This window comes from Arvicola amphibius, chromosome 5 (assembly GCF_903992535.2).
Source record: "Arvicola amphibius chromosome 5, mArvAmp1.2, whole genome shotgun sequence".
NCBI lineage: Eukaryota > Metazoa > Chordata > Mammalia > Rodentia > Cricetidae > Arvicola > Arvicola amphibius.
Window position 1 is genome coordinate 152,742,893 of NC_052051.1, and position 142,786 is coordinate 152,885,678.

General features: G+C 48.6%; 4 protein-coding genes across 8 annotated transcripts in view; 2 read left to right on the top strand and 2 right to left on the bottom strand.

Moving 5' to 3' along the window:
* The window catches only part of Txnl4a (thioredoxin like 4A), a 16,673-nt gene extending 16,019 nt beyond the window's left edge, over window positions 1-654 (top strand). For both annotated transcript variants that reach the window (XM_038331158.1, XM_038331159.1), the window contains exon 4: window positions 302-654. In XM_038331158.1, the coding sequence (XP_038187086.1) occupies window positions 302-473 (172 nt within the window). In that variant the 3' untranslated portion in view covers window positions 474-654. The remainder of the gene's footprint in view (window positions 1-301) is intronic.
* Window positions 655-7,480: 6,826 nt separating this feature from the next.
* Window positions 7,481-12,584, bottom strand: Hsbp1l1 (heat shock factor binding protein 1 like 1). Its single transcript, XM_038332230.1, has 4 exons — window positions 12,470-12,584; window positions 11,222-11,288; window positions 9,548-9,642; window positions 7,481-7,609 (listed from the first exon to the last, which is right to left on the bottom strand). The coding sequence occupies exons 1-4, from the start codon at window positions 12,518-12,520 to the stop codon at window positions 7,604-7,606; spliced, it is 219 nt and encodes a 72-aa protein (XP_038188158.1). The 5' UTR covers window positions 12,521-12,584; the 3' UTR covers window positions 7,481-7,603.
* An 11,054-nt stretch (window positions 12,585-23,638) lies between these two features.
* Window positions 23,639-61,489, top strand: Slc66a2 (solute carrier family 66 member 2). Of its 4 annotated transcripts, none has more exons than XM_038330944.2 (6): window positions 23,640-23,744; window positions 24,179-24,515; window positions 30,932-31,065; window positions 40,770-40,823; window positions 52,906-53,122; window positions 60,379-61,489. In XM_038330944.2, exons 2-6 carry the CDS (start codon window positions 24,313-24,315, stop codon window positions 60,584-60,586), a joined length of 816 nt encoding a protein of 271 aa, XP_038186872.1. In that variant the 5' UTR covers window positions 23,640-23,744; window positions 24,179-24,312; the 3' UTR covers window positions 60,587-61,489. The 4 variants fall into 4 exon arrangements, with proteins under 4 accessions (XP_038186875.1, XP_038186872.1, XP_038186874.1 ...); XM_038330945.2 differs by having other exon boundaries at window positions 23,738-23,829; XM_038330946.2 differs by lacking the exon at window positions 40,770-40,823.
* Window positions 61,490-64,537: 3,048 nt separating this feature from the next.
* On the bottom strand, window positions 64,538-88,490 carry Kcng2 (potassium voltage-gated channel modifier subfamily G member 2). The gene is made up of 2 exons (XM_038330799.1): window positions 87,828-88,490; window positions 64,538-65,317 (listed from the first exon to the last, which is right to left on the bottom strand). The coding sequence occupies exons 1-2, from the start codon at window positions 88,488-88,490 to the stop codon at window positions 64,538-64,540; spliced, it is 1,443 nt and encodes a 480-aa protein (XP_038186727.1).
* Between the last annotated feature and the right edge of the window lie 54,296 nt (window positions 88,491-142,786).

Genomic DNA, 142,786 nt, shown 5'->3' on the forward strand with positions numbered 1-142,786 from the left:
AGCTAGTTCCAGGACAGGCTCCAAAGCTACAGAGAAACCCTGTCTCGAAAAAAAATCTAAATTTTATATAATATATATGAATGCATAGGAAATACAGCAGAGTGCGGGAGGAGTGTGTGACTGCTGCATTGCATTTCTAGGGAATAATTTCTAGTGTTTGTTTTTATTTTATTTGGCTTTTTACTGTGGTCTCTTTGATGGTTTGTGCCTTTAAATGATATTGTAGGAGCTTCAAACAGCAGGGAGAATGGGCTTGTTTGTGGAAGTCTCTTGTGAGCATTGCTGCTCTTTTCTCTTTCAGAAACAAACATATCATGATTGATCTGGGCACTGGCAACAACAACAAGATCAATTGGGCCATGGAAGACAAGCAAGAAATGGTTGACATCATAGAGACTGTGTACCGTGGCGCCCGCAAAGGTCGGGGTCTGGTGGTGTCCCCCAAGGACTACTCTACAAAGTACAGATACTGAGCACTGCCCTCACAGGCTGTGCAGAGGACACTGGGGATCCCTCCATGTAGAAATACTCAGCTCTTCACAGCCTTTGGGAAGGGCCTGCAGCAGAACACGGCTGGAGGCTGGAGGATCCTTGAGATGAGGGTTGCGGGGCTTTAACCAGCTGAAGCAAATAAACGTGCAGTGGGGAACAGTCGGTCGCTGCTGTGTGATTTACTGACTTAAATGTCTTTACTCTTGAAGTGGAACCCAGGGTCGAGTGGTTGTTAGGGCTGTTGGAACAAACTGCCACGGACTGGGTAGTTCAACAAAGACACTCCCGCTTCGAGGGTGAACCTGAGGTCAAGGTGTTCTGGGGTCCATTTGAGGCTGTGGACCGCTGTCCTCCCTTGGCTCTGGAGGTTTCTGGAAGTCTCTGCTAGTCCTTAGATTGAGGATACTTTGTCCCAGTCTTTGCATTTTCTTGACAAGCTTTCTTGTGTATGTATATCTCAAATACCCCTGGTTATAAGAACACCAGTCACATTGTCTGAGTCACACCCCCCTTCTGTACAACCTTATCTTGACTGATTACATATGATAACCACTCCAAATAAAGTCAGGGTCTGAGATTCTGGGTTTAGACATCAGTGTATGAATTTCGAGGTGACAAACCCACAGCAGGATCCAGTCTTAATCTTACTCCTCATATAAAATCGCGCAGTGAGCCAGGTGTGATGTGACACACTCCTGCACTCCAGCTGGGACAGGAAGACGGCAAGTCAGGCCAGCCTGCGGAGCTCGTCTCAAAACATACACACACAGTGACCATTGGTGGAAGCCTTCCCCTGTGAGTAGCGTTCCACTCCTCAGACCGTGTCCATATATATCATGCTTCTATGGGGGTAGGATCCTCATTCCACCCCGGGGAAGGCCCCTCGTCTACTTCAGTTTCCTCTTGTTTCTTCTCTTCCCTGGCGATGTCCTGGGTTTTCCCTGTCACCTCTCTGAACACATCCTCAAAGAGAAAGGAGCTGACCTCACTGACAAGCTCCTCCCTGACTCAGGCAGTCCCTCTGTATGGCTGTGTCACCTGTCTCTGTGGCCGGTAGTGGTGGCCACGCACTGGGCACCTGGCAGATCGGCAGTGCCTACTGTTGTTTGCTGTTAAAAGTCAGGAGTGAACCAAATTTCTTACCTACATTTACAAATAAATTCGCTTGTCAAATGGACTGAAATAGGGAAGCTGCTCAGTGTTAGAGGCAGCACTCCCAATTCCTAGCATTGCAGAAAGTGAAATTCATAAGGAGATCTGCAGTTTCATCTCTAGCACTAATTTGCCCACTTAAATAGTCTAGCCGAGCATGATGGGGCACGCTTGGGAGGCAGAAGCAGAAGAGCTCATCTGGTTTATATAGTGAGACCCTGACAGGAAAAGAAAAGTTTAGCTTTCTTCACTACCCAGGGACAGGTCCATATGGAGGTGTTTTTGATTCCTGACGTAGACGGAAAGTCAGCGTCTGGAGCCCTTGATTTCCTGTGGCTGGAGGAGAATGTCCTCAGTTCTTTGCGGCAGGAAAACACTTAGGTAGTACAGCTTTGCTCTCTACACAGAACAGCTCGTCTACGGAAGGAAAAGCGATGGTATGCACGTCATAAACGTGAGAGCCTGGGGAAAGCTGCCTCTTGAGAATCAGAGCCCACGGTGCTTACAAACTGGGGCAGTTACAGTCCGGTGGGGGCCCAGAAGGAGGGTGAAGAGTTCCTTCTTTAGCCCACAGCCGACCACTGGGATTAGGGATTAGAGCAGTGCTTCTCAATCTTCCTAACACTGTGACCCTTTAATATACAGTTCCTCATGTGCTGACCCCAACCATGAAATATTTTGTTACTTCATAACTATAATGTTGCTACTGTTATGAATCATAAATATCTGTGTTTTCTGTTTGTCTTAGGTGACCTCTGTAAAAGGGTTGTTTGATCTCCAAAGGGGTCAAAACCCACAGACTGGGAGTCACTGGGTTAGAGCACTGTTAAAAATAGCAGGGGATCAGCAAACATCTTTCCTAGGGTCCCTGGGGCAGGGCAGTCAAGAACATAGAGAAGCAAGATAGTTTACTTTTAGAAACTAAATCACCACAGTTAGCCATAGCTGTTCTTCTCCAGGCACATAAGCAAAGTGGAAAGTAGATGGAAAATTTTTTCCAACTAAAAACAAATTATAAAGAAATGAATGATATAAAATTGGGCACGGTAACGCATGTGTGTGATCATAACGCTCGAGATGGAGGTAGAAAGAACTGGAGTTCAAGGCTAGTCTGAGCTAAAATACCATATCTCAAAAAGTCAAAAGTAAGGGCTGGAGAGATGACTTGGTGGTTAAGAGCCCCGGCTGAGGACCTGGGTTCAAACCCAGCACCCACATGGCAGCTCACAACTGTCTGTAACTCCAAGATCTGGCATCCTTACACAGACAAATGTGCACATAAAATAAAAATAAATAAAAATTTTTAAAGTCAAAAATAAGTCAAACTACATCTCAGTGTTATAAGTAGCAAGTTTTTAAAATATGTGACCTTGAGCACCTCGCGTGTAACAGGCACTGAGTATATTCCTGGCGTTCTTTTAAAGAAGGGGAAACGACCAGAAAACAAATAAAAACAGTATCACTGTTCGGGAAGGAGATGAAATCAACCATAGTTTGATTTCATTTCTTCTCCACTGGGACTCTGTATTCACAAGAACAGACAGTAACAAGTGTTGGTGAATATGGGGAGAAGCTGTAGTCTTCATAAACTGCTGGTGGGATTATAATGCGATGATGTTGTCACCCTGGGGAACGAGATAGGCATGTCCTCAGAAAGCTCAATATGATATATTCTAGCTAGGTATAGCCCTACCCCAACCCTCAAAAGAAGAACAAATGTCCACACAGAAATATGTATTCACAGCTGCCCAAATGTGGAGCCCGGGTGTCCACCCCCTGCATGAACAGACACAATGTACAGACAGGCAAGTCCGTGCAGACAGGAAGTGGATGAGTGGTTGTGCAGGACTTGATGTGGTAAGAGGTGGGTGTGTAACAATTGCCTGTGCGTTTTCTTTGAGATTATGAACAAGTTCTCGAATTACTTACATTGTTTGCACAATGAACATAAGGTCAAATAGTTGTTTACTGAATCGGGGTGAATTGTATGAAGTTAGATTACACTTTATTGATAATAGTTTTTCAGATGTTATGAGAAAAAAGTGAGCAAACATTTTCCTTTCCACATTCCTCGTTCATTGTATACCTCTTGTTATCATATGCTTGAACTGTCCTGGTGTGGGAGGTCCTTCTGTCCACGTGTTGCTTTTATTGGTTAATGAATAAAGGAACTGCTTTGGGGCTATAGCAGAGCTATAGGGGAACAGAGCTAGGTGGGGAAAACTAAGCTGAATGCTGGGAGAGAGAAGGGTGGAGTCAGAGAGAAGCCATGGAGCCCTGCCAGACACAGACGTCGGAACTTTACCCAGTAAGCCACAACCACATGGTGATACACAGATTACTAGAAGTGGGTTAGATTAAGATATAAGTGTTAGCCAATAAGGAGCTACAGCTAATGGGCCAGTTTCTGTGTGGTTATTTTGGTTCTGGGCAGCCAGGATGAACAAGCGGCCCCCTCCCTACTACACTGTCCTAACAGAACGAACAGACTGGCCTAAACAAGGGAAGTGGATTTTCTCAGTTCTGGAAGTACAAGGCCAAGGTTTGGAGACAGTTCGGCATCAGGACACTGGCTTGCAGAGGACAGCTTTTTCACTGTGTCCCCATGGTCTGTCCTTAGTATGCACACAGAGAAGGAGCTGTCTCTTACGAGGACACCAGACCTGCTGGATCAGGGTGCTGCTCCGGTGACCTCATTTCTCTTGTGACCTCATTTATCCCTAATAACTTCCTTAGAGGCCTTCTCTCCACATACAGCTGTCATGGGGCCAGCGTCCCAACATACCAGTTGAAGGTATGTAAACATTCAGACCATCCCAGATGCAGAAGTTTTGTTCAGTTGGCTCTCGCTCTGTGACCATCTTCACTGGTGCCCTCAGACTGCAGAATAGTTGACTCGATCTCATCACATTCCTGCTTGGATCCAGCTGAAACCAGCTGGTGTCTCTCTCAGCACCTGGAGATTCCTCTCCAAACATTCCAGGATGCCCTTTAGGCAATGCTCAGGAATTACTCAAGGTAGAGAAGAGTAAGCTTGGATCTACGGCCATACCACCCTGAATGTGCCTGATCTTGTCTGATCCCAGAAGCTAAGCAGGGTCGGGCCTGGTTAGTACTTGGATGGGAGAAGAGTAGGCTTGGAAGTAAACCCAGGGGACACAATTGCCAGCGCACACAAGGAAAACGGCAACCTCGCTGCAGTGCTATTCGGAGATGCCCCAGGCACAAAGAGAAACTAAACGGCTCAGTGACTGTTGCCTGGCACTGAGTTGTTGGTCCAGAATCCCAGGTACCAACTGGTGAGTCCAGGACAGCAAATAGCAAAGTGCCAAAGGCTGCAGTCTGCCTGTGCAGTCTCAGGGCATGCAAGACAAAGACCTGGCCCATGAACACAGTGTTCACACTGGGCCATTTAGGAGCCCTGAGGGTGGGCAGCCCCTGACGGCTCTGGAGCCACAGAGAAGCGTGACAGATGCACAGCGCAGCATACAGAGCACGGCCGAAAAGTAAAGTATGGGGAGTAGCCCCACCCATAAATCCAGATTTCAACCGACTGAAAACATAAAAGTTGTACTTTGTTTTTGAGACAGGGCTGTCCTAGAAATCACTAAATAGACCCAGCAGCTCGGACTCAGAGATCTACCTGCCTCTGTTGCCGGGGGTTGGGATTAAAGGCAAAGCCCTGCAAGCCATCAGTTTCAAATTAAAACCAAAGGTGGGGTAAGGAAAATGAGATGGATGAACATGCAGAGGCTCGCAGAAGGCCAGTGAGAGCTCATTTCGGGAATATTGGGTGTTTAATCTCAATCTACGGGGGTTTTGTTTGTTCATTCTGACAGGTATCTGCTATGGAGCCAGCCCAAGGGTCGCCTCAAACTCACGGTCTTCCTGCCTCGGTTTCCCTATTACAGGGATTTCAGGCTTGGGCGATAGCTTTCATGACTCTGATGATGAGGCCTCAGGTCTGACTTTCTTCAAATATCCACTGAGACTGCTAGAATTACAGCGATGGCTAAGATGCTCTGAAATTTACCACGTGGTCAAATGGCACCACCATGACTTCAAAAGGCACACCCGTTAGGATCAAAAGATGGCTACTGTCATTGGGAACATTGCATGGTCCTTCCTTCCTTTCTTCCTTCCTTCCTTCCTTCCTTCCTTCCTTCCTTCCTTCCTTCCTTCCTTCCTTCCTTCCTTTCTTTCTTTTACTTATTTATTACGTATACAACATTCTGCTTCCATGTATGCCCACACACCAGAAGAGGGCGCCAGTTCTCATTACAGATGCCTGTGAGCCATCATGTGGTTGCTGGGAATGAACTCATGACCTCTGGAAGAGCAGCCAGTGCTCTTAACCACTGAGGCATCTCTCCAGCCCTGGTCCTTCCTTTCTTAGCTGTGCTTGGCTGAATGTTGTGGATTTAGTCACATTTCTGACTTGCTGAAATGTGCAAGGGTAATTTCTCATAATGGCATTATTAATATCACAAAAAGGAGTAATTATCTCAATGTCCAAGAACTAGTAAACCTTTAGTTGCCTAGATGACTATTGCCATATATTGGAATATTAGGCAGCCACTGGGGAAAACAGTGAAATGTTCACATGGACAGTGTTACGACAGCTAAAGAGAATAGGCTACTAGATTAGAGGTGACATGACTGAACATATTAAACTCCATAGGACAAGTGTCATCAGTGACCAATTGGTGGTGGAACCAGAGTGATTTTAAGTTTATATTATGTAGAAGTATCTTGCTATGAATGGGACCCTTTAGAGGACAATAGCTATTTTACATTGGTTTGAGTAACTATCCGAAAGGCTGAATAGCCCATGAAATTATCTTGACCTTGTTCTGTTCTTCAGGGATTCCTTGGTGGGGTGAGGACCACCTCAAGACACAGGAGTGCTCTCTCTGGGAGAAAAGCATCTGCCCCTGAGGAAGAGACAAAGGACAGTATGGTTGCTGTGGAACAGGGTTCTGAGGCCCAGAAGCTTGCTTTTCTGGTTCCTATGTGTTGATTTGACTGAGCTCCAGGGTCTTCATTTTGCAGAACAGTTGCTGCTGAGTTTCCTTAGCCTGGTTAGGTTTAATCGAGTCTTGAAGGCACGAGTGACAAGCAGGAGGGAGCTAGAATAGGTGTCTAAAAGCAGATACATATGGGGCTAGAGAGATGACTCAGTGCCTTAAAAGCACTAACTTCCTGAGGACCTGGATGAGACTCCCAGCGTGCACATGGCAGCTAGCAACCGTGTTTAACTGGAGCCCCATGGGCTCCAACGCCCTCTACCAGACACTGCAGACACGCAAGGAAAATATCCATACACTTAAGATAAAAAAATAAATCTCAAGAAAGTTTAAAAACATGTTACCAGGTTCATTTGCTTAGAAGAGAATCATATTGATTAAAAAGAAAATAAAAATAATAAAAGCAGCTACAGGAACAAACAGGAAGTTGGGGGAGAGGGAAGGGAGGAAGTGCAAGGAGTAAGGGGAAGAATATGATAAAATATATTGTAAGAAAAAATTAATAAAAATTAAGACAGCTGAAAGCAGTTACATCAGACAACTGATTTTTTAAAATCAATGTAGAATTTTAATTTGGAAAATATATTAACTAATACAGTGTATGCTTTACTTCTATGATTTACAAATACACATTGAAAAACATTTTGTCCTTATTTACAAGTCTCATCTTTGGTATATAGTCACTTTCTGAAGTATGTTATTATTTTATTGCTGTTGTTTTTGTTTTTTATCTGTTAAAATGGATTTTATTTTTTAATGGGTTAGCATATAGCCTGGTGGTAGCCACTTGTCTACTACATTTTAGGTCCTGGGTTTGATTTCAAGTCTCCAAAAAACAAAATTAAAAACCGAACATCAAAATTCATACTGCACAGATTACTCAAACAGTATAGATTCCATTTTCGCAATTTCACATGGCTCATTTAACATCTTCAGGTCTGAAAGAGAATTTGAAAGAGATAAGTTTATTTACATGGTTTATATACAGATTAATTAATGTTCAGTTAAATAAGTTCTAGAGTAGTTTTCAATAAAATTCCATAACTACTAGTAATCATTAAACATTTGTATATAGGCAAAATTCAGTATAGAGAAAGACTTCAATGATAGAAATTCCTTTTCTTCAGATAAGTGCACTCTGTAGGCATTGGAGCAGCAGCGTGGAGTCCGTCACTGTGACTAACCACCCCCTCACTGTCCTCTGGTGTGTAGGGGACAGGAACTTTCTAGACAAATTCTGCATTTACTGCATGCCAGGAAAGATTATACAACTTAGAAGCACAGATAAAAAGCCTACGTCATCAAATGTAAGGGTCTTTAGTATGGGTATGGAACTGTCTCCACAATGGGAGAGTCATGTAGGGTTTGCAGGGTTTCTGAAGCCCAGTGTGAAACCCCCAGCTGAGAGCCAGCACAAGTTGGTGCAAGTCTTCTAATTACTTAGGCCTTTGTTCTGAAAGGCTTGAACGGCTTTTAAAGAGCTGGCCTCAGCCATGTTGCCTTTGGTGACTGTGTGCATTAAGGAAGCGAAATTTTGACAATTACTTAAACACTCAATTTGACATCTAAACCGTTGGATTCAGAGCCAGAGTTTGAGAAGCTCACCCTGCAGGTAAAGGCCAGAGCAGCATTCAAGCCAGTATACCAGATGAGGCCTGTCTGTTCCGGCCATCACTCTACTACCCTTGTTTCAAAAGATGGGAATTTGCCGGAGGGAGGGTGGAGGATTCAGAGTCCACAGTCCCCGGAGGCACCTGGGTGAATGGGGCATGTCTGAATGGGCTTTCATAGTAAAGCTGCATATTTTGCCTCCGGTCAGAAATTTTACTTTTATTCTGCCCTGTTGAGTTTGGGGGTGGGATCTCCCCATGCTCATTCCTCCAGTGTTTTGAAACCACTGATTGGGAGAGCCATGCATCACTGATAGGTGACCTAGCTCTGGTTTAGCTGGGTAAGCAGGGGTGATTTACCATAAACTGACTGTGAGACAGAAGTAAACAAGGGTATCTAAATTGTTCGGTGACCATGTGGTGGGGTGGTGGCAGCAGCTGAAGAGGAGGGGTGGGGAGGGGTAAGTGAAAAGAAAGTAGAATGTCACATGTGTCAACAGTGCCATCATGTCACATGTGTCAACAGTGCCATCATGGGTTGTATTTCCAGAAGTCCTGTGTTCAATTGCCAGCAGCCAGCCCTCATCTCTCCAGCCTGCATCTTTCTTCTTTTACTGATTAAACAAATGTATTATCTCAGACAGGAACCGACTATAATCCCAGCCTTTCATCATTATAATTGTGTTGTGGCTAAAAACTGACTTGAGGAATAAGGTTGAAAAATACTCTTATCTAATTTTTTTTGTTTTTTTTTTTCGAGACAGGGTTTCCCTGTAGTTTCTAGAGCCTGTCCTGGAACTAGCTCTTGTAGACCAGACTGGCCTCGAACTCAGAGATCTGCCTGCCTCTGCCTCCTGAGTGCTGGGATTAAAGGCATGCGCCACCACTGCCTGGCTAAAATCTAATTTTTTTTTTTTTTTGGTTTTTCGAGACAGGGTTTCTCTGCAGCTTTAGAGCCTGTCCTGGAACTAGCTCTTGTAGACCAGGCTGGTCTCGAACTCACAGAGATCCGCCTGCCTCTGCCTCCCGAGTGCTGGGATTAAAGGCGCGCGCCACCATCGCCCGGCTTTAAAATCTAATTTTTAAATGAGAATTTTCACTTGAAATATGTACCTTTTAAGGAATGACGAGCACAGTTTAGCGGTAAAAGAGCACATGGTGCTCCTCTCCTTAGTACTGAAGACTTTTCATGTAACCCAGGGACAGTTCACATAGCGGTGAAAGAACTTATGATACACACAGGCTGTGTCTTAACCATGGCCTTACCATCTGTTCTTTGACTGAATTCTCGATTCCAGCTTGAGACATTAGGTCATCAACATTTTTCTGTAGGTCCTCGATGCGATTTCCCATTTCTTCCAGTACAATGTCAAGGAGAATGGCACATGTGGGTCCCATTAGCCTGACTCACGGAAAGCTCCTGCTTCAACCTGCACCTGCTCGGCACATGACCCTGGACGTATGGCAGAGCAGCTTGCCCAGTGAGGAAGTCAGGCTGTCCAAAGTCCATGTAATTACCCCTCCCTCGGCTTTTCTTAGCACGCTGTCTTTAACTGTGGACTAAATTTTGTGTCTTCAGCTGTGGACTAAGTTTTGAAAACAGTGCCCCCGGCTTGGACATAGGCTTGAAGACTTGAGTTTGGCGAGCTCTGAGTCACTGAGTGTAATTATGATAGACATTAGCTCATTTTTAAACCAACTTCTTGGTAGCTTATTTTTTAAAAACTAGGGGGGAGGGGAGAAGCAGGGAGGGGAGCAGAGAAAAATGTAGAGCTCAATAAAAATTAATCAAAAAAAGTATTTAGTGCGTGAACGCGAGTTGGGTGTGTGTGTGTGCGTGTGCGTGTGTGTGTGCGTGTGTGCATGTGTACAAATGACACAGGTTTGAAGGTCAGGGGACAACTCTCTGGAGCAGTTCTCTCTTTTCAGGAGGGAGCCTGTGGATGGAACCAAGACGTGGTAGCATGCACTCCTGCAGACTGACTCATTTCAATGGCCCATTCACTTGATTTGTTATTTCAGATTTACTTATTTTATGTGTGTAAGTGTTTTGCCTGAATGTATATATGTTCATCACAGACTGGCCTAGTGCTTGAGGAGATCAGAAATGGGTGTGGGATCCTCTGAAACTGGAGTTACAGATGGTTGTGAGCCACTCTGTGGGTGCTGGGAACCAAACCTGGGCCCTCTGTGAGAGCTGCATATGGCCTAACAGCTGAGCTGTCTGTCTCTCCAGCCCCTTAATAGGATTTTTAAAGTGAATTTAATCATGTAAAAAAATCATGTTTAAAAACACCTTCGATTAGGCAAGTCTTAGGGCAAATGCTAACCTAGATTTATACACACTATATTTTATTTTTAAATTTTATAAAATAACTATATCCTAGTGAACTCACAAGTAAAGCCATCACAGAACCAGTTTAAGCAAGTCACCCAAACGCTTGCCCGGTTCCAGCTTGCCATTCTAAACATGAAGAGGCTCACTGACACGTAGGGCTGGGACTGAGCACCCACTTCTTCTGAGACAAACACCGACTTGCTTGTTCTAGTCAAATTGAAGGTAGGCCCTAGGAACGTCCTTCCATGCCTGGGACCATCAACACTGTTCTCTCAGGTTCCTGATTGCTGTGGTATCTGTACTGCAAGCCAGACAGGCTCAGTTAGGCCTGCAGGGCAGCCCCTCAGCCAGAGCTGAGGTCTGCTCTCTCAGCTTTCTCTACTAGCCGTTCAAATGCCTTGCATTGCCAGTCAGTTGGAAGCCAAGCCCGTGACAAGCAAATGATGTTTAATACACCCAGCTGCCACATAGAAGCACAAACACAAACGATAGGAAATCACATGTAAGCAGTCACACGCTGCTATCAGAGAACAAGACACTACTCCGCTGCAATCTACCAACCCGATGGCTTGATAGTGTTTGGTAAGACCAGGAAAGGATATTTCTGAGGTTTAATGTTGTTGTCAGAGCTCGGAAGTGTTCTTCAAGCTCCTGAAGTAGATTTTCTGCCTGAAAATGAACCTTAGGTAACTGAATGAGGTATTTATTATTAGTGTAGGACATCACAAATATCATGGAGTACCTAAACATACATGCCCATTGATTTTGTTTTTTGTTTTTTTGTTTTTTTGGTTTGTTTTTTTTTTCTTTTGTTTCTTGAGACAAAATTAATCCCTATTAATCCTAGCTGTGCTGGAACTCATTGTATGGACCCATGTCAATAAACATGGCCTCCAATGTTTATTGATCTCCTTCTGCCTCGCAGTCTTGGGGAAAATAAGTCATTCCCCGTGATGTTTTTTGTTGTTTTTGTTTTTGTTTTGAGGCAGGTCTGCTTTTGTATCCTCTGCCTCGGCTCTCCAACATGGGGATTACAGGCCTGTGCCAGCATGAGCACTATGATACAAGACAGAGGGGTTGTAAGTCATCTCCCTGGAGATGTGAGCACAGGAAACAGTTCAGGGTGAATCAAAGGCCAGTGGGCCCTTTGTTCGAGCTTTGGCTGTTTAATAGTGTACGGCACAACGCCTACAGAAATGCCACTGTGGTTACTGCCAGGCTTTCGGGTTGTTTGAAGCTTTATAGTCCACACATCCTGTATGTGTCTACCTTGTGTGATCCTGTCCCAACACCTTTGGTGCCCGTCCTGGAATCTGGACCCTGCGCTCTTCTGTGTAGGTTCCCTGTGGCAGGTAGCCTTCCGAAAGAATGTAAATTTTAAGTGGGCTCTAGTGGACTCTTTTAAATGGGACAAACACAAGGACCTGCCATGGTCCTCATGGTTATGCTGGCAGGGGTTATCAGAAACACCACTGTAGGAACTGCTTTGGCCGGGGCCAGAAGGAATGGGGCGGGGCTTCGTCTTGAGGCGGAGCCTTTAGGAGGGAAAGGAGGGGTGGGCGGGATCTGGGACTAGGGAGTGGGACCTGGAGAAAGGGGAAAGCTCTCTCAGATGTCTAGGGACTAGGACAGAATTGAAGTGGGGGAGGGGAGAGGCTGAGCAAGGTATGGGACAAGGATCCGGGCTCTGTAGGAACAAGTTTCATCCCCAGCAGCTCAGCGTCCGCCATCTACCTCTTTGGCTCACGACTTCGGTTCCCCAACACTCCTATGGCTGTGACCTCGATCCCTTCCAGTACCCTAAAGCCGGTGACCTCGGTCCACGGAGCTCTAGGGCACGCGTCACTCACCGCGTTCTGCAGCACGTCCCCGCAAGGAACTTCCGGCGCCCGGGCGTCCATCTGCACTGGCGTAGCAGTCTGGGGTCCTGGGTTTTGGGTGAACCCAGCAGGTGTCGAGCTTTGGGTTGAGCACTGGCAACCCTGGAGAGAGCGCAGGGGCAGGTGCGGACCGGACCAGCAGCCGGCCAATCCGGCTTTGCTGCGTGTTTTCATCCTTCAGAGTAGGTGACCTGGGAGGAACTCTGTTGGTACTTACTTATTTTTGTTACTGTGATACAGTAAACACGGCAAGATAGTGAGCCCCCTAGCCACTTCTGAATGCACAGTGCAATGCAGTAAGCACACCACCCTGCCTCTCCATCTCCAGAGCTTCTGGTCTCCCACTGATACTCAGTGCCTATCAAACAGCAAGGGACCCTCCCCTCTTGATCCCACACCTTGCTAGCTTTTGTCTAGGCACACACTTTCATACGAAGCGCCGGCTCTTACTGGGGAAGATGGCACACCACACTGAACAACTGAATCTGTTACTGCAAATCTGTTGTTTCTGAAGGTCTAAAGATGTAAGCTTCAGAGCTGAGTATCTTCACGGGTGCTCAAGTCTGATTTCACTGTGTGTCTGGAAACATGATCTCAGAACTCTTTCTTTTCTTTTTCTTTCTTTTTTTAAATTTTATTTATTTTGGTTTTTCCAGACAGGGTTTCTCTGTGGCTTCGGCACCTGTCCTGGAACTAACTCTGTAGACCAGAACTCACAGAGATCTGCTTGCCTCTGCCTCCCGAGTGCTGGGATTAAAGGTGTGCACCACTGCCCGGCTTTCCTTTTCTTCTTAAGTTTGAGTTGTGGTCACTTTGTGGGTGATTCCCAGGGCCACCCTTTTATCTGTTACCTGTTTTGTTTATATGCTATCACTCCTTGGGCTGAAGGTTGGAAGGATGAGCAGACTGTGTCTATTTAGGCCACCTCAGTACCTCTAGAGCCTAGTGCAGAGACAACACATGGATGCCAGTGTGCTGCGAATGTTTAAATAGATGGGGTGGCAGTGCAGTGTGGCTGCAGAGATGGCTCGTTGGTTAAGGGCACCTGCTGCTTTTGCACAGGACTGGGATTTGGTTCCCAGAACACCATGTGACTGCTCAACTGTCTGCAATTCCAGTTCCAGATCTAATGTCCTCTCCTGGCCTCCACAGGCATGGCACACACATGGTGTGCTTACAAACATGAAGAGAAAACATTTCTATACCTAAAATAATTTTAAAAACTTAAACAGAACATGGCCTTACAGGCAGAGGCACCCAAACGCCATTAATCAGCAGCAGCCGCAATGAGCCCCTGCTTCACACCCACAGGGATGGCAGGAGGAAAGCAGAATCGTGCAGCCCCTTTGGAAAGTATAGGTAAACAGGGTTCGCCACATAACCACATTCCACTCCTAGGTGTGTACAGAAAACAGCCACGTACACCCACACAGAAACACACACACCTTTTATAGCAGCACCTATTCATCACAAGGGTCAAGGAGGAGACAGCCTGACGGGCAAACAGATGAGGTATGTGTGCCTATGAATCCACTCAACAACAGGCGTGTAGGACGGTACCTATGACACGAACAAACTTCACACACAGCAAAGGAAGAGAGGCCGTCTGTAGCATGAATAATAAAAACCCAGAGACAGAAATTGGGGTTCAACCCGAAAACCAGAAAAGCAAAGTAGTTAAGCCACTAGAGAAGTCTTACCTCTACCAAGGCTGGGTGACCATAAACTAAGTGAACTGCCTCTCTCTCCTCTCATCTTATATTCCCTCTAGTTCTGGGATTAAGGGAGTATTGGGATTAAAGGCGGAGGCCACCACCACTTGGATTTGTTTCTGCATTGATTTTGTGTAGCCCAGGGTGGTCTTGAACTCAGAGATCCATCTGATTCTGTCTCCCAAATACTGGGAATAAAGGTGTGTGTCACCATTGCCTGACCTCTAGTGGCTTTAGCTTTGCCTCTGGTCTTCAGGCAAGATTTATTTATCAAAATACAAATAATATACAACTACAGTCACCTATTAAATGACCCTTTTATAAAAAACATCAGCAACTGAGAATGTCACAGGGACAGTGCCTTAGTGGTTGCTATAGTATGAGGAGGGAGGGGGGAAGAGGGGAAAGAGGAAGCTGCTTCATAGCAAAGGGTTCCTTCTTGAGGAACCAATTTCCTGATATTGGACTGCAGTAATGGCTGCACAATTTGTGTATATACTAAAAGCCATTGGATTACTTATTTGAGTGAATTTCACAGTTTGTGAATTATATACCAATGGATGAGTTCAAATAATAATTTTTAAAAGTATAGATGGTCTGCCTTTTGGGTCTGTGGTGGTTTGAATAAAAATGGCCCCCATAGGCTCATGTATTTGAATGCTTACTCCACCAAAGAGTGGAACTTTTTAAAAGGATTAGGAGATATGACCTTGTTGGAGGAAGTGTGTCACTGGAAGGTGGAATTTGAGGTTTCAACAACCTATGTCAGGCCCAGTCTCCCCACCCCTAATCTCCCTTTGGGGACTCATATACGTTCAAGTCATGTCCACTGAGACAGACCATTTTCTGTTGCCTTGGGGTCAAGATGTAGAACTCTCAGCTCCTTCTCCAGCACCGCGTCTGCCTGCACGCTGCCTGGCTTCCTGCCCTGATGATAATGGAGTAAATCTCTGCACTGTAAGTCAGCCACCTCAATTAAGTTTTTCCTTTATAAGAGAGGCCACAGTTATGGTGTCTCTTCACAGCAATAGAAACCTTAACTAAGACAAGTAGGGAGGGGTTTGAGAGCTGGCCCTGCATGGCCCCCAGTCAGCCTATGCAGCCTGCGTTAGCCTGTGCAGCAGCAGCAGCAGCAGCAGCAGCAACTGACGTCTCTTTGCAGACAGCTGTAAGGAAAGCTGGGAACCTAGAGTCTAATTCAGGGTATTCTATCGGAAGTACACTATAGATTCAAAGCCCGGGACTCACTAGGGCCTTTTTTTTTTTTTTTTTTTTTTTTTTTGGTTTTTCGAGACAGGGTTTTCCTGTAGTTTCTAGAGCCTGTCCTGGAACTAGCTCTTGTAGACCAGTCACTAGAGCCATTTTAAGGAGCAAAAGGAAATCTTTCTGGAGAGACAAGACCAAGGCTTTGGCAAGGGTGGCTTCACCTGGCCCAGCTCAGTGGGTCTTCCAGTTACCTTAAGGACATGGGACTGTTTCTCAATGGTGTCCTCACTCCCTTGGGCCTTTTCAGTCTATAGAATCACGGGGTTTCTGACATCCCTTGCCAGCATAGCCAGCATCAGGCAGGGCATTGGAGAACTGGTAGACACATGGAGCCAGATTCAGTTCAATCTAAGCGATAAGAGACTCGGTGTGGCTCTGTCTAATGGATGCACACATCCTCCACACATTTTGCTTTTCACATTGCAGACAGTGTAAGCATAAAAAGCGGCAAGCAGAGCCTGGACCACAGAAGCTAGGACCAGATAGGCAGACTAGCAGAGGCTATCCTCACAAGCGAGGACTCTCAGGAGGCTCCCATGTTTGGCCAACCCTTGCTGGATATTTCAGCTGTGTCCAGAGTAGCCAGAGCAGAGCCAAGTGGCTTCTAGATAAAGCATGGTCCTGTAGGCTATTAAGGCAAAGATCTCCCCGGCAACCCAGACCCTACCAGAGACTCAGGAGGTCAGGTAGACAACAAAACTTGTGTGTGTAGGGGGAACAGGGGCGTCCCTGATCCCTCTCTCATCTGAAAGTGGTACACACAGTAGCCACAAGCAGACAGAACCAACTCTGGGACCATGAAATATTTCAGAGGAACATTCCGGAAGTGGAACCATTTCAGATAGTCCTTGATGTGTTTGGGATGGGATGGAGACAGTGGGGTGGGGGGTCAAGATCAAGATGCGGGGTTGAAGCAATGCATCTCGGGCAGCCCTCAACCTCCTTTTCCCCATCACTGTGGAGCCACATGCAGAACCACGCAGAGAGCCGCAGGCAGAGCCCCACACAGCGCTCTGCTTATGAAGACTCCTTGTACTGGGCCTGATCAGAAGCTGGAACAACATGGCGGGGCTTACAGGCGGGATAGGAGACTTTACTAGCCTGTTCCTCACCTTTGCGTCTCCGGTTCTGCCTCTCTCCACAGCGCCGTCTGCTTCTCCGTCTCTCCCACGTCTCCACCTCAAGCTTGATCATTACAGTGGCAACCACCTGGCATGGCTCTGGGCTAGGGTTCTGGCCATTCTTCCACCCAGTCCCACCTGTCATTCCTCAAACATTTTTTTCTTGTACTTGGTTCAGGACAAATGCTGCACCAGTGGACAAGGGAGAACTCGCAATGGCAAACAGGAGGCAACCAGGACTTCCCAGCTCTGTGAGACAGAGCTGAGGACACTCCGTAAGCCAGCACATCTAGAGGGTCTCACATTCTACTTCTGGACAGTCACCCACCCAGTAACAACAAAAAGAAGCTTCTGTCTCTAGCCCAGCAACACTGGGCCCTCACCGAGACTCCCCTCTGCTACCCTGTTTTTGACCCAAGCCAGGGAAATCCTGCGGTTCTTAAGAAAATAGCCCAAGACTGGAGTTCCTATTCATGCTAACAAAGATGCAGACCACTGAGCAGAAGAATAATGTGGATCTAATTCTAAATTAGAAAACACATTTCATCTGGGTAGGTGAGTGCTTCACAGTACAGCCAAGGCCGGGAGGAAGCTGGGGAAGGGGCGGCTGCTGGCCAGCGCAGCTGCTGTCCTGCCCTCTGGACCTCAGCAATGAAAGACTCTGGTCCTAGGGCCTCGTGGTAAGCTAGCAGCTGCCTATGGGCGGTTAGAAGTTCATTCGGGCCCATGCATAGTATCCCTGTTGCTGGCATGTTCAAGGGACTCTCATGCAACCTCAAAATGTTTTTTGTTAACTCTTTAAGAATTTTATTCTATATAATCTGACCACTTCGTTTTCCTCCCTAACTCCTACCAGATCCTCTCCCACCTCCCCACTGACCCAATTTCTGGTTCTCTCTCTCTCTTCTCTCAAATGAAAAGAAAAAAGGGAGGGAGAGAGGAAAGGAGGGAGGAAAAAAGAAGACTTGTGGAGTCCAGTTCACAGGAATGTGGTCAGTATACCAGTGGCACTCCTCCGACAGAAACTGATTTTTCTTCACCCAGCTTCTGCAAATGGCAAGAACTCCTTGGCAAGGGGAGGGACATTGTGTCCACTTCCCCTTTCTGTTCTGGGGTTTGTCTGGCTTGGGTTCATGAAGGTCTTATGTGTGCTGTCACGGTTATCTGGGCTTATATGTGCGTCTAACCTCCAGGATCTGGAAAATATGGTTTCCTTGAAGTCATTCACCATATCTAGTTCTTACTATCTTTCCAGCCCCTCTTCCAAATACATCCCCGAGCCTGGAGAAGGGGTGTGATGTAGACAGCACATTTGGGGCCGAACATTCCAGGTTCCCTTATTCTCTGCATGTTGACTAGTTGTCAAGGTTCTGTGTTAATTGGCATCTACTGCGAGAAGTTTCTCTAATAAGTATTGAGGAGTGTGTTGATTTGTGGTTATAGCAATACGTCATTAGGAATCATTTTATACTGCGTTCTCTTAGCAGAATGTTCTGTGCTGAAAGTGCTCAACATTTCTAACGCTGTGACCCTTTAATACAGCTCCTCATGTTGGGGTGACCACCAACCGTAAAATTTTCATTGCTACTTCATAACTGTAATCTTGCTACTGTTAGGAATTGTAATGAACATATCTGTGTTTTCTAATGCTTTTAGGTGACCCTTGTGAAAGGGTCATTTGGCCTCTAAAGGGGCTGTGACCACAGGTTGAGAGCCACTGTAAATTTAGCAGAATATTAAGAGTAGGTTTTCCCCTAGGGCTCATGACCTATCTAGTCTCAGACTCTTGGCCTCATCAATAGTGTTGGGTATGGGTTCCATCTCATGGAGTGGGCCTTAAATCAGATCAAAAAGCGGTTGGTACTGCGTCAACACATTATTATGAAAATATCGCTGGGCTGTGGTGGCGCACACCTTTAATCCCAGCACTCGGGAAGGAGGCAGATGCAGGCGGATCTCTGTTAGTTCAAGGCCAGCCTGGTCTACAGAGCTAGTTCTAGGACAGCTAGGGCTGTTATACAGAGAAACCCTGTCTTTAAAACCAAGAAAACCAAAAAAGGAAAAAAAATTACATTCTTAAAGATTGGAACTTTTGCAGGACCTCACAGACAAGTTAATGATATACCCTAAGGTCTCTTAAAGATTTAAGACTGATAGTCTGTTTAGTACTCAGTTTAATCTGCTATCTTTTGTTTGTTTGTTTTCAGACAGGGTTTTGCTCTAGCTTTGGAGCCTGTCCTGGAACTTGCTCTTGTAGACCAGGTTGGCCTAGAACTCAGAGATCCACCTGCCTCTGCCTCCTGAATGCTGGGATTAAAGGCATGCACCACCACCTCCTGGCTAATCTGCTGTTTTAATTTGGGTTTCTCTTTTTTTTTTAAAGATTTATATATTTATTATGTATACAGCATTCTGCCTGCATGTCTTCATACCAGAAGAGGGCACCAGATTTTATCATTAATGGGTTGTGAGCCACCATGTGGTTGCTGGGAATTGAACTCAGGACCTCTGGAAGAGCAGCCAGTGCTCTTAACCTCTGAGCCATCTCTCCAGCCCTTAATTTGGGTTTCTATGACTGTGAAGAGACACCATGACCACAGCAACTCTTATAAAGGAAAACATCTAATATGAGCTGTCTTACAGTTCATAGATTTAGTCCATTATTATCATCATGGCAGGAAGTAAGTTGGCATTCAGCAGACGTGGTGCTAGAGAGAGTGGTGAGAGTTTCACATCTGGATCTGCAGCTGGAAGGGACTGTGGTACACTGGCCAGGTTTGAGTTTCAGAGATCTCAGAGCCCACCCTGTGGTGACACATCCCCCCCCCCCCCCAACAAGGCCACACCTATTCCAGCAAAGTCTTATTTCTTAATAGTGCCACTCCCTATGAGCCTGGGGGGAGCATTGTATTCAAACTACCACACCAGCCTTTAAGTGAACAACCAAGCTCACTTCCTTGGATTTCTCATCTAATTATGTGATCCTTTGTTTTCAAGACAGGGTCTCATTGTGTAGCTCAGGTGTCCTGGACCTCACTCTCTAGACCAGGAGGGCTTCGAAGATACAGAGATCCATGTGCCTTTGCCTCCTAAATGCTAGGATTAAAGATATGTGCCACCACACCCAGCTTTAACCTTAAATTACGTCCTTCATGTCCGTCCTTCACCCACCATGTCCTTCACTCAGAATAATGCATGCGTGTATATATGTATGTGTGTTGCAGTAATAAATGCTGAAAACAGCAATACATTGAAAGCTAATATGATAAATATCCATAAATGTTGGAAACAGCATACAGATAGTTTGTTACCTGGGTCAGCTGGAGTCAGTAAACCCTTGTTAAAGATTTCTGCTAACTGGGCTAGGGAGCTGGCTCACTGGTTAAGAGCACTGATTGCCCTTCCAGAGGACTCAGGTTAAATTCCCAGTGCCTACATGGTGGCTCACAGCTGCCTGTAACTCCAGGTGATGTACATACATGTACATTCATAGACATACACACAGGCAATTTTTTAAAATTTTATGCACCCACACCCATAAAAATAGCAAAACTAAAAAATATTTCTGTGAACTATCTCTCATTCTTTTCCCATGTAATTCTTTCTATGCATTAAATACAGAGCCAAAGCCCTTTGTTACAGAGACATAGAGAGATTCACAAGTCAGCATTCCTTCCAGCCCAGATTCGGATCCATGTAACTGCAGACAGGACAGGGATGGAAGACATGGGGAGAGAAGGAGAGAACTCAGATCTGGGCTTGTTCAAACTCCTCCCGAGGGAAGTGCCCTAGTGCAGCACTGGAGGGGCTCTCATAGGCAAACATTTCAGACAGGTTTTGCAGCTTTACAACCCTTTCCTCTCCCTTGCTAAAAACTGTTACTTGCCTAAAGCTAGTCCCTGGGGTCTATTGCCTTATTTGGCCACTGACTTATTCCTGAGACTGAACACCAAGGTCCAATAATCAAAATCCACTATTTGGCTAATATGTCCAATCAGGATTTACCAACTCACCCGAGCACAGACTCCCCTTTTCCATTAAGAATCCACTTCTGAAGAAACACCCTCTTTTGCTTCTCTTGCTCTCTCCTTTCACTTCTCTTGCTCTCTTGATTTCTGTTCTTTATTATTTATTTATCTATTTTGGTTTTTTCAAAACAAGGTTTCTCTGTAGTTTTAGTGCCTGTCCTGGAACTAGCTCTTGTAGATCAGGCTGGCTTCGAACTCAGAGATCCGCCTGCCTCTGCCTCCCGAGTGCTGGGATTAAAGGCGTGTGCCACCCGGCTTGTTTTTTTTTTTTTCTGCTTGTGCTTGCTGCTGCTGCTTCTTTTTCAGCTCTACCCCCGCCCCCACACCCCACCTTGTCCTCCTTTGAGAACTTGGTGTCTGGATATGTCCTGTACTGATTCCGAGGGACCAACCTCCCTTTCAAACCCTGGTGAATTTTGAGTACCCTAATGTTCTTGTCACTGCTGCACCAGCGTGCATGTCTGGCTTTGCAGGTTCTTGTTGTAGTTTTGGGGTTCATAGCGCTATGAATACTAACTAGCCAGTGGGGATGAAGCTTCCACCAGCTAGATTTCTTCAGGTTCTATGACATAGGTATGTGGTAGCTTACTATCAAGTTCTGGGGAGTAATCAATAGTATGGGCAATAGCCTGCAATGTTCAGGGGCTGTCTATAGGACCACATTGGCCAACAACTCAAAAAGGTAAATTCCTGACTTAAGAGTTTTATTTGGCAGTGTATAATGTCTAGCTGGGATATTGAACCCCCATTATAGGTTTTTGAGATAGGGTTTTTCAGTAGCTCTGGAACTTGCTCTGTAGACCAGACTGGCCTTGCCTCTGCCTACCGAGTGCTGGGATTAAAGGCATGCACCGCCACTGCCCGGTTTCCATATGGCTTTTAGAAAGGCTTTTTGTGTTAGTCATCTCTCCTCATGTCTCCTTCACTACCCTACCTCCCATCCTGTTCTATCTTTTGGGGGGGATGGGTGGGAGTTCAAGACAGTGTTTCTCTGTCTAGTTTTAAAGCTTGTCCTGTAACTCACTCTATAGATCAGGCTGGCCTTGAACTCACAGAGATCTGCCTGCCTCTGCTTCCTGAGTACTGGGATTAAAGGTGTGTGCCACCACTGCCTGGCCTCTTTTTTTATTTTTATTATTGAAAAGTATTACTAAAGAATTTGTAAAAGAATTCTTTTGGGATAAATTTGAGTGTGCAGATTTAAGTATATTTTTGTTTCATTTCATTTATTCTAAAATGGTTGAAATGTCTTCATAATGTATACTTTTTAAAATGCAGTAGCCTCCCAAATCCTGGGGTCATAGACTAGCTTTGGCTCAGTTCAGCTTTCAAGGCTGAGTTTCGAGCTCTCTCTGCTCCATCTTCTTTGGCCTTCTCGTCCTGTGAAGACTCATGTGATTACACTTAATTGGTCCCTGGATAGTTCCCATTCTGAGTGGGCCCGGTTCAAAATGCTTAACACAATGGCACCTGCAAAAAAAAGATTCCCCACTCCCCACATATGATAGCTTGCTCAACTGTCAGAAATCAGGGCGAACTATGTCTGGAGGTCATTCTTCAGCCTTGCACAGCTCTGTTGGCTTCTTTCCTTGGGATCGCGGGGACTCAGGTGCTAGTGGAGCCCCTGGGAAGAAGGGAATGTCCTTGCACTGATATTCTACACCAAGGGCTCCACATCCAATTATGTTAAAAAGCATCTACACCTCTCCAGATGGTAGCTTGCCTTACCAGAGACCACCATGGTGTGCAGTACTGGACCAGAATGCAAGATTGTGTCAACTTATTTGTGCTCCTGGTGGTGCCTCTGGCATATGCTGAGCAGTAAAGCCCCCATTTGTGTGCCCACAGCCCCTGGAATATTCAGGACAAGCAAGGTGACCATACGTGACCCCTTAAAGCACCAACACCGTTGTGAGAGTCAGAAGAGGCAAGGGAGTCCCTGAGAATTTGGAGCCTGGGGGTGGGGTGTGGGCAGGTCCTAAATGGGAACACCTGCTTCCTCTTCACCCAGTCCTGCCAGGGCTTCCTTCTGTGTATCCATCTCCCTCCTGTTCCTTCCTGGTGTTGAGCATTAAGTGTGTTGATTCAGGAAGTGGTTTGGGGTGGAGGCTGTGGGCTCCTCCGGAGGGAAAGCACTTCCTGTGTTTTCTCGGCCCCTGGACAATCAGGCTTCTTTGGAATTGATCTTAGGGGAGTCTTATGATTTCCCACAAAATGAAACAGTCTTATGATTTCCCTGGGAAACAGGGCCAACTCTGGTGAAAAGAAGGGTAATACCTGGTGAGATGGGTGGGGGTCAGTTGTGTTCTGGCGGTGGGGCGGGGTGGGGCGGGGCAGGGGCTGCCCTGCTCATGTTGTCCCTCCCATGCAGAAGGACGCCAGGCAGATTTTGATATGTTTCCTATTGTTTCCTGTCACCTTCTCATATGCCACCTCATCACATTGATCCCTACTGACAGGCAGAGCAACGGGTTCTTCTGGTTCAACTTGCCCAGCCTACCAGGGTCCGGCTGATGTCAGAGGCGTATTTGGAAATTCTGATGCTCTTTTCCTATAAGTGAGGACCTGCAGCAGGACTGACCTCACACATGGAGGAGGCTCAGCTATCGTAGCGTGCTGACGCCAGCCCTGTAGTCACCTGGGGTAGTCAGTGAGTAGCTCCAAGCTCCGATCTTGGGTAAGGGTTGCCATCCTCCATAGGCTTGTTCAGAGGCTTTCAAAGACCCCTGGAATCCAGGGGAGGATGGCGTCCTAGTCCTAAACTGGCCACTGTGACAGCTCTTTTTCAACACCCAGTATCTTTTTCAGCTGCTAGTGGCTCAGGATTACATCTACACTGTAATGAAGCCCAGCGCGCGGCGTTAGCTGGAAACGGGTTCACGTGGTCACTTGGCCTGAAAGCGCCTCCCAGTAGATTTTTCCTAATCTGGGACACACAGCAGAACTGAGCTGTGTGCCCGCAGCCACTAGGGTCTCACCTCCGCAGGGCGCGCTTTAGGACCCAGTGGGGTAGCCGCGGGATCCTGGAGTGGGCGTGACCTCCATTGTGACGTCACGGGGCGGGGTTTCCTCTGGCTGGGACTGAGGGACAGAAGGACCGTCTGGCGCGGCGTGGCTGGTAAGGGTCGTGGATTTGCTTCACTTTGGTTGTTCTTCGCAGTCTGGCGGATCCTCCCTGGGGAACCTGAGAACTCGGGGTCCAGGTCGCTAAGCTTCCCTCTGGGCCACGCGTCCACCCCTCCCCCCACTAGCTGAACCCGTTTTGGGGCGGTGTCACCCCCACGGCTAATCGCTCTGGGACGGTGTACCCCTTCCTTCCCCCTAACCCGGCGGCGTGCACTCCTAGTGTCCGGGAGGCCGGCAGAGGGCCAAGCGCGCATCTCCATCTCCCCAGCTTTCCTGGGCGCAGGACGGGTCCTGGCTGTGCTGGGAACCCCCGCGGCGCGCCCCTGGGAGCCTGGGCTTCCGAGGTTGTGGGACTCCAGGTCCCGCACAGGTGCGTCTTGGTTGGTCCAGCTCCTGTCAGTGCTTTACCCTTGTTCCCCCTTCCAGGTCGGGATGGTGGCTGACTGCGCAGGATAGTGGCGGCCATGTGGAGGTGACAGTCAGCCTGTGGACTCAGGGAGCGCAAAGGAGCTTGGACCAGGTGGACGTCGCTGGCTGACAGCGCGGTCTCGGTGCTGGCGATGGAAGCGGAAGGCTTGGGTTGGCTTCTGGTCCCGTTGCACCAGCTGGTTTCCTGGGTGGCCGCTGGGGCCATGGTCTTCGGAGGGGTGGTGCCATACATTCCCCAGTACAGGGACATCCGGAGGACTCAGAACGCCGACGGTTTCTCCACTCACGTATGCCTGGTGTTATTGGTGGCCAATATTTTACGGATACTCTTCTGGTAAGTTCAGGACTTTCCTACCTGGGAGCGCTGCTGGAAAGATGGCTTTGTTCTTGGGGTTTCAACTGGTAGCGAGTGGAGCTGTCTTCTTTCCGAAAGACCTCTGGAAGAACAGGCGCTTATTCTTCGATGGTGGTTGAGTAGCTTGAGCGTCATTTCCAGGAAGACTGGCAGGGCTGGAGCAGAGAGTCAAATACAATCTCCAAGTGTGCCCTTTCATTTAATTCGTGCTTTACCTTTGTCTGATACACCCTGGGACCTTTCTCTGCCTGGATCCCAGCCTTTCCTTTCCTGAGTGTAGAGTGGGGTGTCAGGTTGAGAAAATAATAAAGAAATGTAAAGTGAGTTAGTAACAGGACTCTTTTCCGGGCTTGCCTTCTGCTGTCCTTTCTCCCTAACCTGTTTTTTTTTTCTTTTTTCTTTTTTCTTTTTTCTCTTTCTTTCTTCTTTCTCTCTCTCTCTCTCTCTCTCTCTCTCTCTCTCTTACTTTCTTTCTTTTTCTTTCTTTTTTCTTTTGGCTTTTCGAGACAGGGTTTCTCTGCAGCTCTGGAGCCTGTCCTGGAACTAGCTCTTGTAGACCAGGCTGGCCTTGAACTCACAAAGATCCGCCTGCCTCTGCCTCTCCCAAGTGCTGGGATTAAAGGAGTGCACCACCACCTCCCGGCTCTTTTTTCGTTTTTCAAGACAGGGTTTCTTTGTAGCTTTGGAGCCTGTCTGGAACTAGCCTCCAGCTCACAGAGATAGATCTTCCAGCCTCTGCCTCTCAAGTGCTGGGATTAGAGACCTGTGTGGCTGCTATGGGGCTCCTGGCTTGTGTTTTTATTGCTGTTTGTTTATTTTTTAGAGACAGGGTTTCCTGGCTGTCCTGGAACTTGCTCTGTAGTCCAGGCTGGCCTTGAACTCACAGAGATCCACCTGCTTTTGCCTCCTGAGTGCTGGCCTCAAAAGCATGTGCCACCACCACCCAGCTTCTCCTTGTCTTATGTGCTCAAGTCTTCTCACGTAGGAAGTCAGTCTTTCCCCATAATACTAAGGTGGAGTCTGTTTCTTTAGCCTTCTTGGGCCACCTTCCTCTCATTTTCATTTTCATTCTGCTGAGGAAGTTGAGATTAATTTTAACAATTGTTGAAACCTTACATATTTGAGGTTTTTGTTGTTGTTTTAAGACAGGGTTTCACTATGTAGCTCTTGCTGTCCTGGAGTTCACTTTGTAGACTAAGTTGGCTTCAAACTCAGATCCTCCAGCCTCTGCCTCCTGAGCTCTGGAATGAAAGGCATAGCCCACCACACCTATACCATACATACTTGAGAAGATGAATTTTCAGAGGAAATTAAAAAAAAGGTTCTCACTACATGCTAAATATCTGTAGTTTTCCTTCTGGTCTATTCCAAGTCCTCTGTAGACATATGAAGGCTTTGCAGTTCTCATGAAGGCAGAAGCCAGAGAGAAGAGATAGGGGAGAAGGGAGCTAGGGAGAGGGGATCGAGGGAGAAGGGGAACAGAGAGAAGGGATCCAGAGAGTTAGTGACAAAGTTCTTTGCATTTGACCTTTCTGTGCACTGTTGGAAATGGCCTGAGTTTTTACTAACTAGTATCAAAATCAGTTAAAACCAATCACACTAGGTCAGGAAGATGCCTCCGAGTGAAGGAACTTGCTGCCAGTCCTGAGTTCAGTCTCCTCCACACGGTGGAAGGAGAGAATCATCTCCTGCTAGTTGTCCTCTGACCTCCACACACGCAAGAATAAATGTAATAACTCTACATTAAATAAAAACACGCCCACTTTGTACAGTTTAGTGAGCTTTGTCAAAGGTGTCCACCCTGGATTTTATGAGTAGAGAGTTCGCTCTGCACTTCTGCATTCTGTCCCAGCGCAGGGCCCCCTGTGTCCCAAGAGTGGGCTCTTGGCCTGGGTCTGTGAGTCATAGTGCGCTAGTGAGCTGACAGAAGTGCAGTGAGTTGGTCACTGGGGTCACCTTGCTGTTTGTTTTTTTGGGCCAGGTGACTTCCAAGGAAAGGGTCATTGAGTTCTCGCTTTTGTTTTTTAAAAAGCTGGGCAATTGCATTTCAGAGATTTCCTCTTGCTTTCCCCTGAGAGGAGGGTAGAGGTCCCCAGCTTGGCTGCCTCCGTGACTGCCTGCAGTGAAGGAAGTAGCCCTAATTAAATCTAAGGTTGACCGGAAGCAGATCCTTTGGTGTAACCATACGCATACTCTTCTTGGTGGTTGTGTGCGCAGGGTGGAGCCTTGCTTTCAGGCAGGCTGCCCAGTGTAGTCTAGCCTCACCGTTGAGCTTACGTAGGGACAGGACATTCACTTTTTGACTTGAGGAACAAATTTTCTCCAAGTACTGCCTGAGGTTTGACTACTGACCTGGTTTGGAGCCTTCAGAAGTGAGGCCATTTTCCTTGTGTGCCATAGTGGAGAGGGACACTGGGACTAGTCCCCTGCCTTTGTGCTGGGGTCTCTGGGAAGACCTCAAATACTTTTTATCATAGGGGTTCAGTTGCCTTCTGTGGGGGCCAAGCCTTTTCCACACATGACCTCTTTAGTAGAATCCGTATCCCAGGATGTCCTGGGCCATGCAGGGCTCCTGTGGGCCCTGTGCACATGGCCTCAGTTTCCCGGAACATTCTAGAGGACTGTGAGGAAGGGAGGTGCTGAGGGTCCTGGCCCTCCTGACTGTTTCCACCTGGGAAGTATCTTTCCAGGCCCTCACAGGATGAAAGCCAGAAGTCTGGTCAGTGTCTGGGACACTGCTACCCATCTGTAGCTACAATGGTGCTTTGAGGTGATGTGGGGGCTCTCCTGTGCTTCTCCATAGAGCTTTCTGTAGCCCCAGTCTTGTGGTCTCTCTCAAGGTTTTGCAGCTCAGCATCCTCTCAGAGGTCACACAGCCAAAGGCTGCAGTGTCTATGCTGCATTGGGAGCAATACTGGAACATGCACCCCTTCCCTGTCTACACAGCTCCCCCCCCCCCCCCCCCCCCCCCCCGCCAGTGGAGAGGAGGTCCAGGATGTGGCAGACTCCAGATGAGATTGGAGCCCTCCAAACTATGAAAGAGTTAGAACCTTCAGCCGTTTTCCAACACTGACTGGGACCCAGCCCTCAGAACTCACTGGAGGATGGCTGCATGGTTTTTTGGTTTGTGTTTGTTTGTTTAGGTTGGGCAGTCTTTCAGACTGAGTTAACTGTGCGGAACCCAGGATCTCTGGAACTTGTGAAACTCTCAGGCCTTTATTTCTTAGAATCCTCATCATGTTATGGAACTCACCTTTCGCAGACTGTTCTCCAGGAAATGGGAGTTTCAGGATTTTGCACTTTTGATGTTAGACGCTGGGGCCGAGTGATCCCTTTATCTCAAGTTTGCAGACCAAGATAAGGAATAGAAGTAGGGAAGGGCCAGATGGGGCTGCAGGACTGGTGCCCAGGTTCCACTTGAGCAAAGTTTGCCACCCAACCTGGTAGATCTAAGGATGGTGGTGCTGAGTCTCCACCACTGCTGGCAGCAAGTCCTGGCTGTGAGCCTGAAACACTGAGGGGCAGTAACATTCTGCTACTAAGGCGATAAGTTTCCTTTGATGTGGAGGGAGTAGCTGTAGAGATATCTAATCTCCTCTGTAGGAGTTTTTCTGTTACTTTGGGGCTTGGAGAAGTTGTCATAGAACCAGTTACTGGATTTCTCCAACCTTGTGTTCCCTGGCTACAGCACATGCCTCCCATGATAAGTACTAGCTTTCCTCCCTCCGAGAGTGGTTGAACTCACCATCCCGGGCTGTGTGATGACAGTCACCCCTTGCCCGCAGATGGGTTAGCAGGAGGGGAGCAGCGTTCTTAGATACCCTCAGAAGGAGACGGTTGGCATTAGTTTGGTAAGAAATGGCACCTTTCTGTATCTTTGAAAATTGATGATTAAAATTTTCCTATTTATTTTGTTTCTTATGCCTTTCAGAGTTGTGCTTTTTGAGAGTTTGTGCCCTGTTTCGGCTGCCTTCCCATAAATAAGGCCAGTCAGGTCCTTAGCTCTGCTCGCTGGCACCCTGTTAAGTGGTGCCCTCATTTCCTGTGACCACCAAGCTCATCGGAATTGACTTTGATGTGGCTTGTGGAAGCTTAAACCTTGACCTTTCCTCTGGAGCTTTTCTACTAGCAGGTGTCGATTTGTTTGGGAAACTGTGCCTTCAGCCTCTGTGGCCCTAAAGTGACACCTTCCCATGTTATCTCCCCATGTAACCATCTTTGTGAGCAAATTGCCAGTCTGATAGCCAGGGAGGAAGAACACTTCCTAGAGCGACTAAGGCTTGGTTCTGTCTCCCAGTAACTCTGAGGCTATGGTTCACAGTTTTCAAGTGAAGATACCAAGACTCTGAGGTGGTAGTCATAGACGCACATATCTGGGGACAGTGCAGTAACCACAGGACCCTGGAACATACCTAAGAACAGAACTGGTCTGCCTGGGCCAGCTCCGTTTCCACTCTGTACCCGGGTTGTCCCTTTTCTTTGTCTTCCTGCCAGCTCCCTAAGCTCTCCTGACCTCAGGCAGCTGCTTAGTCTGTGGGGCTGCTGAACTCCCAGGGGACATTTGGGCCTTGAGGCCTGCACAGAGGACCTGTCCTGGACTCGGAAGATAGTCTTGGCTCGCTACCCCACAGGAAACTGAGACATGCCCCATTGCTGAGGGAAGCCTCCCTACAGCATGCCCTCTCTCGCAGAAAACCTTACTGCTGACTCGGCTTCCCTGAGCCATAGCACACCCCATGGGGAGATGTTTACAGGAAGTCCAGAGCTCTTGGAAGGCCCTCAAGCTGGCTAGGATTCTCTATGACCCAACTGCTTGTAGGCACAACTTTCAGGAACTGAAGGTAGCTTTCGGGTCAGTTAAAGGATTTGTGTGCTGTGCATGATGGGACAGCTTTTCCTCATGGAATGCACATTCCTGGCCACAGAGTCTTTGAGATACAAGCAAGGTTGTCTCCCTGTCTCTAGCTGATCTTTTCCAAATTGCTCTCACCAGAGTTTTGTGAGATGCTTTTATTATATAAATTATTAATTTATTGCCAGACTTGGACTGGAACTTGCTTCATAGTCCAAGCTAGCCACGACCTTATGGTCCTCTGGCTTCAGTCTCCCAAGTGTGAGTCTATCGGAGTGTACAATTCACCCGGTTTGGTTTTTGTTTGTGGATTAATTTTTAGCAAGCTCCTGGCATCGTAGCAGCCGCATGGATGATGTGATAGGCTGTGTCCCTGAGCAGGCTTGGCGCTGGCTATGAATCAGCAGGACCATTTCCCTGTGAGCTGCCTTAACAAGGCCTGGAGGTCTCTCCTGTCCCACGAGACCCGTGTCGTGAGGGGCAGGATGGGGAAGAGAAAGGCTGGCACTGTTGCTAGGTCCCGCAGTTTTCAGGAGATGGAGTTTTTGGGCTGCTGTGTAGAATCTCTTAAATTGCATGCACTAACCACTAATTAAGGTCTTGGAAATCACTTTCTAGCTAAGCAAACTCCAAGGCCAATGCTAGCCTGCGTTTGTGCTGTACTGTGGTGGGGTTAAGGCCGTGTTGGGACCCACCTTTGGAGATGACCTGTTGGGGCTTGTCTCTGTGTCAGAGCCTGGTGGATTCTGCTCTGCCAAGGGTGTGATCCCCAGACCTTGATGGTTGCTGAGTGGCAGTTCTGCCCTCCAAAGCCGGTGGCCCAGTCGATAAACTATTCAACCCTAGTGGAAGCCACCAGAGTGTCTGGGGAAGGTAACTAGGGAGGGAAGGTGGCCCTGGGGTGAAGGAAGGCTCTTTGGTGGTGTATCCCTGGCTGCCTTCTCTTCTTAGTGGAGGATGTATGTGGAAACTGGACGAGGCATGTCTTCACAGACGTTTCCTCTCTAGGCAGGAAGCAGAGTTACTGTGGTCTGGAAATAGAGTCTTGCCTGGTTAAGATTAGATTTTGACAGGATGGTAGGTATGTAGGGTCCCCTCACACCAAAATGTGGCCCTGGGTGGGTGTCTGTGACTAAGTTACAGAGTCCATGAAGGGGAGACGTGGCTTTGGAAAAGCCTCGTTTGGGGATGATGTTCCAGTGCCAGCCTTTCTCTTCCCGATCCTGCCCCTCACAACATGGGTCTCCTGGGACAGGAGGGACCTCTAGGCCTTGTTAAGGCAGCTCCTGATCCGGTACAGGAGGGACACAGGGAAATGGTCCCTGCTGAGTCTGGCCTGGGTCCCTTGGCCCTTCCCCTTTCTAGCCAGTTCCACACAGACCCTGGAAGGGGAGGCAGCTGGTGCTACGGCTGTGATGTGTACAGACTCTCCCCTGCCCTCCCTTCCAGTGTGCAGCTCAGGCGCTGACAGAGGAAGGGCTGTGGAAGTGCCGGCAGGGCCCGTGCCCACTTCACTCCTGATGCGGCCTCTCTCCCTCCCCAGGTTTGGAAGGCACTTCGAGTCCCCGCTCCTGTGGCAGAGCATAGTGATGATCCTCACCATGTTGCTGATGCTGAAGCTCTGCACCGAGGTCCGGGTGGCCAACGAGTTGAACATTAAACGCCGCTCCTTTGCAGGTAGGTGGTAGCGTCTCCTAGAAAGTCTTGCTTAGGCTGCAGACAAAACCTAGCTCTTGTGAAGCAAAAAGAAAAAGAAAAAGAAGGAAGGAAGGAAGAAAAGAAAGAAAGAAAGAAAGAAAGAAAAAAGAAAAGACACCAGCATTATCTAGGTAGCTTTTATTTCCCTAAATGGCGATTGGCTGTAACTGATAGTAGTATTTTTTCCATATTGTAAAAGACTAAACATTTCACAGTTTGAAACAAGATAAGGATTTCTTTCTTGGAATCAGGTGAGGTTTTAACTCCTCTTCTGGCACTTGTGTTCACATCCTGACTGCGTGCTGTCACGGAGGAACCTGAGAAGGCAGAGTCATGTCTGTGTGCAGCTGCCCAGTGAAGGAAGCCCCATCAGTATGCCCGTTAGCCTTGCCTCACATGCACAGGCACCCAATGAAGGTAGAACACACCCAGGGTCTGTGTGTTCTGTGGTCTGAGGACCTGGGCAAGACCCTTCCCCTGCTAAGCACACGACACTCCTTGACGTTGGGCAGCTAAGAAAACACAAAATACTCGCTGTTTTTGTCCTTTCCTTCCCAAAAGCTCTGATCTGGCACTCTATAGTCGGTGTAGGCTGGCAGGCTTCACAAGAAGACTTAAATCCTACCTACTATTCTAATTCTAATTCTATTTACTTTTATTTGTGCTGGTGTTTTGCCTGTATGTATGGTGGTGTCAGAGATCTTGTGGTTATAGACAGGTGTTAACTGCCACGTGGGTGATGGGAATTGAACCCGCAGCCTCTGGAAGAGCAGTCAGTGCTCTTCACCACTGAGCCATCTCTCCAGCCCTTTCTTCCTAGTTCTAATTCTCCTCCACCTCCTCCTTTCAATTTCTCGTTTTCCTTGTTTTGAGCCAAGTTATCTCTCCATAACTCAGGCTGGCCTTAAACTCTCAATCCTCCTGCCTCAGTGCTAGGATTATAGGCACATACCACCATACCCAGCAAAAGCCTTCCTTTATCCTTCCACTAGTGAGCTAGCACAGCTCTCTCTTGTCTGAAAGAGAGTATGTTAATCTTGCTTATAGAGACATTTGGTTCAGTGTTTAGTTTGGGAGCTGCTGTGGTGTGGGCCCATATTTCTATATGGTATGGCAGACAGGCTGTCAAGCCATAGTTCACACCCAAGGCGGCCTTCCGGACAGGCTGTCAGAGGGTCAGGATGTTGTTGTGCTCTCTTTTGTAATTTGGAGGATGCCTAAATAGAGATGCCAATTCAGGTCTATGTGACAGAGCTAGCATACAGGGCAGGAAGAGAGGAAGATTTGACAAAAAGGGCATAGAAAGGTGTGGTCAAAGATGTAGACTCAACTAAAGCCATTCACCTGGATGCTTACCTAGGAAACAGAATGCTAATGAATTTCCCCCTCAGTTTGCGTTTTAGTATGAAGGCTGTTTGGAGAATAAACGAGAGGAATTTTCAGGATGTGAACTCAGGATTCCATGAGGGATCACTGAGAATCTCCCTCCCGATAAAGCCATGTGAGTTGTGCTTTTATTCCCACGCCTCCGAGTGGTCCAGAGAGATAGTTTATGTTGGGGCTAGCACTGGACCCCGACGTAATGGTGCTCAACATTGGGCGTCTTTATTTTTATTTCTGGTGATTATTTTTCCCCATTAACAGGATCCTTCTGTGTTTCTGTTCCCACCTGGCTTTAGTAAAACAGGTGATACCATCTCTGTCTTTGTAGAAAGTGGCCACACTTGGTTTTTGGGGAAAAACCTATAAGGTTGAGAGCTCACGTCCATCTTCTGCTGTGTTCTCATCAGTTCTTCCCCTTGAGCGCATCCTTTATCTCCCCGGAGTATCTATTCCCCATCCTCCTGGTCTGATTTTTGTTAGCACAACACCAGTACTGGTGCTGATAGTATTACGAATTCTATCTCGAGAGAAAACAGGATATCATGTAGGAGCTGAGGCTTCGCGGCTCGATGGGGTACCCTGGCTTGCTTCCTAGAAGCATGACCTGCCTGCCCTACTTCTCTGTGCTCCAGGCTTCCATGTAGCTAGATCTGAGCCCCTCTGAGCCTCAGCATCCACTTGAAACAGATGCCATTGTGGCTGCAGGATGGTGGGTCCCTAACCATGCTTACACATGGGAATGCTGAGCGCCTAAGTTGTACCCAGGATGCCAGAGACTTGCTGTATGTTTGCACTGTTTCTGGGCTGCAAATACAAGAACAGGTTTGTGGCTTCGATTGCCATGTGTTTTGGCTCTGATTGTGACCCATGTCAGATGATAGCTACAGAAGGCTTGCACCGAACACAGTGCAGCAGACGTAGAGCGTGGCTTTTGTTTACTCAGAACCACATTCTGCTTGTCCCTTCACCTCGGGTGACTGTGGTGAGTGCAGGGAGCTCTAAGAACATACCAGGGTTGGGAGTGTCATACCACAGCACGATCTAGACAAAGTATGTGGGCAGTGGAGCCCCAGTTGGCCTCTTGTGTGCTGTTCTCTGTAGGTATAAGGCAATATTTGCATTTTGATAATGAGGATTGAATTAAAATAGTGGACCACAGTTTTCAGGGCTAGGCCTGAAATATGAATTTTTATTAGGAACCCATTATGGTCATAATATTGACCCCAAGGATGTCCCCCTAATTTAGGAAGGATTTAAATTTAAAGGGCCTTTGTGGATGTGATTAATATTGGGGATTATGAGGAAGAACATTATTCTGGGTCTTCTTTGTAGTCTAATTTGAAGGACTAGAGCAGGACCCACCTCATGAATTTGAGGGTCACTGGGCCTCAGACCTCTTGACCTCTGCAGAGGACAGTGGCGCTTGTCTGAGAATTATATTTTTGCTGTTATTATTTTTTTGGAGATAGGTTGTTGGCTATCCTAGGACTTTCCATGTAGACCAGGCTGGCCTCAAACTCACAGAGATTCTCCTGCCTCTGTCTCCCGAGTGCTGGAACTAAAGGCCTGCGCCACCACACTCATTCAGAGAATTCTTGATGTTTATGTCTTTAGCACTTTATGTTTTGAGTCCAATTCATATTTACAGGGCTTGTGTCTGCTTTGCTTAGGTCGCTGGACTTCACGTATTCCTGAGTGTAGTTCTCATGAACTGTGGGGGTCCATTTCCTGCCATCTCTAGGAGGAGGAGGAGGGTGGCACATGAAAAAACTCAGACATGCATTCTGGTGCCAGCCCATAGCTTTTCAGTCCTGCAGCTGCCGAGGCCCTGCAGGAGGTACCTCTCTTTACACCAGCAGCTGACTTTACACAGAAGGCTGGTGCCCCCTAACGAGACTCTGAGCACCATCCCAAGTATAAATATGGCTTGGAGCACTGTGGGCCTCATGAGGCACAGTTCAGGCAAACTGACTGTGAAAATAACTTACGAAGGGCTGGTAAGAAGGTGCTTGTCATCAAGTCTGACTGCCCAAGTTTGATCCTTGGGACCTACATGGTAGAAGGAGAGAAATGACCTCTGTATGTTTTTCTCTGAATTCCATATGTATGCCGTGCCATGCATGTGCACACACACATGCGCAGATACATAAATGTTAAAAAGTTGAGAAAAACCAATTGGTATAAACTTTTTTGTGCTATGTGTATGTGTACCTGTATGCTACAGGTGCACACCATACAGGTGCAACAATTAAATGTTAAAAAACATTTAATTGGGACTGGCTTATAGTTTCAGAGGTTTGTTTAGTTCATTTTCATCATGAAGGGACATGGCAGCATGCAGACAGGCACGGTGCTGGAGGAGGAGCTGAGAGTCCTACATCTTGATCTGCAAGCAGCAGAAAAGAAGACCAAGTGAGCCTCACTGGGTGTAGCTTGAGCTCGTGAGATCTAAAAGCCGACATTCACAGTGATGCACTTTCTCCAACAAGGCCACACCCACTCCAACAAGGCCACACCTCCTAATAATGCTGCTTCCTATGCGCCTATGGGGACCATTTTATCTAAACCACCACAATGCCCAAAGAGCAAGTTGGGGAGCACAGGGTTTATTTTGCTTACATTTCCACATCACAGTTCACCATCAAGGGAAATCAGGACAGGAACCCTGGAGACAATAGCTGATGCAGAGGCCATGAGGGGTGCTGCTTACTGGCTTGCTCCCCATAGCTTTATTCCACCTGCTCTCTTAGGAACCCAGGACCACCAGTCCAGGGATAGAACAGCCTACCATGGGCTGGATCCGCCCCCATCAATCACTACTTAAGAAAATGCCTCACAGCTAGATCTTATGGAAGCATTTTCTCAATGGACGGTCCCTCTTCTCAGATGACTCTAGCTTGTGTCAAATTGACACATTAGCTAGGACAGGTGACCTCTATTGCACTCTGCCTTATTCCCTTAAGGCAGGGTCTCCCACTGAACCTAGAAGTCAGCATTTTCCAGCTAGAAAGCCATAGCAGCTTTCTGTGCGTGTTGTAGAGGACAGAATTCAGGCCCTCGTGCTTGCGCAGCCAGTGCTGTACCCACGGAGCCATCTCCCCACCCCGTGAAGACATCTGTATGTTGAGACAGGGTCTCTCTCTGTAGTCCTGGCTGCTCTGGAACAAACTACGCGTCGACTAGGCCGACTTTGAACTCAGAGAGATCCTCTTGCCTCTGCCCTCAGGATTAAAAGTCTCTATAATAGGACAATTGGGAAAATTTTAAGCTTCTATTGATTGATGATTGATTGATTGATTGATTGAGTTACAGCTATTTAAAAATGTCTTCACCCATGCCTTTCTTGGGAGGCAATGCTGCAACTTGACATTCTCCTTAAAAAAAAAACCTTAAAATCTTTCCAGGAGCCTTAATATTATAGACCTTTTATCTTGAAAGTCATTAATTCAGTTTGCCAGTTAAGATTAAAAACAAAACAATAAAAATAAAAGCCGCTGGGCATGAAGGCTCATGCCTTTAATCCTAGTACTTGGAGGCTAACTCAGGTCAATCTGTGTTCAAGGTCAGCCTGGTCTACAAGCAAGCCAAACAGGGTTAAACTGTGAGACTCCAGCAAATTGCAAGCCAAACCGGGCTACACTATGAGGCTCCTTTATCAAAAAATTTAAAAAAAAGGAAAAACAAAAAGGAAAGAGAGCAATCTAAAACATGAAATACATGATGTATTATTGTCTTGAGCATGCAGAATGGAGGCTCACAGTAGACGTTGAGGACGGCACAGGAAGACAGAGTAAAATGGATCCCTGCGGCTATTTTAAACCTTTTCGTACCTTTTCCAAGTTTTTTCTTTTACAGCCAGTGGCTTATCACAAAATCTGTGTAATTTCTAAAGACTAGAACCAAACTTAAAAATGCCATGCATTCCATTGAGACTCTTTTTCAGCTTCCCTCTGCTCACTTAGAATGAGGGCCTCTAAATATCAAATCTGGAGGAGGCAGGGACAAGGGTGGCCCCATGGGACAGCGTGATGTCTCTTCCTGCCAGGCAGGTGCTCTGTGCCTCTGGAGCCTGTGGAGAGTGGGCCTGTCCTGTAGGCTCTGGTTTCCAGTTTCAGTTTTTGATAGGTGGGGATTTTATAGGCGGGGATTTTATAAGATTTGATAGGTGGGGATTTTAACATTTATGAAGTGGGAAGCAAGTCGAAGGAAGTCCGCCCACACTGGGAGCCCACCGTAACCCCCCCCCCCCATTTGAACCCACACCCTGGGACCCAGGGCTACTCATGCTGCACAGGTGCTCCACTGTCACGCAGCATCCCAGCTCAGCCCAGTGTGTTTTGAGGCACGCTCCAGACATCACTGCATTTGTAGGTGGTTCAAGTGTAACGCTAGGCTAGAACAGTGCTTCTCAACCTGTGGGTCACGACCCCCTTGGGGGAGGGCGTCGGACAACCCTTTCATAGGGGCTGCCTGAGACTATCAGAAAACACAGATAATTACATTGAGATTCATAACAGTAGCAACATTATAGTTAGGAGGTAGCAACGAAATAATTTTATGGTGTGTGTAGGTTCACCACAATATGCGGAACTGTACTAAACGGTTGCCACATTAGGAAGGTTGAGAACTCCTACTCTAGAAGCTGGTATAGGAAATGGTCAAAAATACCCATGCCAAAATACCAGCGTCCAATTTCATATACTTAAACATCCAGTTTTTGTGGAAGTTTCTGGTGGTTCGTTTTGACTTTTGTCTACGTAGTCCCCTTGAGTCAGGGTCTGAGCACTCTTGAGGGCTGGTTATCTTTTTTTGTTCAGTCACTAGGCCGAGTCTTTGCCTTTTTTTTTTTTAACGTTAGTTACTCTTGATCTAGAACCCCTTCCCAACTCCCCTTTTCCCTGCACTGTCCATCATTAACTGTGGTTTATCTGCTGGTCTCCAACTCCATGTGGATCGCTGCACTCTGCAGCAACAGCAGCCCAGAGCTTCAGACTCCGAGGGTCTCCAGGAGGCGCTGTGGTGGACCCTTCAGTAGACACCAGAGCTGCAGACTCCGAGGGTCTCCAGGAGGCTCTGTGGTGGGTCCTTCAGTAGACAACCATACCAGTTTATGCCTCTCTGCCCTTTTTGGCCTAGAAAAGAATTTTAAAGGTAACTGGATTCAGAGGTTGACTGGCCCCAGGATGTCTTTCTAGGTTTTGAGGACACACTGTTGTCAGGGTTGTTGGCACCTGAGGGGATCCTTTATCCTTGAGGGCTGCACAGTGTTGGTTCTTCTGTTGGCTAGAGCACCTCTGGCCAGAGGTTCCACATCCAATCACTGAGCTGCTAGGGTTGACTGTGGAGGAAATAGAGGGCTCCATCAGTTTTTGCTGCTGACTTTGGAGAAGCTGCAATGATGCCTTTGCCATCAAGCTGATATGAATTCAAACCCGATTGGTGGCATGGTATGTTCTATTTGGCAGCTTTTGTTATATTTGCTGGTGCCCACTTGTTCTGGCCAGTGGGGTGCCTGGGTCAAGGACTAGGTCTTTGGATCCTTGCTCCATCTCTGCAGGATCTCTGAGTCATGTCTGCTCTAGGCTACACTGGATCGCACCTTCGCAGAGCTCTCGTATTGGATATCGCTGGCACAGGCCATGGCTGTCATCTGGCTTTTTCAGTGGGTCGTGGTGGGAGGTGTGTTTTGGGGAAGGAGCCCCTCATTACTGCACAGATTCTTCCTGCTGAGCCCTGTGGCGAAACTGCTCCGCTTCAAACCGGGCTCCACTCCTCTACCACCTGTGTCCCAACCATGTTTCTTAGGAACCCAAAGCATTCTGAGATGTGGGCCATAGCCCATGCTGCTTTCATAAGCGAGAAGAAAGATGCCAGCAATGTGGTTGCTGGAACAGTGGGTGGACTGGAGTGTTATACACTCGGAGTTCACTGATGTTCTGGCAGAGATGAGCCTCGGAGTCACCATGAGCGGTGCCTTTAACCAGATGCTCCACCAGCTGGATATGTGTGTCCATTTGAGAGACTTTGTTTCTAACTTCTATTTGTTTTCTAATTTAAAATTTGTATTTATAGTGTATTTTTCATTTTAAATTTCTAGTTATTTGATAAAATTGTTCCTCAAAGTCAGATAGTTAAATGTATCTGTCTCAACTCCAGTGCCCAGAGCTCCCTCCGGGTTGGGACTTTCTAGGGTCGATGGGCAAGGTCCATTTATGGGCTAAGCTTTCTTTTATTCTGATGAAATGTTCTAAATTGGTGGTCATGGTGACTGCCCCTCTGGGTCTGTCAGAGCCATTGAGCTGTAAACCTTCTTAGGGAGATTTTTATGAAGTGCTGTGGGAGAGGATTGCCTTTACAAGGGCTTCTCTGCTGCTGCTGCTGCTGCTGCTGCTGGGAGTCGCGGTAGGAACTTCCGTGTTGAGCCTGCATCCTACCCCAGCTCTACGCTTGGCTCGCCTTGGTTTTATCACCTGACCTGCCCTCTCCATCCATCCCACCTGCAGCCATTGTCCACAGCCTGCCACGCACGTGCCAATCCAGGTGGTCCTGCTATGCAGACCTGCCTTCCTGAGTCTTGGGATGTGGGGCACACCTACATCAGCTGAGTACTTGCTTCTTAAGACCTCCCGCATGAGCCCTAGGCCTCATCTTCGGGTTACCCTAAAACTGAAGCAGCGCAAGAAGAACCTGGGCTGTGTTTTTGTTGCAAACTGGCCTTGGAAGTCACATAGCATCTGAGGACTGGAAAGGATGCATGCGTGTGCACACACACACACACACACACACACACACAAACACACATACATAGACACATACACATAAACACACATACACACACATATAAACACACATACACATAAACACACATACATAAACACACACAGAGACATACACCCATATACACACACACAGACATACACACATAAATACACACACAGACACACACACATACATACACAGACACACACAGAGACACACAGACACACACATAAACACACACAGGCATACACACATATATACACACACAAACACACACACACACTCACTCACTCACTCAGGGGTAAGACACAAGCTACACTTCCTGATGGGCATCCAGCCATTTCTGGGGATCCAGACCCCGAGTGCCAGCGGCGAATGGAACAGATCTGTGAGATGCGTGACGGCTGCAAGCGCTTCGTGCTTTTCTCAGCAGTTCTCAACTCTAAACTTGCTTGGCTCTGAAAACAGGAGGCCAGAGGAGCTTCAGGTGCCTAGGGGCATCACATGTCCTGCACGGCTCAGACTTGGGCCACCCTTGGGCCTTTGCTCTGTCCATTTGTGCCCGACTGTTCCAGCGTGTTCTCTCTCTCTTGTTCTGCATTTGTGGGTCTTGATCTTTAAAAGAGGCACCAGTAAAATTGGCTTGGCTCATAGCCGGGTGCCAGACAGTTCCACTTTGTGTGGTGCCTATGGTCTGAAAACCGCAGATTTGGTGACAGGTTCTCAGTCCTCTGGTAGCCACCTCCTCGGGTAGAGGTCATCTGCTGTCAGCTTCCAGTTGTTTACTTCCACAGTGTGCTGACAGGGCACAGCCTGTGACCTCACCTCTGTTTCAGCCGGTTAAACCCCAGAAAGCGAGAGTTTGCCAGCTACACGAGGTGCCCTGGCATGGAAGGCTCTGGGCTGTTGACCTGGTGCAGTGGCAGCAGGGAGGTTAAAGCATAACTATTGATTGCTCCTGACATACTGTGACCTGTTCCAGGTGAGATGTCTGCCCAGGCAGGCTGACTTTCTCTGTCATGATGTCGCTGAACCATGCCTGCCACATTCACCGTGAAATCGGCTGCCCTTTGGCGGTGGACCTGTGGCTCTGTGTGCTCTAAAATAGCTGTACCACGTGGCCTGCAAGAGCATTTCAGCCCCAGATTAACTGTTCTCAATCCCAGGCTGCCTGAGCTTCTAGGGACGCGAGAACTGGGGCCTGTCACACCACGGTAGTTAATGTCCCTTGGCTGTAGAAACAAGTGAGAACTTGCTGGCTTAGATGTTGGTGTGTTGATGTTTCCCCCTCGTCCTCCCCCCTTCATTCTCCCGTGCACTGTCGGAGGGTCAGGAGAGGGTAGATTAACAGTTCAGGAAATCGACTTTTGAATGTACAGAAAGGAAAACCTCTTTTCTGCCTTGGTGTCTTTTGTTGTTCTGTTGTTGTTTGTTTTTAAAGAAATGTGACGCTGCCAGGAAATACCCACTTCCCAGTGTTAAAAACAGTCTGTTTTTGTCTCCTTTCTTTCTGTTTTGTTTCTCTCTCTTTTTAAATGTAGCCACAGACAGTAAGGATGAAGAACTCAAAGTCCCCCCCAGGCGGCCCTACCTGGGTATGTACTACGAGACTCTCGCTTCATTTCACCTCTGCAGCCTGTCCCTCTGTCAACACTTCTCCCTGCACTTACCTGTGATCTCACAAGCTGCTTCACCAAGCATGTTCACGCATGACACACTTAAGCCCACAACTCCGCTGCCCTCAGCCTGGAATATTTAGAACCTGCCGGTTTCAAGGGATGGGTGGACCAAAAGGAAAGAAGAATGGATGCAGAAAATTCAAGATTGCAGGCTTTAAGTTTATTACGAGCTAATTCTTTTCGATGATGTGCGAAGGGACTTGTCATCATCATTCCCTCTTGAATTGTTCATTGCTACTCTATAGCGATCACGCCGGCTTCTAGTGATCCATGCTGCAGCTTCCCTGGACTATCGGTTCTGGACCAGTTCCTGGACTTCTTGAGATTGTCCACATAAAAGGTCCACGTCATCTGCAAGAAGGTGCAGCAGTTTGCATCCTTTCCCGCCTTCCCTGATCACCCCGGCTGGATGGAGATGAGAGAAGACGTGTGTGTTCCGCTCTCGGTTTCACTGACGACTTCTGTCTTTGCTCATTTAGGGTCACTTTGTCTTTTCAGTATTGCCTTTAATCGCTGAAGGGAACCCTTGTTATCGCGAGCAGAGGGGGTTTGTTCTGCTGCCATGGACGGCACTGGCTAGGCACTGTGCTGGGTCTGTGGAGATGATAGCGTGAGTTTTGCCTTTTATTCATTTTTATGGTAACTGGCTTTTGTGTTGAGCTATGTTGCGTTTGATTATGGTGTCTAGTTACTTCTTAACTGCCGGATGCCATTGTTAATACTATGCTGATTTTTTTTTATATATATCTATAGTCCTGAAAAGTTTTTGGTCCGGAGTCCTTTTCTTGCCATGGCTTTGGTTTTAGTATATCCTAAATATAAGCTAGAATTATTCTGAATACTGGATAATGAAGTAAGTTCTTGTGTTTGTGAAGGATTGGGCTAATTCCTCTTTAAGATTTTGGTACAAGTACCTGGTAAGGCTGGTAACAGTGTCAGCTCCACCTATTGTTCTAAGTCCTTCTAGATCTTCTGTTGCTTTCTTCACCCATCACGGTTCATTAGTATTATGACTTGGTTTCAGATTCACTCAACAGACTTCTCCAGCTGTGGGCATATCGGTTTTTTTGTTCTCTTTCTCTCTCTCTTTTTCCCTTCCTTCCTTCCTTCCTTCCTTCCTTCCTTCCTTCCTTCCTTCCTTCCTTCCTTCCTTCTTCCTCTTCCTCCTCCTCCTCATTCTTCTTTTTTTGAGACAGGGTTTCTCTGTGTAGCCCTCGCTGTCTTGGAACTCACTGTGTAGACCAGACTGGCCTTGAACTCAAAGAGATCCGCCTGCCTCAGCCTCCCAAGTACTAGGATTAAAGGTGTGCAACACCACCGCCCAGCAAGGACATATCATTTTTCTTGGTGCTCTTTTGTAATCTTTTTTACTTCCCTGAGCATTTGGTGCTGGTCCTTCTTTTATTCCCAACTCTGGTGGCTTTAATCACATCTCCACCCTTTATCTTTATTACTCTACTTACAGGAATGTCAATTTTATTGATTTTTCAAGGAACCAACTTTTGGTTTTATTGATTTTTCTTTTAGTTTACTTAATTCCCTCTTAATCACCCACGTTGGTTGTTTGTTTCCCGCCTGGTTTTGCCACAGTTTCTTAACCTGGAGGATTATTGATTTTAGGTTGTTTCCCACTATACTTCGAAACATCTGTGTTCACAGCCATAAAGTCACTCTGCGATGGTGGACCGGCCTCCTGTGTGTTTTGGTCGGTTGTACTTTTTCCTCTCTGAAAGTGTTTTCTCATTTTCTTCAGTCCATTTACTATTGAAGAATGCATCCCACCCTTCACATTTGTGAACCCCTCACATCTCTTTGCTGGTTTCTAGAATCACCTGCTGTAACTGTAGAGAATGTGTTCAAATATTCTGAGGGGAAGCTTCGTTCCAGGCCCCTCCTCTGGTGTTCCCCCTCCGGGAGATGGTCTTTGTTGGCATAGGAGAGGATTCACTGTTGAGGGGAGGAGGGTGCCTGTTGAGTGGTGGTTAACAGTGATACTGTGGTCTTCTCTTTCCTCCTTATTCAATCTGCCCAACTGTATCCATTTTGGAAGTTGGCGCTGGGATTTCCTAATGTCTGTTACTTGTGTTTCTCCCCTTTCACTTCTGACAGTTGTTGCTTTCCTGATTTTGGGACAGTTGTTAGGGCCATATGTAGTGTGTCATCCTGCTAGGCTGACCTTTCCTGTCGGTGCAAAATGTCTCCTATGACATGGTTTTGTTTTAAAGTCTCCCTTCCTGCTCAGTGTTGAACCCAGGGCCCCATGCAGGGTAGGCACCACCACCGAGGTACCTACTGCACCAACCTTCTTTTTCTCTTGAGACTGGGTTCGCTCAGTTGCCTAGGTGGAACTGACCCTGCAGTCCAAGCAGGCCTTGAAGTCCCAAGTAGCTGAGTCACTGGCCCACCCCACAGTTCTGGCTTAAGCCTTATTCTAATATTAGCATAGCCTCTGTGGATCACCTGTGGTCACGCTTTGAACAGTAGGCAGATGGCAGGTTCAAGGGCATCCTGGGCTACATAGATAGCAAGAGCTTGTCTCAAAACAAAATTTTAAAAAACCCCAGGGCCAGTGAGTTGGTTAGGCCCGCGTTAGGTGATTGCTGAAGAGCATGGAGACCTGCGATGTGTCCTCCGACCCCTGCGATGTGGTGGCAGGGAAGGACCAGCTCTCACATGCTGACCTTTGACCCTCGTGTGCACAGCATCACACTCACACAGATAAATGCACACTAAAAATCAAAATGATTCCTACCCTATTACCTGCTTAATGTTTAATTAATGTTTTAATCTATGTCTGTCATTATTTTTGTCTTTTGTGTGTCCTTCTTTTAACTTTAAGATAGTTTTTTGTAGATAATTGACTAATAGTGTGGTATTTAATTCCTTTAGTGATTTTTTAACTATAGATCAATAGCTTTTTTTCCCCAGTAGTTTCTCTGAGGCTTACAATACAGATTTTTGCTTGTCAGAATCCTTTTAATTTGTCCTAACTTCATTTTTGGGGGGAGATAATGGAAAATCCTGCCTAATTCCTCCCTCCGTCTTTTGTTGGTGTGAGGACTGTGTTTGCAGTTTGTTTATGGGTGTTACAAACCTAAGAATGTATCTTCTAATTGTTACTATGTATAGATTTTACTCCTTTCAAAGATGAGGGGAGGGAAAGAGAAGTTGGTTACTCTGTCTCACTTCCTTACAAGTTTTGGCCAGCCTCCCTTCTGTCTGTGGGTTCTGTCTCAAGCATTGCTTTCCTCCTGTGCTGTTTTGGAAACTCTCTCATGGAAGGCATTTTAAAACATCCCCAGTAGATGTATAACGTTGGTTTGCGGCAGTTCCTTTGTGATCCGGTTAAGACAAGAAAGGCGTGCATGTGTGTACTTGTATTCTTGTAGTTTTGTTTAATCTTTTTGTGTGTGGAGGGAATGTTTTTTCTTGAAACAGATTTTCCAGTGCAGCTGAGGCAGTCCTCCGCCTCCTACCCTACCCCCAGTGCCGGAATCACACGTGGGACCCGCTCACTTGTGTCTTTCATTTTTATGTACACATTCCAGTTTTGTCCTGTGGGTCCGTTCACGTGACCTCTGATGTCACTTGATTTTCACTTGATTTCCACACGGAAAGCAACAGTTTCCCCAGTTCTTGTTCATCTGGGGACTTCTCTGTCCCCTCAGTAAAGCGCTGTCTTAGCTGATTCCTGGCTGATGGTTGTTTTCCTCTTCAGCACTTTAAACACCCACCCCTCTGCTTTCTGGATTCGGTTGTGTGTGGTGAGTGGCTCATCTTACTGGGGGTTCCTTGTGAGTGACATCATTTTTCTTCTGCTGCTTTCAAGATCTTGTCTCTGACATTCAGCCTGGTTGGTGAGGTATGGGGACCTGTGTTTTGTACTTGAAGGTAATGGGGCTCCTTGGGTGGGCAGGTCTGTTTAGAGTCTGTGCTCATAGACTCTGAGTCCTTTTCATGTTCTTTCCCTTCTCTCCTTCCCGCCAGGATGCTCACTATGCTGTGCTGTTGCACTCGGCCCTGTCTGTGTTTCTCATAGGCACTGTTATTTTCCTTCTTCAGGCAACATAATGTCCATAGAATTATCTTGAAGTTCCCTGGCCCTTCTGTTAGTGCAGGTCTCTTGTTGAGCCCAGATAATGAGTCTTATTTCAGACACTGCCTGACTCCAGCTGATTCTGGTTCTCAGTGATTGCTCTCCCTTTAGAAATGGTCTTCCGTTGGGTGAGATGATAGCCCGTGCCTCTGTTCTTTATATCTAGTCTTTGGCTTCCTTTAGTTCTACATATGTTTGCTATTCTCCATATACTTGCTATTCTGAAGTTTTTGTTTTGGTTGTTGTTGGTTTTTTTTTTTTTTTTTGGTTTTGGATTTTTTGTTTTTTGTTTCCCCTCCAAAGGGACTACATCTCCCTGTTTGCATACTGGACATTTAAGGTTACTGTTGTGACAGCCATGGACACTAATCTCATACCTGGGGGAAGGAGTCTTATTTGCTAGTGTCCCGGTTTGTTTGGTCGGGGCAGTCTGAGTCCAACCTTCTGTATGCCTGATGGTTCTCTCTGGCTAACTTTGCGCTCCTGAATGCTCTGCCCTCACTAGCACCATACTTGGCCTCCACTACCTGCAAAGATGGCTCTGTTGATGAAATGGTACTCTGGTTGATATCACATCGCAGTGGGCACTGGGGGGCATCCTTATTGCTTCCTTTCTCCTTCAAGACAGTTTCTTGCTAGGTTTGCCCTATGTAACCCAGATCAGTCAGGTATCCGCCATCTTCCCGACTGAGTTCCCAAGTGTAAAAATTCTGGGTGCCCGACCACCTCAACCCCCTCTTCATCATTCAGGACCCACATCTTCATTCTCTTGCTAGCCCTCTTGAGCCCACACCTGTGCTCTGTTCTGAGTCTCTGTCCCTTGGGGAGAGCCTTGAATTCTCTGCCCCCATACCTGTCCCCAGAACAGAACCTCAGATGCTGCTGCAGAGCTGGTAGCAAGAACAGTAGTGAACCTCTTGGGCCAACAACTTCCTCCGAGAACAGGCCCTGGGTGACCTCTGGTTTTCTCCTCCTGGAGGGAGTCCCCACTCTGTGGATGCTGTGATGGTGGCCCCCAGTATTCTCAGCTGTACACTTGTGTGGAGCTCCTGTCCCAAGTGTGCTGGCTGGGCATGGAGCCCGGAACAGAGGAGCTAAACAGGGGAAGAGATGCTGACCGCAGCTGTACCACCTCTGTGTGCATAGACCAGCTGTCTCTGCCAGCTCAGTTCTCTGAAAGTGCTTACCTCACTGTTCTGTTTAACTTGAACCCCTGGGGTTAGAAGTAGGGAGGGTGCTTCATCCCGGCTGACCAAAGGCCTTGGTGCTGTTATCTATCAATGCCATCGAGGAATAAACTCGGGGTGGAGTGTTTCATGGTGGCTCACTGTTGACACCGAGCAGTGTTGTTCATCAACTGCTGCAAAGCAGGAACCTTAAAACTTGCTGGAAGTGAAGGCACCAGTGGGGTGGTAGAGCGGTTTATTGTGACGCCCCCTGGGCCAGAGCCTTGCTGGGCCCTCTCAGCTGTCTGTGAGCTGTGTTGCAGTGAGCTTGTGTGGAACTGTTAGGAGCAGAGGTTGTTGTCATCCACTGCAGTATTGATGGCCTGAAGAGTGCTCTCTGCAGGGTGACGTGACAGGCCTGGGTCACTGAACCCTCTCTCCTCGGCTCATCTCACCGCTGAAGGGAGCCCCGCTAAGGAAGAACATTTCATGCTGACTGACCGCACGCTCCAGTGTTACCTGTCAATGCCATTGAGGGGAAAACTTGGAGTTGAGTGTTCCAACCCTCTGGGATATTGGTAAGGAGAGTCAGAAAGGACTCCTGGAGAGAGAGACAGCATCCACAGCACCAGCAGCCTGTACATACGAAGCACCCTGACTCCAGCTTCCCTGGCTCTCAGAGTCGCTGCCACAGTGATGAGGTTATCACTGGTGGCAGTGCCATGACACGGCCTTATTTGTGCAACTTCAGATTGGGATGCTGGCCTCCATTGCTGCTTGCTTCACTCTGGCCAGGCAGTGGGCGCTCCCAGTCAGTTTCCCAGGGGACCCTGTCTGGAAGCCAGGAGTGGGGAACGGAACATGGCACACCGCCAGCAATGCTGTCCAGCTTCCTTGGTGAGCTTGGGCTCCATTCTCAGAACGCTGATTCTGGGTCGCTGAGTCATTTTCTTCCTTGTCCCTTGTCTGTTGTGGGTGAGGGCAGTGCTGGGGAGGGTCCGGACCACCAGTCTGGTCTGGAAGGCCAGGAAGGCCATTTCAGCTGTCCTGGAGCCCTCAGGGCAGGCCAGAACCTAGGTCAGAAAACCATCTGAGTCAGAGCTTCCCAGGTGAGGACCAGAGAGAGGGAGTTCACACAGGCAGAAACCAGAGCCCAGCACAGGTTTACCAAGGTCAAGAGCAAATCAGGGATCCGCTCTTGGGGGGTACACTCCTGGGGATACGATAACAGAGTCACAGCAATTTATTTGGGCTCTTTTGTCTGCAGGACAGTGAGACCTGTTGACATCAACATTCTGGGAAGTTGTGGAGAGACAGCCTTGTGTTTTGGAAATAACTTCAAATGGCTCAAGGGAAAAATAATAATTCTAGTCCAAATTTAACTTGACGATGTCCAAATAAAAAGTAAAATAAAAACAAAAAGCTCCGCCGGGCGGTGGTGGCGCACGCCTTTAATCCCAGCACTCGGGAGGCAGAGGCAGGCGGATCTCTGAGTTCGAGGCCAGCCTGGTCTATAAGAGCTAGTTCCAGGACAGGCTCTAGAAACTACAGGGAAACCCTGTCTCGAAAAAGAAACCAAACCAAAACAAAACAAAACAAAACAAAACAAAACCCAAAAAAAACCCAAAAAGCTCCAAGCCTAGCCAGCCTGCTTGAGATTCATGCACGACCCTTCCTTCTGTCGCTAATGCTCACAGGAACTCTGACTGACAGGCAGAGCCCCTAGTCCCAGGGCCAAGCCTGCACGAGATTCCAGGGCATGGGGCCTCACCTAGAGAGATGACAAGAGCCACCTGGCCCAAACCTGTCACAGGCCAGCAGCACCAGGTTTCACTCCGCCCAAATTCAGGTCAGATCCGTCAAGAGATTTTTTAAGATAACAGCAAGACCTCCTGCAACATGTGTGTGTGTTTCGTGGGGTGGGGGGTTGCGAGGTGGCTCTTCCCTTGTGCTGCTGAGCCCAATTCTTCCTGGTCTCCTGTGCAGAGCCCTGGTCAGTTGTTGAATTGCCCAGCTGGGGGCACAGTGCTATATTTCCTGTTACCTCTGATGGTTTAAAGCTGTCTCCCTTGATGCCGCTGTCCCCCAGGATGGTGGGAGCTGTTCTGGATTGTTGACCCAGGGCTCTGTGAGGACTGCCGACCATGGGGATGCTCATTTTTTTGGGTGAGAATCACCTTGTGGCCTCATGAGGTGGCGTTGTTCAGTGAGGCTCAGGACAAGAGTGATCAGTGCTACTTTCAGCTGACGTGAATTCCTCTCGGCACTCCCAGATTCACAGACTAAGGTGTGGGTGGCCAGCTGGGCTTCTGCTCGCTCTAGTCCACAGTCTAGACTTGTGTCTTTGCCACAGATATTACGGGACAGCATGGCAGCCTCAGGAAACCTTTCTGGAGCTGGACTGTGGGTCTGCTATGGTGAGGCTGAGTACTTTCGGGAACTGGAGAGAAACATGCCACAGTCCCACTTAACAGGTAGAGCTGGGAGGGTTACATGTGGTGCCATGCTGTCATAGGGTGGCGTGTCCTTACTCAGTTCACCTCCCCTAACAGCTCAGTCTCCTGGGCCCTACTTCATGTTAGGGCCAAGTATCAGCGCCTTTCTCCCCACCCCTGAGGTGAGTGCTACTGCTGGCCCTGGCGGTACCCTGACCTCTGCTGGCTAGGAGCGGAGCTGTCACTTCTAAAGTTGAGAGACTTGTACCGTGTTCCTCATTGGGTTCGCTCTGCCTTTCCAGGGGCTGATTATCATTGGCTTGAACTGTTTTATATATTTATTGAGTTCTACATTCTTCTCTGCTCCCCTCCCTGTCTCTCTCCTTCCCTTTCAACCCTCCTCCAAGGTCCCCATGCTCCCAATTTACTCAGGAGATCTTGTCATTTTCTACTTTCTACTTCCCATGTAGATTAGATCTATGTAAGTCCCTCTTAGTGTCCTCATTGTTGTCTAAGTTCTCTGGGATTGTGGTTTGAAGGCTGGCTTTCTTTGCTTTACGTTTAAAAACCACCTATGAGTGAGTACATGTGAGAATTGTCTTTCTGTGTCTGGATTACCTCATTCAAAATAATGTTTTCTAGCTCCATCCATTTTCCTGCAAAATTCATGCTGTTATTTTTTTCTGCTGTGTAGTACTCCATTGTGTAAATGTGCCACATTTTCCTTATCCATTATTCGGTTGAGGGGCATTTAGGTTGTTTCCAGGTTCTGCCTATGACAAACAAAGCTGCTACGAACATAGTTGGGCACATGTCCTTGTGGTACATTGAGCATCCTTTGGATATATACCCAAAAGTGATATTGCTGGGTCTTGAGGAAGGTTTTTTCCTAATTTTCTGCGAAATCGCCACACTGATGTTCAATGGGGCTGTACCAGCTTGCATTCCCACTAGCAATGCAGAAGTGTTCCCTTTTCCCCACAGCCTCTCCAGCATAAGTTGTCACCAGTGTTTTTGATCTTGGCCATTCTTACAGGTGTAAGATGGAATCTCAGAGTTGTTTTGATTTGGATTTCTCTGATGACTAAGGATGTTGAACATTTCTTTAAGTGTCTTTGAGCCATTTTATATTTCTCTGTTGAGAGTTCTCTGTTTAGATCTGTATTCCATTTTTTAAAATTGGATTATGTGTTCTTTTGGTGTCCAATTTCTTGAGTTCTTTGTATATTTTGGAGATCAGACCTCTGTCTGATGTGGGGTTAGTGAAGATCTTTTCCCATTCTGTAGCCTGTTGTTTTGTCTTGTTGACCGTGTCCTTTGCTTTACAGAAGCTTTTCAGTTTCAGGAGGTCCCATTTATTAATTGTTTCTCTCAGTGTCTGTGCTGCTGGGGTTATATTTAGGAAGTGGTCTCCTGTGCCAATGTGTTCAAGTGTACTTCTCACTTTCTCTTCTATAAGGTTCAATGTGGCTGACTTTATGTTGAGGTCTTTGATCCATTTGGACTTGAATTTTGTGCATGGTGATAGATATGGATCTATTTTCATTCTTCTACATGTCGATATCCAGTTATGCCAGCACCACTTGTTAAATATGCTTTCCTTTTTCCATTTGATATTTTTTTACTTCTTTGTCAGAAATCAGGTGTTCAAAGATGTGTGGATTGATATCCGGGTCTTCAGTTCCAGGCTTGAACTTTTGACAGGGGCTCAGAGAACCCAGGCCCTGCCTGCCAGCACCCCAGACACCGACGCTCTCTGAAGGCCGCGTCTTATTCTCACTTTGCCTGAAGTGGCGCAGAAAAGCCACACGAGGGTGCTGGCGGTCCGCTGTAAGGAGGGCCCTGGGTTGTAAACCTCGGGTGTCAAAGCTGCCTTGTGTAACTGTGCTGTTCTTGGTGGGAGTGGCAAGGTGGCACCTTCCACTGCCCTAGTCATGGGCCCTTGAGGGCAAACAACAGCAACAACAAAAGCTTCCTGGCCTGCCTTTGGTTTCTTTCTGCTCTCTGCACTGTGGTGGACTCAGGGTTTTTCCCTGTCACAGAAGTGTGGGGGCTACACTGGATTCAGGTTCTGCTGGCTGGGTTCAGGAGGACTTGACTTGTCCTTAGACTTGAGGATGCTGCATTTTCTTCCATGTGCTTCTTGGCCACTTTCTGTCTATTCCTTTCCCCCATTTTTTAAATTGGGTTGTCCATCCATTTGCACATCATAGACTCAGAATGACGTTGGGGCTTTCAACAAAGCTTCTTTTAGGTTATTGATGTCTAAGTGTTCTGCAGCGCTCTTTACTGTCTGTCTTTACCGGGGTGCTGTGTGTCCCCTGTCATCTCCAAGTCTTCTCACAGCCTCTCAGCAAACAGCTGTCCTGGGATTCATCCCTTGTCCCTTATCCCTTGCTACCTGCTGTTGAAGGGCTACCCCTGACTTCAGGTCCCTGATCACCGCATGCCATATGTGATGATGTTGCATTGGGCCAATGGCTTCTTTCTGCTACTCTGTTGGGAATCTGTTTACCTCCGATGGTCAGTGAGCTCTCCCTGGAACACACAGGGAGGCAGTGCAGCCTGGACCCCCCTCCCCCGTAGTTCAGGGCAGCTCTGCTTGCACCTGCTGCTCCAGAGCAGACTCCTTTCAGGATTGGGCTTCTCATCTGAGGGCCCAGTGCCTACTGCCCCTTAGGCCATCATCAGGATGCATTGGAGCTGCGAGTGAGTCCAGGCTGGCTTGGCATCAAGAAGGCTCTAGAATGGAGATAAACTAGAGCCAAGCATAGTCCACGGGCCACCAGCACTTGAGTCTTAACTGTACATGGCGTGTGCTGACATTCCCATTTCCGCTTGCATGGCTGTAGCCCTGTAGTGAGCCCTGAGTCAAACTTTCATTGATGTGTTGATGGCACTTCTAGGCTGTTAGGCTCATATGCCAATTGCTGAGGCTGGGGAGGGGGACCCCAGAGACCCCAAACCCAGAAAAGCAGGTCTTTATTGTGGAGTTTCTCCTGGGCCCAGGCTCCAGTGAGACTTGTAACCTTGGACAGGGTGGTTCCTTAACATTTCTGAGCCTGGTAAGTGGGGTAGGTATGGGACCACATCGCCTCCAAGCTAGATAGGGTGTGACACACATCAAATGCCATTTGGTGCAGCTAACTTGGTCAGTGTGTGCTTTCTGGGGTTTCTCCAGATTACTCCTTTTTGTCCTGGTCTACCCCCAAAACCAAAAAAGAGCTTCCTGGGTAGTATTAGAAATGGTCTTTTTTCATGTGTTGAGTCTGAGTAATTTGGAGGAAGTTAGCTACCGCACTGCCGGTTAGCTACCGCGCGCGCATACACACACTTTACTGTGTGCCACACCAGCACAGTCTGTTTTCCTGTCTCAGAGGGAGATGGTGACCTGCTGATTCACCTACACAGTTCAGATGCAGACTGCAGAAATGCTGATGCAGGACAGGCCTGGCCTTTGAAAACCCCAGGGCTGCAGCTTTGCTGTGGTCTGCAAGTTATAACCAGTTCAGCTTTCCCTTGCAAACAGGGACACCAGGTCAGTCATCTGCTAGCTGTTTTCCTTGTATTCAGTGGGCTGGGGTTTAGTGGTAGAGCATTTGCTTAGAATGGGTGAGGTCCCCAGGACTGAAAGCAAAACAATGACCAAAAATAGAAAAGAAAAAAAATAATCCCATTCCTCATAAAAACAGCTATACGTAGCAAGAACTTAGTGCCCTGTGTCTCTTGGCCCCACCCACCTATACCTGCTGGATGTACCCCGAGTGGATGGAGACACAGGGTTAACCAAAGTTATAGAGGACAAAGCTGTAGTTCTAACCCGGCAATCAGATTCCAGAGGCTGTGGTGCAATGTACAACGCTCCTTCCTAGAACATTTGGGATTAAGTTAAAGGGCTTTAATAGCCTCTGTTGACTTAATGTTGGTACCAAGAGTCTCTGGACTCTTGTTGGAATGCTCTCATCCCCCAACACTGACCTCAGCCTGCTTGCTTCCTTTCCATGCTGACTTTGATTTGCTCATGTCTCTTCTCACACTGAATTTGAGCTATTCACATCTCCCCACCAGCTTTGACCCATTCAATTCTCCTCCCATGGTTTGTATTTTTTTTTTCTCCACACTAACCTTGGATTGCTCCGACCCATTCATGTCTCCTCACTATGGCCTGATGCATCACGAGGTTCAACTCCCCACACTGACTTGACTTGCCCATGCCTTGGTATTTTTCTTCCCATAAGCTTCAGCTGGCTCACCCAACTGAAGCATCTCTCTCTCTCTCTCTCTCTCTCTCCCACCCCCAGACTTTGACCCTCACCATTTCTGGCATTGGAGCAGCTTCTCAGACTACGTGCAGTGTGTCCTGGCCTTCACAGGTGTGGCAGGCTATGTCACCTACCTGTCCATCGACTCGGCGTTGTTTGTGGAGACACTGGGCTTCCTGGCTGTGCTGACCGAGGCCATGCTGGGTGTGCCGCAGCTGTATCGAAACTACCGTCACCGCTCCACAGAGGGCATGAGGTAGGGGTTTTCCCAAGGAGGTTCTGACAGCACTCCCCGGGGCCATTGAGCACTGGCGGTATGATGAAATCATACCTGCTTAAGCACACTGGGCCTTTGACTCTTGTCTGAGAAGATATGTTTAGATGGGTTAGGGGAGGGAAGCAGAGGCCCTCCTCTGTGGAGGCCAGGGCCCATCAGAAGCTGCAGATCAGTCCCAGGACAAGGGATTGGTACCTATACAACTAGCTATGGCAGGGCAGGTGACCTTACCAAAGGTGTCCCAGCTATGGCTTTTTCACAGTGGGATTTGCCACAGTCCACCAAAGTGTCTGGAGAAGTTGGGGGCGGGCGATAAAGTTGTGCTATCAGTATCATATCTGGAGACATCTGTCTAGCACAGGACAGTCCCCATAGAGCACTGGAAAGTCTTGAAGAAAATGACTTCTACTGAGCACAGATCAGCGGGTGAGCTGGAGGGAAAACCCAGCCATGTGTTTAATTTGGCACCATCCTTGAGGAACCTATGGAACTTCACACTGAGACCCTTTAACTTCTCAGAGATCCCATCCTCTTCTGAGACTCCATCCTGCTTCTACCTGAGACCCTGTCCCCTCCTCCCCAAGGTCACCCCACCTCTTGTGGAAGACCCTCAGAAGCCCCCTTTCTCAGAAGTTCTTTGCGCTCTTGTGCATAGTGGTGGCACTTTGATGTCAGAGGAATCATAGCCTCCTGTCCTGTTGAGAAAACCACATCTGGGAAGAAGGGGCAGTGCCGAGGCTTGGGGTGGTGCCAGATGCCAGGTTTTGGATTTCAGTAGCTCTCTGAGGTTCTTTTTATTGGATGCAGGATTGCAAGTTCGAGGCTTGTGTGGAGTGCAGGTCCATGCGTGAGGTGTCTGTTCAGGCATAGAATGCAGTGCAGTGCAGTGCAGTTCAGGGCGAGGGGCATTAGTGCCACTAACGCTCTAACGTGATACACACACGAGCAGGGCAGAGTTAGGGTGACAGGTGTGACCACAGTGGATCAAGGTTCCCGAGTGAGGACGGATGGAGCCCTGAATGGAGGCCGAAGCCACGAGGACCCCAAAGCTCTGGTTTGGGGCTGGTAGATGTACACGTAACTCCAGCTCGGAGTCCATGTTAGTTCAGGAGGAAAGACACGGGTGACTTCTGGAGACCACTAGCTCTTTGCTGTTGCTGTTCTGAGACGTAAGTGCTGGTGACCCTCACTCAGCTGAGAGCAGAGGTGTATCCTCTCGGGGCAGGGTGCTTGCTGCCTTGGGGCAGAGTCACAGAAGCACTTGCCGGCTAAGCTTCCATTACTGCTGGGGTGGATGCTGTTATTAGGATTGCCCCAGGAATCCTAGTTGGGGATATCTCAGGCTCCACCATGCCCTCACCTTCTCCAGAAGGAGGGCTGGGCTACCCCAGATGAGGTCCCCCCATGTCCTCACTTCTCCAGAAGGAGGGCGGGACTGACTACCCTAGATCAGGTCCCCCGTGTCCTTACCTCTAGATGGAGTGCTGGACTACCTAAGATCTTGGGGTTGTGACTCTTGAAACCACAGGAAGTGCAGTTTCAAATAAATTTGATGGAGTGTGGTTGCTTCTTGTGATGGATTGAACTGTTGTGTTTAATACATGTGCACACATGTAAACAAACACACCTGGAAACTAGAGGCTGCTGGCAGGTGGTCATGCGACTGGGTAGGTTTTAAAACTTTCCTCTAAGGAACCGCATACCCCATTGCACCGTCATGTATGTGTACATACACAGCCCCACAGGCACATATACAGAGTTCCCACCTCGGAGCTACTGCTCGAGATATATTTGAGTAATTTCCCTCTTGAAAAACATTAGCTGGCTGTGGATTTGGAGCCCTTGATGAATGATGATACATTTGGAATGGCTTTACTAATTAATGCAGCGAACCCCTACAAGGCTGATCCTGGGGGTATTTGCATTCTCCTTCCTCCAGGTTTTTACTAGATTTGAAGACTGTTCCCTAACAAGTAATTACTGGAGCACAGGGGTGGGTGTGAAAGATAAGAGGGAGCTAAGCATGAGGCAGCCTTCAGCAGAGTGGAACAGGAAGGAGTAGCTGGGGACAGCACCGGGAGTGCGGAATGGGGAGGGAGAGGCATTGCAGAGTCTGAAGAATCCAGCCAGGAAGGTGCTCAGAGGCAGGGCTCATGTGAGTGAGGCCTGGAGGCCATGTGAGAACGGGATGAGAAGGAGGCAGGCTGATTTAGATCATGGGCAGTTAAAAAGGAGGCTGAGGGACAGGCCCCTGGACCGTGCCACCAGGCCACGCTGCAGGATCCAGCTGGGACTCTGGGATCTCTTGCTATAGTGAGATGCTCCAGAAACTGGGTTTTGCTTAACCAATCCCACAGATGTAGCCTTGGTGCCCTGAGCAGGCCCCTTGCGTTTATATAGCCTTTTGGGAAAGTCAGCTTGCTGCTTCTGGGCCGTGCCCTTGTCACTACCAGACCCTGTAATCAGCCTGCGCTGTTTGCTTAGCTCCTTAGTGCCCACAGCAGGAAGACCAGGTACCACCCACTGGAGCATACCATGCATATACCACAAGTCGCTTGCTTGCAGAGTACCTTCTGGTGCATGTCAGTGCAGGCACGGGCTCTGGTAGCCGGCACCGTGTCCTAATTTTGGAACAGTCTCCTCACCATAATGTCTGAGCAACTTGAACTCATTAGCAGCCATGCCCACCTGACCCAGACTCCTCCACACCACTTACCTGTGTTCTGTCTTTCCTGATTGGCCTGTTCTGGTCATTACACACCGGTAGAATCCCATAGCGTGTGGCGGTCTCTGTCTGGCCTGAGCTTCATTCCTGTCCATGACTTCATTTTGTGGATGGACCAGATGTCTGTCTGTCTTCTGTTGGCGGACGCTATGACTCATGCTCTCCTGACTTGTATAGGTTTTCCTGCGTACATACAATGTTTCCCTTCATCGAGAAAGCGTGGAAGCATAGAATGGGTCTCGTGATGGCTTGGCGTGTGATCGTCTGAGGAACTGCCAGCCTGTTTCCAGAGAGGCCTATTTTCATAGTCCATCAGCTGTGTGGGGAGAAGGGCGGGCCGATCCCTCCTAGGTCTTCTGGTTTGTTCTTTATTCCCAGCATCCTTGTGGGTGTGAAGTGCTTGGCTCACGGTGGTTTGGTTTGCCTTTCACTGGCAAATGATGGTGAACATCTTGTAGGCCCGGCTATGTCCCTGAAGAAGTGTCTCTGGGATCCCTACCCATTTTAAAATGTGTATTCGTAGTGTTTTATTACTGAACTGTAAGAATTAAAACATTCTATGGTATTAGAATCATATCACATATATGATTTATAAATGTTTCTCTTATATCCTACTCTGGCTTATGTGCCTACTTTTCAGTGTTGTCTATGGAGATGCCCAAGTTTCAACTCTAGGGGATGGGAGTGGCTTAGTTGGTAGAGTGCTGGCCTAGCATGCCCCGGAGGTTTGATCCTCAGTACCACACAAGCTAGGCATGGGGTACACACCTATAAACCCAGCATTAGGAGGCGGAGGCAAGAGGATTATGAATTCAAGGTCATCCCCAGCTATGTTAGGACTGTAAGGCCGGTCTGGGAGACTTAAGACCCTGTCAGCTTTGATGGAGTGTGTTTGCATTTTCTTTTATTGCTTTTGCTTTTGGTGTCTCATCTAAGAGAACTTTGTCTGACCCAGGGTTACAAATACCTCCAAGGGGACATGAGTTGGGTGGGTGTCAGTCCTGGGGGAGCTTTTGTAGGCGGTGGTGGTGGCGGTGGCAGCTTAGTCCTGGACTGAGGTCAGCATGGTCAGCGTGTCAGTGGGCTGACGCTGGGAGGCAAGGCGAGCAGGTGCAACAGTTAGTTTTACTGTCCTGGGTGCCAAAGAGAGGCACCCCTGTCGGCTGCCCAGGGCAAAGATGAGGTGAGGAGGTATTTTAAGAGCAGTGATCTGGCAGCCTGGTTCGGAAGAAAAATGCTGGAGCCAGGAATGAGGTAATGGGAGCCTAGATTAAAACAGTGGGGGAGGACAGACGGGTCAGGCCAAGAGGCCCATTGGATTGAGAGCAGTCAGCCCTGGGCAGAGAGGGAGCGAAGAGGGAGTGGAGTCATGTCTAGGCCTCCTTATGGTCTTGATCTCCCTCCCTCTACTCCCTGATGTTGAAGAAGAAAATCAAGGCTTCTGGGATGGCAGCCTACTCCACGCCCACACTGGCTCCTCTGCATGGCTCTCTGCGTGGGAGAGCGGATATCCTGTACCCTGGGGAGCTTTGGGTTAGACCCCAGGCCAGCTGTTTCCTCCATCTAAGGACGAGAGATGGACTTCTTGGGATGTGATTTACCTTTACATTCTCCCTCACCCCGTCATTTTCCTAGACTGCCCTTGGGCTTTTTCTCTCTTCCTTTCTCCCCTTCCCCGCGTTGAGACAGGATCTCTCTATGTAGTCCTAGAACTTATGTGGACTAGTCTAGCCTTGACCTCACAGAGACCCTCTTGCCTCTGCCTCCTAAGTACTGGAATTAAAGGCATACACACACTATCATGCCTGGCCTGTTCACCACTGGATCCGCCTGCCTTAGTCTCTTGAGTGCTGGGATTTCAGGGGCAGTGCTCGCTCTTTGCATGTAAAGATTACCACTGACATAAAGGATTGGGGAAATCTTGTGTGGAGAAAAGCTAGTGTCCATTGCCCCACAGCAAACAAAGCAGTAACAGTCCCAGGAAATTGGCCGTGAATCTGCCCTGTGTACAGTGGCCCTGTAGCTTCTCCTGTGTAGACCGTGGTCTCCTTTCCCCCTGCTACTCTCTGAGCCATTCAGAGCATGTCAGAACCTCAGCATTATTAGATTCCTGTCCAAGGACCAGAATGCTGCTGGCGTCAGCAGCAAGCTATCTTTCCTGGAGGATAGAGACCATCCGAAGGAAGGATCCAAGCGGCTAAGAATATCCCTGTCACTGGGCAGTGCCATGCTCCAGCAATTACCTCATGTCTCCACTTGGTGTTACAGACACAACTATGCTCTTGGGGCCGATGGGATCTTAACAGTGAGGGCAGTGGGCAGGTGGCCTGGGCAGGGACAGGTGGTCTGGGGCTAAGAGCTACAGCTGTATACCCTGGGCTGCGACCTGTCTCGGCTGTACTTTGGAGTTGAGCCCAAGGGATCCCAACCTACTTAGTATGTGACACTGGGCGAATTATTTAAGCCCCATCTTTCTGTGTCTAACTGGGTCACACAGGTCACCTCTGCATGTTTGGTCCCAGCTCATACTCACCATGCATCTGTGACTCTGAGGAGCAGGTTGGCCACCTTTGCTGCAGGCTCTTCTTAATCGATGTTGGTTTGCAGAAGACCACATGAGTCACAGCTCGTTCCAGTTTCTTTCTAGGCCACGACGTGTCCCTAATACAGCCCAGTCTACTGTCTGACCAGGGCTTTGTGCCATTGGCTTTAAGACTGGACTCTGAGAGTTCAGCACCTGCTTTCAGCTTGAGATACATGACTGTCCAGGCATATCCTGCAGGCCTGGACAGGGGTGACTGTCCTAGAAGCCTCTGGAAGTTTGGCAAGTCTGCCTGTTGTAGGGGGATCCTGGTCTCTAAGAGGTGGTGAATCAGATGCCGCCTGCCTAAGCAAGGGAGTGACCCCAATGCTCCCCATGCTCTGTTCCTCTGTTGAGGGACTGTAGCTGAGGTGCATCACCCATGCAACAAGACCCAGATTTCATTCCCACCACCTGCTTCTATTACCCTGGGTATTCTGAACCCAACAGTTTGGCTTTACCCAGTTTTTAAAAAGTAACTTATTTATTTTTATTTTATGTGCACTGAGTGATGTTCTTGCTTGTAAGTATGTCTGTGTGAGAGTATCAAGTCCCCTAGAATCGCAGTTAACATAAGCTTCCACGTGGGTGCTGGGAATTGAATTTAGAAGAGCAGCCAATGTTCTTAACTGCTGAGCCGTTGCTCCAGCCCCTGGCCTTACCTGACTTTAAAATGAGAACAGAAAGCCTTACTGCCACAGAAGATCCTATGGAAGCTGTCTCCTATTCATTTGGTGCTGTAGGATTATGAGGGACATTGCCACTTGTCCGAGAGGTGAAATCTCGGGTTCCTGACCATGTCATACAGACTGACTTCAGCCACCTGCAGCCTCAGACTTGTCCAACCACACGAGAAGCATTAGCCAATAGTAGCCTCCATATGTCCCTACGTTATCATACCTCCCATCAGGGGTCCTTTGTCTGGATTCTGTATGTGTGTGGTATCTTCTCATAATTTGGTTTTCGAGTAATGCTGTGTATTTGTTTTGAGACAAAGTCTTGTAGCTGAGGCTTATCTTGAACTCCTAATCCATCTGTCCCCACCATTCAAGTGCCACCACACCTGGGTATGCTGCCCCTTTTGTTTTGGGGCATCTGAGCTGCAGCACTGGGATTGGTAGAAAGAGATAGCCATTTCAGGAAGGAGTAAGCTGGTGTCCCCAAGAGGACAGGAAGCTGGCATATTGCAGAGCGGTGGCCCACGAAAGTGGTTGTGTCTAGCTTGTGGGATGTCTCCTCTGCATAGTGGATGAGGGGACTTGCAGGTGTAAGTGCCAATCAGCTGTTTGCCTGGGGGCATCAGCTGCAGCCTGCACACTTGGACTGCCTGTGGTTTAAGCTAGTGCCACAGGTTCAGCTGCCAGGGAAGCTGGGTTTGTTTGCACCTATTCTACAGCAAAACAGTTATGTTATATCTGTGTTATCTAATGCCATGGGAAGACAAGGGACGTGTGGGGCAATAGTCAGTGGTCATTCCTGTTTCTCTAATGGAAGTTTCTCTTGAGAGGAGGCCCCAGGGAAGCCGCCTTATACTTTGTGTCCTGCCTCTGCCTTCACCATCCCCCCACATCCGTAGCGCCCAGTATGGAAACCTACTGGGCCAGGCTAAAGACCCCTGAGGTCCTGGCCTCCCTGAGTACCAGCCTTTATTGCTTTCTGTGATTAGGCCATTCTGAAGGCCTGGCCAGAGCCATGGTTTGATCCACAGGGGTCAGAACACCCATGTCCTAGTGTGAGGTAGAGTCTCTCTCTCTCTGGGACCAGGGAAGGGTGCAAGGTGGTAGGGTGAACAGGCTTGCATCAGGGGATCCCACCTCCTTCTGTGGTTCCCATTTCTTAATGTGCCCTAATCCTTTGGGTCACACAGCTGACCTCTATACATGTCCCTGGTCTTGGGTCAACGCTGACTGCCCCTTTGTATTCTTACAGCCTGAAGATGGTGCTCATGTGGACGAGCGGTGACACCTTCAAGACAGCCTACTTCTTGCTCAACGGTGCACCTCTGCAGTTCTCAGTCTGTGGTCTACTACAGGTCATGGTGGACCTGGCTATCCTGGGGCAGGCCTATGCCTTTGCTCACCATCCCCAGAAGCCCGCCCCCCACGCAGTACACCCTGCCAGTGCCAAGGCTCTCTGAGGCATCTGAAGAAGACAAGGACATGCGACCAATCAGCCGTGGGTGCTGAGTGCCAACCTATGCTTCTGCATTAGGGAGGCTGGCCCTGCTCACGCCACAGATGAACAGGCCAGGTGTGGGCAGAGATATGAAGTTGAGTGCTTGTCCCCATAGCCTTTGGGTGGGGGACTCAGGGACAGTGGAGCTAGGGCTGGCTCTGGGGTGTTTTCAAAGTGATGGAAAAGGCAGGTGTCTTTCCCTACCTCCTTCAGACAAACACTGGCCTGACCCTGAAAGAGGTTTGTGCAGCTGAGCAAGGTGGCAGGCACAGCAACCTGCTGAGTCCCTTCCCCTCAGCCAGTTTTCCTCAGCGAGCCTTGTCTCCTTGCAGAGCTTGTGGCGCGCTAGACAGTGTGTGGTCATAGCTGCTGGTGGCTTGTGTGTCCTCAAGCCCTGTTCGGCCCTTGTGTGCCACGGGTGTGTCTGCTGCACCCTGTGGAGATGGAAGCCACTGGCCTGACTCTGGTCACTGTATTTTGCCCCTCTCTTTGCTCACCATGAGATCATATATGCTTGGCAGCCCCGTGCTGACCTGGCTGGCTCCTGGGTCCAGAATGTTCTAGATGCTTCTGCATAACAGTTTCTTCTCTTCTGCTGGGCAGAAGGTCTTTTTGTGCCCACAGTGATGCCATCGACAGTCAGCACAATAGCTCTGACGGTTGTGGTGGCTCACCAGATGGCTGAAGAGGCCACACTGTGCCACCTTCAAGCTTCCCTCAGATAGTCTAAGTGCGTGAGCAAGATTCTTGCTTACTCCCTGGCTTGTAAGATGTTTATTTTTAAAAAAAAATGAAGGGGAATGTCTGTAGTGGTAATTGCCTCCAAAGTAAATGCCATCGGTTGCAGGCCCAGCTGCTGAATGAACATGCTCCATGTGGTGTCTCCTAAGTCAATAAATCTTATGTGGGTCTGGTAGCGAGGATGGAATCGCAGCAGGTGCACAAGGCAGGAGGGGTGTGAGATGTAGGGTAGTGGGTGGTGGTACCACCAATTTGTGTAGAAGGGTGACAGGCACTAATTTGGGGGGCGGGTGCTGGTACAGGGTTGCACTGGATCGAAGGGCTCTTATGGTCCTTAGGAACCTCAGTCCATGCATGACTGGGTGGATGAGGGCATCTGTCTGGCATTTAAGGATGTGGACTTGTGTGATAAAGTGGACTCACATTGCCCTCCATGAAGCTGACAGAGGGTTCCAGGTAACCCAGAGATGTACAGTCATGGCTGGGATTATGCTTTCCCAAGCTGTGGAAGTAGAAGGTTTGGGGGACCACTCTGGACCAACTGTTTAACAGTGAGGAAAGGGAAGCACGGGAAGGAGGCACTGCCTGGGCTCGCTTCTGTTCTCTAGCCTGGCAGGGTGCTGGTAGACTTTGGGGTCATTGCCTGCACGGCTGAGTCTGCACCTCACCACAAGCCCAGCTGGCTCCTGGGGTATGAGAAAGGCCTGCTTTCTGCAGCCCCATCATTGCTCTGGTTGTGTAAGGATCACAGGCACCGAGGATGCAGCCAGTGCATGGTGGTGTCTTGCCAGGTGTTTCTATATGGACTTCACCTACATCCCAAGAGTGCTGGTTGGAATCTGGGGAATACGTGTTCCCTGAAACCAGACAGGAAGCTGAGGCCACAGCATGCTCAGCCCTCTATCCTTGGAAGTTCTTCAGGAGGTGGAGGAGTCTGCCTGGGTCTCTTTAGGCAGAGAAGCCCAGGGCAGGTGGTTTCCTAGCTCAGAAGGACGTGTCCTTCCCTGCCCACCATTCTCAACAGAGATGGCTGTCACCCCATACCATATGGTAATACAAGGTGGCTTCTGATGCCCCTGGTTGAGAGTCCTGTTGGCCGCTGACCAGAACGACAATGGATCCCATGCTCATTCCTCATGGCTTCCCTGACTTCCAGGGAACTGCAACCTGAAGTTTACTTTTGGGGTCTTCATGGAGGAAGTCAGTGTCTCTGTGTAGCAGAAGTCCATACTGTCCATGGAGAAGAGAGCCACCTTGAATGCCAGCCTGGTACAGGAGGTTTCCTTCTGGCTAGATCTCTGTCTACTGGTACCAAAACCCCTGTTGGGACCTAAGCAAGCCCAAAGCCATTGCTACAGGAAGGGTAGTTCACCTTGGAAGCCCCAGACCTGCCTCCAGTGTGTGTTCAAGGTCCACTCACGTTGACACATGTGCTAGGGAGGCAGGCATGAGCCCAAGGTCCACTGGGTAGCTTCTAGCTCTATTCCCTCTTGGAGAAAGCTCTGGCCCTTCCACTCCCTGCATCTCCCCAGTTGCTTCAAAGGTGCCTTAAAAAGCTCTGTTAGCTTTGGCCTTGGTAGATGTGGGCCCAGTAGCAAGAAGGGGGCTCTGTTCTGTGGATGGCTGCAACCACGGACTCAGCAAACCCCATGCTCGGCTCCAGGTTTCAGCCAGGCTTGGCCAGCCCCATCCTGAGCAGCTCTTTTCTCCATCTGAAAGCTGAGCATTCTTTTTGTCCCAAGGAGATTGTCCAAAGATTCCAGAGAAGCAGGAGAAGGTTGCCTTGTGTGAGTCATGGGCCTCCATCTCTTGCTTGGCTGTGGAGGGTTGCTACTGGCAAGACCAAGTTACCAATTTGCTTCCCAGGCCTCTTGTCTCTCATACCCAGTGCCTTGACAGGTGAAGCCCATTTGTGTGCATGTCTGTTACCGCCTGCCACCCCTCCCCCACATCATAGGGAACCAACCCCCCCTTCTAGCTCTAGGAACCCCAGGCTCAGTGTGGACCCCACAGAACATAAATGATACCCAATTGAGAGGAACTCAGCTTTCTGCTGTGAGGAAGGGCTAGCAACTTTTTATTTGGTTGCAGTAGATTCTTGCAAAGCCGGTGGTCCAAGGGCCCCAAACGGGCCTGTACTGAGCTCATATAGGGGCCTTGCTGGAAGCTACTTACTATGCAGTAGGCAGTGATGACCTGAAGACCGAGGATCTTCCCTCCTGATGGAGGAGGTCTGGCTCAGGTATGGTGTGTGTGTGGTGGTGGGGGGGGGGGTGTCGGTGAACATCTGATCCTCCTGCCTCCACTTCCCAGTGTTGTGATTACAGGCAGGTGCCACCACCTGCGGGCTTGTTGGAAAGAGCGAAGCAAGTTCCATTTTCCTCGCCTCCCTGGAGCAGAGAAAGGCCATGCTTCCTTGGTGTAGCAGTGTCCCAGCAAGAGCCTCCTAGGGGTGTCCTCACCATCTCGAACTGCCCCTGCACCCCACTAGACCTGTCACCCGGGTTTTTGCTCTCACTTGAGGGAAACATTCCAACAGAAGAGAACATCCCCCTGGAGGCAGACAGCCTTCCCACAGGCTAGCTGGGACGGCAGGGAAAGGGTTAAAAGGCCACTCTGCAAACCTCGAGCAACTTGATCACCTGATTGAGATGGTGTGGAGGAACAGAGCAGTGGTCAATGCTGAGGTTTCTCCTCTCTCTGCAAAAGAGCAGTTAGGCAGAACTGGGGGCTAAGTACCTCGTCAACCCTCTGCCCCATCACTTGGCAGGTGATGTGGACATTGGCCGTGTCAGGTGTCCTTTACGTGGGATAGTGCCCACTGAGGGTCACAAGGTAGATGTCACCCTCTGTTCTCCGGGGGCTGCCCTAGATTAGGAGCGGGCGGCGGGGTGGGGGGCAAAGTTAGAGTGTCTGGCATTTGCTTCAGGCTTGGAATTTCTGGGACTCAATTATTTTTAATTAGCCATAGAAAATTTAAAACTGGAGGGAAAAATAAAAAGCAGAGAAAGACCAGGCTGCTATATCCTCCAGGCTACGCGAAGCTCGGGGTTGCTTGGGGTGCCAGGCCGGCTGCAAGACCAAGTTTGAGACTCCTGGGTCAGCAGGCCCTTGGTGTCCTCCGAGGCTTTGGACCCCCCTCCCTCCCAAGCTCTCAAGCGGAGCACTCGGTTCAGGGTCCCCTCCGGCTTGGTGAGCTCCCTGCTGTGCCTGCGCTCTCGGGGTCCTGCGAGTTGTCCTCGGTGGCGCTGGCCGAACGCGTGCTGTCGTCGCGTGTGCTGTCTTCACGCAGGACCGGCTCAGGGCTGGCCGCGCGCTGTTGCTGCTCCTTAAGCTCCGAGTAGGAGCGCGAGAAGGTATGGAAGATGGAGGTGACCGGGAAGGCCATGAGTAGAATGCCGCTGAGGATGCTGCTCAGCGCCACCACCTGGCCGGGAAGGCTGCGCGGCACCATGTCTCCATAGCCCACGGTGGTCATGGAGATAACGGCCCACCAGTAGCTGGCGGGGACGCTGGAGAAGTCGCGGCGAGCGCCCAGCTCGCGCTCGGCCAGGTGCACGAGCGGCGCGAAGAGCGCCATGGCCACGCAGAGGAAGAGCAGCAGTAGTCCGAACTCGCGCGCGCAGCGGCGCACGGTGAGGCCCAGCGAGCGCAGTCCCAGCGAGTGGCGCGCCAGGCGCATCACGTAAAGCACGCGCAGCGCCCGCAGCAGCCGCAGCACCAGCCCCGCGCGCTCCAGCATCTTGCTGCCCGTGGGCCCTGCCGCCAGCCCTGCGAGCAGCGACACGTAGAAGGGCAGGATGGCCAGGATGTCGATGATGGCAAGCGGAGTCCGCAGGAAGGCGCACTTGCTCTCGGCCTGCAGGGAGCGCAGCAGGAACTCGAAGGAGAACCAGGCCACGCACACCGTCTCCAGCACGAACAGGTTGCGGCACTTCGAGGAGCACTCGCCCTATGGAGGAGAGGGACACCCGGTTGGCGGACAGGTGGTGGCTACGAGGAAGTCAGTCAGGGACGCAGGATGTCACATAGACCCGTGCCAGCGATACGTGGGAGTGGGAGATACAGAATTTGGCTGAAAAGGCCCAATTCCCCCCTCCTCTTTTGAAGATTTATTTGACATCCTTTCCGTACGTGGGTAATGAGCAGGGTGAGTCCGGGAAACTGGAAAGGTAGTTAAAACCTGGAACCCCTGACCTCTGAGCACTTCTGATTTGATCGGTGAGATGTCTACAAAAAAAAAAAAAAAAAAAAAAAAAAAAAAAAAAAAAAAAAAAAAAAAAAAAGCTTTGGCATGAATAACCTAACGTTCCACTTTTGGACAGCTGGGCAAAGGAGAGGAAAAGGAATTCCAGTGCACCGAAAGAGGTAATAGAAATTAGAACGGGAACACCAAAACAGGGCAGCCCTGAAAGGATCAAAATCAACACATTTCATACAACTAGAACAGGAAATGCAGGCCAGGACACTGCTACTGCCACCAAGGAGGAAGAGGACAGAGGATACACTGTGAATAATGTGTCTGCGAGATGGGTAATTTAGATGCAATAAGCGAATTCTAAAATGGCGAGGCAAAAACGTGCGTGGGAAGAAAAGAGGATCTGGACACACCTAGAGCAAGCCTGGAGACAGACAGAGGCTGGTAGATTAAGCCAGCAGTCTGCCCACACAGAAATCAGTGGTCCAGACGTCTGTACACAGCGTTCTCCAGCGTTCCAAGTGTTAAACACCAAGTCTTTACCATTCACAAGACTGGAGGAAACACTTCCAAGTTCATTCTGTTGACCTTGGCACAAAACCCAGACAGTGTGATCTTAAGAAAATACAGAAACATAACTGTAACCAAGACTAGGCATGATGGTGCGCAGCTCTAACCTCACTCAACACTTGGGAAGAAGAGGCAGGAGGATCAGGAGTTCAAGGCCATCCTCAACTATATATCGATCTTGAGGCCAGAGTAGGCTACATGAGACCATCTCAGAAACAAAAATGAGAACAACAACAACAATAAAATCTTGAAGTGATAACAAACAGAACCCAGCAGCGGATAGAAGACTTAGAAACCATGACGGAAAAGAGGGCCTTTGAGATGGCTCAGCAGGTAAATGCATTTGCCACCAGGATTGATGACGTGAATTTGATTCCTAAGACCTACATGATTAAAGGAGAGAACCAATTTCTGCAAGTGAACCTTCACCTTCACCTGTGGCACATATATGCCACCCCACCCCAATAAATAGATACATGTAATTAGAAAAAAATACGATGAGGAAAGATATTTGCTAAGGAAACAAGGTTGACTTAGCACCTGAAACTGATTAATATAATTCGTAATAACAGCATCATTAAAAAGCAAGAGTAGAGCCGGGTGATAGTGGCACACACCTTTAATCCCAGCACTCGGGAGGCAAAGGCAAGCAGCTCTCTGTTCGAAGTCAGCCAGGCAACACAGAGAAACCCTATCTCACCCCCCTCACCCCTTCCAAGTAAAACCAGATAATCAAGTCTGCCCTTGGTACTACGAGCGAAGGAGTTCTGAAGATTCAAGCTAAGACAGTCAGACATAAATAAGTTAAAAATAAAAATAAATCCAGTTTGGAAAGGAAGAAATGACATGACCTTGTGTATAAAAAAAGGCCACAGAATCCACTAAAATAAATGAACACAGTAAGGCTGAAACAATTCAGGAACATTGAAGGATATGAGATAAATATACAAAAGTCAACTTTATCTATACAAACTTTCAACAAATAACCAGCAAATGAAAAATTTTAAATCTTATTCACAATACCATGAAAGAAGGTATACATGTATCGCGCGCGTGCACACACACACACACACACACTCTCTCACACACACACACATACACACACACATTTGGTGCCATTAGTTCTGAAGGACAGTGCACACAGTAAGAAGAGTTTGACGGTGACAGGTCAGTGAGAATATGGAGGAACTGGAGCTCATACACTGCCAATGGAGCACAGACTGGTCCAGTCACTCTGGAGAACATTCCGGCAGCTTCTCCAATGAGCAGTTACCATCAGACTCCACAGTTTCTCTGATGGAGAAAGCATGTCTCCAGAGAACTCGTACAGGACTTTACACCAGGAGGCAAAATAACCCAAATGTGATTCTCTGTGCTGTGGAATAATCCTTTTGTATTCCGTGAAGATTTGTCACTGTGGTTGGTTTAATAAAGGCGCTGATTGACCAATAGCTGAACAGGATAAAGTTAGGCAGGAGCCAAACTGAGAGTGATAGGAAGAAGAGAAAGGCAGAGTGGGACAGACTCCGGGAGATGAAGAGAAGGCAGGACGTGTAGAAAATGAGATAACAAGCCATGACCACGTGGCAAAGCATAAATAGAAATATGGGTTAATTTAAATATAAGAGTTAGCCAGTAATAAGCCTGAACTATGGGCCGAGCACTTACAATTAAGTCTCCATGTCAGTTACTTGGGGGTGACTTGTGGGACACAAACCTCTGCCTACATCTATGAATGAAGAAAAAAAAATGTCTGTTCATATGATGAAATATTCTGAATCATCAACAGACACTAGTGTGGACCCTGAAAATGTGGTGTAAGAGAAGCCAGGCACAAAGACATACTTGATGGTTCAATTTGTATTAAAAGTTCAAGTTAAGTAAGTTATAGGAAAGTGGACTAGTGGCCGCCAGGGGTTGGAGTTGAGGAGGCATGGTTTGGCAGCAGTGGCTAAGACTGTGGGCTGCCTATTGCTGCCAAGAGAGAGTCTAGCCTCGGCCTTGGTCAAGGAAACTCCGATACATATTTTAGAAAGGACACTGGATGTTTACAGAGGTCTCCTGTCCATCTTTGTCTCAGTGTCCCCATCCCTGTGTTGCTTGGGTAGCTTTGACCAGGTCCCACACACAGAATCTGAATTGGGCAGTTTGACCTCAAGGACATTACCCTAAAGGCATGGCTGCTGTCACAGAGTGGGAACAAAGAAACCCTGTGTCCCCTGGTGGGTTGAGAACCACAAAACAGGGAGTACCAGGGCCCAGAACATATCCACTATTGGCCTGTATGGGAGGCTATGGGAGAAAGACCCAGACGCTGCCACCCAGGGACCCAGCGCAACGTCCCTGGCTAGAAATTACTGGGTGGAGCCAAGGATGGTGGTATCTTTAAGTCCCAGGTTAGTGTAAGGGAGCAGTTTCTGGAACTTTGAACTCAGAAGGCAGAACCTGATTCATCATGACATGATGTATCTGCCCTACTTGGCCAAAAGCAGGCCAGGAATAAGCCTGCACTCATCCTCGACGGCCCCGGGGGAGCCCCCGTGGACATCTGCAAGTGCTTTCCCTCAGTGGAGCTCTGGTTATTCTGCAAGCTGTAATGTCCCTGTGCAGTGTTAAGATGGGAAGGCCTGAAGGTTGGAAGGAGTCCCCACCGCAGAGTCCCTGGAGCAGCGCACACGCACAGGGTCCAGGCGGAGGCTCTGTGGCCAGGACTTGCCACACTCCAGTCTACCCAGGAGCTGCAGCCGTGTCCGGCTTTCAGTGAAGCAAATACAGCAATACAGGAAGTTCCAGATTCTAGATTCCTCTTTCTCTGGACCAACAGTGGCCACTAGGCTACAGTCCTACCCTTGCTCTATCTCCGGAGCCCTCTTCTTCCCTTCAAGGCTAGCTCCTTTCTGGGGAGACCAGGACAGAGCTCTGCACGAAGAAGCCAGGTCCTAGGCTGAGGAGCCCAGAAGTTTCTCGCTGAGGATGAATCTGGAAATGATGGAAAGCTGTTTGCTCTGGTAAGCATAGGCGGCCACATCTGGAAGGGTGAGGATAGATATGTCTATTTTTAGGGCCTATTCATTTGCACACCAGGAAGAGACTCTTAGGGGACCAGCAAAGGGGTCTTAGAAGACCTGTGAGAATCCCGAGGGACTAGAGAGGCCTTGGAGCATGTGGTATTGCTGGGGAACTAGAAAAGTGGGTCCCGGGGGACAGGAGATAATCAGGGGGATCAAGAAAAGGATCCTGGGAAACAGGAGGGAGTCTTGGGGCAAGAGGTTCTGAAAGACTAGGAATAGCGTCCTGGGGAACAGGAGGGTGTTCCTGGGGAGCAGGAGGAGTTTCTTGTCCCCTGTTGAGGAGCAGGAAGAAGCAATGGTCAGACTCAGGGGCTTGTGTAGAGGAAATGGGTTGGGGTGAAGAGAGATGAGACTTTGGTGGCCATCTGGATGCAGCTCCAGCCCCACAGGTCACACCTGGTCCTCACTCAGCTGGGGGTGGGGCTTCTCCTAGTTGCAGCCTGGTACAGCAGAACTCTCACAACACCTTACCCTCCTGGGCAAACCAGGGGCCACTGGCTAGCCAGTGTGATCAATGTGTGGGCCATATAGCAATGACTATGTGGTGTCTCTTCTTTTCTCTGCCTGGCATGCCTACTCAGGTCTCATTTCCCTCTGTAGGTAAGAACCCTGGAGCTGAATTCAGGTTTGGTGCATTTCACTAAGCCTCGCATGTGGAATCATCCAAACTACCAAAACCTCAACCACTTACAAAACCAAACCTGCTGGGAATGTCCCGGGTTCACACACTGGGGGTTCTCTAGGGTTGCTGGATGTGAGATGTAGCTTCACAGGACAGACATGTTCCCTTGTTCATTAGACATTTTCTGAGCTGTTCCTTTAGTCTACCATTCTCTATTACACATGGGTCAGCTGGGCCTGAGGCTAAGGTTTTAGAGTCCGGGTAATCCAGCTGAGGTCTAGAATGCCAAACAAAATATACAGTAGCAAAAACTCTGCTCAGGTAAATTTCAAACGCTGTCAAACATGTCCACTCTGACCTGAACATTCCCTTTGGGGACGAGATTCTTAGGGAACATTAGAAAGGGGTCCAGAGTCTTCTGCATAAGGAGAACCCCACATGTCAGAGTGCAATTCTGTGAACTGAGACGGTACACGGGGGCGCCTTCCAGGAGGGCGGTTCATAAGGTCCCACCCAGCACGGATTTCTCAGGGCTGGCCATTCCTCCCAGGCGTGCTGACCCTGCCTGCTCCAGGTAAATTGACTGATCCCTTTGTATGATGGTGCCAGTGTGTACCCACTACCCACATGTGAATGCGCATTTGCAAATAAAGCTGGCACGATCGGTAATGAGTCAGTGTCTGTGGACATTTGCTATTCTTTTGGGCGAGTCCCTCGGGTAGATGGCTGGATCAGATCTTGTCGGGACCAGAGCACACTACTACAGTCATGCCCCTGCCTCTCCATGGAGGGCCGGGGACTCCGGTGCTCCGAAGCCTCGTGAGCACTTGCTCCCGATTGCTGTTCCCAATCACTGTCCGCCTACACACCTCCTCATCCTCTCTCCCTCTCTTTGCCCTTACACAGTGTGTGAGCTCACAAACCATTTAGTTTGTATAGCCCTGGTAGCTGGCGGAGCCCAGCCTCTTCTCGGGTGTTGTCGTCTGTATGTCTTCTCTGCTGAAATCTTTTGTTCCCTTTAAGATGGGTTTTCTTACAGCTGAGTTTGCACAGGCTCGTTATATGGTCTAATTGCAAGTCTTTTGTCAGATCTGTGATTTGCAAACATTTTCCCCCAGCCCAAGCGCTGCCTTTTCATTCCCTTAGCAATCTTTCACAGGCAAAGTGTTTAACTTGAATGAAATGCAATTTACCAATTTTCCTTCTGTAGAAAGCCTTTTGATACAGGATCTGAAGGCTCCAATCCAGACAAGAAAAGACTGCCTCTTGGGTTGTACTGTAGAAGTTTCACATTTTACATTTCATGTTTATAGCTATGGTCCATTTTTAGCTGATTTTTTTTTTTAAAAAACATAAAATATAATAAGGCAAGAGGCTGGAGAGGTAGTCCAGTGGTTAAATGGCCCAAGGCTCTTCCAGAGGACCCAGGTTCAGTTCCTAGTGTACATATACCAGCTCACAACCATTTGTAACTCTAATCCCAGGGGCTCTGATGCCCTCTTCTGGTCTTCTTGGGCACTGCAAGCACATGACTAAGACACAGGCAAAACACCCATACGCATACAAATAAAGAACTAAAACTTATGCATGAACTTGACCTTATGCATGCCTGTCTGCGCTCTATGCTGACTGCAGGTCTTACCGCTCACAGTGTCACAGAGTCTAACTGTGGCTTTGTAGTAAATCTTGAAGTTAAGAGGTATGACTCCTCAGCCCTTAAAAACAGCTCCTCTCGGGCTGGAGATGGCTCAGCCATTAAAGGCTAAGCTCAAAACAAACAAACAAACAAACAAATGGCTCCTCTATTTTCCCACAAATATTTTATGGATCAGCTTGCTGATATTTGCAAAAAAACAAAACAAAACAAAACAAAAAACAAACAGGTTTGAATGTGAGTTTACAGACCCTAGCACTCAGCTGGGGTGAGTCCCATAGTGCCTGATCTCCCAATTCACGGCAAGCATGTACCTCTGTCCACTTTGGTAATGGATGTCTCTTATCAGTGGTGTGCTTTTATCTATCTATCTATCTATCTATCTATCTATCTATCTATCTATCTATCTATCTATCTTCTATCTCTTGACAGAATCTCACAAATCCCAGGTTGGTCTAGAACTCTTAACCTTCCTGCTATTACCTTTTAAGTGTTAGAATTATCAGTATGTGCATTAACCCGGCTGTCTTGTAACTTTGGGCACATAGAAAACCCACATGCACCTCAACAGGCTCTTAGCTCCCTGCCAGGTCCGTTGATGTTCAGTGCAGTGCTGAATAGTACTTCAAAAAAACAGTTTCTATGTGTTCATTTCTGGGTTGTGGTCGTACAGCCGGGTTTTATCTATGGAGTCCGGTGCTTGTCCTGACCCAGTCACTTGTTCTACAGACTTTCTGTGGATTTCTCGGGTCTCGGATCACAAGCTCTCCATTTTCTTGCTTCAATGCTCAAAGGAGAGTATCTAAGTGGCTCACAGCCTGGGAAGGAGAGAGGAGGTGAGCACCCTTCATGTTCACCTGTCCCTGTAACGACTGGAAATTACCCAGAAGACTGAACTGGCTAAGCCAGGCAATGGTCTACTTTTTCTCTCAGAAGATGTGATGTTTTATGACTTTATTCTAAAACTGCTTGGCTTTCTTTAAGTCCTGGTGCATTCTTCGTAAATGTGCTAGCACATCAGCTGGCAGGTGCTCTGTTTAGTTCTTTCCTTCTTCATTCTTTCTGTCTCCTTCTTCCCCTCTCCTCCCTCCTCCTATTCTCTCCTCCCTTCTCCTCTTCCTGCATGGTACTGGGGATTGAACCTTTGCTCTGGACACTGAGATAGATTCCTAGTCCTTTATTTTTGTGATAAAGAGTCTAAATTAAGTGACTAAGGCTAGACTTGAATTTTCCCTCCTCCTGTTGCAGTACCCTAAATAGTGGGGTTACGGGAATGTGGCACTGTTACTGGTCTTTTTTTTTTTTTTTCTTCCAGGAGATAGCACCTGCCTGGACCTCCGGCCTCTCCTTCCAGCTTTGGATTCCTGTTTCCTACACAAGATGTCTCTCCCACTGGCCATTTTGTTGAAGCACACCCTCCAGCAGTTTAAAGATCAGTGTGTGTGTGTGTGGGGGGGGGGTTAGATTTCTTTTAGATTTTGCACATCTAGAAATGTCTTTCTTCTGTCTTAACACGGTTACTCATTTCGCTTGTGGAATGCGGAGTAGAAAACAATTCTCTCTCAGAATGCTGATGCCGCCCACCAGGCCCTAGCTTTTGCCTCCGCCGCTGAATTGCAGTCTTCGCATTAATAAACAAAACTCAAGTGTGTGGCCCACACATACCCCATCTGAGCAACCGTGTGCCCAGCGTAGCAATCAGAAAAGAACGTGACTAATGTACCCATCCTGGTAGCAGAGGAAAGAAATAAGAAGTCCAGGCTGGCTCACAACTAGTAAACAGGACAGGCACACTTTGGCAAACGAAATGCTCCCGAGAGCAAGGCCTATAGACCCGGGGCTCGTGTTGGCGCTGGTCTTGCTCACTTTCCAGTGAAAGGAAAAGATGGGGTCAATTCGGTGGCGGTGGAACGTCAATCAGCCGTGGGGCAGGTGTGCCACTGAGCTACACTAACGTGCTGGCACACGCAGGCTCACCTTTGTCCCTGCTTTTGTCTCGTGTGACTAAGAATGAGTGGCAGTAGCTTGCCAAGAAGCCCCGTGACTTCTAACTGTGTATCTCACTCTCTGCAAATTAAACACAGACAGTGGACGAGGAGGCAGGAGGAAGCAAAGGAAGACAGATGTACCGCAAGTCTGGGTCTTCCTTGGTGCGTGACTAAATTCTTCCATGTACCTCTGACTGCGGCTTGTACACCGCCTGGACTTCCAGCTCTTCATCAGTCCAACTATCTGCTTTAGGTAGCGAGGTAGAATAGTCTGCAGGACTACCCAGCCTCCTGCAGTCAGCAGTCTTAACTTGGTGCTGGCCACGGGCGGACACGATGAAGGCTGAGACCACAGCCGAACACATTCTTGTTAATGACCATGCTGATTACACCTTCTGTCTCAGAAGAGCTGGAACAAGGCTCTTGTTAGCTCATTTCACCGACTCCAGATTTGACTTTGAACTCATTTGAGGTTTATTCTTCTTAATTATCTCTGGAACAGAGCTCTCGTAGTCAGATTTGGTGAAGCAAGCAGGAAAGTAGCAGAGGAGAATCTACTCAGAAGCTCTTGTTTCAAAACATCGCTGCAGTCATTTAAGCAGAAATAACGAGAGGCTCATTTCGAATAGTCTGTGCTGTTGCACGAGGCAGGCTTGTCAATCCTCCCTCCTGACAACACTCTGTTAACTAGTTTGTGTTATGCTACATAAACAAATCCTTCAAGGGCCCTCGCCCAAAATGTTGCTGGTTTCTTCTGAGAGATTAGGCAAGCACCTGAGGTTGGGGACTGCCAGCATTGTGAACGGTCACACTAAGCCTGACCGTGTGCTTTCTGCAGCTGGGGGCTCTGCTGTGCCCCTGGGAGTGGCAAGCCTGCTGTTCCCCAGCTTTGAGCCATGCACTGAGGTTCCAGATGGCGGATTAGATTACCGTCTGGTTTAACAACGGCACAAAATGCACAACCACTGTTCTTCACTGGGCTGTTAATTTTGGTGGTTTCCTGAAGGCCATGCCCTACAACTGCAGCTCTGTTTGAGGACTAGGGTGGGCTGCTGCTCTGTGCCTGACTCAGCCCAGTGAGCACTCTGAAGCAGGTGGGTTGGTTTGAATTAATCAACTACAATTACTAGGCATCTCTCTCCCTCTCCCTCCCTCTCTCTCTCTCTCACTCTCTCTCTCTCTCTCTCTCTCTCTCAATTTTTGACCGACTACAAACAATGCACCAGGGACATCCTAAGCATACAAAGCCCAGGGCTTCTTAGGCAGAGCTCCCAGAAATAGGTTTTCTGTTTTTATTGTTTATTTATTTTTATTAAATCCAGGACTTCCCACATGCTAGGCCAACACTCGAACACTGAACGAGGCAGATCCCCCGGTCCCAGAAGTGGTCCTCCTCCTCCCGGAGACTCACTCTTTCCTCCGCAGCTGGGAAACCCCCTCTTCTGCATTCATTCACTGTTTGCAAAAGACCCATTTCTAAAGACCTCACACGCACTAGTGTGCACAAGTATTGGCGTCTCTGCCAATCCTAAAGGAAGACACTCTCCATGACTGAATGGGAGGTGCTATCCTTCTTGCTACAGAGAAGATCTGCTACATTTTCTGGGCATTGCTAACCTTCATAGCTGGCTCACAGGCATCGGATCTTCCTCCCTGAGGTATCATTTTTCTTATGAATGTACTTGAGTTTTTTCTATATGAACATTATTAGCCTATAGTCACATATATTGTAGTTTTATTACCTTTATGGCTTCTGGCTTTCCCGTGGAGGCTAAAATGATTTTCCCCACGCCCACGAGACTGGGTATATAAACTTACATTTTCTTTTACTAGTTACATGGATTGTTTTTTTTCCCCATGGTCTCCCACATAGTTGGAATTTATTTAAATATCTTTCAGGCTAGTGGTGGTGGAACTTTAATCCCAGCACTCAGGAGGCAGAGGCAGGTGGATCTCTGAGTTCAAGGCCAGCCTGGTCTACAGAACCCAGGACAGCCACGACTATTACACAGAGAAACTCTGTCTTGAAACAAACAACCACCCACCACCACCACCACCACCACCACCACCACCACCACCACCACCACCACCACCACCTTTCAGAAAGCATCTATCCACACGACCACTCATGGAAGTGGGAAAGCTTCATCTCATACTCTAAGTTGCCACACAGATTTGCCTGTTTCCGAGTGTAATCTTCTCCCAATTGCCAGAGTGAGCGCACTGCCTGTCGTTACTAAGCATATGTTTGCTTCATTTTACTTATTGCACTTTCCAATGTGTTTCTTACTGAGAACATATTTAATTTTGCATCTAGTATTTCTAAGAGCTGTTACTAAGTATGTAACTGTTTAATTTTATTTATACTATGTTCCTGTATCTGGTAAATATAGGAACTGTGAAATATTAGGATGATCTCCCCAAAGATTCCTGCCTTCCTTCCCGTGTCAATGCTGGTGTTAGGTATGTGTGTCCCCAACAAGATTCTGGGAAAGATCATGCTCTGCATAGCCAGGAACCCCTTTTTCTGGCTAGAAAGTGAGACCAAACATGTGCCATGTTCCTATGAGAGACATCATGGGGACAGAGCTGACTTCAGCTGAATCTCAGCCTCAGCTACTAGTGAGCATGTGACTACCGTTCACAAAGTCCAAGTCTAGGAAGTTGTTACACACCAAGATCACCATGCCTCCTGCTCACCCGTTTTCCTCATTCTTTACAGCTCATAGCTAGCTGAACACATGTGTTTCTCTGGGTCCTTAAGGCTGTCCTGGAAGGTTCCAAGAACACTCACTGGGCTTGTGACAGCCAGCACCGTGCGTATGTATCAATTTGGGGAGCCACATCTCCCATCTAAGAGCACAAGATGCTACACTCACTCGCTCTTTCTATGCCTCACCCAGCCTCACGTTGGCCTCTTTTGAACACACAGTCTTTCTTATAAGTCTGCTCCTAGGCACGTCACAGTTTTATTCTAATACTGACCAGAACAGTTTTCTCATTATTTTTTTAATACTCTGATATGCAGAGAAGTGACTGATTTTTTTCTGTTTGTTTTTAAACAGTCGTATTGACAAATTTGCTTATTTTGAATACATTTTTAGCTACTTGGATTTGCAGCAAAATCCATACAAAATGTGACCATAGTCTGTGAGGAGGAAGCCCCTGCCCATTGTCAACAGGTGAATCTTCGGAATGCAATCACAGATGGAGGAAACAGAAACCAGAAAGGAACTGGTAAAACACTTCCTGCTCAGGGTGTGTCCCAAGAACAGAAGGACCTGTCCCAAACTGATGGAATCAGAGGCAGTAACTTTGCTAATGGACGGTCGGTGCTTACGCTGGGTCATGTATTCATACAACCAGTCTCAAGAGTCAGAAGTAACGTTTACATTTATCTAGTCATCCAAATGTTACCATGCCATGTTAAGATGAAGAACTTATTTATGGCCCGTATTAGGACTAATTAGAAGCAATGCTAAATGCTAGGACTTCTAAGGCTAATGAAGTTGCTTCTAGTTTTCCTTGTTCAGCCTGCTGACCAGCAGTTACAGGCAGAATGCTTTCCAGCCTCTGGTGGGAGGAAAAAGAGCACAACACTTCTCTCTCGGTTCTCTAAATTACCAGGTATGGATTCAGCAGATGCCCACCGAGGGTCTGGTTCATGAATCAGGCAGATCCAAGGCAAGCAAGGTCGGGAGCGTCTTACTCAGGATTGTACGCAGGAGGGCACCAGCGGCCAGGGTCAAGTCGACCCTCACCTGGTTTTAAAAGGCACAAGCAAAGCTCTTTCGTGGGTGTGCACCGAACTCAGTCAGTCCGGGACTGTCAAGGAGGTGCCCAGTATGAGGAGGACACTGGGCTGGTTGAGCTTCATGCTGAGGTAGGGGGCTAAGTGACAGGAGAAGCTAGGTGGGGAGGGTGTGTCCATTGCAAGCGAGACCCAGTCAGAGGTACACATGTGATCTATGGGAAAGTCCTGCAGCGTGCACAGGGATCAAGGGCCGACAACCACCTAAGTTGGCAAAGAAGAGCCTGCAATTTTCAGAGGAGCAATTAACAGATACATAAAAACACGCCTATCGCCTAGTGATCAAGGAGACTTAAATAACTAGGAGATAGTGTCTAAGACAGGTGAATATGGAGAAGGACCCCCTTCACTGGTTTTGTCCAGCAACCTGAGTGGACATATGGATGAAGGGACCCCAGATCATCGATCTGACCTCTGAGGAGCAGCCTGTGGAGCCGCCACATGGCCCAGTCACAGCAGCGACACGCCACACGATCACACCCCTCAAAGTCATCTGTGGACAAGAATGATCACCCCGGAGTCAGTTACAACCGCGAAGAGCAGGGGAATGGCAGCCACGCGGGAACACTTAACGTTGTATCCCCCGTGCTGTGCAGATAGACGCAGGGGTGTGTCGAGGGGGCTCTGGCCATGGTGCTGCAAGCCCAGCTGGCCCGGCTGGGGGTGGGCTACCATTCTGGCAGGAAAGGGAAGTCATGAGGAGGGTGGCTAACAGAAACCCATCAGCCTGGTTGTTCCTCTCAGTTAAATCTCTTCCCGGAACATCCGGGAAGGCTCTGCAGTTTACAACCTGTCCATAAAAACAAATGCTCATCTACAATAGTGATGATGATGATGATGATGATGATAATAATAATAATAATAATAATACCCACTCTGAGAGTCTGCATGTTCTCTAGGCTACAGGGAGACCAGTCGACAAACTAGTGAATGGAGATAGGTCAGGAGCCAGGACCTGAGGTTCAGCTGCTTCCTCCAAGCTCTGTATATACTAGGTTTGTAAAAGATGCTCCCATGGAGGTGGCAGGCTTATTTTTCAAGATGTCCAAGCCATGTTCAAGTGAGAAAACTCTGACTCCCAGGTTAAATGCTTTCTAGAGCGTGCTTCTAGGAAGGACAGGCTTCCCCTAGCAGACAGGGAACCCAGAGGACACAGGTTCACTTGGGTCTTTACCGTAGAGTTCCACTCCACACAGCAGGGTTTTCCACAGTGCCTCACAGGGAATGGTTTTGGTTAAATGGCCTAAGATGGCCATGGCTAACTTGGTGAATTTTGACAGCTTCCCCTTTACGCGACACCCCAACATTTCAGGCTTAGCTGCTGTCAAAATCTTAATTCCAACTTCTCAAATACATTCTCTAAATTAGGTGGCGCCTGATGAATTTATACTTGGGTGCACTGAGTTCCCTTAAAAATACAGCTTATCTGTCAAAATAATCCAGTCTTATTTCAGGGAATGCTAGGAGGCAATGAAATCACACACACAGGAAAAAAAATCTTCCATTTCCTCTCAGTTCCAACGAGTCCTTGGCATGACAGCTGTGCTCATTGGCCAGTGTAGAGGACAGTGGGCAAAATACCCTCTGCATTCTGAGATGGGTAACAAAAAATGGGGCATTGGGGCAGAACCGCTGCTCTTTGTGAGTTGAGCATGTCACCAGTGGAGGCAGAGGTTGTCCTGAACTACCATCCTCATCTAGATTTGCCATCTCTGCAGACCAACAACCTTTGCTGTCTCTGCAGACCAACAACAACCTTCGCCGTGTCTGCAGACCAACAAACTTTGTTATCAGAACCTTTTGGAGCCAGATGGGGTGCAGCGGGGTTGCCCACTTCAAAGGGCTAGGGCCCCCGTACCACACAAAGTCCCTCTGACAGTGCTACCACTGCCCTTTGAGGTATGTTTGTATCCTTGTGGGCAGAAGGATAATGAGTCCCCTAGTTCTCTAAGTGAATCTCATCTCTTTGGAGAATCTACATTTGATGAATGGAGGGTTGGAGGTCCTAGAGGAGAAATAAATGTTTAAAGTCACACAACAGTCAGAATTGGGATTTAGGGGCTGCTGAAGAGGTGGCTTGGTGGTTAAGAGCATTTGCTGCTCTTCTAGAAGACCCCAGTAGCATCCACACCAGGCAGGTCATAACTGTCTGCAACTCCAGCTCCAGGGGATCCAACACCTCTGGCTTCCAACGCAATCTCAGTCTGTCTGTCTGTCTGTCTGTCTGTCTCTCTCTCTCTCTCTCTCTCTCTCTCTCTCTCTCTCTCTCTCCTCTCTCTCTCTCTGTTTCTCTCCTCTCTCCTCTCTCGTGCACACACACATACACGCATGCACACACACGTGCACACACTTGCATGCAGACATGCATGCACGCACACACACACTTGAAATTGATATTTTTTAAAAAAGAATAGGCAATTAGTGTAAGGATTTAACCAATGTCCAGTTTGACTCTTCTGATGACAGATGAAAGACCTTGGGCAGATAACGGAGGGAGGAGTTTACTCTTGCAGCTTCTCTCCTAGGCTCTTAGATACATCTTTAACTTATTTTTTTTTCAAACTAAGGCAAAAATCCAAAACATAAATCTAAATTTTCTCTGCTAAATTTGTGTAGGAAGCCTAGAAAAACAAATGCCCTAACTTTAGCCAGTGTCCAGCAGACTGACCAGGCCCTGCTATTCCCACACCTCTAAAAGGGCCCACAGGGCCTCTCATGGAAACGAGCGGCAATCTTGGCCATGGGCTCCCACCCCGACTCTGAGCAGTGGGGTTGACCATGACAGGGAAGGGGGCTGCCCTAGGGCACAAAGCCATACACCATGCCCACTTCATAGTGCTAGTAATCTGAAGAATAATCCACAGTTTTTCCAGAAGGGAAGTGCAAGCAGACCTGCTCGGATCCCTGACTGCGGCTCTACATTTTGCTGACTCACTTTGTAACATCCCTGCAGGTTTATTGACAGGTAGATTTGCAAACAGGCAGAAAAGCCAATCAAACACGCTACTGTCTGGACAGGGGACTTGGAGCCTAGAGCTAACTGACTTGACCACAGTGGCTCTGTAGTACCCCGACCTCAGGCAAGGGCAAGTCCCTACCCTCTAACCTCCCAGGCTCCCATGGTTCTGAATGTGACAGGACCTGGTGACATTCCCTAGGGCAGGTGCCCAAGCAGAGGTGCAGGGCCACAGTCTGTCACTGTCAGTGTGGGTAAGGCTCCTGGACGGGTTATGTCTTTTCTCTCAGCAAAGAGCAACTGAGGCTTCCTTGTCCTAGGTTCACAGCCACCTGCTTAAGACAATCCCCACCTGGCGCCCTGCGCACTAGCACACTGCAGACATCTTGCTACCCCACTCAGAGATCCAGCTGCCTGACCCTAGCCACACTCAAAGCCATCTGTCCTACATTCTTTTGCCCTTGTTGGCTGGGAAGAAGGATGGCCTTAGAGCCTCTTGGGGAAAGTGGAAAAAAAAATTAAAACATGCTGCTGGCCATGCTGGGACAATGGAAGAAGCCTTGATGTTGAGACTCCAGAGTATAGCTCTGTGTCACATGTAACAGGGCCACTTTCATGCCAATGTGGACGGGAAGGCCAGCACTGAAGCTTCCCTGACCACTCCCTGGAGATAAGCCTCCTCCAGCCTCCAACCTCGTATCCCTTGAAACCAGTCGGAGGTTCCTCAGACATGATCCACAGGCAGGGACAACAAAGCACAGTATGTCTGAGCCGGTGCTAGGAGTGCAGTGTTTGTCACCTGGCAAGGTTCTCGTGGTGTCCCCGTGAATGGAGAACCTCCAGCTAGAGACACCAGGGTGGGCATGGGCCGAAAGCCAGAGCTCAGGTGATGGGGACATTTGTGTGTACTGGATGGACTCTGGCGTGGCTGGAGGTTGGTCAGACGTAGCTCCAGATGTGCCTGTGAGGGTGTCTAGATAAAACGGTGCAAAACAGATGTTCCTCCCCTGCAATTGGCCTTGCCCGGTCATATGGAAACATGAATGACACAGAAGGCCTTCCTCCCAGATGACAGAGAGTCCTAAGTGACTGTGGGGCCAGGACCTCATCTGCTCTAAGCCCTGCCTAGGCCCTTGCAGACCTAGGACAGCTCAGCCAGAGACTGTCTGCAATTGCGTCCTCACACGGAACCCTGCGCGCACGGACATCCTTTCTCTGGGGAACTCTAACTGGCCCAAAGACCGCTAAGCTCTCGGCCTGCCAGAAGGTGGCAGAGCTTGGTGTTTGCCGGAGCATGTCTGCACGGCAGAAACTTTTCTCACCTGCTTTCCAGGCTGCGGAGAAACAACCCCAGTGAATTCGAAGCTGAGATCCCAGGCATGAAATCCATAGCTCATTACACTAGCTTTAATTTAATCATGTGACCAAAAGGAAATACTGGCTGGCACAGTCACACGGCTCAACGCCAAAGGAAATGATGGATTTTTGAAAAGCACCCGGCACCCCATGGGCCTTCTACAGCGACAGGCTGTTCTCAGGCAGGCTGGCAAGGACAGCCCGTCCCCGCTGTGCGCCAAAGCCCAGGCAGGCGTTCAGCTCCGTCTCCAGGCAACACAGCAGCCGCCGCCACGTAGAAGGAACTTTGCAGCTCTCCGTTGGCATAAAATTGTCTCTGCAGCATCTCTCCACACATTTGAATCACTCAAAAGAGAAACTGCAACGTACCATCCTGGCCCAAAGCCTGCCCCTGTGCTTTCCTACCAACAAGAACACCTTCAACCCCAGAGAAGAGCACACTTCCACGGTTAGCGCGGGACCCTGTGCATACAATCCTCAGACGCCATCTACTTCCAAACGATTCCATAGTAATGGGTGCCAGTCATGGTCAGGGCCAGGGTTGACTGTAAGTTCTTTTAGCACTACTGTCCTGGGGATCCCTAAGGGCTCTGATATTATGTAGCTATCTCCTCCCAATTGAAACATTCTCTCCTAGAGTGGGGAGGCAGGCTAATAAGATTCAGGAAGTAGCTTACTTACAAAGCCCAAGAAGCTCCTGAAATTTACAGGACTCACTAAATTCCTTCCCAAAGTTATGTAAGATTAGCCTTGAGAGAGGAGATTCTCTGATTGGTCAAGCTACCTAAAAAATTTCCCCTTTATTTTATTTTATGTATACAGGTGCTTTGCTTGTACCGTGTGTGTGTGTGTGTGTGTGTGTGTGTGTGTGTATGTGTGTGTGTGTGTGTGTAGCACATGCATACAGTGTCTTCAGAGGCCAGAAGAAGGTGTCTGATCCCATGGGATGGGCGTTATAGATGGTTGTGATCTGTCCTGTGAGTGTTGGGAATTGGAGCTCAGATCCCCTGGAAGAGCAGCTAAATGCTCTTACCTGCTGAATCATCTTCCCAACTCCCAAGGCTGTCCATAATTGAGGCAAGGAGCCCCAGGGATGCAGCTTTCATGAGTCCTCACCCATGCTGGGTGAGGTTTTTAATGATATAGCTGCCTAAGTGGTCCTTCATGTTCCTGTAAGTAAACATGACACACTCACTGGTACACTAAGCTAGACCTAGAAATAACTGCTCATTTCATTGGTGTCTAGCTGAACATGTCTCCCAAGGAAAAGGCACACACATCCCCCCAGGTGTATTAACACAATACCTGAGCACACACATCAACACTGGCCTGCAGCATGCAGAAGGGAGAGGAGCTGTCTCCTCTAGTCCAACATAAGGCTACAGACACATTAGAGACTTTGTGAAGGTATCAGCTGTGGTGGAGGTTCCTGTCTCCTCTGCAGGTCTCCCACAGAAGGCAAAGGGCAGGAGCTTGAAGAGACACAACACTGAGCCTAATCTCTACCTGCAAGAACTATTCCAGGCCCTGGCCTTTGAGACCTTCCGACTGCCTTCAGCACTTGGTGCTAATACACTGATGACTCACCCCAGGGCCACAGTTTAGCATCCAAACCATGCACATTATCACAGGGTGTCCACCTGGGGATCTGGGCAAAGTGTATGACGGCATATGTGGTTGTTTGAATATAACTGGCTTCCATAAACTCACAGGGAGTGGCACTATTAGGAGGCATGGCTTGTTGGAGAAGCATGGTCTTGTTGAAGGAGGCTGGATGACACACACCTTTAGTCCAGAGCTTGAGGCTGAAGGGCACACCTTTAATCCGGGCCACACCTTCTGTTGGAAGTGTGTCACTGTGGGGGCGGGCTTTGAGGTGTTTTTCTCCAGCTTCACTCAGTGTGACAGTTAGTAGATTTCCTGTGGCCTGCAAGATGTAGGACGCTGGGCTATCTCTCCAGCACCACCCTGTCGGCATGCTGCTATGCTCCTCGTCACGATGGACTGAGCCTCTGAACTGTGAGCGAGCCCCCTCAATTAAACATTTTCCTTATAAGAGTTGCTGTGGTCATGGCATCTCTTCACAGCAAAAGAAACTTAACTAAGACAGCATATTTTCCGGAATATACGTTTTTGAGGGTCAAAGAATTCAGGGAGGTTATCGTGGCCATACATTTTAGCTGACCCTTCAGACCCCTGCACCTAAGTGGAATGGAGCTGGAGGGTATGAGACCAAGGGCAAGCTATGGCCCTCACAAACTTCCTAGGGTATCCCCAACCAACCAGATCTGCTTCTTCATGGGAGAGGACAGGAAAGCTAAGCTTTAGGGGAGGTCTGGCAACCATGCATACTGTTGACCCAAGGATAACTCATCAAGGATAACTGATATAGGTGGGGTTGCCATGACAACTGCCCGGGTGGACACACCTGTGCTGGGTTCTGGAGGCTATTGAGTCCTGGTCATTCTGAACGTGGGCCCCAACTCTAGCCCACGTGGGTTGAGTGTGGGCCCCAACTCTAACTCACATCAAGGTAACCTCAAGGCCTTCAGATGTCACCAGGAAGGCAAGACCTGTTACTCAGCATCACAGGCTTTTCCTGATGTATGTTTGGGCCCCAGACCAGTCTCTGACCTCATGGTCTGTTGTCCTCTTGCAGTGCCAAAGGACCAGCGACACAGGTACAGTCACTGTGTTGCACAGCTACCATGCAGGTATCCACTGTGTTGTACAGCTACCATGCAGGTATCCACTGTGTTGTACAGCTACTATGCAGGTATCCACTGTGTTGCACAGCTACCATGCAGGTATCCACTGTGTTGCACAGCTGCCACGCCATCCAGCCTTATCTCTAGCTTTTTATACTGAGATTGCACCCCTAGCAGATACCAGCTCCCCAAACCCTCCCTAGTCCCCAGTCTCCATCTTCGTGATATTACCACTTCACACACAGTATGAAGAACAATATGCTACTTGGTTTTGCGACCTTCCTCCCTCCTTCTCCCATCCCTTCCCTCTTTCTCCTTTCTCTGCAGTGCTCTGGACTTAACCTTGCCCCTGAATATGCTAGGCACGTGTTCTACCGCAGACCTACATCCTCACCCCTGTTTTTCTCTGACACTCTTCTTACACCCAGTAGATAACATCCTCAAGGCCTACCCACTTGGTGACTGGTGACAGAACTTTTGTTGTTCTTAGGAAGGCGGAGAGCTCTGGAGATGGTAAAAGGCACACACCAGTGAATGTGTGCATCACCATTGCTGTGTGTTAGAATGTGCAAGATGGCAAGCTCTATGTGTGTTTTACTACAAACAAAGTAGCCGATGGGATGTAAGGCTTCTTCTTCCTGGGAGATGGTCACCCATTGCCAATTACGTGGCACCTAATGCATGCAGAGGACAGACATCTCCTAAGTGCTCCACCCTGAGCCCCTACTTCTGATCATTGCACACTAGAGAACCCAGAGGGCCATTCTGTGCAGCTTCCGGGTCAAGGTCTCCTAAGGTGTACCACAGGACAAGGTGTAGGGGGAATTAGGGATTCCCACTGTCTAACCCACAGTCTGGGAGAGCTCTGTCTACTCAGAACCCTCTCACAGGTAAACCTTACACAACGGGCCACAACTACTTTCCACAGGAACTAATGTCTCAGTAGCAAACCTGAAAGCACTGGCAGGCGAGTGAAATTCATGCTCATATTATCCCAGTATTCTGAGCATCCGGGCCCAAGCCACAAGTTAAAGAACTTATTCTGATCACTTGGAAGCCATGGTTTTACCATGAGGGTGATAGGCAGCTATTTGGGTATGCTGAGCAGAGAATAATTTTCCAGATGAGCTATTGACATTTTCATGACTTCCCCACATCCCAGGCAGTGGAGATAAGGAATTTGCCAAGCTGGCTCCAACCAGACCCCTGGAAGCTGTCTGATGTCCATTTTGTCACCAATGTACCATTGAGCAGATGTCAACATCCTAGGGTTTCTAAGACAGACTCAGTAGAAGCATCTTTTTACAGTCATCTACTGCCAACAGCTTTCCAAAGAGACTGTAGAGGCCACACTGTAGCAATGTGGACATGCCTTGGCAAGCCACCTCTCTCCAAAGGTCACCACTTTTTAATTGTAACTTGTCGAAGACTATTATTTTGACAACATAAAGATGTGTTACATTTGTTTATGCTGTAGACGATTACTTTAACTGTGTAAAGGTGTGTTACTTTTGTTTACGCTGCTGCACTTGTTTAACTATGTAAGGATGTGTGCTTAATTATGTAAAAATGGGTTGCATTTGCTTCACCTTGCCTGCCTAAGGCACCTGACTGGTCTAATAAGAAGTCAGATGGCCAACAGTGAGGCAGGGGAAAGGATAGGCAGGGCTGCAAGGGGGAGAGAATAAGCAGGAGGAGAAATCTAGGCTCAAAAAGAGAAGGAAGAAGAACAAGAGGGAGGAGGAGGAGGAGAGAATGAGAGAGATGCCCAGGGCAAGAAGTCAGGCAGCCTCCAGTCAGTAGACAAGAGAAGCAGTCAAGGTAAGAAATACAGAAGGAAAAAGAAGAAACCCTGGGGCAAAATGTAGGCAAAGAGAAACAGGTTAATTTAAGTTAAAAGAACTAGCCAGAAACTTGCCTAAGCCAAGCTGAGTATTCAAAACTAAGTCTCCGAGTCATGACTTGGGAGCTGGTCAGTGCCCCCGCCACCCAAAGCCTGGTACAGAAACTGAATTAGGAAGATGGTGTTTGGAAGTGTACAGTGGTGGAGGACAGGGAGGTGAGCAGTATTTCTAGAGGACCCGGGGCTTGGGTCCACAGATCTGTCCTTACTCGCCGAGGCACTTAACTTCTGTTCCCCAATCTTTCACAAATGCTTTCATCCTGAGTAAGATATGGAATTACTACCACATAAAATCCAACACTTTGAATACCCCCCACCTCCGCCTCCACTGTGTAAGCAGGCGAACGCGTTACCCCTGAGCCAAACTTCATGCCTCAAGTATCATCTTGGAAGCAGAACAAGAAACTCATGACTACTTAACATGACCCGAGATGGTCAGGCTTGGGACAACCAATAATGAAAGAAGCCAAACCAGTTTTTTAAGTTTACCTTTAAGTTTAATTTGCAGTCAGGGCTGCCATGCTCTTGGTCAGTTTGGTTTCTTAGAATGAGTTATCCCATTAAGTGGTCACTGGGCATGGCTAGGGACACTACAGGACTCCAAGGAGTAGCCCGAGAGCCCTGCGCAATGGAGGGAGTGTCTGCTCAGGGGACAGAAAGGTGTCTACGGAAGGGCTGGAAGGACTTGGAGTAGCACTCAGCTAAGTTTGAATGTAGAATGCCCTCTTCTGCAGGAATCCTAACACCCCCAACACAGACCCTAATCTGCTACATAATGTCTTTCCCCGTTCTTTCCAGAACTTTCCAGGATGATCAATGAGAATAAAGGCTGTTAAGATGGTTTGTTTTGTATCTCCTGTGGCCTGCCATGAGAACTGGCTGACCACAGACAACAGAGCAGTCCACATTTCACGGGCTGGGATTCTAGGACTGGTGGACAAGACAGAGAGCAGAGGGAAAGAAACATATCACTCAAAAGTCTCAGAATCTCATTTCTCCATAAAGGCCCTCTAATCCTGGGATGTCCAAAATTGACCTGTACTAGCCTCCAGATCAGTGGTTCTCAATGTGTGGGTTGCAACCCCTTTGGGGGAATCAAACGACCCTTTCACCGGGGTGACATATCGAATTCATAACAGTAGCAAAATACAGTTATGAAGTAAAAATAAAATATGGTTGGGGGGTCACCCCAACATGAGGAACTGTTATTAAAGTGTCGCAGCACTAGGAAGGTTGAGAATCGCTGTTCTAGACCCTTAAGCTACGGGTATTTTTTTTAGCTCTATTTTGTCTAGACTTTGTAGGCACTAACCCGCTGAGTTACTGGAGATTCAGAGAGGGCCCCAGGATAAAAGCTGTGGGTCCTTGTCCTGAAACTTAATGTAGTTTGGAGCCTCATGTATCAGCTCATCGGACCCTCACTCCTGACCTGGCACGAGGGGAGGAGGGCTGTGGAACCTGTAGCTCCAGCCAGGGCAGGGGGCATAGTGGGCAACCATGACTAGAAATCGGCATGCACCCTCTGAATCTCTACACCCCACCAGGTGTGGCCTTTTGTCCACTCCGCCATGATCCTGGCTCCCCCTCTGTCCCACCCTTGCCCTGAAGCCCATGCCCACACTTACCCGCTCCTCTTCTGCTCGGATGTCAGGCATGGTGCTCAGACACAAGCCGACAGCTGTGACCGCCACGAAGGCCACGGAGACATAGGCGAAGAGCTTGCCTGCCAGGCCGGAGTGCGGGTTCTCCACCACATCGCGCAGGCGCCGTCGGCCTCGCTCCAGCCGCCCGGTCCCCAGGGCACGCACCGGGCTCCCCGGGGGCCCGCGGCTGGGTGGCCCGGAGCTCGCCTCGGCGGCTTCTTCCTCGCGGCGGCGCAGGCGACGCAGGCAGCAGCGCTCCAGCCGCGCCTCGTCGATGCCCCAGTAGGCCAGCTCGTCGCGGAAGGCCAGGGCGCACGGGCCCCGCAGCAGCCGCAGCTTGCCGGCGCGCAGCAGCGCCACGATGGCGCGGAAAGCGCACGGGCTGCGGTCGAAGAAGAACTCGTCGCGGCTCACGTCGTAGTCGTCACACACGCGCAGCAGCTCGTCGTGGCCGCGGCAGGCTCGCAGGCGCTCGAGGCGTGCCAGGGGACAGCGGGCCAGCGCGGCCCAGGCCAGCCGCACCCGGCAGCCCCCGACGTTGATAATGACGTGTCGCGCTCGGGCTGCTCTACTGCCTCGACCTCCCCGGCCTGTGCTGCCAGGCTCTGGGCCGGTGACCTCCGGGTGCCCCGGGAGCCGGGCCATGGCCCCATATGCCGGCTGCGGTCAGGAGACTGGGCCTGTAAGAGGGATCCGAGTGTTAGAACTGCGGGCTGAGTAGCCGGCCTTGCCAAGGATGCAGGTTTCTGGGACCAGGAGCTCCTCCCTATCCCAGGTCCACCTCTGGCACACTTGGGATTCCCTCAAACTCTCCATAAGACTCCTTACCTTACTTCATCTCCTAGAGGGCAGGAACATATAAAACTTCCCAAGCAAGGAGGGGTCGTAGATGGAAAGGGTTTAAGAAACCCTAGATTCTTAACAGAGTTAGTGCTATGTATCTAGTAGCATACGTCTATCAAAACCCATGTCTGGTCTGCCCTGAGCTGATCAGTATTTAAAAAGCGAGCATCTACCCCGCCCTTCAACAAAGGAGGAAAATAGAGGCGGGGTGGGGCTTGCCATAAATTAGAAACAGACTTCTGAAATTCCAGCAAATGCGCCGCATGTACACTGCTCTGGACCGGATTTAAAGGAACCAATTATAAAAAAGACATTTAAAGCCAAATGAGAAACACTGAGCACAATGTAGGAACGAAAAGAAAATGTAAAGATATGATAATTGTGTAGGAGAAACCAGGGCAGTTTTTCTTAGAGGTCCTGCCTGCTTATTCACAGGGGACGGGGCGGGGGGGGGGGGTGTCCCGGGACACTGGTGGTCGCAGAAGAAGCTTTGCATCGCAACAGGCCTTGCTAGGCTTTATGCAGCTTTGACATCGCCGTGATGGCAGTGGTCCGCTCTGCTTGGAACAAAGCTTCCAGGTAATTTTGCAGCACAGCTGGGGTTGAGAAACACCAATCAATCAAGAAGGACGGAAACCCACGGCGCTTGATTTTTCTGCCAGCCTTGATTTCTAAGTCAAAGGAACTGTTTGGTACCCATAGAAATGTCTTCAGATGGTCTTTGAGCCTTCTAGGTTTCTATGCCAACTGTTTGGCATACACAATTTTTTTTTCTTTCCTGCACTGGGCTCACTTTTCCTAGAGGATGCTATATAAAAAGGTGGTGGTGGTGGTGGGTAACGTTACTAACATCCAAGATTTGAACTGCACGGAGGAGTCTGCTCTTCGTCCCAGAGGACTCCCCACCCCCTCCAATGTACTGTTTACAGCGCTTCCTGTCTCCCTGGAAAGGAGAGGTCAGAGGTTCAGCAGAGGCTCATAGAGCTGTGGCAACAGCAGCAAGAGTAGGGCTGACAGGCAAGTTGGTTCAGGTCGGAGCTCCCTGCCATGGAGGACACTCTAGATATCTGTTGGGGGACCGCCCCTTCCCACTGTTCTCATGGTGACAGCCAGACAAATGATAATTGTCAGCGCACATACTAGGAAAGAATTTTCTTAGCCCCAACCTTAGTACCCTATGTGACAAGCACATTGTACAATAAAGCACTCCAAAATTCAGCCTTCGGGTAATGAAAAACAGGTAAAAACTTCTAGAGCCAGATTTTGTGGAGCTTTGGGACTAACCAAAACTTCAGTGGCCATGAGGACCTTCAGAGAAAGCAACTGAATCTTGCTAACAATGACCTTTTGCAGCAACTGGACTTACCCTGTGTCTACACTACTCCGGTTTATGGAACTCACCCCACATCCACCCCTGACCTCAGCACGGGGTTTAAAACCCACATCCACCCCTGATCTCAGCACGGGGTTCTCACCCCACATCCACCCCTAATCTCAGCGCAGAGAACTCACCCCACATTCACCCCTGATCTCAGCATGGGGTTCTCACCCCACATCCACCCCTGATCTCAGCACAGGGGTCTCACCCCACATCCACCCCTGATCTCAGCATGGGGTTCTCACCCCACATCCACCCCTGATCTCAGCGCAGGGGTCTCACCCCACATCCACCTCTGATCTCAGCATGGGGTTCTCACCCCACATCCACCCCGATCTCAGAGCAGGGGTCTCACCCCTCATCCACCCCTGATCTCAGCATGGGGTTCTCACCCCACATCCACCCCTGATCTCAGCGTAGGGGTCTCACCCCACATCCACCCCTGACCTCAGCATGGGGGACTCACCCCACATCCACTCCTGACCTCAGCACGGGGTTCTCACCCCACATCCACCCCTGGCCTCAGCATGGGGGACTCACCCCACATCCACCCCTGATCTCAGCACAGGGTTCTCACCCCACATCCACCCACGATCTCAGCGCAGGGGTCTCACCCCACATCTACCCTCTGATCTCAGCGCAGAGAACTCACCTCACATTCACCCTCTGATCTCAGCGTGGAGGACTCATCTATTCAATGCCGTCTCTAGTTCAGAGAGCTCACTTTGTCCATCCCATGCTCCCAGCTCAACGGTGTCCTTGAAGAAACAGTTTGTACCACTGACACCAGTGCCAGTACTGGAAGAACACACTGGTATCACCAGGGGTCCCCATTCCCTGAAGCTCCTTCCAAGTTCCAGGAAGACCGACCCAAAGGCTTTGCTGTTATCTCCCACACCAGAAACCTGCTTGGTGCCAATACAGCTAGCTTAAGACTGTCTGTCAAAGCCATTCATTGGCGGATATTTTAGCTGTTACTGCCTGAGGCAATGGATTGCAATTGAAACAAGCAAGAGCTTTTGAGGACAGGCTGGACATGAGGTGCCTGGGGAATAAGGAATTGGAAAATGCTTTGGGATTCAGGATGCCACACATATGCTTGCGTGTTTACTCAGTAAATATCAAAGAAGCCTCCGGTGCTTTCCGGGGCCAACCTTTAGGCATGGAAACAGGTGAACAGGGGAGTTCTACAAGCTGCCTCACTGCTGGCAAGGTCCCAGCTCACACAGCCCATCTGCCCAGACTGGGTTGCTTTTCTGTCTGTGAACAGACATTATGGCCAGGTAAGACAAGGCAAGGCATACAGACGGTACAAAATCGATGCTTTAAGTAAACTATGGGCTGTGCAAACAAACACCAGTGACTATAACAAATCGCTGAGTGGGGCCCTGATTTCCAGAGCTGCCACTTACACTGTTCAACGTGTCCAGTATCCAACAGCAACAATTACAAAGAAAATGAAGAATGAAGAATGGCCGCCACGCAGTAAAAGGACAGCTAAAAGGGGCTGTCCCTAAGGGAACCGGTATAGCAGCAGTTCACCAGATAAGATTAAATAAATATGTTCAAGAGATAGCCTAGGGTAATGATGCAAGCCTGTAATCCTAGTACCTGGGAAACTGATTGTGAGCCACGAGTTTGAGGCTAGTCCGGGCTACAAAGTAAGTTTCGGGTCCTCTTGGGCTACAGTGTGAGATCCTGTCTCAAAAACAAAAACCAATAAACAAAAAAAAGTTAAAGGAAGCCATGCCCCAAAACCTAAAGGAATTATGAGAATGACCATCCAAGTAGTACAATAAGGAGAGAGAAATTATAAAAAAGAAGCAAGAGAATTCTGGAGCTGAAGAGTATAATAAATAAGATCACAAGTTGTAGAACGGAGCAGCCTCAGATAGCGTCAAACGGTGTGGGATATTCGTGCACTGGGTGAAGACATAGTGCTGTGATTGGTTTAATAAAGAGCTGAGGGCGGGACTTCCGGGCAGAGAGAGGAAGTAGGAGATGAATGGAGGTGAGTAAGACACCATCACCGTCTAGATGCAGAACTAGTAGGACTCACAAAACAGGAGAGAGGTAAAAGCCGTGGTAGAATGTAGATTAATAAAAATATGGGTTAATTTAAGTTATAAGAGCTAGTGGGACAAGCCTAGCTAAGGCCGAGGTTTTATAATCAATAATAAGCCTCTGTGTTATTTGTGAGCTGGTGGCCCAAAGAAAGTCCGATTACATCATAGGATGAAAACAGGTTCCATGAGAGCGCCCCCTTAAGGCGAAGAGGGGGAACTGAAGAATGGGAAGCAGGGTTGCCAAGACATTCCAAAAGGTGGGGGGGGGGAGAGGGAAAAGGCGAAGAGAATGCTTAAAAACAAAATCCCCAAATCTGAGAGTCAGCGTTCTTATAGGGTGCGGCCTCTCAGAAAAGGCCCAGCACCCATGTGCATACAGGCAGTACTAAGTGGACATGCTGGGTTAAACACACACACACACACACACACACACACACACACACATAAAATTGGGAAGGGAGAATAGTGGTTATTGGGATAGAGGAGGAGTTGGAGGGGAAGGAATGGGAGATGGACTTGAACCAGACACATTATATGTTTATGAAATTCTCATAACTATAAAAATATCCCCACATTTGAAGAAAACCATTTTTCTGTGCCTCAAGAAACTCCAAGCTTGATAAATCCAGAGACCCATAATGGCACAGCTCACATTAACTATCTAAAGACAGTGTACAAGAGTGTTTGGAAAGCAGTGAGAGAGGCCACTTGTTATTCATGCAAGGGATCTTCCTTAGGGCAAACTGTCAGTGTTCCCGCAGATGCCCTGAGGCCAGCAGATGGAGGAGTGGCCCACATCACACAGAGAGATGCCACTTTGTTTACTTATAGCCAAATAAGGCAAGCTGTGGAAGTAGCTCAGAGGACAAGCTCCACTGTGGAAGTCACAAAACACAGTCCACGCGTTGTGTTGTAAAAACACTGGTCCACATACTTTCCAGCAATTAAAGCAGCGAGAGTAACTCGATGCGATTTTATTTCCACTGGGAAGTGCTCAAAGGGAGAAGGTCCGGGTGGAATGCAGGACCATGCACGTGCATTTGCACATAGGATCGAGGACCCAAGTTCAGTCTCCAGCACGCATGTAAAAAGCCAGAGGTACAGTGATGAGTGCTTCCAACCCCAGGTCTGAGACTGGTTGGTCTTTGGGGTTCCCTGGGGCCAACTTAGATGAACTGGTGAGCCCCAGGTCCCAGTAAGAGACCCCATCTCAAAAACCAAGATGGACAGCTCCTGAAGAATGACACCCGAGGCTGACCCCCGGCCTCCACACGTATGTACACATATGTGCACATGCACGGAAACACGTACAGTGACACACCAAACAGATGGTATAAACAAGTGTTGGGGAAGATGTGGAAACACTAGAATCTCCCACGTGCTGGGGAAACCACGCAGCACGGCCCACAGCAAACAGGTGGCGGTGTCCCCCGGATCAGGCAGTGTCACCTCACCACATGACTCAGCGACTGCCTCCTACATCAGTACCCGAGAGAAATGAATACATGTATCCAGATGAAAAGGTGTATATACATGCTTATGGAAGCTGGCACCTCCATACACCGAAACGGTATTGAGACAAAAGCCATGAAGTACTCCTATCACACGGACAAAACTTGAACGTGTTGTGCCACATGTAAAAGGCTGCATAGCGTGAACCCACTGATATGATATGGGTAAGGTCATTCACAGATGCGGGAAGTTAACAGCTTCCCAGTGGGGGAGGGGTAACGAGCACAAGCATTCTGCAGGCTCAGATTCCTGCTGCTGCAATGACAGTGGTCCAAAAGTGTGACGATTCTACGACATTTTTAATGTGGTTTTGAAAACCCACCAAGTTGCATACTTTAAAATGGTTAAAACAGTAAGCACAATGCTATGTGATTTCATCTCAGTCAGAAAAGTTGCTGAGCGAGCGGGTCCAGGTGAAATCCAGCACCGTCCCCTGGAACGACAGTATTTAGGCTTGGAAAAAGACTGTCCTTGGATGTCTGGACTAAGGCCTGCCATCGTGGTAGCGGTTTGTTTACTCGGCACTGCCCAGGGAAGCACAAACCTCTCACTCAGACACACAGGATCTGAATGTACACCGGTCCCAGTGGGTCTGCCGTGCGTGGTTCTGACTCCACTGGGCCCAGGTGGAGGGGAGGGGGCAGAGAGGAGGCTGACCAAGTGTGATTCCTGCACTGTGAGGTTCAGGACTCAGAATTATACAGGCGTCACCCCTGTGTTTGTGTGGGAGTTTCCAGAGAGGCAGGAACACCCACCCTGTATGTGAGTAGCACCATTTCAAGGCTGGCATCGCAAACTGTGTACAAAGGAGAATGCCGAACACAGACCCAGCATTCATCTCTCTGCTTCCTGACTGTGCACGTCAAGTATGGTGGTTTGGATGAGAATGACCTCCACAGGCTCATCCATTTGCATACTTGGTCACCAGGGAGTAGCGCTACTTCAAAGGATTATTGCGGGATATTTGATCACACTGTGAACCCTGATTTTGCATTTGTGTTAATTAAATAAAATCAACCTTGGGGCAGGAGGCTGAGTCAGTAACTAGCTGACAGAAAGTAATCATAGAGCATCAGAGAGAATCTGTAAGACATTAGGGTTTTGAATAGGAAGTAGTAGGGAGGAGCTTTGAGTGGTGAGGTTTTGTTCTTTTGGCTGAGCGGAAGGAAGGTCTCTTTTGGAGACATGGGCAAAGAGAGGTCAGCTAGTTGCTACTTCGCCCCTCTGAGCGAGCAGATTTCACCCCTAGCCTTTGACTCCCAAGTCTTACTGATAAGCAGAAGGATAGAGATTTAATTAAAAGCTATATTTGGCGGCAGAGACACAGCCAGTGCCTATGGGAACACAATTCCTGCCGGGTCGCAGTGTATGCAGCCGGGCCCCTGCCAGAGAAACAGGTCAGTGACTGTGGAGCTGAAATTGCCGGCTAAAGCAACAGTAGATTAAAGTGCAGCCTTTGTGCCCACAGAAAAAAACAACAATGTGGCCTTGTTGGAGGAAGTGTGTGTGTCACTGGGGGTGGGTTTTGAGGTTTCAAAGAGCCCATTCCAAGCCCAGAGTCTCTCTCTTCTTGCCGCCTGCAGATCTATTGAAGAGCTCCCAGCTACTTCTCCAGCACCACATCTGCCTGCCCGCTGCCACGCTCCTGGCCATAACGACAATGGACTAAACCTCTGAACCTGTAAAACAAGCCCCCAATTAAATGCTTCATTTTCTAAGAGTGGCTGTGGTGACGGCGTCTCTTCACAGCCATAGAGCACCGACTAAGACATCATGTCACCAGGATTCTAACTGAGCCCTCAAGCTGCGAGCCAAACTAAAGCTTTCTCTTTTGGTTACATTTTGTCACAGCAAAACAAATAGATAAACAAGTAAGCAGTGTGCCCATGCCTGCCAGTGAGGACTTGAGGAGCTGCTTCTTCCGTGTGACTGCATGGAGAGAGGAGTGGGAGGGGAGGGGCTTCCAACAGTCTGTGTTGAGTGTGATGCAGCCCCCAAGAACTCAGTCCTTGCCGGGTGGTGGTGGCGCACGCCTTTAATCCCAGCACTCGGGAGGCAGAGGCAGGCGGATCTCTGTGAGTTCGAGGCCAGCCTGGTCTACAAGAGCTAGCTCCAGGACAGGCTCTAAAGCTGCAGAGAAACTCTGTCTCGAAAAACCAAAAAAAAAAAAAAAAAAAAAAAAAAAGAACTCAGTCCTTGGGACACTCAAGACCAACATAATGGGTTCCTGCCCCCAGGATATAGTCACTTTTATCTCCCTGTGCCAGTTATGAGATGTCAAGGGTCTCATACTGGCTTGTCTTATACGGCAAGGATGGTGTGCCAGAGGAGTAGAGCATAGTCAGGGGTCAGGGGCTTCCCAGAGCAGTGGCCCACAACACTGAGGAAGCTGGAAGGGTTAGCGTTGGGTGGTACTGATTTACTTAGCAGCCACGTGCTGTGGAGATTTGAAGCGGTGTTCAGTTTGGAAACAAAGCTTATTAACGAACGGGAAGATGGGCATTGGGGGATAGATGGCAAATGTCCTGATTTGTCCAGGAAGGGTAGCTTCTGAACCCAGCATTCTGGCTTGTATGTTGTCCTGCCCCCTGTTGTATCCTTGCAGACATAATTTGTACTCATTTGCAGATAGGGCTCCCTGAAGGTACCACACCCGTGTTCCTATGCCCTGCCATATGCCTCCCCACCATCAAAGACGCTAGCTTTTCTGGAATTCAAATTCCCGGAACTAAAGAACAGCCATGGAGGTACTGCTGAGCTTTTCTGCCACATCCTGTGGGTTTGCAAGGCCCCGTGGAGGCCGTTTATTCTCTCCACCTGCCGAAGTCAGGACTCTGCCTGAGACAGAGGGGAGATGCCTGCCTGTTCCATGGGGACATCACATCCAGAGAGAGGCCCTGCCACTGCCCACCTTCTGCCCCCACGCTCCCACCCCCATGTCTTCCGCGGTGACAGGATGGCCTGGATCCTTCCGGCACCACAGGGAGTCCAAGTGTTCGCACGGAAGGGTGAGTAATGAATCGCTGAGCAGCTTCTGCTGGCTGAGTTTCCTCCCATAGAACATACATCTGAGAACATGAACAGTAATTATACGTTACAAGTGTTTTTTAAAGTCAACTTCCTTTTGAATTAAGATGGCAAAGTTGAAGGCCCTGAAGTTCTTCCCCACGCGTTGTAGGGAACAGGTTCCTCGGTCACAGCAGAAACCTGAGAGCGCGTAGGGGAAAAAAAAAAAATAGGCAACTCCATCCACTGCCCAGTCAAGGCAAGGTGAGAAAACGCTGCAAAACCAAACAGTAACCGAAAGGCACTGTGTTGAGGCAGAGCCACAAGTCAAAGTCCGTCAGGGATGTGGTTGGAATCTAAAAGACAGGTTGCTGGCCACTCACCGCATGAAGCGAAGAGTTAGAGCGTGGTCCTTGCAGCCATAGCACTGGCAAAAGGAACAACTAAAAGAAGAGCTATCCAGAAAGGAGGTTATGCGATTTCTCTCTCTGGTTCTAAGTTTTAATTAATTAATTAATTAATTATTTTTATGAAGTTGTAAGTCTCAGAGCCCAAGCTGGCTGTGTGGAGTTGGAATTCTGTCTGTGGGATGCAAGGCTGTGAGGTGACAGAGTGTGTAGAAGGTTGCTGTGACTGCTGACTTCCCTGAAACAGACAGGGGACCGAAGCATCATTAGAGATTCCTCCACGACACTGCCTCAGGAGACTTGGGTAGATCTGGAGTTGAATGTGCCGGTCATGGTGGGCACAGCAGCATTTAGAAGCCAGGAACCAAAAGTGGCCAGTATCCGGCTTGCCACATTCAGCCCTGTGGCTGCTCGAGATGTATGCAGAGAAGGGAAATAAAACAGTATAAAACAGTCAAAATAAAACAATATGCATTCTACAAGGAAAACATGGAGTCTCTGCCCTGCTGGAAGCAGGAAAGAGCCTATGCTGAGGCAGTGAAGCCTGCCAGCTCTCTCTGTTTCTGGTGGAACAGCCACGGGCCTCTGCTCGCTTTAATTTCCCTGTCAGCATGTTAAGAGCCCAGCTCTGGCTTTCTTTAGTGTCACTCTTGGCTTGAGAACACCAGCTGTGACGTGCTGTCCCTGGATATCAGCAATTGTGTGAGGAACGCAGCCAGCACTTATAAGGTAAAAACAAGGAGGTACCGGGACAACCAAGGACACCGAGTCCTGAAAGGAATGGGTCCCCGACCCTCCCAAGGACAAAAGATGGGATCCAAACTTCTCCTGTAGTGAACAGACAGATCCCTGGATGTGGGCTTGTTGCAGGCAGTTCTTCCTTTGTTTTACTGGGGTCTAAATCTGACACGAATACATTCTGACAGCCCTGGGCACTTTAGATGGATTTGATAACACAGATGTAAAGCAAAGATCAAGCAGGATACAGAATGTTCTGGAGACTCTCAGCTCCAGTATCTTTGGCACTGCTGGAGATTAATGGCACATTATCTGAAGCATCAATGCTGACATTATCTTCTCCCTGGGGGCACAGCACTTATGAAAACACAGAGCTTTCCTGAAGGAGGCCGCTGGGAGGGAACAGAGCTTGTGGGTGGTAATTAAACCTTACTTATGTAGACTGTGGTGACTTTGAGTCCCCACAACACTAGCTCCAGCCCAAGGTATCTCAGGACGTTAGAAAATCTAGTTAAAGGTAAACAAAGCCTGGAGTCCCAGCCTATTGGCCTCATGATCTTTAATGGTGACTTCTGCCACATTCACAGCAGGATAAAGGATGGTCAGGTGCTCCTCTGCTCTCAGGGGCTACAAATGAGCTCATCATAAATGGACCTTTGAAAGTGCATTTAGTGCAGCAAGCACCACAGACAGCTTAGCCCCACCCACCTTAGAGTGCTTGCTGGGAGATCCACACCAGCCGTAGCAGAGCCTAGGCATCCAACACAAAGGCTGTTTTAGTATAAAACGGCAAGTACCCCAGCTGACTCAACGAGTGCTTTGCTGAAAATGAAGAACAGTAGTTGTGAGGGTCTCTCTGAACAGTTGGCCCACATTCCGTGAAGTCTCCAGTGAGTGCTTGTGGTGTTCATGCCACTGCGGATTTGACATGTCAAAAGTCAAACCAACATCACTTGGGGGCTCACATGTATAATTGTTCCTGTCTTACAATGAATGTGTGGTGGCTGCTTTTGGCTGTCAAAGGGTTAGCTTAAGAAGCACACCTGTGTGTGTCTGTAAAGCTTTTCTGGAGACAATTAGATCATGAAGGTGCCAAACTAATCGGTGGATTAATTCCTAATGGATTTATAATAGAATGGCATTATTGGAAGGTGGGACTGAGCTGGAAGAATCATGGTACTGGAGGACTGCACTTGGGAGCTGTATCTTACCCTCTTCCCTTCCTGAATTTTCTGTTTCCTGGCCACCATGATGCAAGCTGTTCTGCTCCTTCAGGAGGGACTGAAAGCCGTGAAATCACAAGTACAAACAAATGCTTCCTCTCTTACGCTGTTTCTGGCAGGCGTTTTGTCACACTGGGAAGAAAAGCTAACTCATACTTTAAGGCAATTGTGAAAATGAAAGACACTGAGATTATTAAGAGCACTCTGGGCACACAGCCCTTCATATCTGTTATTGTGTGTACACATACACACGTGCATGCACACACACACATACCCATTCACACACACACATTCACATACACATTCACATATTCACACACACATTCACACACTGTCTTAGAGTTTCTGTGGCTGTGCAGAGACACCATGACCACAGCAACAACTCTTATAAAGGAAAACATTTAATTGTAGTGGCTCACTTACAGTTCAGAGGTTTAGTCAATTATCATCATGATGAGAAGCAAGGCAGCATGCAGGTAGACATGGTGCTAGAGAAAGAGCTGAAGGTTCTTACATCTTGACTCAAAGCCAACAGGAAGTAGTCTGAGACACACTGTGACTTGAACATATATGATACCTTAAAGCCGGCCTCCACAGTGACACACTTCCTTCAATCTCTTCATCTTTCCCAAACAGTTCCACTAACTGGAGACCAAGCATTCAAACATATGACCTATGGGGGTCATTCTTTTTCAAACTATCACACGTCACACACACACATACATATAGGCACCCCTCTCTCTCTCTCTCTCTCTCTCTCTCTCTCTCTCACACACACACACACACACACACACACACACACCAGCAGCAGCAGCAGCAGCAGCAGCAGCCATTAAGTGCCAAGGGAAAAGGAATGTACACGACAGAGGTTTTAAACTTAACAACATTGAGGAGACAGTTAAAAGATTCTCTCATTATAAAACCCAAAGAAAAAGCATGAAAACAAAGTTAAGCTCTAGTTCTTATCTAGACAGAAAAACTCAAAACTGGAGGGTTAACGGAGAAGAGAAACGAGAAGAAGCTGAATCTGAAGAAGAGACACGGCCACAGGTCCAGCAGGGACCAACACACTGTGAAGAAACGCAATGATGATTCTATGCTCCTAGAGAGAAAAAAAGGAAAGAAATATCCCAAAACAAAACTACACAGCACTAAAACTGATTGCAGAAACAGAAACCCCAGCTGGGTGTGGTGGGACCCATCAGCTGCGGTGGGAGAGTCGATCAAGCCCAGGAGTTCAAGGCTAGCCTGGGCGGCAGGGTCACAGTAAACTCCAGAGAAGAACAAAGAAATAGAAACCCCAAATACACCTACAACCACTGAAAAAATGGAAACAGTAATTAAATATCTACTTTTCCTCTAAAACCACCAAACAATTTTATTGAGAGCGCTACCAAACAGCAACGGATTAGAACAAATCAACCTTCTACAAACCCAAATTGCCTTCAGGCGGGGCTAGGCCACAGTGGGTTTGCAGAGATGGGGGAGGGGCGCGAGTTAGGTGGTGAATATCTTTTATTTCCACGTGTCTATGGGTGCACGCATGCATGTGTGCACAGATGTGTGCATGAGGCTATGATGGGAGGTAGAGGGCCAGGAGAGCTGGGACTGCCACAAGGGTGAATTCTGCAGAGTGTAGATGAAATGTGCCTGACACTCACCCTCCCCCACACACCATAGACTAACACCCCACCCAAAATGTCCCGACATAGACGGTAGCTTGTGAAACATCTGCACATAGACTCCAGAGCTCAGGAAGTGTCGGGTCCAGGCAGAGGCACCAGCTTCTTTGTAAGGCTGGAATGGCATTTGTGCAAACTATCAAAGACAGGAGAGATAGGGAAATGAGGCAAGTGGGCAATTGAAGCATTTACCTAAATAGTTTTGTTATTAAGGAAAACTCAGGAGTGAGATATTGGGGTTCAAACACGAGAGATCAAGAAAGCAGCGGAGGAATGACTATCTTACCCTCCTCTCCGCCTTTCCAGATTGAAAAGGCCACAAATCTCTCCAAGTTCCTCCCCCCCCACATCTCTTACTGTGCTTCTATATCTGGGCCCTCCAAAATCTCTATGGCTAATTCTGGTCAGCTAGTCATGGACTCCACCCTTGATTGAAGGTTTACGTGTATTAACTGTCTTGGAGCGTCACAGTACAATCAAATACCCCACAACACGCACCGTCAGAGCTGGAGAAGCAAAGGCAAGTGTTTCCTTTGTACTAATGAGTCCTTGTTAGGCAGATAGCCCAGGTAGCTTCCAGACCAGGTTCACCTGAGACCCGCTGATGGCCCTGCTTCCCAGGAGACACGTGGAGATCTCCACAGACACTTGTATTGGTGGCGAGAGAAGTGCCCCTCATGCCAAGTGATAGTTCAGAAGGCTGGTCCACATTTATCACTCCCAGAGAGGGTATAAACAGCACCCAACACAAGGTGTCATGGTGCCAAGGGCCAGGACTCACTCAGTATCAGCGAGTGAACAACTTTGAAAATAGTCTTGCCAGGAATGATAGCGCCTGGGGTAGGTCAGATGTCAGAGGACCCATCACACCAAGCAACAGCATTCCAAAGAGGAGGCTCTGAGGACAACTCTGGTCTAAGCTTAGGTTTCAACAATTTAAGTGTGTGTGTGTGTGTGTGTGTGTGTGTTTGTGTGTGTGCATGCACATGTGTGAGTGTGTGTGGCGGCAGGGTCTCTCACTTGGCCTGGAGAGAACAGGTAGGCTAGACTAGCTGGCCAGTGAGCCCCGGAGAACAGCTTGTCTCGCCTGTCTTCCCAGCTCTGGAATTACAGGAATGTGTCATGCCTGTTTTTTTACATGGATGTTGGGGGATTGAACCCAGGTCCTCATGCTTGTATAGCAAGCCCTCTGCTGACTGGACTATCTTCCCAGCTTCATATAAAACTTTCGGTGGGTGGTTCCCCATCCATGTGGCTCTCAAGGAGCTATTCTCGTCTCTTCCACTGGACTTGTCCTTTGTCCAGGCAGAGACAAGTGCTGAGTGGAGAGGGTCTCACAAGTACACAGGCCACATGTAACATAAACGAGGTTAATTTTCTCTTAACCGGCTCCTGAATGTCTGCAGCTGAGAATCGTTTAAAATTAAAATGCGTCTGACCATGACGACCAGGAGGCCACGCTCAACATTTGCTGAGATATTGCCTTGCTAATTTTTTTTTAAAATTTATTTTCATTTTATGCACATTGGTGTATTGCCTGCATGTATGTCTGTGTGAGGGGGCCGGATCCCCTGGAACTGGAATTTACAGACAGTTGTGAGCTGCCATGCGAGTGCCGGGAATTGAATCTGGGTCCTCTGGAAGAGCAGCCAGCGCTCTTAACCGCTGAGCCATCTCTCCAGCCCTGCCTTGCTTTCAATCTTACCCATTCTACCAAGAAAAACATCATATGAATTGGGGTAATAATTACTTATGGATTGAGAAAGAGGCCGAAATAGTTTTATTCGTTTGTCTATTGTTATTGTTTGAGATAGGGTCTCACTATGTTGTAGTCCAGCAAACTTCTTGCTTCAGCCTCCCCAGGACCTATAATGTCAGCTCTCTAATTGTTTTTTTATTCGTTTCCTTTTCCTTTTTTTTCTTCTGAGACAGGGTTTCTTTGTAGTTTTGGAGCCTGTCCTGGAACTAGATCTGCCTGCCTCTGTCTCCTGAGTGCTGGGATTACTGCCTCCTGGGTGCTGGGATTAAAGGTGTGCGCCACCACCACCCGACCCATCTTTCTGATTGTTAAACTCATATATGAGTTTAGTTATTTTATTTTTGATATGGGTTTGTTTTCTCTGTCAAAGGAACACAATTACCAAGTGTTAATTTTCACATATACACAAGAGTGTGTAATGAACCGGACTGAAAACTTGCTAATTAGATCCATTTTTTAGCCATAATGTTGACAGAGAAATTGACAATTGTTTTTCAGTTATGATTTATGGGACATAACTCTCCAAATCCATAGGCACGAGGGAACCTGGTGACTAATGACTCCCATGCACAAGGTGAGGCTGCTGTCACTGCCCTGGAGACCCTGCAGACTCACATAAAACCATCAGTATAACACAGAGAGATCCTGCTGCCTCGTTCCCCAGTACATATGATGACAAACACCTGAAAACCTATAGGCCGCTCCCCACAGCAGGGCACAGTCTGACTGAGAGCATCCAGCTTACCAGCATTTGCTGGCTTCCCCAACACTGTACTCCGGCCATATCTACTCTTTACCCGTGATGTCACCAGCCTGCCCTCTAGTCCCAGTTGAGCCATTCTGGGAGGCTGAGAAAACAGAATCATGGAGCCCGATTACTCTGAGATCAGCTCACACAGTTCCCTGGAGAGGACCCGGTCCTCTGTGCACACGGCACCCTTCCGCAACTAATTGGTAGGGTGAACTACAGTTTGACCGACCATCCAGAAGCTGAAGAGCATTTTGATTATTTCCAGGACTTTGCTATTATGAACAAAGCTGCTGTAACAAATCTTGTATTCCCCCACCCTCCCTGACCGGCTCTGGGGAGAGAAAAAGTTTTAAATTTGACCAAGGTCTGAGTTATCATTTTTTTTTTAGATTGGCTGACAGTTGCAAGTTTATTTCCAATGGAAATTACCAAGGCGTCTTCCAGAATAGCTGGACCATTTTGCATCCCATCAGTACTGTGGGCAAAATGAGTCCTTGGCACTGCCAAAACTGATTACCACCACCGAATTTTGTTGTTACGGCTGAAGACCAAGCACAATAGGCTATTCTGTCTCTGGTTCCCTCCCATCTGTCTACGCCAACCTCGGCCAAGCCGATCCCGGGAGAATTCCATCTAATTTCTTGTATTTCTCAGTTATAAATTTCTCAGTCAGTTCCTATTTGTGTGCTCTGATCCATGGTGGTGGCTCCACTTGCTCACATCCCCTCCACATCTCCGGTTGTCTGCTGGGGCATCTTCACAGTAGGGGATTATATCGCTGTCCTGAAATTCTAGTGTTTGGCTTCTATCTTGACCTCAGATCTGCTGATTGTCCTTTCTTATTCATTTTGAGATCTTTCTGGTTCTTTGTATGGTGGCAGGCTTTGCTGGACTCTGGACACCTGTGTCCCATGTTGTTGGACTCTCCACTCTGGCTGAGTCCTGCTGACGCCAGGCTGCAAGGCACTGAACAGCAGCTAGTGACTGGCAGGTGGGAGGAGCCCAGGTTTCCCCTTTGACCTCTGCCTACATCCGAGGATGGCGCCTCAAGACTCTGGGCGGAAGCTTTCCATAGGCATCCTGTGACTGGGAGGGTGGGGTGCTATGGAACTTCTCATGAGAAACCCGATCCATCTCCAGCCCCTGAAATGTACAGGGTGGGGGGAGCTGGGAGAGCATATTCTTGCTCTTTCGAAGGGTAGGCACCAGGCTTCCTGCCCACATGGACTCTAGCCCAACACAGGTTGGGATGCCCATCACAGAGGTGCAGGCCGCTGGTCCTCTTATGTACTCGTTCACACAACCCGCTGACTTCCTCAACTGTGTCTGTCAGTGAGACCAACATCTGAGGAAAAGGTTGCTTCTTTTAGACTATTGTGGCCAAACAAATTTGGGTTTTGTTCTGCAACTCACAGTCTCTGATTTCTCACTTCCCAAACATAGACTAACAGCGTGGGTGTGGAACGAAAAACAACAATTAGACTCTCAACGAAAATTCCCAGCGACGGTAACACAGTCAACAAACAGCAGTGAAGGGACTCAGGTTAGACATCAAGACGTTTTTAATGACCGACTCGAGGAATGCTGGGATACACAGCAGAGGAAATTAGAAAGCATCCTTCCTTCATTGCCAGAGTTTAGGGCAATTGTGGTCCACCATCTCTAGTCTTGGGGCTATGTTAACTGAGATAGTAAAGAAGGCAGCTCAGGGTGCCCCACCAAGGCACTTTTGGGTCAACCTGAAGAGGTGGCAACTTATGGATACAGAGCTATGGGTGGCATAAGGCAAGACTGCAGGAAAGACGGCTTCCATCATCTACCCAGGCATGGCTCCGGGAGCACCCACGCTGTGTGCCGAAGAGGACCCTCCACTCCCTGGGTGGAAGACCAGGAAATGAGTGGGAAGAGCAGGTCAAGCTTGGGCACACCATGCCTGTCTTCACCTGTCATGCCTGAGAACATATGCAGTACCTGAAAACACCCGGGAAGAGCACACAAAACAAAATCCAGAGAGGAACTGGGAAGAAAGGAAAAGATGGTGAAGGAGAGGAGGGTAGAGCAAGGGGGAGCTGGGGAAGGGTGGGTGAGGAGGAGGGGTTATGAGGGGAAAGAGGGAGAGCGAAGAAGGAAGAAAGGAGGGTGAGCAGGGAAGGCTAGGAAGAGAGAATGAGTAGGTGAGGGTAAAGGGGAGAGGTAAGGAGGAAGAGTCAGGAGATGCAGGAAGGGGAGGGGAGGAAGGGAGTGAAGGAAAGAAGGCAGGTGAGGAGAGCCTGGCACTGAACAGAGTGTGGGGTGCAGGGAGAGCTCCAGGAACCAGACCCAAGTGGGCATACTTGAGAGGAGGCAGGTGGACACTCACTGTGCTCCGTGAGTGGGCAGGGCCGCTGTGGCACAGGGGTCACCTGCCTCCCTAACGGCTCTCCCTGCTGTAAAGCTGAAGTTCTTCCTGCAGAGGATGGGGTGACAGAAGGGCCCATGTCCCTGCAGGAGGAAGGCGGAAACTCCAAGCTCCATCCTCCAAGAAACACCTGGCTTTCACTAGTTAATCACCTGCCCCTGCAAGGCAGGCAGGTGAGAGAGAGGCAGGTTGAGGAGGCTTCGAGCTCTCTGAAGGACGATGCTACCCTCCCACACACACCCATCATGTAGGCTTTTAATACACGAAACTCAGTGTTAGCTCCAAAAACAGCTCCCCTGTGCCAGCTTCCCCAACCCATAAGCAGGGACGGCATTCCCAGAACACCACGGGCAGCCACGGTTGAATGTTCATCCTTTGCTTCTTCCTCCACATCCAGTCTTCTGTCTGACTGGACCGCTATCTGCCATTTAATGTTGCCTTGGGGCTGCACATGGCTGACCCTTGCTTCTTCCCAGGCAATAGGCCCTTGCTCAACAGCCCCAGTCCTTACCTGTGATGACGGTTTCCAGGCGGGATCTCATCCTACGTGCCTGTAGTCATCTGGTGCCATCTCGTGAGATCTCTGCCTGCGCCTCTCAAACCCCTGTAATGATAGGACAAATCCCGTGTTTAGTCCAGGGACACCAGCCCTTGGAGAAATCAGGAAACATTCCGTTCCTTACAGCATGCACACAGCCATCCACTGCCTTGATTTTTATGTGGCTTTGGGACCCCATGGAATTACTTCCTGCTGCCCTGACCCCTGGTTAAGAGCCATTTCAGGGATCTTTTACGTCTATTCTTGAGAGCATTTAACTGAATCACCGTGGTTTGTGCTTTCTCTCCCAACAGCGTCCTCACTGTGCAAATGAGCCTCCCAGTGCAGGGTTCTGACAAGACGAACGAAAACGTAATAGCTTCTCAGAATCGGCTCCTCTTCCTTAGCGTTTTGTCCTCCATTAACAAATGAGACACATGTTCGGGAACATTGCACCAGAGAAGGCAAGAACCAACTCCCGAAGCTCAGACCCAAAGCCCAGTCTTTCCCATCCATCTAAGGGTCCTAACCAGACAGACAGAACTTCCTCTGCCTCGCTCTCTGTTCATGCCACGTGTCCTGCTCCTTCAGGAAAAGGGGCGCGCTCTGTGCTGTGGATCCCACCCGCCCACAGTGGGAGGAATGGCTCTTCTCATTTCCTCCTTCTCAAGCTCCTCTGCCAGGTTCTCCCTTCTCCAGAACGACAGAAACTCCCTGTGGTTCTAGCCAGGCTACGCCTGTTTCTCACTCTCAGACCCACATATCTGAAAGAGGGCCTCCACCCTACCACTGCCAAAGTGGTGCCTAACCCCAGGCTCACAGGCCTCGTGGGTCATCCATCTAAGGGTCCTAACTAGACAGAACCCCCTTCCAAAACCCCCTCTGCTTCGCTCTCTGTTTATGCCCATGCCCCTGTTCTTCCCTGCCCTCCCTCCTGAAGGTTGCCCTTCAATCGCTGGCATCCCCACTGCGCTCCACTCCCCGAACCTTTAGCTGCTCCTCTGTTTAGCTTGGTTGACTCCCTGACTTAGAAAAGTGGTTGTTCAGCTCGGCTGCTGTGGCCACAACAGGATAAAAAAGAAACAGGATGCTCGTTCTCAGCTGTTTCCAGGACTTTACACTTCCCTGGAAGGCTGCAGTCTGGTTTTCTAGCGAACTCCACCGCAAAGCCTTCCCTGACACCAGCAGTCTTTACTAAGGTGCTGCTGTGACTCCCTGCGTGTGCGGGGACTGGAGCTCATCAGGAACACCAGCTGCTCTCTCCACCGCCTTCCAAAGGGCAGTCACAATACGCAGCAACAGATCGTGAGGCGGTGGGGTGAAGTGGGTGTCAACAGAAGGCAAGGCCTTCAAAGACAGGCCCAGGAACTTCACGGTTGTTTCAGAAATAATCTACAGCTAGCTACCACTCTGAACATGCCCGATCGCGTCTGTTTCAGAAATATAAAGATCTCCTGCCCCAGCACACAGGCACTAATAACCACAAACCAACCAGCCACAAAGACGCTCAGCATTGGCATGGTTTTGACATGAGATGTCCCCCTAGACTCATATGCTGAAACCTTTGTCCCCAGTGCTCAGTTACATATGAATAGCTACACAGACACACACATATGTATGCACATGGACAACAAAGACACAACCACACACAGAGACACACAAATGTGCAGACACAAGGACATACATAGACATAACACATAGATAAACCTGCACACACAGACATGCATGTTCTCACAGACACACATGCACACATGTTCACACAGGCACATCCAAACAGACACACACAGGGAGACAGATAGACACATATATGCTCATATGGGTACAAAGGCACACACACAGGTATTTATACAGACACATGGATGCAAAGTGTGTATATATATGCATGTACAAACACGTTTCCATGTGTACTTAGGCATCTCTGCATGCCTATATGCCTACAGGTTTTAAGAATATTGTGTTCCGGAATAGCTGTAACTGCTAATTCCGTTCCAGCACATAGGAAGAGGAGTATAATTAGTGTATTTGTATGCAAATGTACGGTTAAGACCATTTTTCCCCTCTGAAGTGGTTATTTACATCAGCATTTTTGCTGTGGAGCCCAGAGAAGAGGGACTGAGGTCCAGCCCACGGAGCTCTGTCTGAGGAGCTGCAGGCAGTGAAGGTAACAGGGCATTACCACTCTAAGAACACAGCCCCGCACCACCCCCGGCACACCTGAGAGTCCCTCTTCTCCGGACCTTGGATGCTGTTCTCTCTTTCACGAATATAAGTCCTGAGAATCCTGAGCCCTCTTAAGGCTTCACATCTGAGAGTCACATGGTAACCAACTACCAAGTCCTGGCCTCCTGCTCCACCAGGGGTTGAAGTGAATTCTTCCCAAGGCCAGGGAGACCGTTTGCCTGTGAGATATTCACCCTGGGTGGGGACCGGTGAGCAGATGGGTCAGAGGCAGAAATGTAACTAAGAATCTGATTTGGAATTCTCATGGTTGCCTAAGAAAAGGATCCACTCCTGCCTGTCAGTGGGACAGGAGTGTGTCACTATAGATGGCATGTCCTACACCAGGAAGGTACTCAGATGTGTGGGCAAGGTGTCCAGAGGGGGCACTGGGGGCAAATGTGACTGCACACTATAATACAAGGTGGATGTGTACCAAGGGCCAAGGGTCAAAGAGATCCACTGAGGACTGGGGTAGACACAGACCTGACTAAGAGCCACAGATGAACACGGACCCACTGGGAACCAGATATAGTCACAGGTCAACTGAGGATCAGGGGTGAGCACAGACCCACTGAGGTTCAGGGATAAATGTAGATACTCTGAAGGCCAGGGATCAACCCAGGTTCACTGAAGGTGAGAGGTGGATGTAGATCACAGAGGATCATGGCTGGACACAGATCCACTGAGAATCATGGCTGGACACAGATCCACAGAAGATCAAGGTTGGACATGAATACACGGAAGATCAAGGTTGGTCATGGATCCACGGAAGATCAAGGTTGGACATGGGTCCATGGAAGATCAAGGTTGGACATGGGTCCACGGAAGATCAAGGTTGAACACAGATCCACGGAAGATCAAGGTTGGACATGGATCCACGGAAGATCAAGGTTGGACACAGATCCACGGAGGGTCAAGTCTGGACACAGATCCACGGAGGACCAAGGCTGGACACAGATCCATGGAGGGTCAGAGTAGACATAGATGTGCACTGAGTGTCAATCATCAAGGGTCAAGGTAGACATAGAGCCACTAATGATCACTGAGTGCCAGGCTAGAACAGAACCTTAAGGGTCAAGGGTGGGCACACCAAAGATCGGAATGTTCTGAACTGGCTGAAGATGCTTCTGAGCTCCAGCTCTGTTCCCAAGAGTCTCTGCTGTCGCCGGCAGCCTGCCTCTGGGGAGAGTCTGGGTCTTGACCAGTGGAGGTCATTGCCCAGTGCCCACAGGTTCAGCCAGCTTCCTGAGAAGCAAACCCAGCACTCCACAGAAAATGACCGAAAACCAGAACACATTCCAGACAATTAAATTTTACTTTTTAAATTTTATGTATTATGTTTATGGGTGTGGGAGTGTGAGGTGCTTATGTGAATATCTGGACAAACTTTTGGCAGATGCACATCTTTGGAAGCCAGAGGCCAACGTCAGGTGATTTCTTTGACTCCTCCCCGGTTATTTATTAAAAATTTAAAAATATTTATTTATCTTATACACATGGGTGTTTTGCCTACATGTGAGTGTGTGAGCCACATTTGTGTCTGGTACAGGTGGTGGTGAAAAGAAGGCACCGGGTCACCTGGAACTAGAGTTACAGATGTTTGTGAGCCACCACATTAATGCTGGGAACTGAACCCAGGTCCTCTGCAAGAGCAACAAGTGCTCTTAACTGCTGAGCCATCTCCAGCTCCCCTGACCTCCACTCTAGTTTTGGAGTCAGGGTTTCATACTGAACATGGCGCTCACTGATTGGCTAGGCTGGGTAACCGTGAGCTCCGGAGAGACACTCTCCTCTGAGGAGCTGGGATTGTAGATGTGGGCTGCTGTGACCAGTTTCACATGGGTTCTGGGCATCATCTGAGCTTAGGTCCTCATGCTCGCGTGACAGACTCTTTACCAACTGAGACATCTTCCCAGCCCCGAGAGTTTACTTCACAGTTATTATGGTTCTTAACTGATGATGTCTTTTCCCACTTTACTGAATAAATGATTAATCATTTCAGGCCCCTCATCACATGCAAGGCACACAGTTAAACTGGGGTGTCTGCTGCTCCATTGTGAAGACCACACTGTGCTATGTGGGTAGCTATGTATTAGGGCCAATGCTGGGCTCTCAACGCCCTGTTAGCCTGGTTTCCAGAGGACACTCTTTGGGGGTTAGCATGGTCCCCCAGACCTGGAACTGCTAACCTGCCCTTAGCATTAGCCTCCTTCACCTTGGCTTATGCTCAGATAAACTCTTCTCAGTTTGCCACCAATGTTTTTGTATTTGTCACTCTTGGCAAATACAAAATCTTTCCCTTATGCCCCTGCACCCCAAGACCACAGGCATCGCATCAGCTGGACCCCCCCTCCTGACAATATTTGAGGCAATCCAGAGGGCAGGCCCATGGAGTTGAAATGGACTCAGAAATCCAAGCCTTCCCTTAAGACTATGTATTTTCTTCAGTCTTTCCATCAGTTCTAGCGGGAACCGTGTCCCGAAACAGCATTCGGGTGATAGAACAGGCCATAGGGAGTCACTGACAGCAGGAGTGGACACCCGAAGAAGCTTTGTAGTACACAGATTGGGTATGGAATTCCAGGCAATTTTCACTTCTTCCTTGGTTTTTCCCTTTAAGATTCTTTCGAACAAAAGATGCAGGTAATTTTAGAAACTAGAGAAAGGAATGAAACCATTCCAATTTTAGGAGAGAAAATATCATCTTACAGGTTTTTTTTTTTTGTAGGAGAGTGTAGTCCCTGTGAAATGATAATGTGTCATTTTATGCACCCAAACGCTCATGGACATCCTGGGTGTGAAGCCTGTGGATGGCCTGAGGTCAGGTGTGAAGCTTGTGGATGGCCTGAGGTTGGGTGTGAAGCCTGTGGACATCCTAGGGTCAGGTGTGAAGCCTGTGGATGGCCTGAGGTCAGGTGTGAAGCCTGTGGATGGCCTGAGGTCAGGTGTGAAGCCTGTGGATGGCCTGAGATTGGGTGTGAAGCTTGTGGATGGCCTGAGATTGGGTGGGAAGCCTGTGGACGGCCTGGGGTTGGGTGTGAAGCCTGTAGATGGCCTTGGGTCATGTGTGAAGCCTGTGGATGGCCTGGGGTCAGGTGTGAAGCCTGTAGATGGCCTTGGGTCATGTGTGAAGCCTGTGGATGGCCTGGGGTTGGGTGTGAAGCCTGTGGACATCCTGGGGTTGGGTGTGAAGCCTGTGGATGGCCTGGGGTCATGTGTGAAGCCTGTGGACATCCTGGAGTCGGGTGTGAAGCCTGTGGACGGCCTGAGGTTGGGTGTGAAGCCCGTAAATGGCCTGGGATCAGCTAAGAGTCAGAGCGCATCAGGATGTTCGTGGTCCTGGGCTTGGTCCCTTGTGCTGCAGTTCCCAGCAAGAAAGATGTTATTCATGTTGCAAGTCTTGAACCCACAGGACAGAAAAACAAAAACATACTGCTGTACATGCCCATCGGTGTGTGCCAGCTGAGTGTGAGCAAGACTCTGTTGCTTGCCACATATGATTATTTCCACAGATGCCAAGAAAGCCTTCTCCAAATGCTCAGGGAGTTGAGGGTCAAGATGGATGAACTGTCAGGGTCTAAAGCCACTCTTGTGTCTAATAGGGAGGAATGAAAGCAAAGAGCAAGTGAACAGACGGGACAGGGTTGGCCCCATTTGTCACTGCTTGAGAGGCAGCAGCCTGTGGTGCAGGCTGGGCTGGGAGAGGCATGAGCACCTCTGTTTGCAGACAGGACTGGAAGAGAGGGCAGACCTCAAGGATCTAGGGGACATGCCTTGAATGAATAAAGAGTTTATTAAAACGGCTGGCAATAAAATCAACAAACAGAGGGCATGGTGACTAAAAAGAAGTCTGCTTAAAATAACAACAACAAAAGCAGAAGAGTAAGCTTCCCAAGGCGTGTGCACAGTTTCTAACAAGGAGAGCTGACAACAGAGGTGGCCTAGGGGTATGCTCAGTGGTCAAGTGCTGGCTGGGTATATGTAAGGCTTGGGTTCCATCCACAGTGTTGGAACAGTCAACTTGAACATATGGAGCACAATCCTCCGTTCTTGGACAAGACAGCTTGACATTGTGACGTCCCCTCCCCCTTCCGAGAAACCCACGCGGAGGAGGATGCTGGGTATCTTGTTCTATCAGTTTTCCACCTCTTCACCTGAGACGGGATTTCACCGAATGTGGAGCTCACCATGCTCACCTAGACCAGCTGGCCAGCAGGCCCCAGCAATCCTCCTGTCTCCACATCCCCAGGTCTGGGGTTTCAGACATGTGTGACCATCCTAGCTTTTGCCTGGGTGCTGTCAATCCTAACTCAGAGTTACCCACTGAGCCAACTCCTCCAGACCAGGATCCTCTCCTTTGGGCATTAATTATAAATTAAATCCTATCTCCTCCCCCTAAAACAAAATAAGTTAATTCTGAATGAAGACACCTGAGTAATAAAGTACAGGTGTGAAAGAACACAAACACGAAATTCTTAATAAGGGGGTGACTAAGGACCAAACCCCACAGAGAACAAGGGACAATCAGAGAATAAAAATAGCCCTCAAGTGTCTGGGTGGAAATGTCTGTGCTCACCCCTAGTTAGACACATGCCAACTGTCACATGACTGAAGAATCCCTTGTCACCATGGGATGGTGTCGCTGTGAGGCCACTCTGTGCCCAGTTCCCTGCAGGAAGTCTAGGAGTGCTCAGCCCATCCCACTCTAGAATAGAACCCCAGAGCAACTTCAAATGTACACACAAGGCTCTTCACTGCAAAGCGGCTCTAACTGGCAAGCGAAAAGAAGATCCCAACTCCTGGCACAGGAAAGAGTCTGGATAAACATGGGAACCCACAGGAACACACTGCACCCATAGGGAGAGGGTCTGGCCGTTCCAGAGCAAGGTGCTGGGGCTATTGCAGAGGGAGAAGCCTTGGTGCAAAAGAACACTGGGTGGGCATATGGGCAGTGGCCAAGGCTGTGGCACTGTACACACTGGTCCTGAGCTGCAGGTGGGTGGGAGCTGAGGACAGGACCCAACAGGCCGCTGTCTCTACAGTCAGTCACCGGTTCCCACCCCACAGACAGAACCATAGTCACCTGAACATACACAGATACACAGGACAGCACCCATCCCAGGCAAGTGCAAAGCCACCAGGAACCATGGGCAGAACAGCATTCCAGTTACCAGAAGATGATCATTTGGAACTGTGAGCATGAAGACAAAATGACTGAAGGTCCTCGTCAAGCCAAAAAGTCCTTCCAAGCTGAGAAGAGCTCCCTTTTAAAATGCCAAGATCGTAAAGACCCAAACAAACCTGTAGAGTCATTAGAAAAGCAGGAGACCAAGAATAACAAACAGGATGTGTCCCAGGTCTGGATAGGGACAGGCTGTGTTGTTCATTACACGAAGAGACACCAGCACTGGAGGACACCGGCTTAGAAAACGGCACAAATTCCCCAATTCTTCTGCAAGTCTAAAAATAGCTGAGATAAATGTGTCTGAAGCCCTAACTTTTCTAGCTTAAACCCTGGGGTCCTGGAAAGAAAAGCACTCTGAGTCAGATTCGATGTGTTAACCTAAGTCTTCACACCCCAAATGCTTATGCTGGGACTTCCTCACAAGCAAGGCCTTTCTAGAACAGCTCATCAAAATCTCAGAGGGTTTCAGAGAAATGTAAAAGGCTAATCTTAATGCATATGGAATCACAATGGCCTGTGGGAAGCCCACATATTCTGGCATGGAAAGACCATACTGGAATCCTTCCCAAAGGATCTAAAAAACTATAGCAGTTTTGACAGTGTGGGACCATACATATTAACAAAATAGTACAAAGAGCCCAGACATAGATCCTGGTGTCTGTGGCAGCACACTTGGGAAGGAGAGTATAGAATTGTCATCAAGGAGTTGCCTCCACAAATGGTGCTGGAAAAGGGGACATCCATATGCAGAAGGTCCAGCCTCACGCCATGCATGGCTTCATGACATGAACTACGCCACACAACTCCAGGGACAGGAAAACCGAGAGCACAGCTTCTTTATCTGAGGGCCACCATTTCTCACGTAACAATGTGTGTGTGTGTGGGGGGTACCATGAAACATTTGACAACGGGAAGAGATTTCTAAATTCACAAACTATGGCAAATATTAACAAAATCAAATAAGACACGAATCCAAGTCATTCCCGGGATTGCTCATTTCTGTAGCCTTAGTGCAGCCTTTGCACCGTGCATGCTAATATGCCACAAAATACCAATAAGCACCACCTAAAACACTTCGGCTCAGATTCAAGACCATTCTGTGCTATGAATTGCAGGGTTTTAACTGTACATGCAATGCTTTCCACTCTTACGGAAATATAATGGTTTAATCACAGAAAGAGACTTTTAATATATTTCTACCACCTTTCCTGAGAATGTTAGAATACCCCGACACTCTGCTGTGTTGGAATATTTAATTTAAAAAGTCAGTATTTGAGCTGCTGACTTAAATTTTATTTAAAGAAAAAAAAAAGACATTAAATGAACTTTGGCTTGAGATTAGCACAAAATTTCCGACAACTTCTTAATGGTTTCTAAACATACACTGTCATTTTTTTACTATATATTTATATTAATAGCATTCTCAACAGTGTTAACTATAAGATTGAAACATTAGTCAACTGTGAAAAACACCGAAGATGCCCTGCAACCCACACAGTCATATCTTCAGGCAAGGCTCAACCTTCCTGTAAAAATAAACAAATTCTCTATCACAGTAATATGCAAATTTATTTTCATCTTTAGTTCGTGGTGAACATTAGCTATGGTCTTAGGGATTTTATTACTGCGACGAAACACCATGATCAAAAAGCAAGCTGGGGAGGGTTTATTCGGCTTACAATTCTACATGGCTGTTCGTCGCTGAAAAAAATCAGGATTGGAACTCAAACAGGACAGGAACCTATGGCAGAAGCTGATGCAGAGGCCATGGAAGGGTGCTGCTTACTGATTTGCTCTGCATGGCTTGCCCAGCCTGCTTTCTTATAGAACCCAGAACCACCAGCCCAGGGATGGCACCACCCACTGTGGGCTGGGCCCTCCTGCATTGATCACTAATTGAGAAAATGCCTTACAGCTGGATCTCATGGAAGCATCTCCTCAACTGAGGCTCCTTCTCTCTGATGGTTCTGGCTTGTGCCAAGTTGACACACAAAACCAGCCAGTACAGACACACACACACACACACACACACACACACATGTGCGCACCAAAGAATCTTTTTTAAAAAATTCAGCATAATTATCAGTAAATGTTTTATCTCTATACCCTATACCTACTGTGTATGTGTGTATACACACGTGTGTATATACATATCCAGGGTCACATAAAAATTTTCCGGGTGAGAAGGGATTGCAAATGGGAAAAGCTTAAGAAGCCTTGAATTAGACCAGGCCAAGTTATAAAGATGGAACGATTAGAACGTATGGTGCGTGTGTGTGTGTGTTGGGGGGGGGTTGGGGTTGTTTCTGTTTAGAGTAATAAAAATTTAGAGCGGAGGTAATGGCTGCATGACATGGTGAATGCAATTGGTGCTACTAAATTATACACTAAGATGGCTAAAATGTCCCACTCTGTCACACATATCTACATACTTTTTATGAAGAAGCACAGGACAGGCGGGCTTTAGAGTGGCGGTCTCTGCTGGTTGGGCTCTGGGGCTCTATTCCGGCAGCCTGGGGAGCGGCATCAGGCACTCTGGGGGTGGAGGGGGGTTGCCTGACAGAGGCTCAAGCCCAGGACCATTGCCAGAGCTGAGCTCTGCCTGATGGACCCTGCAGCGCTCATCACTGAAGCACCTGACACTCCCCCATGCTGTACGGTATAATTAGGGCCCCAGTGGAACTCCTGCCCACGCCTTTGGGTAATTTGTGTGTGGGTTGCTTAGATGTTCAGGACTAGAAAACACATTTTTTTTTTTTCTGGAAGAAACACTGTTTCCTGTGGGGATGGGAGTTGTAGCTCGTGTGTCTGGACCATGCTCCTGTCTCATCAAATGTGGTCTGAGATGAGTCAGGTCGGATCATCAGGACCAGAGCAGAGGCTCTCCTGGCCACCGTACCAGAGATGCCATAGACTGCCTGCCTTCCAGGAGGAAGCCAGATGCTTCCCCAGAGGGGCCTCTTCCTGGAACATGCCTCAACTATACCTTCTCTGAGAAGCTGATACTGTGGTGGTCCAGGGGAATAGTTGGGGTCTGGCAGAAGGTGCCTGAGCAGCAACTCCGACCTCATTATATTCCCAAATGAGGAGGGGTACAATCTGTCCTGGTGGAAGTGAGCAGACACCTAAGGGAGGAATTGGTAAACTCGGGAGGAGGGAGTTCAGGAGGCTGTGGGTCCAGGGAAGGCTCAGACTCCCTCCCCACTTCAGCTGTCCCATGCCTTTCAGGAAAGAACTGGAAATGGTTACCTGGTGATGACCTGAAGCCACCTTGCCCTGCACGGCTTCTAACCGGCTCATAAGTGGGAACGAGACACACAATCTCGGGTTAAGCATGGTGGGGTAAGCATAGGGGTCTCTGGATGGGGGAGCTGCTGACTGGGAATGAGGCCTCCTTCAACCCTCAGAAGGTCAAGAGGGAAGTTGTCAAAAGTAAGGCAAGGAGCATGGCAACTGCAGAGCAATTGAAACAGTCCCCAGTGACCCCTCCGCAGGCTGTGAGTGAGTGGTCTGGGGCCAGCATGGGAACAGTGTGCCTCTGTGTGACAAGTCATGCCAGTCTGTTGAGAGCATGTAACAATAGGGTGTCACCACTATGTGACAACAGGGTGTGATAGGACAACAGGAGGGGGCAACAACCCTGCGGCAATGGGTGACACATGCCTTTAGCTACCTCCCTGGAAGCCTTCAGGCGATGCTGTCCTGGGGATACACCATCCTACTCGGAATGCTAGACCTGGCGAGGCTGGGTCCTCATCACCTTCCTAGTGGCCCAGATGCCACCAGGGCTGCTGTGTCCCTTCCAGTTCACGTGCTCTCCAAGGGTCCCATGGTGTATGTATGAAAGTCTCGGGGACCATTTCTTTATACCCCACTGGTCAGGCCCACAGCCAAGACTTTGTAGGAACAATCTAACGAGAGAGAGAGAGAGAGAGAGAGAGAGAGAGAGAGAGAGAGAGAGAGAGAGAGAGATTACTCTCCTGTCTGTGCCTACACATGTGTTAATTATCTCTTAATTCAATTTGAAACGAGCCCATTATCCACTTCTGGAAGAAAAACCGTGAGAGAGAATTACATAAACGTCTCATTCACACACCAACTTTGCTCAGAAAATTGAAAGAATCTTAATTAATAATCTCCAGGCGACACGAGAGGAGAACCAGGAATGAAGGGAGGCGGCTGCTCCAGGAGGCTCCTTGGAGCAAGGGAAAGGAGAGGCAGGAAGGAGGGTGGAGGGCATCCTCACAGCACCTGGCTAACCGTCGCCTCGTGAAGGACATCTGGGTTGTTTCCCGTTTGGGCTTCTAGGAACATGTTTGGCACTGTGGAAACCTACGGTTAGGCTTTGTACGGGTGTTCCCTCCTTTGAAAGTTTAAAAATTATGTGTGTGTGTGTGTGTGTGTGTGTGTATGTGGGGGGCATGCAAACATGCACACATACATATGCCACAGCATGCATGAGGAAGCCAAAGAACAGTCTGAGAGTACATTGGTTCCTTCCTTCTGCGTGGGGGTCCTGGAGATCCCCCTCAGACTACCATGCTTAGCAGGAAGTGCCTTCACTCACTAGACATTCATGTTGGTCCTGTTTCTACTTCAAGACAGTGATTACAATGCTAAGCTATATTGTAGTTACATGCTTTTTTTAGTTTTTTCAGTTTTTTGGTTTTGTCTTGTTTTAACAAAAAAACATTAAGTGGTTTCCCACAGGCGCTGTACCAGCCTGTGTGAGCAGTGGCTCCCCTGCCTCTGTCAGCCTTTGGTGTTGCCAGTAATGCTTACTGTAGCCATTTTGATAGATGTGCCATGATATATCTCACTGTGGTTTAATTTGCACACCCTGAAGATTAATGACGTGGAATATGTTGTCATGACTATTTATCATCTGGATTTCCTCTTCTGGTCTCATATTTTGCCTAGCTCTAATTGGAGTTCCTTGACAGATTATTGATTCTTCATATTCTTGTTTTCTTTCCCGAATGTACGGCTTGCAAATATATCCTCCTACTCTGTAGTTTTCTGTCAACACTGTTAAAAAGGTCATTGTAGGGTAGTTTTTGATTCTGATAAGGTCTCATGTATCTGGTTTGTCTTTTATGGGCCATAGTCTTGGATTTAAATCTAAGAATTTTTTGCCTAGTTTAGACCAGAAAGATGTTTTCCTAGTCTCACATTCTGCATTTCAGGTCCATGCACCAGACTTCAGAGTGCTGCTTGCTGCAGGGCCTAGGGTGAGGGTCAGCCCAGTGCTTTACAGATGACCAGCTGCTCTAGTATCTTGTACTGAGAGGGCCCGCCATTGAACTGACTTTGAAACAGCCCAAAACTCAGCTGGGCATAATGTATAGGCTCTGTGTCCTGTTCCATTGATCTGTGTGCCCCTCCAGGACACCATCAATACCACTGTCTGGATAATGGTAGCTAGAGAGGAAGTACGAATATGGCCAGAATGACTCCAGCCACTATGAGCCTTTGTGGGATTCTTTGGGCTGTTACGGTGCCCGTACTTTCCCAGTGAGCTTCAGAATGAGGTTAATATGCATATGTGCAGTTCCTCTAGAAAACCTGCGGGAATGTTCCCACAGGTTGTGCTAAACCTATTCATCAGTTTGGTAACTATCACCAGCACCACAGTCTTCTAATCCATGAACATGGTATGACTTTCAACTCAGGTGCCTCTTGGCTATCTTCTCCCCTTTTTCTGCGGTATTAGGATTGGACCCAGGGCCTTAAGCATGCTCAACCTCACCTTAGTGTGACATTCAGTTGACTTCCTGTTGTCTGTAAGATGTAGGACTCTCAGCTCCAGCTCCATGTCTGCCTGCACACTCCCATGCTCCCCATCATGATGATAATGGACCGAACCATTGAAACTGTAAACAAGCCAGCCCAATTAAATGTTTTCTCTATAAGAGTTGCCATGGTCATGGTGTCTCTTCACAGCCGTAAAACCCAAGCTAAGAGAGCACTCATGAGGGTTTTATCTGCACTTTGCTGTTTCTATTCTGTCTGTTCATGTGGCCACCAGGTAACTGTAACTTCGCCAAGTGAGCTAAGGAAATTTCCCTCTTCTTCTGACATTTGGTAGAATTCTCCATGAAAAAAACTCCTCGACCCTGGAGTGGGGGGCAGGTCTTTTCCAGGAGTTTTTAAAGACCTGATTCAAATCTGGATGTAAATCACTGACTTTAACTCTTTTCTATTTCTGCTGTAAGCATCTGGTGATGTTAAGTTTCCCAAGTGCTCCAGTTCTGTCGTAAATATTTTGATTTGTTGTATTTTAATTTTCATTTAGTTATATGTATTTTTAGAAATTTCCTCTGAAACCAGGGATTGTAGGTCATGCTTGTAAACTCAGGAGGATGAGACAAGAAGATAGTTAGTTAGAGGACATTCTGGGATACCTTGTGAGACTACTGCAAAACGATAATTCTTTTGACGTTTTCCTCTGGCTCACAATTATTTAAAATTAATCTATTTCATAGGCGTCATTTATCATCCTGTGTCTGTGCTACCTCATTTAGTCTGTTTTCCAGCTCTGTACATTTACCTGAAATTTCATTTTTTTTAACAGCTGAATAAATTCCCATTGCATAGAGGTCGCATGATGTCATCGTCCACTCATCAGGTGCAGGATGATGAGTGTGGATGGGTTATGAATAGAGCATCTGGGGCTGGAGAGATGGCTCAGAGGTTAAGAGCATTGCCTGCTCTTCCAAAGGTCCTGAGTTCGATTCCCAGCAACCACATGGTGGCTCACAACCATCTCTAATGGGGTCTGGTGCCCTCTTCTGGCATGCAGGCATACACACAGACAGAATATTGTATACATAATAAATAAATAAATAAACAAACAAACAAATAAATAAATATTAAAAAAAATGAATAGAGCATCTATGAACATGGATGAGCACGTGTCTCTGTCGTAGAAGGTGAGAGCCCTTTGACTGGATACCCATGAGTGTTTCAGTGGGGTCACATGGTAGACCTGTTTATCGTTCTCTGAAGAACTCTGGACTGCCTTCCAGTGTCCGAACCAATTTGCACTCCCACCAATGCACAATGCACGAGGGTTCTCTGTCCCCTACATCCTCACCAGCATTTGCTGTCTTTAGCTTTCTTAATCTTAGACATTCTAACTACAGTAATAGAAAATCTCAAAGCAATTTGCATTTGCATTCTCCTGATGGCTAAGGACGGCAAACACTTTTTAAAACAATTTTGTTTTTCAGTTTTTCGAGACAAGATCTCTCTGTGTGGCCCTAGCTGTCCTTGAACTCTGTAAACCAGGCTGACCTTGAAATCACAGAGATCCACCTGCCTCTGCCTCCCAAGTGCTGGGATTCAAGGTGTGCACCACCACCACCCAACTTTAAAACAATTTTTAACCATTTGTATTTTGTCTGAGAACTTACTGTTCATTTCAATACTCTCCTTTTTAACTGAGCTGTTTTCTTGGTGTTTAATTTTTGAGTTTCTGTGTATGGTAGACACTAATCCTCATTCAGGGCTTTAGCTATCACTTTATAGTCTGCCTCCTCAGCTGAGCAACAGGATTGTTTACAGGACAGAAACTTTGTAACTTAATACAATTACACTTACTGATTGGAGCAACTAGAGTCCTGTCCAGGAATCCTTACTAAGCCTCTTTGTTGACAAGCACTCCTTGATCTTCTTTTTAGAAGTTTCAGAATTCCGGGTCTAACTCTGAGATCTCTGATCCATTGGAATTGGTTGTGTGCAAGATGACGGAGACTTCATTTCTCTACATATGGTCACCCAGGCTTCCCAACAGCATTGGGTCAAAATGCCGTCTTTTGCTCAGTTTTTGTCATCTTTGTCAAAACTCAAGTCGGCTGCATGAACTCATAACTGAGCCCTCAGTGGCATTCCATTGTTCAATGAGTCTATTTTGTGCTAGTACCATGCTGTTTGTAGTACTACGGCTTTGCAGCATAACTTGAAACTGGGCGTGGTGATACCTTCCGCTGTATTTTTATTGTTCAGAATTGTTTTTGTTTTGTTTTGCCTGATACCTGGGCTCATTTGTGCTTTTATATAAACTTTAAGAATCGAAAGAAAATTCTGTGAAGAATTGTATTGAAATGTTGATGGGAATTGCATTTAATCTATGGATTGCTTTTCAGAAGGACAGCCATTTTCACAATATTGCTGAAGACAACGAACCAATAGTCATAAGATGTGGAGAAATCCAGTTGGTACGGACCTAGAAACATGTTCCCTGCGGACTAGCTTGCATAGCACTGGAAGGCGCTATATGTAGGCAGTGGCGGTGGTGGAAAAGTCATCCACGAGCAGTCTCACTCAGCTGAACCATGTGAACGCGGTGGTTACTACTGTGAGATAAGGCCATGGGGGGGGCCACAGTGGCACAGACGTCTTGAGGGTAACCAACCTTCTGATTGGCCCTAAGGCCTGCTCCACCAGAGGAAACATGCCTGGCATTAGAAATCTGGTCGAGAACCCACAGCTGAGGATCTCACAGATGCCAGGGGGTGAAACAACTACTATTATTCTGCTGAACTGGCATCGTAAAAAAATGCCCTGCAAACTTATATATCTCTACTCACATATTCATGCAGACCTCAGACCTCAGCAGAGAAGTTTCTTTGTGCAGTGGAGGGGGATTAACACGGACAGACACTTATGACTGGCCACAGTTCAGAGAAGTGTCTGTGGAGAGCTCAATGGCAATTGGGATATCATTTCTATCACACCTCCTCCGCGAGACTCAGGGAGCACGGAAGAAGGGGCTGAAAGATGGTAAGAGCCAAAGATCAGGGGTGATGGGAATGATGGGAGTGAAACCACGTCTTCCGAATATGTCAGGGCTGCTGAACTCATAAACACAGCAGCTCTGTTGCCTGCGCAAGGCCGAGGCGAGCGACATTGCAGCATGGAGCGAGAAGTGGCCCGTGAGCCTCCACTCCTCGCTTAGGGACTAGGGACAGCTGATGGTTTGGGGAAGAAAGAGGTAGCTTACTTTAATGTGTAGCTCTTGGCAAGCTGAGCACACGCCAGCAGGTGGGCCAACACCCAGGGGTATAAGGACAACACAAATTGCAGTCAATAGATGATTAAACTCACTCTTCAGCCAAGGGTGGCCTTGAACTCCTGATCCTCCTGCCCTGTCCTATGCCAGCCCTCCCTCTTTTTCAAGTATTCCTTTAAAAAATTCCCTTTGTCCCCTTTGCGCTGCCTTTTATCTCTTAGGCTATTTCTAAGTTCCTATTTAAAAAAAAAACTTGGATTGTGATAGATTTACATAAAGAAGACATGAAAGTCGAAAGAGGCCTAGAGGAAAGGGACTGGATGGGGAGGTGCAGAAGGGGGTAACTGGGAGCCGTGTATACGATTTAAAAAGTGCATTATATAATAAAGCACATTTTGTACACTAATTACACTCTACTGAAACTAAACACAGACTCTCCCTCCCCCTCAAATAGACAGAAAATCTTCCCATATGAGATCAGGGCTCTAACAAAACTTCTGGAAGTTCCCTCCTCTGACTCAGGCAGAAAGCTGTCTCTGTCTTCCTTCAGTCCCGCAGAGAGTAAGGGGCTTCTCTGCTCTGAGCCCAGTCACATGATCATTGTGAGGCTGTGGCAGGCGGCATGCAGGAGGTGAGGACCTCAGGAAGAGCCCAAGAGCCCCATTGAACCCAGAATCACGTGGATGGGAGAAGTTTAAAACTTCGCTGAAGGAAGCTTCTAGAAACGTAAGGCAACTGTGCAGCTGGTTAAATTCTGGACTAGGTGAGCGCAGTTGCTCTTCCACTATCTGAAGTGGTATTTTAAGTAGCCATGAGGACCTGAATCAAGAAAGGGCTGGCAGTCACTTGGGTCTGGATGCCCCTCAGTAACACCAGTTTCTCGTCTATAGATAAACATCCCAACCTCAAGATTTGATGACATCTCATTACGATGATGTCTAGAGACACAAGTGATGTCTGAGTGTTGAGTGTGCAAATGCTCCACAGCTAACCTCGGGGCCAACCCGGATAGGAGACCTGCGTACCTGGGTGGGCACCTAACCCTCAAGACCTCTCCAGTTCTCAGGATCTATGTCTGAGGGCAGAGATTCAGATTTACTCAACACAACCGCAGAGGGGGGCTCCGTTGTTGCTAGAACTGCAAGACCCTGAACAGTCTCTCTGGATACTTGAGGACAAGTGGGAAGAAAATGGCAGAAACATTTCACTTATTAATTCTGTTGTTCTAGCCCTGAGCGGAGGCACGCCGCTAAAAACCGGCTGCCCTGAGCTGACAAGGAAGAAAGGGACGTGTTTTCCTCCTTATTAATTTGCTAGGGGAGATGTGCATACCTGGCCTCTGTGTCAGCCTGAAGAAAGTCATTACACAGTCTAAAAGCTGGTCCCGGGAGACAGCAAGAGAGGACTAACGCTTGGAGGGAGAAGCAGCCAGTGTTCTCCAGCTTCCTCCTAGCAAGGGTGGATCCTACCAGCACTTATCTTAAAGAGCATCAGAGGGTTGAAGAGATGGCTCAGTGGATAAAGGGTTTGCTGTGTAAGTATGAGGACCCGAGTTTGGATCCCCAGCTCCCACGGAAAATGAGGCAGTATGCCATAGCCCTAATACTGGTTGGAGGGAGGGGACAGACAGACAGATCCTAAGGGTTTGCTGTCAAGTCTGTCTAGCCCCCCCCTCCAAAAAATTATAGTAGAGGAAGACAGTTGATGTCACCCTCTGGCCTTCACCATCCCCCAACAATTAACCTGCTCATACCACCCCCATACATGTGGCTACATATATATACACATACAAGTGATCTCTCTCTCTCTCTCTCTCTCTCTCTCTCTTTCTCTCTCTCTCTCTCTCTGTCACACACACACACACACACACACACACATTCACACATGCATCACTTTGAGGAAAGAGAGGGTCTCTCACCAGTATACATTTCTCTCAAGGCTTGGCTAGAATCAAATGAGTGTCTGAGAGTTCCAAAATTACCCCATTACAGGGATGCAGAAGAAAGCAAGGTCATGCCTAGGCCTCAGAAAAGACTCACAAGAGCATCTCTGCTATTACCCAGTGAACACTATAGGTCTCCCCACCTCCTGATCCCCATTGCCCAGAGACACGATAACGCTGCCCAGGAACACACAGTGTGAGCTTCATGGATAGAACGGCTCTGTCTTAGGGTTTACATTGCTGTGAAGAGACATCAGGACCATGGCAACCCTTATAAAGGAAAACATTAATTGGGGTGACTGGCTTCCATTTTTCAGAGCTTCAGTCCATTATCATCATGGCCTGACATGATGGTGTGTAGAGGGACATGGTGCTAGAGAAGGAACTAACATTCCTAACCTGCAGGCAACAGGAAGTGGTCTGAGACACTGCATGTGGCTTGAGCATATATGAGACCTCAAAGTTCACCCCCACAGTGACACACTTCCTCCATCAAGACCACGCCCACTCCAACAAAGCCACACCTCCTGATCGTACCACTGCCTATGAGCTTATGGGGGCCAATTACATTCAAACTACCACAGGCTCTTACCAGCTTTGAACAAGAGACAACTGATACCCTCACGCAGGAGGGAAAGCAATTTGAGGGCCACCTTTCACCTGACCTGAAGCTACTGTGAAGATGTGGGATGCAGGCACCTGCCAGAGACAGGCTGGGGCAAGTGGGATGGTTCACCACCTTATCTCTGCTCTTTGTTGTTTTTTGGTTTTGATTTGTTTTTTTTTTTTTTGAGACAGGTTCTCTCTGTGTAACAGCCCTGGCTCTCCTGGAACTTACTTTGTAGACCAGGCTGGTCTTAAACACACAGAGATCCACCTGCTTCTGCCTTCCTGTGCTGGGATTAAAGGCTGCACCACCATGCTCATCACCCTCTGTGGTTTCGAATATAGTTTAACTCATTCAGGAGTTCAAGCCCCCAAATGCTATTGTACTAAGGAAATGAACCGCTACCCCACTGTGTGTCTAGGGGCAGAGTCTTTGAGAGGTAATTGGATCAGATGGAGTCGTCAGGGTGGAACTGTGGTTGGATCCTGATAGGTCCACGGGAAATGAGGAGGTTTGACATGGGGTTGGGTAATGGCTCCCAGAGGCTCACTTGGTCCCCAGCTGTTGGTGCTTTGGGAAAAGAAAAGAGTGGGACCTTGGAAGATGGAGCCTTGCTAGAGTGAGTCGTCGGGGGCAGGCTTTCGGACTGCATATCCTGACCCCACTTCCTACCGTGACCAGCCAGCATCCTGACCTTCCCTGCTGGTTGCCATGTCTTCCCTCAGCATGACGGACCATATCCCTTCAGGACAGCGAGCCAGAAAGCAAAAGCAAAGATCCTCTAGTGTGTATAAAGTGGCCTACCTCAGATATCTTGTTATAGCATTGCTATAAAAGATGACTAACACCTATGCTCTGTCCCGTTCTGGAACAAAAACCTGGAGAGAGGCTGGCAAACACAGAGCCTGCAGCTCAGGCTTGCTGCAGCCCCTTCCGAGGCCTTCACATCAGCCGCATCCACTACCTGTCAGTTTGCTTCACCCATCAGGCATGTGTTCGCAAGTGTGCACACATATACACGTGTGTGAGTACACACCCATGCGCATTTCTTTGTTTATACAATGAAAGCCTAGGTTTTAGAGGTTGAGGCTTTACCCCAGTTTGAGCACATGGATCCCAGCACAGCTTCCAGCTCACAGCAAATGTCTGGGCGCATCCACTCACTGAGCTCACTTTGGTCACCTGGCACACACGTGATGGAGCTGTCGTGAAGTCACCAAGCACTAAAGTGTCCGGTATGGCTCTGAAAGAGGAGAAGCATGTGGCCAGCCACGGTGGGTGCAGAAAGTGATCTGGGGAGAAGCTTATGGCAGAGCTGTGGCAAAGAAAACGGATGGCAGAGAGACAGCAAGATCATTTCCAAGTTCAGTGACATCAATTGGTAACCGAAGCCTGTCTCTGTTAACACAGGTGGAGACCACAACCAGCTCCATCTCCAGGGAGCTGTTGTCAGAGGCAACCCCTCCCCCGAGGAACACTGCAGAGGGACCCAGATGACTTCCACAATAAGTCACATAGCGAAGATGCAAAGAGATTAAAGATGCTGACATACCACATGGTAAGGGAGTCCATCCCACACAAGCTTCCTGTGTAAAAAGCCAGGGTAATATATGAGGAGCCTTGCCTTCTGATACAGGAAGCTGAAGAAGCCCTGGAGACTCAAGTGCCAGTAACGTACAGCAGACCCTGACTCCAACAAGGTGGAAAGTAAGGACTGATAGCCAGATTATTCTCTGACCTTCACACGGGTGCTCTGGAAGACTTAGATCTACACACAGACACACACGCACACACAGAGACACACACACACACACAGACATACGCACGCACACACAGACACACACACACCCCACACACGGAGACTGACTTAGGATCCATATTCATCTACATTCCCAGGCTCCACCTTTACCACCAAACTAGAGCATCCCCCTCTCTACAATGCAGGGCAGGGACGGCCAAGTGGTTTGCATGCCAGGCTGTCTGAAAGACCCTGGCACCCTCTGCTTGAGAGCTAGAATGATATGTGACAACACAGTGGGCACAGAACCCCGAGAAGCCCACCAGAGGATGTTTTCACAGCTAGGAAGCCACTGGGAGAGTGGGGCAAAGAGTCAGGCACAAGTGGATCCCACAGTCCTTCCCACCACAGCCAAGCCTTGACAAAAATAAATCTGCCTCTTAGGGATGGAATTCAGCTAAAACTGCCCCCGTATTCACATCAGCCAGAGGATTTGGAGGCTGAGCGGAGCCTCTGAATTCTAGCCTTTCGATTCAAGGCACCACTCGGGTTTAGTCTTAACATCTAAACGCCGCTATTCAAATGTCTAAGGAGGTTGAGAGTGTCCAGAAGTCACTACAGCCTGCACCCTGCCTTCTTCACTAGAGCCCAGATCTCGGGGAGCTGCCTTGGTGGAGGAAACTGGCATGCTGAGAGAGAGAGAGAGACAGACAGAGAGACAGAGAGAGAGAGAGAGAGAGAGAGAGAGAGAGAGAAAGAGAGACAGAGAGAGACAGAGAGAGACAGAGAGAGACAGAGAGAGAGAGAGAGAGAGAGAGAGAGAGAGAGAGAGAGAGAGAGAGAGAGAGAGAGAAAAATAGAGAGGTTGCTGTGCCCAAGACCCTGGAGCCATTGGAGCCAGGCCTCTGCCTTTGCTGGCATGTCTGCCACTCTACAGGGAAGGAAGCAACACAAAATTGTCTGTACTACACTTGCATTTTAATCCGACTTTCTCTAAACTCACAATCAAATCAAAATGCTGGGTATTTCTAACGGGCTGTGGTTTGTGTTTTACTACATGGGCAAATCTCCCTGAAGCTAGAGTACAGCGTTGTCATGTGGTACAGCCTCTGGTTCAGGGACTGAGTTCGACATGAACCCTGCGGACTGTCCCACACCTGTGGACACGGAGCCCTGTATCCGCTATACCCATGTCCCCAGGGGAAGGTGACCACTGATTGGATGGATGGCTGCTTTTCAAGTGTCTTCCTCTGAGCTGTTTAGGGAGGGGGAGAGGATCCCCCTCAAGCCTCATCATGTCTCCCCCATCTCAGTGGAGATGTTAGCATCTGTAGATGGTGTCTGGGTGGTAAAGGACTGTCTCACTTCCTGTCCTGACCGGGAAAATGAACCTCTGGAATTCTGCTTAAGGAAATTGGTGGACTTGAGAGACTGCTGGGGTTCTTTGTCACAGAAAGGGATCCCAAGTGCCCTCAAGTTCTGGAAGGTGAAGATGAGACCCCTGTTAAAGGCATTTCTGACTGGGCCTCTGGGGGCTGCGAGCCAGCTGTGGCTCGGTAGCTGTCAGCCACTGTGGAGGCTTCAGGGAACCAGCCCCTAGCAACACGGTTGCCCCTCCTCATGGTAGGTGCTAGGGGCCATCTGAGGGCAGTCTCTGTTCAGTCAGATACTCCCACTTTAGCAGTGGGGAGCTCCCTGATACCCCACCCTTTCAAATGTCCCTGGATAGCATTAGCTGTGAATGTTTCTGTTCCTCACCAAATGACCATCAGTGGGCAGGCACTCAGATCTCCAGCCCCCAAGTGCCATTTTGGACCAGAGGCCAGCTTCATCATTCAGATCCGCCCACCTTAAGTACCTCCACGCTCAGTGCCACACTTCTGCTCCCCTCCAGTCTGCCCCCACATAATCTGCACAGGGTTTCCAAGCTGACAACACTCCACTCCTGGCATCCCATGGCTTGCCCTGCCCTTTGGGTGCCTGGTGAGACACTTCGTCCAGAAGATCAGCCCAGTACAAGGGGAAGGGAGGATCCCGAGCTTCATCATATCTGCCTCAACCCATCCTCCTCCAGCTCACAGAAGCTTAGGACCTGCACTTGCCAGGGCAAACCCCAACATTTTATCATTTCCTATCAGCCTAAGTGTTTTATGGGACCTACTAATTACGGCACACACACCTGTAATTATGATAATGCCTCTCCCAGCCGTACACTAGGTAGAACCTCTTAATTATAACTCAAACAATTAATCAACGGGCACACATTTTTCTGAGCATCTGGCCCACGCATGGCTCTGCCAGGCATTGGGAAAGGAAAGCCACACAGCTCCGTTCTGTGTCAACTAGGAACTCGCTCTCCTCTCCTCCCTTGCCTCCACAAACACCCAACTTGGTTTTGTTATTTTGTTTTGTTTTGTTTAAATTATGGCAACTTCAAGGTGGGGGGTGTGAAAACTCGAAATGGAGTATACAAATTGGCACTGCCCTTGGAAAGCTGTCATTGGTCTCCCCGAAAGAAACCCAGAAACAAGAGCCATCTCTGGACAGCACTGAGTGTGCCTCTTGGTCTGCGTAGACCATACAGAGCAGGGTCCCCCAGCAAGTGGGTTTCAACCCGGGATGTGCAACAACTCCCCCTCCCCAGGATTCATAGCATAAGGGGACCAGCAGTCCCATTGACAACCTACCCAAGCCATCAAAGAGTCAGTGAAAGTCCTGCATGGCCCTAGAGGAAAGTCAGGACAGTACTCTTGCCTTTGGGGCTTGTGGATCCCCCACCCCCCATCTGTGGAAATGAAAACCACTTGCTAAAGACAAATTCCTGTTGGGGTGGGTGGAGTGGGGGTACTTAACTGACCCAAGGGCAGGGCCACAGTGTGAGCCACGACTTAATCACTCCCAGAGTTCCAGACTGGATCAAAATCCATTATTCACAGCATGCCATTGCTCCGAAAGCTGCCCTGGCCTTTTTTAGCCAAGGGCAAAGGAGAGACAAAGGAGGACAGAGGCTGCAAGGGAGGATTTCTAGGGCCTCCAAGGGCCAAGGACAAGGCTGCATCTGAGCTTCTAAACTCCAGGGTCCAAGAGCAGGAGAATTTGGATGTGACCAAAAAGGTTCCGAGGACAGCACATGATCTCAGTGCTTCCTCGCTGGGCAGTGCTTCAAGAGTGAGAACTCGGCTGAGACCTAGGGACTTCCAAACTCTGAAATCCTTCGATGGCAAACACGCATAGGGTGCCCTCAAAATCGCGAGGTTGGACAATCTTCCAGAGCGCATAGGAACCAGTTCACCTTCCGCATACGATTACCCAGGCTCAGAGCCCCTCAGCGCCCAACACTCCTCACTCTCCGGGCCACTGTCCTGACCAGAGGTAGCTGTCCGAGCGGGGAGGACAGAGACTTCGCAGAATTCGGAGTGTGGAAGTCGATACCCGCACCCGCCCCGCATCCTATTCAAGCCGGCGCCCTGGTAGGTTAGAGAGGGAAGGGTAGCAGGACAGCCAAGCGTGCAAGGCGCGTGTGCGCGCGACTGCGCGTGTAAGTGGTGGGTGGGTGGGCGTTCACTTCACCGTCTCGGACCAGAAAAGGGAACCAGCACTGCGGACTCGCCCCAGTCACCTCTCCCCCGAAGCCGATGCGCACAGCCTTCGAGCCCGGGACTGTCCGGGAGAGCCTTGGCCCCTTCCCGGATGCAGACCTCCTGCGCCCTCCTCTCCCCTTCTTACCCAGGATCCGGTAGAACCGACGCGGGCAGACGGGGCGGCAGCAGGACCCAGTCTCCGGCAGCCGCCCGAACCTCCATGAAAGCGCACCACGCGGCCAAGCCCGATCCTCCGGGTTCCAGCGCGAGAAGCGCGGGCGACCCCGCTCCTCTTGCCCCAGCCCGGCCCGACCCCTCGAGCGCCCCTCCGTGGGCTTCGGCGCCCTCAGCGCGGCCAGATACCCTAACTGAACTGCGTTCCCTCCGGTGGCCGCCCGCGGACAGGTACCCACGCTCCGCTCGGACCCGGGCCGGGCCGCACGGACCCCTTTCGCAGCTATGCCCCTATTCCCGAACGGTCCCAGGGACGATCGGTGCAGACTCGGGTCACACACTGGAAATTCAACTTTACCTCCGGCGCGGGCTTCTGGCTGCTTGCTCCGCGTGCCCGGCCGTGGCTCCTCGGGGCGGGGCGGAGAGGAGCGCAGCGTCCCCAGAGCCCACAGCTCAGAGTCCGGCACCGCCCCGTGAGCCGCCCCCGGGCCGCCCAGGCCAACGCGTCCCGGTTACGGTAGCGAGGCGCCCCCTCGTGCCCAAAGGGTCCCAGGGCGAGGACCCCCATCATGGCCCGGGGAGCTCGAGTTTGGCTTCTTTGGGCACCATGCGGGACCATGGAAGGACAAAGATGTGCGCTTCCTCACCTACACACCCAAACACATGAGCTTCTTCACTCACATTCAACCACACTAAGAAAGGAACATAGGTACACACATATGAACCCCCATGCTCACTAGTGCACCCATTCACCACCCGTCTACAACCTAGGGCACTCATAGAAGCACAAGGCACACACTCATGGTTTATGCATAGCACTTGCTCACACACATTCGGGAGCTAACAGGGTGCTCTCTACTGCACACAATCAGACACACTGGCATGGCACACTCATTCTTACACACACCCGCACAGCCACTCATACCAAGTAAGGGACTCACTCACTTGAATTCACACCGTGTGCCATTTGAGATGCTCGAACAGACTCCTACATACCCATGCCCCAAGAGAAGGAAGCAAAGCTCTTCCAAACAAACTCCAGAGACATTGGGAGGATGAGGCTTGAGTTTCCAGTCTATGGACAAGTTCCAACTGTGGATTCTGGAGGCACGCGTCAAGCAGGAGGTGTGGGCTTCGCGCTCTGATAGGGACCTTATATGGATCTGGTGGCAGAAGGCCTCTTGTGGCCGCTGTGTCATTGTTTGCGTCGAGATGGCAATGCTCTTTTCCAGCTTCTGTCGTGCACCAGGCCTGCAGGAGAGGGATTTCCTCCCTGGAAACCGTTAACTGGGTGTAGAGCTCAGGAGCCCAGGCACTGCTATCCCTGGAAGGCTACATGTTCTGCAGGAAATGACTGCTTTTGGGACCTGTGCTCTTTGAGGCAGTCCCACTTGTCAACACACTCTGTCTCTGGGGACAGGTGCTCCTGGCCAGCCCTCTGGATACTTGTGGTGACAGAGGCAGGGCAGGCTGGGAATGCCTTTGATGCGATGATAAACAGATTGAGATGCGGGGAGCTCTCAGGAAGCTGGCAGCCAGTGCCCAGCTGGTCCAGTTCTCACAGGGATACAGGTTCCAGGTGATTTCTGGGCTTCTTATTTTCTGGCCCTGTACTGTTCTTCCTGGTAGGAAATGGCCAAGTCCAGCTTTCAGACCCTCGCCTTGTGCCAAGTCTCTGGGTCACAGTGACAATGCACTGGAACTAACCTGTCTCCCTCACTTTTGCACACTTCGTACTTCTGTGTACTCAGCCAAAGCACTCATTATCCTTCCCTGGTGCCCAGCACACCTGGAGATGACCCCATCTCTGTTCAACCCAAGTCTCTGCATTTTCCATGTGGTTGTTGGTATTCATTTCCCTGATCCATTGCAATCTTCAGGTTTTTTTTAATTCTTTAAAATATAGATTACAATTTGTTCCTATTAAATTTCATCTCATTCATTTTTATTTCCCCTGTTAGTGAGCCTGTCAGATGCTTTAGAATCTTAGGCTTACTCTATCCCCTTAGCTCCCTGGACATCTACAAAACTGATTGGTTAGGGTGGTTTGTTCTCAGTGTGGGTTTGGTTTTCAATAGCGCGCGCACACACACGCTACAACCCAGCACTCCACCCCAGGGCAGGCTCTGATTCTGGCAAGAACTAACAGTGTGGGCTCAGGTGTTATACCAGCCTCAGTGCTGGTCCCCACTTTGCTGCTTTATCCATCCAATATTTCTCATGTGTTTTAGAATGATGGCAGCATTGATTGGCTATCCTTTGAAATTGAAATATAATTGATGCGACATTTAAACTGACAAGCCTACTCCCAATATTACACACATCCCCAAACAGGACAACATGTATAACCCAACATGACTTCATCAGTTTCTACCACCCCAATTCATGTTTTATAGATCTGGACAGGTGAGCTCATCTGCCTCTGGTTTCATAGGAGTCTGCACCCCTTACCTCTGTCTGAGTGCCCTTGTCTGTAGGCTGAGAACAATGGCGAGAACTCTGTGTTGTTAACTTTGGTAACTAAATGGAGTAATAGGAATGCCAGGCCCTCTGTAAAGGCACTGAAACTGCTAAAAACTTGCAAACACTGAAATGGAGTGTTACAAATTTTGTAAGAATGTTTCAGAAAAGTTGACACGCTAACCATTGCTGCAGTCGAGAGAACTTAGGAAGCAGGATCCAGCAGGTGTGGTGAGGTCACCAGTTCAGCTTCCTGCCCTAGGAACCTTGGTTTCTCCAGACATAGTGATATTCTAAAGAGTGTTCATTCATACAGCCAACTCTCCATGTAGGCAGAATGCCTGTGCTTCTTCCAGCCAGCCTCCATCTCTCCAGGTCCCATGATCCCTGACTGGGCGCCACCTTCCCAATTCTCATTGCTTCATCTCTGGACTTCTGAGTATTTTTGTCTTAGATAGCACCAGCAGAATCTGACTAGGGAGGACATGGGATATTGTGTTGGCTGCTGATGCAACCATGAGCCTCTCCCACCAATAGGGAAGCCCTGGGAAGTTGGTGGGAAGTAGTAGTGACCCTGCCAACATGGGCTTACACTGCTTTATTTTTTTCTAAATGACACAAAGCTCTGGGTGAGGCATTTACACTTTGGGGTAGCCACTGTTTCAGGAAGGAGGGATGTTTTAGAATGGTTTCTGTCTATGGTACATTATTATTATAGGGGAAAAATCATCTTGCAAAAGAATCAACACAAAAGGGGAAATAGCAAACTTCTCGTAGCTCCGTTATGTAAACTTAATCACTGTTAATATTTTGGTCCCATTTTGACACCAAAACACTTGGGTCATTTTTATGTAAAATACTTTGGATTCATTTATATACAATAATAGCATTATAACATATGCTGGTATTTCACCATCAAACAGGTAACAAATGTTCCTCCATGTTTCCATTATCCCACATAAAAGTTAGGAGTTACTGAAACAGAATTCCAGTCTCTGGGACTTGTACCATGCCTTATTAATCGACGTGGTATTCTTTCCAACTTTCCACTCTCAAAGAACTTTACCTTCATAGACGTATTTGGGTTTCCTCTCTTGGCTATGTTAACGTGTTACCTAATCCCAGTTGGCACACTGTTAGCCAAAAGTCTCAGATATAAATGTTGCTTTGACCTGAAGTTGAAAATTGATTTCTTTGAAGAACCAGGAAACTCTGAGCACGTTGGCCTCTCTGTCTTAGCAAATACTGGCCTGCAAGGATGGGGCATGTTTTATTTCTGCATCATTGATCCTCAGTACAGGGCCTATCATGTGAGCTTGTGAGTTACTAGATCCTTACTGTTTGTGTCAGTAAGGAGGTGAGTGGGAATTGTTGTAAATTGTGTGTTATAAAGTAAACAGAGGCACAATAAACCTGTAGAGACATTGAGCCCATAAAGATTAGCATACTGGGCAGCTGCAGCCCTGAAGTGAGGATGTCACAGGACCGATACAATGTGGCAAACGGCAGAAGTCGGGCTGGGTATGATGGTGGGGCCACATAGACAGCGTCTCTGCTGGAGAGCACTCTTTACGTAACACGACTGCCTGAGCTTAGGTTCTGTTTCTCTTTAACACAGGCATTTACAAGGCACAGCCAAGTGTTCCTGATGTTTGCAAACCAAGTGCGCTGGGTCGCTTCAGAGTCCTGCCTAGCTCCATCTGCTCAGGATTCTTCAGGCTTGGGACTCCATTTTTATCTAACTTGAGCAGATATCAAGTTACTTTCATTGCTGGCATTTTCTAAATTGGTGGTTTTCTCCTAGACATTTAACTACAATTTCCATTTCTTGGCTGCTTTTCAAAGGAAGTTGATATATTCCATTCTGTTGCCATTAACAGCTTCAATGAGATCCAATTAGACACTGTGCACTTCATGGTGGCCAGTTCTGTGGCTTTTGCTATGTGCATAGCCATCTCTCCAGCAAGTTTTACATGCCTGTCGTCCCTAAGGGAACCTGGACACGTTCCCCACACTCGGTGCCTCTGGTCCTGTCTGCCCATCCTTCCTCTTCTTGGACTAGAACTTAGGGAACCTGGAGGAGCCTTATGCTAAATATGCCACCTGTTCTTGGACATCTGTCCACTTTGGAAACATGTGTTCTTTTGTGAGTCTGCCTTGCTCTGGAATCCCCATAGCGTCTTCTCTTCTGAAGACACAGCTCTGCTTCCAAAGCCTCACCCCTCTTGAATGCAAAGCGAAGAGCCTTCTGTGGGCCTCGCCATACCCATAGGCAGCCTTTTCCTGAGCAGTCCACATCTCCACGGTCATTCTTTTCCCACGAACTCCAAAACTGTGTGCAATTCTTGCTGTTCTGGTCTCTGGCTTTTCTTCCATCAACCGCGTGCTGCACTGCACGCCTTCGTTCCATTATACAACCGCCCCACACACCCCCAGATCTGCTCCTCCACCTGTCCCATCAGAGCTCTTGTCTGCCAGTCACACCTCTTTCTTGTTTTCCCTACCACCCAGCTTTTGATAGATCAAACATCCTTCATCCCAGGGAATTTGTACTCTCTTTGAGCTTCCTCAACGTCCCGCCTTTGTTCACGACTTTGAATCCCAGCTCCTAGATTCCCCACCCCCACATTTATCATCGTTCTGTGTCCTCACCTTGTCTGGGCTCCAAAGGGAGGCAGCCAGAATGTAGACCTCGTCACTCCAGCTTTTCTTCCCATCTCTGCACACGGACTTTGCAAGGGAAAGCTCACTCTGTCCTCTGGGCATGTGCCTGCATGCAGAAGTAGCAGCCAGTCTCACGTGTGAAAGTGATGTGCTCCTGAAATCTGTGCAAACCGAAATGTTTGCATGTGAGTCCTCCGTGCAACAACTCCCAACAGAGTGTTCCTCTCTATGACTTCTCGGGGACGAGCAGGCACTCAGTCTCTCACTACTTGGCAAGGGAGGGGTTTAGCCCCTCGAATTTCCTTATCCAGGGGACAAGGGAAGAGTAGCCTGCTTTGTCTGTGACAGCGTTCCTGGCCCCCTGCTACATGCAGCTACGTGTGTGACTGAAGCCGGCCAGCATGGCTGTGTGGTGTTATGCTTGTGAACATTCATGATCAAGGTCTACGGGAGAGTCATATAACATTCACAACACAGCTTTTAGAAAAAAAGAGGTTTTAATTTTATGTAAGTGAATGTGTGCCTGATTGTAAGGATGCATACCATATGTGTGCCTGGTACCCACAAAGGTCAGAAGAGGGGGCCAGATCCCCTGGATGGGAGTTATGGACGATTGTGAGCCATCTGGTAGGTGTTGGGAACCGAACCCAGGTCCTTTGCAAGAGAGACAAATGCTCTTAACCACTGAGCCATCTCTCCAGCTTCACAGCACATGTTTTTGTTGTTTTGATTGTTCATTTGTTTTTTAATATTCAGAATTGTGTCTAGAAAGCACCCAGTTTCTCCTGCAGCGTCCTGTTGGTCACAGGTCTGTGGGACACAGGACCCTTCCCCCACCCAGTGTGATACTGACCATTTGGCATTCAGTTTTTCTGAGGTGTGGAAGCTGTCTCAGTCTGGACATAGTCACGTGCTGAGGTATCTGCACTGCTGAGCGCTGACCGGTGAGGGGATGAGGTGCTGGGGGCTGGGTGCCTTCTTTCCCCATATTCCACAGTAATGGAGACATTCTGAGGAGATTTGTCTCGTGCCTTGTGCATAACAGAACCCCGTTCTTCATTTTGGGGTAGGTTTGTTGTCCGTACTCAGTCTAGTACATTTGTCTGGTCACCTGTCACACCAAGAGACACACCCTCCCACCAGGTCAGATGTGGAGACACAGAAGCTTCAAACAGCTACTGCTCTCGAGAGGGTGGAGGCTCAAAAACTGTCAGAGAAGAAACGTCCTAGGTTTTCAGCCAAAGGGAAAGTCAAATCGGAGGGATGGTTAAAAAGCAAGCCGGAGAGAGAGGCTGAGTGAGATTGCAGTGCCCACGGACACAGAGAGCTTTAAATTCTCCCCTCTCAGACTCGTCACAGAGGATAGACCCAGCACCTGGAAAGAGCCAGAGGTGTGGGAGCATGGCCTTCTCACCCCTGGAACCCAATTAGAACAAAACCATTCTCCATGAATGAGCAGCTACCAGCAGGGGTTTTCTGCCTGCTAGGGAGATGGCCACCTCCCTTTGGAGGTTAATGAATCTGCAGAACTCTGAGGAAGGTTAGTTCTTCCTTCAGTGAGGCTGGGGTGCGGAAGGGACCTGCGGAAGACCGGGCAGAAACAAGAGAGGTGCAGTCAGCTGGGCATTAGCGGCAGCTCTGGCCACAGGGTTCTAGGAGTGAGGAGAGGCTACCTCAGGTTTGCCCCTCCCTCTCCCAGACTGCTGCTTCTTACAAGGATGCTGTTAGTGCTTCCAAGCTACAAAACACCTAACTTCCTTACCTAGCCCTTGAAATCCTAGATATTTATGTCTAGGAATGTCTCCAGAAGTTGTATTACAGTGCTACTGAGAGACCAGTACTATCGAAACCAGCAACAATAGATTGCCACATGATACACAGAACCATGCAGCTATTAAAAGTATTCTGGGAAGCTGGACATAGTAGTACATACCTGTTTTCAGTGCTTGAATGTGGAAAGCCGGATCAGGGGTTTAAGGTCTCCTCTAGCTATATAACTAGTTCAAGGACAGACTGGGCCACATGAGACCTTGTCTCCAAAAGACCCCCAAACCAAACATTAACAACAAAATCAAAGAATTTTTTTATAAAACTTATTGGGGATCTTGAGTACCAGCCTCAGTAACCCTTCAGGGCTCAGAATTGGATGTCTATGGCAGGCGAGAATGTAAGGATAAAAAATTAACTCAAGTAGGTTACCTCTGCATCTTTTTTATTTTTTGTGCAAGAGGAAAAAATGAAGTGAAGGGGGCGTGGAGGAGAGGAGGAATAAGAAGAGGAGTAAGGCGAAGAAGAAGGAGAAGAAAGAAGGAAAAAAGAGGAAGAAATAGAAGCAGCGAGGAGAAGAAGAAGAACAAGAGCAAGGGCTGCTCTCCACGAGGTTTCTAGTTTTTACAGACACAGTTGGAAAATTCCACAGGCAAGGACAATGATACTGTGCATATCAAAATCACAAAAAGGGCAGGTAGAACCTGACAAACTCTGGAACGGGTGACCTGACCCAGGAAAGAGCCAGCATTCAAGGGGAAATACCTGACGTCCCAAGCCATTAGATAAAGTTACTAAACATTCCTGAATTCTGGATCCACCCATTCTCCTCATCTAATCTCTTTGGTGATAACCAGCTTTGGGGACACCCAGATTTGTTTGTTAGCAAAGGTGGGGCATGCTACCTTCCTGCTCAGAGCCTGTCTTCTGTAAACATTTCTATGTGGTTTGTTAGCAGGTAATTTTGTGAGACTGACTCTATGTAAATTTGACTGTTATAACAAAGAGCGATTGCTGTCCCTTTAAGTCCTCATGGTGTGGGGGAATGGAGCAATGTCACTCTGTTGCCTGTGCACAAGTCATGCTACTGAGGTGTTTGGGAATCAATCTCATTTCAAAGGCAAGAATCATGGCTTCACTAGGTTTCTACAGATATGACAGTGACTTTTCTGAAAGACAAGTGTTCCCGCAGCTCTGCAAAACAGGTTGCTCCATGTGGACGTGGATGTATACACTTCCCGTGGATCTGCCTATCAGTCTGTCAGCTGGGCATTGAACAAAAACTGCCATAACTCATGACACCCTGACAAAAGGCATATGTAGAACTGTGTATGGTCTTATGTCCGTAGTAGACATCTTGAGTAGACCCCAAGTTGTGGTGGTACAGGCACAGTAACCAGTAGGCTGATGGAATACCTCATGTGCTTGGTTACTTACTTCACCATGTCTGGGAAAGTCTGGACTATCTGGAACCTTCACGCCCCTGGTCTGAACCCCGAACTTAATGCTATTCCAGTGTGGATGCTGTGCACCCAAAGGACACTATAAGCACTCAGAAGCACCTGGCCTGCCGAGGGCCGCCCTATGTGTGAGAGCACGGGACAGGGATGCAGTGAGCCACCCTATGAGAATAAGAACATGGGACAGGGATGCAGTGAGGTACCCTATGTGGATAACATGAGATAGGGATCAGCCTCTGGAATAATGGGTTTGAATGATTCTGTTCCTTTTTGACTTTTCTATGTTTTCTACAAAGAATTTTGTAACTTCTCTAGCCACACAAAATGAGGAGTGTGCAGCAGCAAAAGGATCTCACCCTTCTCTGGTCAGCCCATTTCTGTAGCCCATGCTGATTCCATCTCCCAGAGCTGCCGTTTGTGGTTTATCCTGTGGTTTGATCTTCTGAGGAGTTGAGTAGACCCCAAGGCATGGAGGTCTCGGTAATATTTTACTAACAGATCATCTTATTGTGGAAAATATGAAGAATGTAAAGTACTATTCTTAACCATGGACCAATTGAGTGACTATAAAACAAACAAATGAAAAACAGAAAAATAAAGCCTCCTAATTTATTAGACTTCCTCACCCTTGTTTTAAAAAAAAAAGGAAAAGGAAGGGGGAGTCTGCAAATAGCTTGACGCACGTTAAACTAACGCCAGGCTTTCTGAACACTGTCTCCTCTGCCCCTGGGGTTTTAACTGTGGTTTCATGTTTCATTGGCGCATCCTGCCTTTCACTAACAGCATTTATTAGAGGCGAGTGCCAGCTGGGACTGTTGGCGGAAACTGACAACCACTTCCAAATTTGTGTGACGTGTGCAGAGACCTAACCTCCATTGCCAGCATGCTGGGGCGTCTTTCAGCTCTGCTCTCAAATGCTCCCATGTAGACAACGATCCAGGTTTTGTTGGAATAATTCTACCCAAATAAAGAATCCGGCAGAACTCTTAAGGAGACCCTGACTGGGACAAAAGTACCGTGTCCAGAAGCGTGAAGGACACTGAGACAGTGGGGAAGCAGGGACTAGCTCAGCAAAGGGATGTGTTTTAGGTCTCAGAGGAAGTAGGATCTGATGGGGACTGAGGTTGTCGTGGGACCAGTGAGTGTGGTCCAGACCAGCACGGTACTTCTGAATATCCAGGGATGGCTACACCCCTCTCTCAGCTGCCATTGGCAGGAGCTTGGGGGTGTGGCCACGGTCAGGGATATGTTCTGGAATGCTGGGTGTTGAGCAGCAGCCCTGATGTCCTCTGAGGGAACTCTACACTGTGCAATGCCCCCTTCCCTGAATTCTCTGTTAGAGTCAAAGGGAAGATACTGCATCCCGGAGCTGGATGAGATTTGATGTCACTTCAGCTTAATGTTAGCAGCGGCTCTGCCCTGCTCTCACTTCGCTAGTGAGGAAAGTTCAGAACCATCTCAAATATAATTTAGAGAAAGAAAAAGGCAAAGCTCTCGTTCGTGTCAGTTGTTGCAGGCTGACAACTCATTGCGATGAAGGGAAACATGATTCTGATGGTGCACACGGGAGAAAATGGGCTAGGAAGGGACAGGAGGCGGGCAAAGGCATGAGGTCCCTCTCCCAGGCCTGAGGACTGGCCGCAGCAGTGCTAACCAGTGACTGCCTTAATAGTCCTCAAATTCCCCAACCTGCAATACAGGGATTGCAGGAGCCAAAAATAGAGCCGTGAAGTGCAGCGGGGTAATGACGGCAGCCCGCCTTCCCCCTGCTCCGAGCTAAAGAGTTCCAATTCTGTTAGCAATTTTTCTTAGGATGTATCTGCCAGCAGCGCAATCGCCTGCGTGGCTGTGGAGTACCCACCCCGAGACTCCCCTACTCTCTAGCATTGCGGGTCCAGAGTGCAGCCCAGCCCTGGGCCTGTCGGAATCAAGGCTGGATAGTAAGGAGGATGCGTGTATCTCCGTGTAGGAATGTCTGTCTGCACTGCAACAGAGTTCCAACCAACATGTCTCAGAGAAAATCTTCTTCCCTTCGAGCAGGAGTGGACTGGGGCATGGCATGAGGGTGTTGCTCTGTCTGTCTGTCCTCCACAGACATTTACAGCAGCTTAATTGCCGTGACTCAGGGTTTCAGCCCCAAATTTCCCTCCTGTTTTTCGTGAGTCTAACTGACGTGTCAACATCATGGTAGGAACACCTGCTTGTATGACAGACACGGATGCTGGAAAGTAGATTCTCCCTTATTGGAAAATAACTTAGTTGCTCAAGAACTTCCCTGAATGGCTGGGCCTGGTTTACAGAGTGAGTTCCAGGACAGCCAGGACTGCACAGAGAAACCCTGTCTAGGAAAACCAAAAGAAAGAAAGAAAAAACTTCCCTTAACTTCACACAGAGTTCTGGGCTTTGCCAGGGGGTTCTGTCTTTGAAGATTGCTGATGCTAGAGGCAAGAAAGATATCCAGACAAGTGGCAGGTGAGACTGAGGACCCCTCCATCAGGATAGTTCCCCTTTTCTTACACTCTGGTTTTGGTCTTTGTCCCTCTCCTGTAGGGTGGGCTGTCTGCTGTCTTGAAGCCTGAGTGTCCAGGTGGTCTGAAGGAGGGAACCAGCAGTGAGGTGTCCCTCGGGTGTCTTCACTCTTTGAGTGATGTAAAGGGTGGACCCGGAGGCAAATTCTTAGACAGATGTTGGTCTTCTGCTCTGCTCAGGAACACACCACCCCTCCCCCAGTTACCTCTCTCTGTTGCTGCGGCCCTCAATATTTCAGAGGCCCTAGAGGCTTTCTGCCTGCTGGCTTTCCTGCCCCGTTTGCAGAGGCACTGGCCTGCCTTTTCAGTAACCCTCACCCATCAATCTGTGTCTTTCTAGAAATTTCCCTGGCTACCACTTAACTTCCTATCTAGAAAGTGTTGAGTAAGGTCACGCCTAATGACAGCTTCTCCACGCCTGTGCCCCAGTTTGCAGAGTGACAGCTCATCGAAAAAGCCAAATCTGAGTTTGGGAGTGTCTTTCTCCAAACTCCCTTCCTGTCAGCAGGGGGTCAGGTGAGGACCATTTCTGTCCCTGCTCAGGACTGCCCTGGGCTGCTTTCTGGCCCAGTTCAAAGCTGGGTCATCTGGCTTTCGGGCCCATCCATTCTGAAGCCTTGAAGAAGAGATAAACCGACAGGGAAGGTATTAAGGTTTGAGGCCTCTGTGACCCAGCCGCTTCATAAATAAATGTCGCTGACTTCAGCACTCATCCCAGCCCTCGGCTTCTCTGGCTTATGGGAAGGAGTTGAGATGGAACTTAAGTGTGTGGCATAAAACCTGCCCCTCATATAGCAGTCAGCTATTACCATAAGGAAGTGCTTAAATAGCGTTGTGTTTTTAAAATATATCTCTGGTGTTGTCCTTCCCCCACCTCCTACCAACCCACACAGCCAACTTGAGCTCCTTCTGAAGCCTGTAGATCCCTCTCGTTGGTTACGTCTCTCAGAAGCAAAAGGAAGTTACATCTCAGCCCACAAGTGTGTGCATGCATATATGTATACAGAGTGTGGTCTGAAAGCCGTCTATATTATGACTGACTCATATCTGAGGGGGAAATATCCAAGTTAGTAACTCGCTACTGTTTTTTAGCATGCCATCCTTGGAAAGGAAGCCTGGAGCCTCTTTACCTACTGCTGCAATCAATCCAGGCTGACTAGGCCCTAGTGGGACAGAGTGTTCTGGTCGCTCATAGGGCAGAAGGGATATTTCCTGTCTCGTTAGGGTGTCTACGGCTGTGAAGAGACACCACGACCACAGCAGCTCTAAGAAAGAAAACATTCAGTTGGGGCTGGCCAACA

Coding starts and splice junctions, on each gene's coding strand:
- Slc66a2 (XM_038330944.2), top strand. CDS start 24,313: ATGGAAGCGGAAGGCTTGGGTTGGCTTCTGGTCCCGTTGCACCAGCTG. Junction 24,516..30,931: donor ATTTTACGGATACTCTTCTG/GTAAGTTCAGGA, acceptor CTCCCTCCCCAG/GTTTGGAAGGCACTTCGAGT. Junction 53,123..60,378: donor CGCTCCACAGAGGGCATGAG/GTAGGGGTTTTC, acceptor GTATTCTTACAG/CCTGAAGATGGTGCTCATGT.
- Kcng2 (XM_038330799.1), bottom strand. CDS start 88,490: ATGGCCCGGCTCCCGGGGCACCCGGAGGTCACCGGCCCAGAGCCTGGC. Junction 65,318..87,827: donor TCCGAGCAGAAGAGGAGCGG/GTAAGTGTGGGC, acceptor TCTCCTCCATAG/GGCGAGTGCTCCTCGAAGTG.
- Hsbp1l1 (XM_038332230.1), bottom strand. CDS start 12,520: ATGGACGCCCGGGCGCCGGAAGTTCCTTGCGGGGACGTGCTGCAGAAC. Junction 11,289..12,469: donor GGGACGTGCTGCAGAACGCG/GTGAGTGACGCG, acceptor GTTCATTTTCAG/GCAGAAAATCTACTTCAGGA. Junction 9,643..11,221: donor AACAACATTAAACCTCAGAA/ATATCCTTTCCT, acceptor TTGACATTGTAC/TGGAAGAAATGGGAAATCGC.